Source organism: Acipenser ruthenus, chromosome 30 (assembly GCF_902713425.1).
Source record: "Acipenser ruthenus chromosome 30, fAciRut3.2 maternal haplotype, whole genome shotgun sequence".
In the NCBI taxonomy this organism is placed as follows: Eukaryota; Metazoa; Chordata; class Actinopteri; order Acipenseriformes; family Acipenseridae; genus Acipenser; species Acipenser ruthenus.
The window spans coordinates 710,483-854,661 of NC_081218.1; the positions used below are offsets into that span (position 1 = coordinate 710,483).

Below are 144,179 nucleotides of genomic sequence, written 5' to 3' on the forward strand. Positions count from 1 at the left end.
AATACAATGACTTTGGTTCTAGCAAGTACAAATATGACAAAATACGGTTCAATAACGGAGCAGATAACAGTGTCAGTGATAGTTACATCAGGATATAATTAAATACAAAATACTACAGATTAAATGACACTTGTGGAAGTAAATGCAATAAAATAGGGAGCAGATAAGTGCAAGTAAACTGGTTAGATCCTAAACCGATCAGGTTAGATCCTCTAAGGTGGAACGTTTCTGTAAAACCCACCAAGATATATAAAAAAAAAAAAATACAAAAAGCAAGATGGAGAAAATAACAAATAAAAAACAATATTAGATTAGAGTCATTGAAGTGAGCAAGTGGTCTGAGTGAAGTTATCAGGCAACAAACTCCCCGTCCCCAATATTTAACATATTTATTCCATATGAATTTGAATAGAAAACCGTATTGCATTTTCTGGTCCTGCATCAGAGGAAGGCTGAATGAAATATCAATAAGTATCCTCTCTACACCGTGTCAGCAGTCCTGCTACAGAGACACTCTGCTTAGCGTTATTCCATGAAAACAAAAGGCATTTTTATTGGGTTGTCAGTCGGTCACTTCCCAGCAGCTGTTTCTTGTTCATGAGTGGGCAGCCATCATAATTTGGTTTTCAGCTGTTATTTTTTTATGAAACAGATTCCAGTTTGACAGGTCGATACAGTCTTACAAGCTTTTACACAGAGGAGTGTTTTTGTCTGCCAATCTGTCGCTACAGTGTGTCTGTCCTATCTAACTATCTATTTGTCAGACGGATAGATACACTGTCTAGCCACTATAGTAAGATCTGTCTACCATAATTGATTTGGCATTGCCCTGGTGTGGGGCTGATTGGGGGACAAGTTATACAGTATGTTTCTGTATTCGTCCCTAATTATAATTGATGCAGCATAATTGTAACTGTAATGGTAAATGAACAATATAGCATTGTAATTGTAATTGAAATTATTGTAATTGACCCCAAGTCTGGTGTGGGGCAGGTTCTCTTGGCACACCATGATCCCTTGATTACTCTGGAAGGCAGAACGAATGCGGATCAAGTCCAGCTACTTCATGAAAACTTGGATATAGTAAAACCGCATTTGTAAAGTCTGTACTAGGACGCTGTAAGTTTAATTAAAGCTGTGGTAGTTTTTAAAAAGACATTCGTTGTCTTCAGACCCTCGTGACTACAGTATTGGATATCATATGGAGCTAACCACCTTGAAGCAGCAGTATCTGGCTGAATTGTTAAGGGAGTTAGAATGTTCTAATGGATGGAACTCCCCTAACATTCCAGCAGTACAATGAAGCTATAGTTCGCCACCACAAAGTATCCTAAAGCACTTGGCTCAGAGTTTCCATGGTTGCCATTGGGAGAATTATGTACAGTGTCCAAAGTTAAGAGACACATGAAAACTCAGTTTACTGCAGTTATTCCACAAATGAGGATGGCTGTCTACATACAGTGAGTGAAATAACCAGGGCACACCATGGAGTGTTCTGTTTAATCAACAGAAAAGGAAGTATGTCAAAACCTAAACTGAATATCCGAATTCAGTGAATTACTTTCTTTAGATCAAGATTTGCATCTGCTTAAAAATGCAGTATCATTTTAAACATTGCGATTCAGCCCACTGGATTTGAATAATCACAAAATGAAAAAAATGTACAAAATATTCACGCCACAACATCTAATAACAAAAAGATATTCTGTGCTAGACCTCTCAATCCTTGCAGATTGCTTACCAAATAAGATTACTTTTCTTTAAATGTGTGTTTACTTTCATATATAAACATTTTGAAATAATAAAATAAATAACAGCAACAAAAAAACTATACTTGTTCTGTGTTGACTCTGTATAAAGGAAAGCAAAATCTATATTTTATTTGTACTATGAGGAAGTACTAAAAGTAGAAGGAACACAGAACACATTCCCATCAGCTCCTGAAATGTTAATCCCTCCACAGTGATGTTATTTTTGCAAACTGCGCCTGGCTTCTTTCCACTTGGGCAACTGTTCTGGATAAGAACTCGAGGAGACACTGAATAATAATTTTTTTAAAAAAGTGCCTGGCCTTGATACAGGATTTCGAAACTGTTTAGATACCAGATGTCATCTTGGAATCAGTTCACAAATTGTGTAAGACGTGTTAACCTCTTCCTTTACACAAACTTTGAAAAATAATCTTGGGATACCATTATAACGACTTGTGTGTTTAGACTGTAGAGCTCTGGGGTAACACCGCACTGGCCGTAATACAAACACACCACTGAAAGTGAGCTAGTATTCTAAGTTGTTAACATTTAGCAGAGGACTTCTGTAAATTAATTTGTGTTGCTTGTTTTTAATGAAAACCAACATTTGGGTAGAAAAAAAAGTGTGCATAAATAGCAATGACGTTCCAATACAACCCAACCCCCCCCCCCCAACCCCCCCAAACCCCACACCAACCACACCCCACCAACCCCAACCCCACACCAACCCAAACAAACCCCAACCCACCCCACCCAACCAATGCCCCCACCGCCCCCCCCCCCCCCCCCCCACAACCCCTGCAAGACAGCAAGGAGGGGTTTAAAAGTGTGTTTAACTGCCGGCTATTTTAAACTGTAGTCAAAATAAATAACATTATGTGGTGCGAAAACCCTGGTTACCATGTGGAAAATCTACAAGCAGTTTTTATATTTTTTTGATCAAGCCTTTAGATTAAAGCACATGGTTTAAAGGAAACTGCATATGCTTTCATTGCATGCCTACAGCTGAAGGTAGCACTTGAGATGAATGATCTCATAAACAACCAGGCACTTATGTACAGGTTGTATATTAACTACTGATAATAGAGCAATAGTCAGAATCGTTTGGGCACGTGTGTGAAATCAGCAGCTACTTTGACATCCAGCAGGCTGAGCATTGTTAACTGAAAGCATGCAGCTCTCTTTGCTGTGGTTATCAATCATAGGAATTCACAATGACATGCTTTTATAAGCTTATGAGGCAAAAGCTAAACAAACATTTAATTAACCACAGACAAGTAATGCTCTATTAAATACAGAGGAAAAAACATGAAAGAAAAATTTGAAACACTGTCTAGCGCCTTTGTTTGAAAGGAAGTTCCTCACATGACTGATTTGTTCATTATGTAAATGGCCTCCATGCCAGGCATTCTGTAAAGTATAAAAGCTGCATCTCCCTATCCTTTTCACTCACATATTGTCACCCATAACTGTAAAATAATCAATAGAGCTACATTTAGAAATACTGAAAAAAGTGTCAAGTTTCATTTAGCATTTCTAATGTCACAGATTTTGATTAAACTGACTCCCTGGCCTAGTTAAGGTAAAAAATATATAATAATAATAATAATAATAATAATAATAATAATAATAATAATAATAATAATAATAATCAGTAGCTAGGTGGTGCTGCACTCAAAAAAGCTCCCTTCCTTTATTTGGAACCTGTTGCATGAGGAAATTGGACAGGGAGCAAACAGTTAAAAGAAAGGGGGCTCGTTTTGACTGCTGCACCCTCCACTGACTCTCTGCTTCATGAATATGCTTATTTGATGAAAATTATAGTTTAAAACATGTCCTAATTGCAGTAAAAACTTTTGATTAATTTGCTCCTACTGACGTCAATGTAAAGTCACCTTCAATATTAAAGCCGCCGTACTGAGTCTACATAAGACCAATATGCTGTATGGTAACCAACTACCCTCAGAAAACACATTTGATTATATCACTATTAGAAACTACAAGAGTACGAAAGCTAAAATAAATAACATCTTAGTAAAATTCTTTGACAGATGTTTTGAGTATGTATCTTCAGTAGTAAGGCCAGCCCCCAATTAAGACCATGTTGTTTGTCTCTTGACTGTCCTTAATATCAAGGTTTCGCAAGGCCTTTAAGAACAATTTTAGGGATCGCATTTAAGGAATATGTTGATAGATGACATGGTAGTCGTATCAGTCTACAGATGAGGGACAGAGATACTATCTCTTTTATTGACCTCAGAGGTTTCTTCTTCAGGTGACAGTAGGAAAGAGAGATTGATGTTTACATTCACAGGTGGCATCAGAACAGAAATAACCCGTTTTGAATCACTACAATTGTAATACTGCAAGGAAAAAAGCTGTGTCCAAAACAAAACAGGATGTGTGGCCACACAATAAACAATGACAATAACAAAGACCAAATAAATAAATAAATGACATGATGGAATGTTACAATGGATTCTTCAGCACTTTGCTGATGTAGTTTATCAAGTCGGCAATAAAACAAGCATTAGTTCATACAATGCAGTACATGACTGCCATGCAATTACACACTCTGGTTATCGGCTATTATGAAAAGTTACCCCTGAAAAGACAAGCTGCTTGGAAGATACCCATTTCTTGTGGTATTGAATGCAGGCAGTTACTCTGATAAGATGTTTTTTTTTCACATTTCAGTAGCTGTGCCCACTTCTATCACATTGCTATTGATAATTACTGTGCTAGAGGCGGTGGTTAGACCAGCATCAACGTGCACTCATATCAGTAAAGTCTGTTACAACCACATTCAGTTGTGACAATAACACCACTTCTGAAAGGGTAGTTTCCTCTTTTGACTCAAAACATGCCTTCAAATAAACCAACAGTGAAATAAATAATCACTGACATGTTGAATGCTGTATGGGGACAGAAGGTCGATGAGTAAAGGAACTATGAAGTTAGATCTTAGTAGATCCTAGTAAAACCATTAGCAGACACCAGCATTATCAGCAATGGCAACACAGTGGATCCTGACCGGCTACCACAGTGTCTTAAAAAGGGTGTCACACTGTCTGAAATCCCAGGCGAAGGGGGGTATAATGGAGGCTGTTGTATGCATTTATCTGAAACCGCTTAATATATTGTGATAGATCAGGGTGTCTGTCCGTATATTTGTCCATCTGTATGCACACTCACATTTTTTGCATAGATGTGGAAAATTGTTTATTAAATACTAGTAATGATGGTAGGTCACACTAACATATTTCTGTATCTTGAGAACACACACAAGTTATTCCCTATAGTACAAATCTGTCATTTTAATATAACTTACTTTGAAGCTAACGCATTATTTGCTTACCTAATGATCTTAGGTCTTAAATACAGCGTATCCAACTTTCTATTCTGGCTGTTTTTATTTTATACTATGCCGTACATACTGTCATGCTCAGATTTTTTTTGTCATCCTCACAACTGTAATATTTTGAATGTTTAGCCGTGGCGGGGGGATGTATGATACTCACATACTGGTTGTTTTAGATTATGTCTAGGTTTTTTAATAGTTTTTTATACATGTATAATCCTAATTCTCCACACATCCCTATAGTTTTCTATAAGAATTGTTAAAAGTTGCTGTTGATAATTCCAGTCTCTCTTTATTCACTGGATCTGTTACATGCATTACAGTCTACAGTCTTTGACTCAATTCTGACTTCCCACAGTTGCTAAACCAGACAGCTTTTTTTTTTTAATATCACATTGCACAAACTTCCTTTAAGAAGGGTCTGTTGCAACCGCCCTATGTTCTGTATAGCAACATGTCTCCCACTGCTTCAGCATGTGGTACCAGCTGTCAGGGCTAGTCATTGCACAACCTGCGCTCCCACACAACAACTTGAGCGTCTTTCTGTGTGCATGGCAGCTCACTGACAAAGTGAAACCTAGTCACTCTTCATAAACTAGAGATATAGCTCTCGCTAAATGTAAGCTATAAAGCTCGCCATTGTCCAATGTCTGACACTTTCATGGCTCAGGGCCATATTTTCAAAGCGTTTACGCCAGTCTTTCATTAACTTGCAGTTTTTGAAAGAGTTAAAATGTCCGTTAATGTAACCTAAACCTGAACCAAACCACTTAATAATATAATCCAAGTTCTCTTCAGCAGTCTCAAGGTGTTAAATAAAGCCCTGTGCTTTTAAAATTATTATTATAATTATTTATCCAGGGCGACTTACAATTGTTTCAAGATATTACATTATTTTTACATACAGTTACATTATTTTTACATACAATTACCCATTTATACAGTAGGGTTTTTACTGGAGCAATCTAGGTAAAGTACCTTGCTCAAGGGTACAGCAGCAGTGTCCCCCACCTGGGATTGAACCCACGACCCTCCGGTCAAGAGTCTAGAACCCTAACCACTACTAACACTATGGCCTTTATAGTGGGAAAGTGTTGCCTAAAGGTTTGACAGTGACCAATAATGCTTTATTGCCTACTGGAGGAGTAAGGTTTATGCATTGGACACATCCAGCACAATCTGTGATTCTGTAAGTCAGAGGGCACTATTAACCGTTCGACCTGCGTTTCCCCCTTCCCCCCGTTATTTTTATTCTAATTTAGAGGGTGTCCCCCGAATACAACTAGAGTCAGCTTTCTCTATTTTCTATGAAAGCAGCACAACTGGGGATGGGGAGTGTGTTGTCAGATAACTTCACTCAGACTATCTTGGTAACCCTGAATAGAAAATCACCAAACCTCTTTAAAAACCTTCACACCCTGGAGTGCCATACTGTGATTATACAGTGGCTATGCGGTAAATAAGTTTAAAGAGAACCGTTGTGATGTCCTGTGATATTGTATCTTGTTGAAATGAACAAGAGGACAATCCTTGCCATTGAATAATAATAAAAAAAATCTTAAAACTCACCTACAAAACACAATTAAAATATTTTCCTCATAAACAAATATGGTTTGGTTAATAATAACAACTGGCACTGAATAATTACTAAAGAGTTTGAACTCCTTCACACAGTGGAGTTATTGAGGTTTGCATGTGCAACCCTACATAAAGACATGTGGTTAGGGACTTTTTCAAGTTAAAAATAGCTTCCCTTATGAAAGTGAAATATAAAGACTGCATTTCTAGCACATGTACCATTTTATGTCGTACTGTATTTTGTTGCGTCCTGAATGTCACTGGAGTTTTAACAAAGGCACACAACACAGAAGAGCAGTGCACACACTCAGATTTGCACAGGAATTCCCTTTGAGGTGTTTTATGTCAGCAGTTATTATTGATATTTACTAGATATTTACTAGAGCTTTGTATAATAGCCTGTCATGACCTAGTTTATTACGATTGTGTTTCCATTGAGATTGTGTGCAATTCTAGAACAAGTACTGCCTGGGCGTAATGATTGCACATGCAGTCCTACCACAAACTGTCATTCTTTATTATTCTGGAATCTGGAAGTATTATTACCCAGGGTGACTTACAATTGTTACAAGATATCACATTATTTTTTACATACAATTACCCATTTATACAGTTGGGTTTTTACTGGAGCAATCTAGGTAAAATACCTTGCTGAAGGGTACAGCAGCAGCGTCCCCCACATGGGATTGAACCCACGACCCTCCGGTCAAGAGTCCAGAGCCCTAACCACTACTCCACACTGCTGCCTAAAATCTATGGAAATGTGCAGTCTGGCATCTTTCTTTTATAATTTTATACTCAAGTATGGTTCGCAACGCACACACGTCCTGTGGGTATGGCTCAGTAGAAAATCCTTGGGTACTTAGAGAATGTAAAACAATGCAATCCTTGAATTACAGGATATATCTGGACTATACTGGACTACTGTGTGCATTGTATTGTAAAAGTGTTCAAATATTTTGTTGTTATATATTTTATATATTTACCTCTGTAATCCAGCACCCTTTATAATGCAGCGCAATTTTCCGGTCCCAAACCATGCTGGATTAGACTAGTTTTACTGTATTGCAAAACGACACGTGATCAAACAGACAGAAAAACGAAATGTAGCCACTTGACTATGTAACTTCTAAAAGCGTATCTCACATTGAAGAGGACAGTTGGCTTCTCTAATCCCTACTACAGCCCACTCAGGGGAAAAGCAGGGTGGCAGTCTAGGGCAGAAGGCGTGATCCCAGGCTGAGTGTCTCTCTATGATGGCAAGACGAGCTGAGCATTCCTGGGGCTCAGGGGGAGCAGAACTATTAGCCCAATCCTCCTCCATCACGTTTTATTCAACTAAGGGTGGGGGGGGGGTTTCTGGCTCACTCAAGCAACAACAGCTCCCTGCTGACAGCAACCTAATTACCCCACACTGTCTTCACACTGGATCTGAATCCTTTAATGTGGATTTCAATGCACACCCACATCAGCTGGCCTCGATTACACTTGAATAGGAATGGAAAGTGAAGGGAGGGCTTCAAAAGCGAATTAATGGCTCCAATCCTGTCTCCTAACAGGTAATCTGTACATACAGTACTGTGCATCTGTATACCTATTCCAAACCTATTCTACTATATTTGTTTTAACTTCGATTTCAGCTTTATGACATTTAAAAAAAAAAAGCATAAATGAAATAACCCAAGGCAAATTAACACTGGGCAGGGGTGGCGGTAAAACAGTAAAAGGAAAGAATTGACTATCCAAAGAGTGACCCTTAAAAGTAGAACATCCCCGGGCCCCCATCAAACATAAGCTGGCATTGAATGTATTCACTTTTTCTAAATCACAAAATTAAATTGCTTCTACTCAGGAAATGCTATTAAGCAATTTGTTTTTGTGTGTGCCACATGTTCTATGCACAGGTTAGCCGCGGCTCTCTGATCATACAGTGTGAGGGACTACAAAGAAAACAGTAAGAAGATAAGCCTTCTTTTCATTTTAGAAAATCCATCAATTTCACTCTTCAGGACATTGCAAAAATAGAAGGCCTGAAGAAGCATGCTCCCCTTCTCTCTCTCTCTCTCTCTCTCTCTCTCTCTCTCTCTCTCTCTCTCTCTCTCTCTCTCTCTCTCTCTCTCTCTCTCTCTCTCCAGTCTCCAACCACCTAATAGTGCCACAAAAAAGGCTACCATTCATAGTCTGTTTTGAATGAAATCAATTATCTGTTTCTTAATTATCTAAGGCCTTCTGCAGCAGCAGCAAATGCCAGCCTGGGAAAATTAGTTCACATAAATCTTGAAAAAAAAAAAAAAAATCAAATACGGAGCCTCCTCCAAAAGGCCACATTGAAACCTCAAAGACGAGTATTTAGGCCTTACCCTTAACCTGGGGTCTTCAGCCCACTAGGCCATCCACAATGATGTATTTACTTTTTAGGGATCCCCCGGCCTACTTGCAATCTGAGGCCTGCCCAAGTTGGCTCAGTTTTCCCAGCAAATTTAGCAGCCTGGTTTCTATATCGCCTGTCTCCAGATGATACAGGGACAAACCGAGACAATTGGTGTTTGTGTGTGCAGAGAACATTAAGCCACAAAAGCTTGACCTCGCAGACGACAGGCCTGTACTGTGGGACTCTGGTTGCTAATCAACCAGGGCTCTTCCAGTCTCTCTCTGCCTCTCTCCCTACCCCCCTGTTCCCCCCCACACCTGTACAAAAGCCTAGGTTTTCCTTTAGCAACAATACGTCCAGGAGTAATTTATGGACATCTGTAACAGAGCTGAACAAATGATTCAGTGGTAACTGAGGAGCCTGCACAGGATCCAGTCAAGACAGAGAGAGAGAGAGAGAGAGAGAGAGAGAGAGAGAGAGAGAGAGAGAGAGAGAGAGAGAGAGAGAGAGAGAGAGAGAGAGAGAGCACCCAGTATGTGCTGCTGTTAAAGAAGGCAGAAGGAGCCTATATTTTAAAAATAGAAAAAACAAACAAACATGATTGAAAGTTGCCAAACGGCTTCTTCCTTCATTTTAAAAGTCATCTCTCTCTCTCTCTCTATATATATATATATATAGTTTGCTGTCATGTAAAATGTTACTGTTTTTAATTTCTAATCTTTTTTTTTCCTTTTTTAAACCCAATCAAAAGTTTGAACATCAAAAGTCTGCATACAAGTTTTTGGTCTCATTAGGGAGGTAATTGGAGAGGTTTGAGATGTTATGAACGTCACACTTCAGTTACATTGATGTTAATAAGAGCTACTCGAGACTCTAAGAATGTGCCCTTTACTTTGTCCGCTTTGTTACAAATATGTTCCAACCCTGGTCCTCCAGGACCTCCGACAGTCCAAGTTTCTGTACTCAATATTTGTTTTAAACATGCATTGTTTATTAGAAGTAGTACGGTTTCCTTGGTAAATCTGTTTTCTGTTTGTTTGTTTCTTGTTGAGTGTTGTATTTATTCAAGGGCAGCCTCTATTACAATTCTGGTAACTGAGTGCAGCAATTATTCAAGGGCAGCGTTAATTTGATGTTGTACGGTAGCTTAATTTGGGTTTGAATATTGTTAAAAAAAATATATATATAAAAATACACTTCAAACAATGTAAGAACAGTATGTATCACTGTTAGAATACTTTTCATATCAAATTAAAGAACTGAAAGATCTGTTGTGTGGGGAACAAACACATATTTCAAGGGTATAATCATCAGACGACTTGATGGGAAGCTGAATGATTCAGTATTGTGTTGCAAGGACTGAAAGCTCTCAGCATCAGCATATTTTAGAAAGACCTCTTGTTTTTCGGTATGGAAAAGTGCTTGTTTCAAGTGTCTATTTTAGCAAACCAACCCCAAGTCTGTACCAGAAAGAGGAAACCGAATCCACAGAAGAAACTATGTGCACAGTTGTTGTTTATCACATACCCTGATTAGCACTAAAGGTCTGGTCACACAGGAGACTTTTCTTTACAGCATCATGAGGAATACACTTGTTGCCTGCGTGTTGCCTTGTATTTTATGGTGGTCACATGAGAGACAAGAATGTGGCTGACAAGCTGGCAACACACAGGCAACAACGTAATGCAAACCAATCATAATGCATGTTTTTGTCACAAGTGGTAAACATGCTGCAAAGGAAGGCAGCTGCCGTTGATTAAATAGCAATGTTAGATGAGGAAGAGGAGGAGAGTAGAAAAAAAAGAAAGTTTCAGCCTTGGGTTATGAGACATGAAAAAATATTATTGTATCACTCGTTCATTCATCTCATCAGGAAGAAATAACTTTTTTTTGTCTTTTGTTTTTCATTTATTGTAAAAAAATTGAAACAAAGGAAACACAAAGTAACAGATGGCCTCCACAGGAATCTTTTATTATCTTACATGTAATTACTTCTCAAACCAATAAAAAAAGTCATTTAATTATCATGGTACACTCCTATCAAACATAACATAATCTGGAGAATGACTTTTCCTTCATATTGTATTGTTTCCTGTTTATTACGTGCAGTTGGGTTGACTTTATTTCTAGATACAGCGTATTTATCATATTACCACTGCATTTAGTATGTGTAACATTAAAAGCAATGTCCACATATGTCCATAAACTGTGGCTGCTGCTCCACGGGATAGAAAGAGATTCTCCTGGCTACGGTGGTTGTGGTTCCCAGGTCATGAATCTCCAGTCTACTTTTCCTTCATGATTCCAAAAGCCAGTGATCTCAAAACCCCTACCAACCTCTCCTGCCCTCACCACCCTCTCCCGTCCAACAACAGTGCCCTGATTAGCTTCTCTCCTCATCTTTCTACACATTCAGCCCCTCTCTGTGCTTGACTTCATGGTGCATCACTGCATTACTACACTGAGATGCCACACAATGGAACCGGGGCAGCGCAGCCACGGAGCTCCTGGGGGCTATGACCTTTGACACTTGGCAGCTGGTTTGCAACAGTCATATATCTTCATGCCCCCACTTTCCCTTCTCTTCCCTTCTCTTAGCCTTAGTTGCAGCATTGAGGACTACTGGGAACAAGCTGCTGTAAAATACTCTCACAATGACGTTATATAGTAACTGATAATAGTTATGTAGCTTGCTCATACTTTATTTATATGGGTTCTCTTTTCCCTTTGGGGGGAAAAAAACATGATGCCCTATTAGTTAAATTAATTAGATTTTAAGGCTTGTTTTGGAAACTAAATTATGAAATTAGTAAAAGTTAAACAGCTTCGAACAGTCAACAAAAGTTTTTGATCATAAAAGATTTTTTATTACCGCAATGCTGACAGGCCATAAAAGCCTGGGGCTAAATTACGGATTCAGCACCCTAACTGCCATTTCTAGAGGCAGGGAATTTAAGGAACCACAACATTTTTAAGCAAAGATAGGAAATGCTATAAAAATTAATATTCGTCTAAGTATGCTGTGTCATAACTCAGCCACATCGTATGTCAGGTGGTTTCTTAGTTGAATCATACAAGCAGTTATTAATCATGGGACACTGAAGGATTCATCCTTCATTCTTTGCATTTTGCTGATACAGAAACTGTGATGCCAACAACTTCAGACTTGACCAGAGTATATCTGAGTTAGAAACACTACAACAGCAAGGTTTTGTAATAAGTGTAAATACCAGCAAAAAGTCAGCTGTAATGAAACCTTCATTAGTAGCGGTAACATTTTCTTTCTTTCGTTCCCCTCTATCTCTCTCACTCTCGGTCCACAAGCCCACGTGTATCTGTAGACTAATGTACTCTTTGACCTCAAGGGACTATTGTTCAAACAAAGGAGCAGCCCTGAATCTTGTGTAGTGGCCTGTGTTTCCATTCCTTAATGTCCTGTCCCCCATTTCAATTTAATTTCCACAACAAAAGCTTCCCCAAAAGATTCTCACAGTTTGCAGCCTGCAGCCCACAATGCAATGGGTGATATTTGTAAATGTCCCCTCCCTCTTCTTCTCCCTCTCCCACTCCCTCCCTCTACCTCTCTCTCTCCTTCTCCTTCTCCCTCTCCTTCTCCCACTGCCTCCCTCTCCCTCTCCCACTCTCTCTCCCTCTCTCTCTCCCTCTCCCTCTCCCACTCTCTCTCCCTCTCCCACTCTCTCCCTCTCCCTCCTTCTCCTTCTCCCTCTCCTTCTCCCACTCCCTCCCTCTCCCTCTCCCTCTCCCACTCCCACTCCCACTCCCTCCCTCTCCCTCTCCCACTCTCTCTCCCTCTCCCTCTCCCACTCCCTCCCTCTCCCTCTCCCTCTCCCTCTCCCTCCCTCTCCCTCTCCCACTCCCTCCCTCTGTCTCACTCCCTCTCCCTTTTTTTTATTCAACTATGCTCTATCTGCCCCTTGCCTCCCCGCCCCTTCGAGCTGCAGTGACAGTTTCATGAACAGATGTTCCTCTTTGGGACCGCACCACATTCCCATGCCTCAGGATTAACAGAATGTGATCAATAAATGGGTGGACATTGTCTTCCCCTCTCTCACACCAGGTTGTTTGTTCTGCAGTGAAGTCATGAAAACATTGTAGTTGATTAACTACAGGTGGCACAGAGCAGTCTTATTATATTACAGGGGTTGCATGACAACTGTAAATAGTAATGCTGTAAACTCATGTAGATTGGAATTAATGCACCTTCATTATTCAGACCTTCTTGTTTGTGTTCTAAGTTATGGATACATTTCCTACACACTATGTTTTGCACTGGAAAGTAAAGTGACGAAAGCAAAGTGGCGAAAAGTTTAAATCAAACGAAACAAGTCATTTTAAATCAAACGAAACAAGTCATTTTAAATGACATGCTGCAGTTTTCAAAACATGAACCCGAAAATCAACAGCTTCCTACCCAGTCTGTAATTTGCCAATTCATAGGGCCACATTAGTTGAACTGTGAAGATTCAATACAGCTTGTCTCTATTGTCCTGTGTTGTGAAAGTCAGGCAGCAGAAATAGAAATGGTAGGCAAGCGCCTTTGATTGCCCTTAGGGGCAAAATTACTGTGCCACTGCTTGCCCTAATCACAGCCCTGAATAAACACTCCATTAGGGGTTACTGCTACTAATTTGTAAAAATATACAACCTTAGAAATTTTCCAGAAATAAACGTTTATAGTTTGATTTTCATATTTAACTTTATTTGTATTCATTATTTGTCATTGTGACAGGACAGCTTTATGGTGACGTCCTCAGACCAGGAAGCTGACTGAGACACAGAAAGGTACTTGTGGGTGAAAAGCGCTGGTGTGCGATTTTTATTCAAGTAAAATAATTCAACAAAAACACAGAGTCTTTTACTTTCGTTTTCGCTCCAACACCCACTCTCGTTCATCATTCTTGAACCCCCACCCAAACACAGAAACACAAATGCTTATATACACGTGGCCATCTCCGAATTAACAACAAATTAATCAATTCGGAGACACCGCATTCTGCATGCGTTTACTGAGATGGGGTTTCAACCACATCCACGTTCCCAAAATTTTGAACCACCACAGAACTGAAAACCAGTTCTTTCCAGTTTACTGCCAGTACTGACTATAGCCGTAATTGTATCACTGATTAAAATCCACCCACAGGTCAAAGGTAGTTGACTTGGAATTTAATCCCTGCTAAACTATTTGTAGTCTCCTTTTATTATCCTAATCAGATAATGGCCACTAATGAGAAGATATTAGCTAGTAGTCATGTCAGCCACAGACCTCTTAGAACTACATACTGTTTGAATTCCTTTGGATCATTTGAGCTAAATGGGCCACTCTAGAAACATTTTGTATATGGCACAAACAACACGCAGTTTCTACTTCCATTTATAACTCACTACATTACTGATGCAAGTAGAAGCAAGAGTTGCTGTGCCATAGTGGTAAGCCTGTTTTAAATGGGGAATCAGTGTGTGTCCCTACAGCTAAAAACATCTTTGGGAAATGTATAGAACTAGCATATCTGTCTGATTGAAAAGGAGGGCTAGTGGCTATACAAATACTGTCTTAAAAGATTGAAAAGACTTCAATCCAGCCTCTCCTAATTCTTCTTTGTTCAATGCTAAATCAATTCAGTTCCTTCACTTTTTTTCAAATGACAGTAATGCTGTTTGTGGATTTTTGTTTTTGCCATACTGGGCATGATTCTAGAGTGATTGGAACCCTCCAGGCTTCTTTGGTGGTATAATTTGCACTCCCATGGTAGTTAATCACCTTTTCATTTAGTGTTGCAATGACTTTAATGTTACACCTTGTTGTTGTATTCTGTACCCCTTAAAGGGGAGTACAAATTTACAGATTTCCTTTTATTTATTGACCAGCATGCTGACAGTTTAATTTAAGAGTTTCCAAAATGTACTATAAATTCTATATTTTGACAGTTTTTTTTTTTTGTCTAAATCTATAGTGCTTGCGGACTTAGAACAAAATAAGCTATTAAAAAGACCCCCTCCAAACTTTGACAAGATAGAAATGACAATGAAAAACATGAGAGCTATGGTACAGCTATTTTATTTTTCATGTAACACATTCAAATCATTAAGAACTATGAGAGACAGGAATAAAGCATAGTCATTTATAAGGGAATTTCATTGTAAAGCATTGTTTAATTCAATCAGTCAGTCGGTCAGTCACTGGGAAAGTGCTTGGCTAGTCAATTCGTTCAGCTGGCCCATCTGTCCCTTGAAGTTGGGGTTTATTTTCAGTTGTGTGTGTGTGGGGGGGGGGGGGGGGGGGACAGTAAATAAATATAGGAATGCAAACATGTGTGTGTGTGCATGCGTGCGTGCATGCATGTGTGCAGCAATCTTTTCACTCTCCTCAGCCGTATTCGATGGACCAACAAAGGATTGTTCCCAAAGCCTGACGTCAATCATTCAACACTGCTTGCTTTCCACTTGTCAGCCGCACTAACTGCATTTTGTAAGAGGAAGTTTATAGCTTTTTTTAACCAAAATATAGCTCAGAGTGGAGTTATCTTTCCTGTGAGAGGTCTGTAGTACAAAGTAAGAATAAATAACGTTTTATAATTCATACTAGCAATATTCAACTTACTTGAAAGTAAACTAGGAGCAGTTTATTCAGCATTTTGAGTGTTTTGTTTGCAAAGTTATATGATGTTAAAACTGCTTTTGGTTTTGCCCAACCCCTATTCCCTCTCTCCTTCACCTTTCCTTTATCTAGCTATAATGAAGACAACTCAATAAAGGCCAGGACAATAAAGTTTCTTTTCCAGCATTAAAGGGTTCTTTCATTATGTGGGGATTTTAGGTGGAGAGAATAGGGTTTTAGGATTTTCTTATAAAGTAAAAGCAAAGAAAGAAATGAAGTATTGCATTTTTTGAAAGGATTTGCCTAAGTTAAGTACAATTCCCTCTACTAGATTGCATTAGCTTCCACTTCAGTGTTTTTCTGTGGACCAATTTTAATTTACGAACGTGACTTTTATTTATGAAGGGAGATGAGAGAAGGGGGGGATTCTAATAGTCCCTCCGAGGAGCAAAAACATCCTGTACAACTCAGGGAGTATTTAAAAAATAACCGTTATGTTATAGTGATTTATAGTTTGGTCACCAAAATCTGTTACCTTAACTTTGAATCCACATTATTAAAGTGACAATCTGAGTAATTAAATACTAACGAGATACTCCACCTAGTAATTAATTACACATCAATTTGTAGGGGGTATGATAAGTAGATTATTGGTATTATATCCAGAAATCTATTACATCATTGTTTGTTTTTATTACATTTATCTACTAGAAAGCACTCAATAGTGGTTCATTTAGAAATACTAAATTCAATGACAAACATTTCCACAATAAGTTTTTGAGAAAGATGTCTAGTCGAAACGCTTGCCACTGAATCTGCAAAGTTCCTTTCGGTGTTTCTAATATAATTGCATTTAAAGCTAGATTCACTAAGAGCAGCTTTTTTAAAGGCTGTTTTCATTATTTAACCACAGTCTGGTCTTGAGGAAAGTGTTTTAGTGCTCTTGCTTTATTTAAGGACTGTTTCATACTGCCCAAATTCAGTTGACCCCTGCATTTTAACAATGGCACTAATCAGAAAGGATACATTTCAGGCAATTTTATTAAACATTGTTTTACTGTTTGAAACAGTGCCCCAAAGTATCACAATTAATTGGGTAACACTTACTAATAAGTGTGTAGCTACATAGTAGTTGCTTAGTATATACACGTTACACATAATTAAAATGTTACTATGCATAGTTACAATGTACTTAGTGTGCAATTATTTTTTGCATGGTATAACCCTAACCCTAACTCTAACCCCCTAACCTTAATTCTAAACTGAACTGTAAGCCTTTTCTGATACAATTGTGTACTTAAATTTATCTGGCAAAAAAATTTACACATTAAGTACATTGTAACTACGCATACTAACATTAGAGACACTTAATGTGTTACCATTCATTTAGACTTATCCTTTGTGGTTAACAAAATGCGAGTAAGTTATCATAACAATATAGTTAAAAGGGACATTTTAATAACAGGTAGATGCCAGTTAAAAATGCAACAAAATATTATATTATATTATATTATATTAATACACAGTAGACCTTGATCATTTAAATTTGTTAAGCCCTGTTATGTTTGAAATCAGTAAAACCTGCTGAAAATGTGATGATTTAGCAGGTCTAATCCTGCCTTTGTCTTCGGTCAGGTAGGGGTCCCTTTGTATGGACGAGATTGAAAGTGAAGCAGCGAGAGTAGTGTAGTGAAGTGTAACAGGCCCCCACTCTCCCTACATGTCCCTCCAGTGCTCATGACGTTAGTTAACTCTCCCTCTCAGTCCAGAGAAAGCGTGACAGATGTTGTTCAGCATGACGAGAACGTGAGCTCGTAACGCTGGCTGACAGGGTTTTAAGAGGATCAAAGGCAATGCAGGCCTGTCCCTTTGAAGGCATTCCCAAATACTTCTTTGTAAATTTCATTGCAATCGATACATGAGTATGAAGCTGAGACGCATTACAGGAAGGACCCCAGTGGTGTGCAAGTCCCCGTCACTCCTGTGTTGATGAATAAGGGTATTCCAATCAGAACAGTTTTATTACTTTCAGGACTTTTTTTAATCCTGTCATCAGCAATTACTTTTTTTTTTTTTTTACAAAATTGTTAAAGGTCTCTCAGAATTAACCAAAATGTCGGCAGGTGAATTTTCTTAATTCAAAGGTATCTCTTACTGTGCTATGTCTGTCATCTCTGTATCTGTCATCTCTGTATCTGTCGTCTCTGTATATGTCATCTCAACTGTGCTTTGAAGGAAGGGCTCGGTGTACACAAAGGCTCGATAAAAACAGCCAGCGTTAGGTAAAGGGATGTCTGTTAACATATTCTCTTCAGTCTTATCTCTCTGCTTGACCTCCCGCAGTGAAATCAGTGTCAAATGAACCCTTTTTTTACTCAATGCAAATGAAATGCACATCCAGCAGCTATTCAAATTGTATTCGCCACAGACCAGACAGCCATACATCGAGCTAGTTTGTTCTTCTGGGATAATGTTGTCCACAAGCAAAACCCAGCTGAGTAGCATTCAGGTCACTAGAATGTTTCCCAGACTAGGTGGCAGTACATACAGAAATGCTGTCTATCAATTAACCCTGACACCTGACCAAACAGTGACAAGGGTGCTCTGGTCCCGGGTTCGAAGACTCAAATCCCTATGTGAAAAGACCAAAAAGGAAATGATATGGAGATAATGTATTCACGAAATTTAAATCACATTTATTTATTTGGTAGACTCCAAGTAGCTATGCAGGGCTTTTGGTCACCCCTCTACTGTGATCTGATGTATCATGTAAAGAAAGTATCACGATTCATCGATACACAACAAATCTTTACACCCCTAGTACACAAAGTATTGTGTGCCTTACCTTTGTCCATACATCTGGAAAGCTGTTTGTTTAATAGAATATTTACATGCATTGTGTAACTGCAAGAGAGGGTCAAAAAAATAACTGGATCGAAATGTTTAGAGTCCTGAGAAGAGTCTGTTTACTATTTCAAGCACGGAACAGAGACCAGAGTCCAGGGTCAGAGGCCAGGCCCAGGTCAGAGGGTAGGAGACACTTTTTGAATACACTGTTAAGTGTAGGGAACAGGCTACTAAGCCATGTTGTTGCAGCTGAGTCTCTGGGCTACTAGACGAAGTTCTGGGATCAATCAACCACTTGCATAAATTAGTGAAATGGCTTCGTCTCAACTTTTCTTAAGTTCTTATGTTCTTATTCTACCAGCAGCTTGCACATTTGTAGCTTCCAATGTGCTACCATTGCCCCCAAGTACATAACCTTCACATTGCTATACCATACCAATTTAATTTATATAGCCTTCTTCATGTAAAACCATCCCAGGGTGCTTTACTTATATATAAAAGCCCACTTCCCAACCTTTATCAAGGGCAAGTGTGTTTGAAACCAAACAGTGGAGGTACTTATAAGCTTTTGATGCCATGGCAACTACATTCATGTATTTCTATTTAAATCTACTACTGTGTTTGTGATGTCATTTACTACATAGTTAGTGATGAAATGATCCACTGTTCCTTTCTCTTTAAAACTTCAGGCATCATGGTATTGAGTCTATCCATTTAATTTCCTTTATTCTTCTGTATTGTACAGTTTTTATCTAATTTTGTTTCTTCTAAAACTACAAATTGCTGGTCATTCATGTTGTGCTTGTTTTTTGTAGTGTTAAACTCTTGGTTCATTTACTTCTTTATTTCTTTGATAGATGATTCTGTATTGTTTTATATAATATGTGTGTGTGTGTGTGTGTGTGTGTTTGTGTGTTCGAACATTTTAATACAGTAATTGGTCGCGTATCCGTCCATCACAAATCCATCCTAACCGTTTATCCGCCATGATCAAGCTCTTCAGCAACGTTAGTTTATTATTGAAAAGAGAAATTAGTTCAGAGATTGTAGATCCTACCCAAGTTTTTGTACACTGTGTTGTATGTGCTTTGTGCGCTACCATTGCTGGTAGTGTCACGTGAGCTGTTCAGTGTGTTGATATGTAAATAAATCCTGTTCGCCTGCAGGGGGCGTATCACTCCAACTTCTGTCTCGCTCTCCTGCCTGTCACTCAGCAGCAAATGCACGCACCCACAGGGCAGATGGCTACCCTGTCACAAGCATTAATACCCTGTATCTTTCCAAACAAGGGATTTTGGGGAGCTCCCAAATAAAATATAAATCTCAAAACAATAATTGTGTGAATGTAGTAATTGTTACAGCTGTGTGTAATGGTATTTAAAACAGAATTCATTCATCTGACTTTTTACATATCCGCCCTGACTCTGGTCCCACCGCAGTCAGATACGCGACGGATTACTGTGTATGGATTGAGTGAGTTCCAAAGTGAAGGAGCTTTAGAACTAAATGCCTTCGCACCATTGCTTTCAATCGAGTTTTTGAAATTACCAAGTGACAGATATTAAGACAGATTTAAGAGTACGGCCTGGCTTATAAGCAATAAGTAACTCACGCAAGTAAACATGATCAAAAGCAATGGGTAGCCTTAGCATGGACTCCCCTGGGCTTTATTAGCTGTGCTTGCTGCAGGCTTTTCTGTGTTCTCATCAATAATGAACCAATCAGACAGTGATTCCTGAAAGAGGATTCAGCAGGAGAGGGGTTCAGCTCTGATTTGGTCAGGCATGAAGGAAATGCCCTTTGGTTAGCTTTACCCTGAGGCAAAACACCAAAGACACTGTCAATGGGGTCTGGAGTCACAATTGGATGGGCTGTATTTTTTAAATGGTAAAAAATGGCTTATTTCAACATGCAAACTTTATATCACTAAAGGGTTGGAGTTATACCTCGTGTCTGTAGCTAAGAAAATAATTGCATTCCACATTTTTCATGCCTTGCACATGTATGTATATGTTTGTGTGTGTGTGTGTGTGTGTGTGTGTGTGTGTGTGTATTATTATTATTTATTTCTTAGCAGACGCCCTTATCCAGGGTGACATACAATCGTAAACAAAAGATACATTTCAATTTATAATTTGTGCATATTTTAAGAAGTGTAATCAGCTTTTTAATGGCAGGCCACTAGAACAGAAGAACAGCCCCTGAATTCAAATTAAAAGTATCTTAACACAGACCTTGAAAAAACGAAATAAAACAAGATTGTGGTTTGGAATTGTTAAATATAGATTATAGCAGGCAAATAAGCAACACTACCTGGTATGAAATCACATAATTTGCATTTCGATTTGATTAAACAAGATGCATCTTAGTGACACTATGTCCATGCTTCATACTTATGTACAGGGTGATTAAAAAGTAAGCCATATCATTGCTGTGGTAAACTTACTTTCTAATCAACCTTTGGATCTGCAAGGGCACATGAGCAAAACAACTGAACATCACGACAGTGTGATCACACTCCCTCTAGTGTCTAGTGTTATTGCAGGAAATATAAAACAGTTATTCTAGTCAATCCAGTAACTAGGGAACTGTTTGTGTTTCTGTTGAGAGAAATGAATAAGTGTCAAGAATATGTTGTATTTGTGTAGATGTTTATTGCAGTATAACTCTGCACAGGTGATGCTAGCAAAGAGCAGTGGGAGGCTGCTAAGAGAGTGTAACAGCCTCTCCATCTACTTTAAAAGCAAAGGGTAGATGAAGGGGTAACACTTTATTAATTATGCTATTAACAACTGTAGAATATGATTAGACATAATGTGATTATTATTATACACTTTTGCTATTGTTTATTTTATTTATGATCAGTTTTAATGGCTATACCTGTCTGCCTGTCTTTTCCAGTCTGCTGTTTTTCTATGCTTGTCTGCCTGTCTGTCTGTCTTTATATGACTTTCTCACCAAATGTATGGGGCTTTTCCATAGTTTTTTTTCTATTGTTTATACTCTTATAACAGATACCTAAACTAAAGTGTTTTCGATGAAGGCTGTCGAAAGAGAAAGTTGGAAAAATGGAACCGCAATTTAGGCATGTGGGGATATGCAGACAGAATCTGATGGCGAAGCAAGATGCATGTACAATATCGAGCTGAAATGCAATGTCAAAGTGACCGCAGAAAGCAATATTTCATGGCTTAGAGGTTATTAATCAATAGACACAATGGTCACAGATTTAAATAATCTGTCCACGACAAATTCATGTTGTTAATGATGATTAATGTGACGAAGCGCTGGGACTACCATGAATGGATGTCTTGTGAGTTTTACTGTTCTGCATTGGGTAGTGTTCAATAAATCAGAATTGTGTAATAAAATGCTGTACAAGGTTATATGCTTGTGGAATTGATTTGAGTGTGTTTAGCTACAGGGCACTTTTTGATCCAGTTGCACAAAAAAAGGCCCTCTTGCTGTCTTAATTAGTGTCTTGACCCTTAGGCTAAAGTTTAAATACTGTAGGATGTATTCACCACTCTCTCTTCATTCAATCTTCATAGCAGAAGCCCTGCAACAAGTTGTCTCTGTGTATCCAATGGATTAAAATACACTTAATGGTGTGAGCGACCTTATCACTCCCCCACTTTGAATGTACAGTCAATCCTGCTTAGTGACACTAATGCTTAATCACCACGTTGTCCCAGGCAGAATACAATAGGGGTCAATAGGGGCAAGCTTCTGGCAATATCACTGTGGTTAGTATCACTTATCGGTCATACAATACACCTTACTTAATATCACTTTTGAAAACGAAAATCGCCAGACCAGAACGTTTACATCTACAGCTGTGGCCTAAGGTTGTGCAGTTATATAGTTGTATGGAAATAACTAATTTAGCTCCACAAAGTCGAATGAAACCCGCAGAATAATGTTACGTTAACATATTGAATAACACACCGCTTTGTAGTTTTCCATATACTGACAAAAACTGAAAAAATGTGACATTTCGAAATCTAACATGAAATACTGTACTACTATTATGGCTTCCGGTAGACTTTTGCGGCATAATTTTGCAGTTTCTTTGATTAAATGATGTTAAATAAGATCCAAATTATGTTCATATAGTTTTTTTTTTAATCAGCTGTAGCTGCTGTACTGTATATACATCTCCCTGCTTATAAATAATACAGATGTTTACAACTGTTACGATAATGTGCTGTACAGGTACAGTATTTATTTATTATTATTAATTGAGAATACTGCTTGTATGTGTATTTTAATAACAAACCCTATTGTAATCAACGCAATACCTTGTAATATATTTAATAAAGTGATACTCGCTGTATTACTGATGTGTTTTAATACTGTTAATTCATTCATTCTTCATTCGTGTTTTGAAGTGATAAGAAAATGGAATTTAAAACCTTGATTCTCACTATTTTTAAAGAGTCATGTGAATTTAGGTTTTAATGTGTTTGCAGTGTTTATTTTCTTACCTGTACTGGGGACTCGAATATTGTACCTGTGGACCAATATGGAAGACGGGGTGTTTTGGCAGTATGGCGGTACCTTGAGACAGAAGCATGTTTCAGTGATACAAGCAGGCAGTAAAAAGGGTACGGGGACACCATGTGGTAAGTTCTTGTAATTACAGTCTTTCATACAGAAACTGACGAAAAGTCTATGCAAAGTTTCAGACAGGAATGCAAATATATATATATATATATTATTTGACTGATAAGAGAATCCAGCCATCAAGTCAAGCCAGGATACCTTAAACCTCCCTTTTGAAATCTGAACAATTGGAGTTGCCTTGAGTCTACCTTTTCCTCTGCAACCAATGAAAAAACATTCCAGCCAATTTCTGTGCTGCTTTAGTAATTTTTTTTTTTAAAAAAACCAAACCCTTTAGAACTTAATTAAATCATACTTGAGGTTTTATTAGTTTCTACTCATTTTTGTTAATTCACTGTGTAAAGGGAATTTTTATAAACTCTTTAAAAACAGTACTTAATTTTTTTTTTTGGCAGAAAAATTAAGAATGTGGCAATAGATAAGTTAGCTTCTGCAAATAGAACCATAGAACATAGTAGGATACAGGTTATAAATGGGCCCATATATTTTTGAATCCACCCCAAAATACAACATTACTACCACTTTTCACTCATACAGCAAATGGTGAAATAGATTTGGTGCAAAACTTATACAAAAATACTTTTATTTGTCATATAAACCCGCATCTTATACAGTACCTTTGAAAGCATAAAATGTAATTTATTTTTTAAAGAAAAATATGGATTTCAAATCAGAAATGATTAAATGACTAATTTACATATAAACACTTGTACGGTAAGTATATCATTATTTAAAATGTTTAACTTTTTTTGTAGGTTGTGTTGTCTATAGCTTTTAAAAAAGATTTAAAACAAACAAAACAAGCAAACAAACAAACAAAAAAACACTGTCTGACAAAGGAACTGTGAAACAATCTGTACAGTAGACATACATCTTTTGAGTCCCCACTTTTATAAAAAGAAATCTTGTGAATGTTAGGTTTTCCTTGTGTGTATTTGTCCTTTGAAATCACACCTATTTCCATTTTGTATCCACAGTTCTTGTAATCAGACATTTTCCTTTGTTTAATTTATATTGTCAAAATATCCCATGCTTCCATTTTGCACCATGAAACCGGTCTATTAAAATCTTCCAATCCTCCTGGGCTGCAACTTCAATTCGATCTTCTGTATATATCAGATATCTGCACTTCCACAAGGTATAATCAATTGATCGTGTTCTGTCGTGCCAACATCATTCTCTCAGAGGTTTGTCATTGGCATCATTTACATTGGAAACTCACAAAGTCAGAGCGATTTAGAGGGACTGAATCCAGTATTCAACTCAGTCCTAGTGGCAAATGAAAAGGAGCAGTAAGTCACCCAGGTTTATACACATCCTGGATATAGCCAGAAAGTGAAAGCCACAGTAAAGATAGTCCAAGTGCCAGTGCAGTATTCCAATATCTGCTAGCTTGGGGGTAGTTTTAGACTGTATTCCATTTTTCAGAAAAGAGTGTTGTTAACCTGTCAAGGTGAACACAGAAACACAATGTGTGCAGCATGTTCCATTAACGTTCCAAGGTCTTCTCTATATAGAAATGTTCGTCTTCTTACTGTGATCATCATTGTTCAGCACCACCAGAGAACAGCTTATTTTGTTTGTTTCTGTTTTGTTTTTTTTTTTGTTAGAAAATAAACAAAGGAAGGCATCCACGTCTTGTTTATCCACGGAACATAACTTTTGGTTGCATCAATTTCACCACACACCATGGGCGTACAGTACTTTTCATGACCTATTTTGGGGTGGGGAGGAAAGTAGAGTATTAGCTGCAGAGAAATGTTACCACAAGATGGCAGTGTGTCCCAAAGAATTTCAGCAGCAACAATATGTCTTCCCAAAGATTCATTATTAATTAATCAATACATCATTTAGCACATTATACAGTCACTAATGAGATAAAACACTTCAAATATCAAGGAGAATTTCCTTTTAAGAATGTCTGCTTTAGTTTATGAAGCTATTCTGTGACACAAATGTCGCTTTGAATAATCTATTGTATGTAAAGCTTTGATATTGAAGGCACTGCTAATAAACATTCTCTTAGGGTAATCTTGTGCTTTAGCAAAGTCCTTAACAAAACATGCCTTAAAAACAGTCCTGAAAGAGTAAGCAGCTTCCAATGGCTTGTTTTTATAATGCTCCTTACCTTTTTAGGATGTCTGCAATCATGTTCAAGAGCTACCCCTTAGTTCTAGACAGGGGTTCAAAATGTAAAATGTACCCAAAATGTACCGGATCTTCTAATTAAGGGAGAGGGATAGCATTTTTGTTTCCAGACCTAATGTATTGACCTTATATGCTTCAAGTTCTCCTCTGCTTGCTAGTAGCTGCTTGCGGACCTTTGACTCGCCAGGTTTTAATAATCTTCAGGTTTGAACAATACCAGTAGCAGAAGCAGTTTCTTTTGGGGGTGGGGGGGGGGGGGGGGGGGTTCATATTACCAGTGCAAATTCTACTGCCAGTAAGAATCCCCCAAAAGATTGCTGCCAGTAGTTTAACATCAGGGCTGAAGAAAGATAAATAGTTATGTTTCATTGAAGTTTAAAGAAAGTGAAATGGGTGGTTATATTAAGAATTGGTTTTCTGCAGCTGCCTTCGTGCAAGTAAAAATCCTACTTGTAGTAACTTCTGCTTTGTAAAATATTCAAAACCTCGACAGGTTTTCATACCAGAATCCTGGCACGGTTTCTTGTGTTAGATGTTGTTTAGAAAATATAGCACAATGTAATTTAAAATGAATTACCAGGTTACATAAATTCCAAGTGGAATTCGGAGCAGTAATGCTTAATAATAATCCTTGAAATGTGTGAAGCACTCCCGGAAGACCCTTTTAAGCAAGACTACATTCAAACCTTTTGAAACTCCTTGGATTCATTAGATGGAGCGGACCGCTTTGGAAAAATCCAAAAAGATTAATTTATATTCGGAAATGGAACATTGTGAAACTGCGATGCTCTAAATATTAAAATGAAAGAAAGAAATCCTGTGATGAAAATCAAAGTAAACTGAACTGTGTAATAAAAAATAAAATGTTGAAAAGCAGTAATGGATCATTAGTCTTGGCTGTGAGTTTGAAAATGGTTTGTATTGTTAATATTGTATGCGGTGCTTTCCTGTTGCACATTAAGCCCTCATAAAATATGTTTGCTGTTCTGTGCCCTACATTTCTACCCTTACCGAAATATTTGGTCATATATTTTTATTACAATTAAAGAAAAAACCATTACAATTTTTTTTATATACATAAATGAAACTGAAACAGATTACATTATGTTTATACCTGCAATCTGAGAAGAAACTAAATACCGGTATTTAGAAAATCTGTCACGCTTTATTTTAAGAGTCACTTTTTTTTGGTTTACAAATGTTGTTCATTTTGAGCTAAGGGTTCTGCAAGTGAAACCGCATAGGTGTATATGGCCATTGGGGGGCGCCACCGTCACATCACATTGTCAGAATATAATCCACCTGCCAGCAGTCACCATGGTGACCCTAGCTTAGAGATAGAGGCATTCCACTGTGGCAATATTCAGTCAGGGCAACTCTCACAGCATTTTGACTTGCTTGTTTTTGCCATTGACCTCATCTTTTGTGGTGTAGACTGGAAATGTATTGAAATCATATGAAAGAAAATGTTGAATCAGCTTGCTGGAGGTGATTTTGGCATAAGTAGAGTTGCTGAGGTAACTCGGGTTTGGTTGGAGAGACAAGGCATGTGCAAGTATGTATGGCAACAGACAAACATGGTAAACAATTAACCACAGTAAGCTTGTGAAAGAGAGTAGTTAGCGGTTGGTTGCACTCGAATGGAGTGACAGCTGAATATCTATTGATAATTAGTACGATAACAAAAACAAGAATTCGTAACCCACATCTAATATAAAGCAAAAGCCTCACCTTGGACACCTGATAGTCCTTAAGGCAGTCGGAGAGCTCTGTGCAAAAAGTCACCCTGTGTTATTGTGATACGGTATCATCCTCTGAGGCCGTTTTCCTGCAATCAGGGTTCAGATCCACTACGGTTGTCCCTTTGACGGTGGCCCCGTATCCCTCCTGGCAGTGCACCTCGTATTTCTCTGCCGACTTCATGGTGGATCCGGAGGAGGTCCCGGCATGGCTCCCGTTGGTCTGGGAGCAGACGTTGCTGACTTTGGCCTGCTTCTGCTTGTATTGGTTGTTGTAGACCTTATATTTCATGAGCAGGATGAAGATGAAAACCAGCACCGAGGCCACTATGATCCCCCCGATGATGATGATCATGGTCCCTCCCAGGAACTGGTCGTGGATGGAGCGGCACTGCTTGTACTCCTTGTCGGTCACAAAGTGGACGCAGTCGAGGAGCTTGGTGGCCGTCAGCGAGGTGATTCCGTCGTTGTACACTGCCAGCACGCACAGGTCATACTCCCTCGAGGAGGCCAGGTCACTCAAGAGGAAGGACTTGCTGGAGAAGGGAATCATCCTGGTGGAAAAGAGACACTTGGTATAAACATGGTTCAGCCTAGTTCCCGTAAGAGGAAAGGTGACCTAGGGGAGGGGCGAGGGTGTGGTTTCAACCAATCACAGCAGTCCCTCAGTTGAAACCACACCCTCTTCTAGATCCTTTGCTCTTATGGGAACTAGCCTCGACCACATTCAGGTAAAGGTGAGTTTGTGCGTAGCTTGGAGGTAGGACTGTCTCTAGAAAGCCCTCTTGTTTGTTTGTGGTCATGATGTGGTCGGGGGGGGGGGGTTTCTTGAGAAGTAGACAGCAGTGCCTGGAATCTGGGGTGTCTTAGAAAAAAGAGCTGTCACAAGTCACAGCACTAATGAACTCTGCCAGCCAGCTGCCTTCCATTCTTTATGGCAGGGACATAATTACAGCAGCTTGTCAGCTTGTTACGAAGGGGGAGATGGAAACTGAGAGAAAAACAGCTAATTAATTTGCTGCACACTGTGACAAACAGACAGAATACACAACCTGGTGATATCCTAGTACTTTTTGTCAAAATCTGAATATGCCATAGGGATACCATTATAATCCCAGTACCTGACAGAATCCCTAGCAGAATCCTTAGCAGACCACAGCATGATAAACAAGATCTTAATGCAGAACTTTCAAGAATCAAATGATACAATTCAATGATACAATTTAGAACAGTGTATACAAATTTCACTTAGGAAAAAAAGCAATCTCGCTCTATTTGCTTTTGGGTAGCAGTGTGGAGTAGTGGTTAGGGCTCTGGACTCTTGACCGGAGGGTTGTGGGTTCAATCCCCAGTGGGGGACACTGCTGTTGTACCCTTGAGCAAGGTACTTTACCTAGATTGCTCCAGTAAAAACCCAATTGTATAAATGGGTAATTGTATGTAAAAAAAAAAAAAATTGTGATATTTGTATAATGTGATATCTTGTAACAATTGTAAGTCACCCTGGATAAGGGTGTCTGCTAAGAAATAAATAAAAATAAAACATAATCAAAGTAAATTCTTTAGTCACAGCTGTGGTTTATCCTTGGGGAATGCTTCTGTAGTTGATAATAAATGGCAACAAAAATGTGTCAAATTAGCTAAACAAAAAAGAAATAGATCGCAGCCAGAAGTTTAATGTAGCATAATAGAAATCCCAGACAGAGCTGCCTTCAGGTAAATTAAAAGCAACGTTTATTTATTTGTCTTGCGCACAGCCCAAAAGATGTAAGAACACTAATCTTTGCACATTAGCTTAAAGACTTTTTGGTGTTTAGCTAATTTTGCATTTGTTTAAATAAGTGCTTTGAAATCAGGGGTGAAGTTATAGTTATTAAAAAAAAAGCAACTTCAAAAAATGCAAGTTATTCGAATTAGGATTCAAATGGTCTCAATAGCACAGTTGGAAGTTTCCTTTGTATAACTGAAACAGGAAACACCAAGTAAATCAGCAGAATCTTTAGCCATAAAGAATTATAACATGCTATTAGCTGACTTCCCTCTTCTGTATTCCTCGTTTGTAATTTAGTTATATTACAGTTCTATTAAAGTATGGTTGTCAGCCTACGCATCGTGCAAGAGTATAAAAGCACAGTCCATTACTCCCAGAGTTCAAGGGGCTGTGAAATGTTTTCCAAGTTTGTATATTTCCACTCCTTACACTTCTTTTAATGTCCGAGTTATCATGTGAGGAAAGATGTGATTTTGGAATTTAAGTGTGGGAATGAATTTTGGTGCCTGTGATTAAATCAATCAGAAGCGGGCAGGTCAGCAATATGCGGTAATATTTAAATTGGGCAGGGCAAAAGTGTTCAGTCGAATAGTCTTGCTTACCTGTAAATCAAAATATCATCGGATGAGCTGTTGTACTGGATCTGGTACATCCGAATCCCAGGTATGTGGTTCTGGGGCGTCCATTTGATCATGACGGACGAGGACGTCAGTTCGGTAGCCAGCACTTTCTTGTTCTTTTTTCTGCTGGTTTCATTGGCAGACTTGACTGAGGTCAGGATATCCGAGGGCTCCGGCTCTGATTCCTTCATGTGGCTTGTTCGGTTAGTGAGGTGAGGGAAAGGGTTAACAATGAGTTCTACTGGGGCGGTGGACTCCCCTGCAGCGTTAGAGGAGATGCAGGTGAACATCCCCGAGTCTTTGATGGTGGTAGTGAGAATATCTAAGCTCCCGTTCTCGTAGGATATTGTCCGGGATGTGTTGGCGATTACTTTCCCTTCTGGGGAGATCCAGTGAATGTACGGTTCAGGGTCCCCAATGGCTTTGCACCTGAGACTTACCTCTTGCCCTTCCATGACGAACATTTTGGAGGTATGCCTTGTGATCATTGGCGGTTCGCAGATGAACTCTTCTTCCTTGATGGTCCAGAAGTATTTACCCATGAGCTCCCGTGGAGAGGCACATGTCTCGAGATCATCCTCTCTTGTTAGTCTCCTGAGCCAAACCAACTCACAGTTACAGTGTAAAGGGTTGCCACCAAAGCTGAGGACCAGGGAGGTCAAAGGAGATCCTTTCATTTTTGCATACACAGGGATCCTCAGGAACAGAGGGTCTGGAGGAATCTTCTTGAGCTTGTTGGAGGTCATATCCAACCGAGCAAGCTTGTGAAGGTTGGAAAAGATCCCTTCAGGGACGAACTCAATGAGGTTGTGGTCCAAGCTGAGGGTGTTGACACTGACAAGTCTAGTGATAGTATCCCAAGGGATTTCCCTCAGATTATTATAGGATAGGTCCAGATCCTCTAGAGTTTCCAAGAAGTCCTCAAAGGACCCTTCAGCGATAGACTGCAGCTGGTTATTGCTGAGGATCAAATGGCGAAGGTTAATTAAGCCCTGAAAGTGCTCATCGTTGACCAGGGTCAACCGATTGCTGTCTAGGTGTAAAGCATGCAAATCATGGAGATCCACAAACGCAAAGGGTGTGATTTGGCTGATGGTGTTCCGAGACAGACTCAAGTGAATGAGGCTGGTCATGTTGGTAAAGTCCTTCTTTCTCAGCGTGGTGATGAAGTTGTCCATGAGTCTAAGCTCTGCTGTTCTCCTGTCGATGTTGGGTGGCACAAACAGGAGTCCTGTCTTTGCACAGAGGACGGTGTAGGAAGGCAGCAGATTCTGGCATGTGCATCTCTTGGGACACAGCATGGCTGACACAGGCACGTTTAGCAAGAGGAAACAGACGAGCAGCCTCTCCATGGTGATGGCCCTGGGCGTAAAAATAAAACGGAGTTAGTGAAAACACTTCAGTGTAAGGTGTCAGCTGGGAAGTTATTTTAGCACTCTTAGCAGGGTATAGCAGGTGTTGACTATAGATCAAACCCAAGGTCATAGACCAAGTATAGAGGACAAATGTGTCTGTTTACAGTGGTGACATCCTCTGGTTCTTATTATCAATCAACCATTTAGCTGTCTGGATGCACTAGTTAGTTTATAAATCACTTTCAATTATATAACTTTCAACGACGGTACATGCAGACTACTAACCAACACACAGACACTGCCTGGTCACTAACCAGTAGCTGTCTACGTGCTTTGAATTAGAGATGCAGATTAGCTTGTGATGTGACACGTGAACCTTGCAGCTCTATAAAGCTGTGGGAGCAGCCCCATTGCAAACGGTCGATCAGAAATGAGGAAAGGCTTCTACCAGGTGTCACCATAGAAAGGACACTCATGTTGGTAGGCTGCTCCAGGACACTGATTGTCAGTAATTACAAAACAATGGTTAGAGAGACAGTGATGACTGCAAGCAAACAGAGGGAAAAGGCATTTAGGGAGGCTTGTCAGGTTTGAAATAGAAACTCTATGGACCTTGTGGTCTTAGCCACGTTGTATCCTGGCTGACATCGCGGGTAAGTGGCCTAACCTCATATTAGGGACAAGTCCTAATAAAGTGGCAATACTCATCAATGTAGTTTTTTGGCAATTGATCAGTATGTCTTAAAGGAGCACCTTTTTATATTTTACATTTTTTTGGAGGTGATTGGGTGGGGGGAGGGGGGGGGGGGTTGTTACTGGGTTACTGTGTTACTGTGCCTGTTTTGTCCCCCACTATTGTGAACCCAAAGTCATCATCTGAGATCCATCTTGTAGCTGATTTGATCTCTTCTGAAAGACTTGTCTTATTTTCATTATGCTCTTTGACTCAAGCCAGCGAAGCTTGACTGGAGATAGTTTGAACTTTGGATTAAGATCCTTGCTATTTCCACCCGAGCTTTAAAACATTGAATCAAAGCCAACATTAGTATTGCATGACTCAACCTCAGTGAGCCACTGGGGTAAGTTCATTACACAGGTCAGCTGCTACCTTGCACTGGGCTGTGATTCAGGAGTTCCCATAGTGTAGCCTAGCAGTTACATTTCATTACCCTTGATAAAACACACCACGACTTCAAAACTTATCATTTCTTTCAAACTGCTTGAAATCCCTGTACTTTGTATACGCTTTATAAATCACCCTGTATATTAAATTATTCACAGCTCTGCACAATCTGAAATCATGTATCATCCGTATGAAATACATAGAGAAGAAAGTACACTTCACGGCCAACAGATGGCAACGTTTCCATAGGAAATACAATAACATCTGTCATGTTATTTCAGCAGCATTCTTCATTAATCATATAGACTGGGCTCACACTGCAAAATACAATCTACAGTTTACAATGCACCAAGCACTGGAATAGATGGATTACTGCAGAGCAAAAGTACACTAGAAAATTATTCAGCCCGTCAATTCTTATCCGATTCCTTGTAGTTGACTAAACTAAAGGATTAGTAACTACATGTGTACTTTGTCAATTCAGCATCAACAGCATGGCTAGGTACTCTAGAATCTCACCAGTCTCTGTATAAAGAAGCGTCTCCTTTATTTCTGCTCTCATTTCATGTCCAACTGGGTCCTGGTTTCTGTGCTGCCCCTTAAGATTTATAAAGCACGCCAGTGTTTTTGTTTTGTTTTTTTGTGAATTATTTCTGTGCAGTGTGTTTGTTCATTTGTGGTGTGTGACTGAAGGTAATGCAAACACTGAAGATTCAGAAGGCCATACAGCAGTGTGTACATTTATCAGAACGCCCCGTTGCTTTGGTGGTTTTGATTTGTTGAGCGTATGAAGTCAAACCACTGGAACTGAAAATCTCAGAAAATTGTCAATAGCAAAATTCATGATTGTCTGATTTAATTGATGACTTTAATAGACCACCCATAAAATTAATTTAACATAGAAAGAGAAAAGGATCACGTAGCCACTAATGGAAAAATGCCTAATTAAAGCACAAAGTGGTCTAACATTTTCACACATCAGTGCCTATTGTTTCTGTATCACTGATTACTGACTGAACATTTGAAATTCTCATAGGTTTTCATGCATGTAGGTATATAAAGGATATGAATGACAAATCTTGAGGTGTTCTAGTACATATGCTGGCACTGCATGTTTAATTTCAATACCAATAAATACATCATCATTAAAAGGTAAAGTCATTGCTGTGGCATGTTGCAAGGTAGTTAATACATTTCTACAAAGGAGTTCCATTATTGTACACCACAGCAATGCTATATTACTATCACACTACTACAACCTAACATTTTGCATCAGCCTAAAGAATTAACTTATTTTGCTTCATAAAGTTAAATGAAACCTGCTGAATAATGTTACGTTAACATATTGAATTACATACCGCTTTGTAGTTTTCCATATACCTAACAACAATTGAGAAAGATGACATTTCAAAATCTAACATGAAATACTGTACTACTATTATGGCTTAAGATAGACTTTTCCAATATCATTCTGTAGTTTCTGTAGTTACACGATGTTAAATCTGGAATTGGTTTTCTCTCTCGCAATAAATCATGTTTTACACGTTCCACTAGGTGTACTCTCGTCCAGATGTCTGTTCTTCCAAAACTGGATTATGATGATGTTGTCTATAAAATGGCCTCGAAAGCTGCTTTGGGGAAGCGTGATGTTTATACCATTCTGCTATCAGATTTATAACTGGTGCTTCACCAGGGGGGGGGGGGGGGGGTTGGGGGGGCACAATGCTTCCTGAACAGAATGTTCCGGAGACAGTTGAGATCCTTGTAACTGCAGGCCTGCGGAGAATACTAAAATACAACAGAATGCTGGTTCTCAAATTTAGGTCACTGTAGCCAAGCATAATGCTAAACAGCATTTTGAAATTGATGAGTCTACTTTCTTGCAATGGTTTTATTTTTTTATTTTTGGGACCGAGTGCGCCCTGCTGTTGGCGTCAGTAATCGTGACTGTACTTGCTTCTATCAAAGACTGTTTTTACAGTCTTTCAAATGCTACTAAAGTAATTGCAGCTTATACAATAGTTCCACGAATCGTCTTTGCCATGCACATCACTTCCTTATATGGGTCTAAAAAGTACTTTTTTTTCCTTTTAAGATACACTGCCAGGATACACTGTTGAGGTGAAATGATGCAGGAATTGCAAAACTGAGAGCTTCCTGTAACATAACTTTGTAGCAGACACCCCGGTTTAACATGAAAATCCAGTACATGTGTTTCTTTCAAAACTGCAAATTAGAAGCACAAAACAGATCTGGGAATTGTGTTACTTTAAGAGCCTTGAATAGGACACTTCATGAATAAAAAAGTCATATTGGAGAGCTCAGTGAGGCATTTGTTGGACAGCCCTCAAATACGGTATTGAATAAAACAGATGTGCTTTATAGAATAGAACAGAAAGGACCTGAGGCGAATATTCTGTGTTTATTAATAGGGTTCAAGTTTAGGACTGGGAACACATCTGCTCATTGTGAAGTGACTGCAGCTTAACCCTTTCAGTCCTAGTGGGACCTCAAAGTCCCACCTTATTTTAGCACCGCATGTTAACACACGCCATCAGAAATCACGTTGGAACCTCACGGGACTCAGGTCTGATGTGGTGTAGAAATATACATATAAATAATAAATGTCCTCTTATGTATACTCAATAAAGGAGTTTATTCGTCAACTCAACAAAAAAATAATTCCTATGCCATTCCAAGCCCTTGTACCTTAAAGGGTTAAATGGCTTGTCATTTGATTCCAATTAGGCTGCTGTGGTATGTGTGAAACCCTATTGTCAGATGAAAAAAAAAAAAGAGGGGGGAAGACGACTTAATACATCCAACACTGTGAGAGTTAACTTAAGTAAGGACCTTCATTTAACAAGTTGCTGTTGCAGTGCAGAATTGACAATTGCATGACAGTAGCAAGCCTAATAGGCACAGACAATGTACACAGTATACAAGGAAATTCTGTCTGTTTCTCTATCTTCAATGTGTCTCTAGTGAGAGCCATGCCCTCCACCCACACACACTACAAACAATTAATATCCTGCTTGTTCTGCAGTCTATCATTATCATAAACCTCCACCTTGCAAGTCTGCAGCAGCTACATGCAAGTACTATATACTGCTCAGGATCTTTCAGCCAATCAGAGGTAATGTTTCGCCTTCTGCATTCCATGACACATCATGGTAACATGACCTTCTGGAGATTTACAGAAAATAATTGACACAGAACAAACAGCAACTGAGAGAAAGATATCCGATGGATTTTGACATTTCAAAGCAGTGTTAGCATTGAACAACGACATGCAGATTAACATAGTGGGGTCTTTTTGATTCACACAGTGGCAGATCTAATTGCCCCAGTCCTAAACTTGTTTGTTAATAAGCAGGTCTATAAATGGCCCCTGGGGGGAAAACGCAGCACGATTAATATGGTGTTAAAGAGTGGTGGTATTTAGGTCCGCTCCTGATAAGATCATTAAAATTAACCCCAGTATTGAAAAAAAAGCCTATATGTGTGTGTGTACATATATATATATATATATATATATATATATATATATATATATATATATATATATATATATATATATATATACATGAGTTGCTTTCAAATCTGCATAATGGATATCAATGCACTAAAGGTAAGGCTTAAAGAATGATTTCATTAGATTTGATTGGAGTCTGGGGCTGTCCACAGGGCAGTGTTTTTATTTATTGCGTGGGTGGGTGATTAGATGCCAATAAATGTGCTTGTATGGAAGTGCTTCAGAAAATGACCCGCTTGTCAGACTGACGACAGATTCTCTGAAGGATTGGTGCGGTTCACTGTAATAACGATACTTGTGGATGTGCTTGGAATACAGTGCAGCTAGGCAGGGTACACTCACATAGATGGCACCATGCATAATGGAAACACACACACCCATGTTTGAATGCAATGCTTTGCCCAAGGCAAGCATTATGGTGAATAACGTAGTACTGCATCTGTACCTTAAACGCTGAGGTACAATATTGTGATAACTACACATGCACTGGTGCATAAAGCTGCCGTTCTAGATCCACATGAGAACAATATCTACCATCAACTGTATCTTTGTCATCAGTATAATACTGTTATTATTAAAAATAGCAATAGACAATCATATTACTACAGTTCAACGGCCCATAGTCGTGAATATATTATGTTTCTGTGTTTGTACCTGTGATTGTTGCTCGGTTATATAGAATAAATAGAGGAGACATGTGTTAACGCGTTAATGTGTGCAATTGTTTGTGTTACTGTTTAGTATAACTGCTATTAGAATTGCAATTACTGCAGCATGATTGTAAGTACTGTATAATTGCAATTGACCCAACTAGTATTGTAATTGAAATTGGTTCATTTACTTAAATTAAGAACCCGTCAATGAATGGAATGCACATGCAATCGTGTTGATAACAGTGATCTTAAATAGAAGTTTGATTTTGCGGGGTCTGACTGTCACCGGTCTGCAGGTTTTTTATGTCAATTTACATCAACACAATATGGCAGCCACATCAGGTCAAAGTGAAGGGTATAGTTAGATTTCGCCTGAACATAGTATAAATGACCTCAAGTAGTTTGAGATACGAGCTCAGTTCAAATATACACAAACATATAAGATGCCCTCGTGGGAATGCTCCATTATGGATGGAGAAATCGCACACGACAATGGAACAGCATATTCATTTTGGAAAGTGTAGCCAGAACTTGAAAACGCGTTTAACTAACAGAACTCTATGTTTAGGGAAAACAGAATTCACAGAGGTTAGGAATGGATTAGATTAGCATTTCACTCACTAGCTAGAGTCCCCAGGCTTTCCTTTCTTGAAATATGTTTGCATATTTAACTCGGAACCATTGAAGAATAAGTATCTCCAAATAGTAGAGTCGAACACTTTTAATATCAGTCCAAATGACTGGGCACAATTAGCAGGAGTTCTCCAATACAAAATAAGCATCAAAACATGTTGACATGACAGTTTTCCTCACCAGGAATGACATGCATTACTATTGCGTCCATTCATAAAAAAAGTATTTTCAATATACAGTCTACAATACTACATGTAAAACACATTGTGATAATTAGTCCTAAGAAAGCTGTAAATATGCTTAGTGCAGTGTTCTCTATGCTATATCGTGCTGCCATACTTCAGACTAGATGTCAGACTAACTTACACTTACACTTTTCATTTCCCAAAGTGATATTAGGGGAGTTGGAAATCTGATGTATGAGTGATGAATGCGAGTGTGACAATAACTAAAGTGATATTGTTTGTGGTGACTCATCCCCTGCCTCCATAACACAAGCCAATGCTCCCAGTGGAATCCCCAATGCAAGGTTGTCAACTAGGTACAGCCAGGATGCTAACCTCCACTCCCCTGACTGTATGACCTGCACCACACACCACACAGTCATGCCTGGGTCGTTCAGCGACCCACTTTTTTTTTTTTTGTAATAAACCACACGTAGCAAAAATGTACTAAGTAGCTTTTATTTATTTATTTAAACACTTCTGTTGTTTTGACATACCAATCTTTTATCAGCATAATGACGATAAAATACCAGCACGCTGATTCAATTAGTTTAGCCTCATCTAAATCCCCCCTGAGTGACAAAGGCTTTAATGCCACACACACTGGATTAGTCTATTAAACAACAGATGGGTTAGTGTGTGTCTAATTTTCCCTTGTTTCCTTGAGCTAGGAATAGACCCATGGCAGCATTGATGGTTAATAAAAGGATGGCCAAAAACCTGACATTTCTGCCAGTGTAGATTCCAATAGCCAGTTTTCAGTTGTGTTACTTGTAGCTTTGCCAAATTAATGAGCCATAGCTGCCCTGGCCTGGAGATTGCCCAGGGAACAACATATTTTTTCAGAGCTATGAGTACTCTAAACCATTACTTTGCATATGTCGTGTTCAGGTCATCAAACATTGACCATTTAGTACAGATGGGTAACAATCTATACAGGGGTTAGGAGCAAAAATAGATACATGAATAGGAAATCCCTTTTTATTTCTGCATGTGGCATTTCTTAAATGGATAACACAACAGATCGTATTGTCTTTGATAGAGAGCTGATTACATTATTAATGAAAAAATACTTATATAAAATCAGTTGCATCGGCCACACTCTCTCTCAGTATCTCTCTTATTTTTTTTTTATTTTTTTTTTTAAATTTCGTCGTCGCCAATTATTTTTACCCCGGTTTTCACCCCAATTTAGCATGCCCAATTATTATCTGTATCCCCGGCTCACCGCTCGCAACCCCCCCGCCGACTCAGGAAACGGAGGCTGAAACACGCGTCCTCCGAAACGTGCTCCTTCCAAGCTGTCATTTTTCGCACTGCAGATCCACAGCAATGCTACCAGACCTATAGTGCCGGAGGACAACACAGATCTGGCGGCTCCGCTGCAGAGCCACAGGCGCCCTATCAGCCACAGGGGTCGCTGATGCGCGGTGAGCCGTGGATTCCCCTGCCGACCTAAGCCCTCCCTACCCGGGCAGCGCTCAGCCAATTGTGCGCCGCCCCCTAGGAACTCTCGGTCACGGTCAGCTGTGACATAGCCTGGATTCGAACCTGCGATCTCCAGGCTATAGGGCACATCCTGCGAGGAGCGCCTTTACTGGATGCGACACTCGGGAGCCCCCCTCAGTATCTCTCTTAAATTCAGATCCACTGCACTGAGGCCAGTCCATGCAGTTTCTCAAAGGATTCCATTTGTTAAGCTACGAATTGCATGAAAGAAATGAACTAAGCCCCAGTTAAAGATTTGCCAAAAATCCTGTACATGTGCAGCAGATGCCATACTGTGCATAGAACATTGCAGCAGAATTTCAATGTTTAACACGTACACACACACACACACACACACACACACACACACACACAGGTTATCGATTCATCCAAAGCAACATCTTCAAATCCAGGAATATCTTTAACTTTACATTACTAATGGGTTGAGATCATGCTGTTAGCTTTAGGTGTCTGTATTATTTGAATGGCACAGGGTTTCACTTTCTTTAATTGTAAAGTTTCACTTTCTTTTTTAATTGTAATTCCTCAAACATAAATAAGATTACAATTTGTTTTTCTAAGTCTGGCTAGAGGCTTTACTGATAAACATCAGGGCTGAAGAAATTGAAATATTTATATTTTATTGGCCCTAACCCCTTAAGTATGAAATAACACTATTTGAAAAAAATCTGAACACCAGCTGTGTTTATGTCATTGAATACATTACAATTAGACTTAAATTCATAACAATATATTTAAAGAGAAAATTAAAATAACAGGTAGACGATGCCAGTTAAAGATGCTTTAAAGAATGTGATGGGTTACATTCAGAGAAATATCCCAGGTTTAAAAGGCATGTCATATGCAGACAGGCTAAAAGAATTGAATCTATGCAGTCTTGAACAAAGAAGACTACGCGGCGATCTGATTCAAACATTCAAAATCCTAAAAGGTATAGACAATGTCGACCCAGGGGACTTTTTCGACCTGAAAAAAGAAACAAGGACCAGGGGTCACAAATGGAGATTAGATAAAGGGGCATTCAGAACAGAAAATAGAAGGCACTTTTTTTACACAGAGAATTGTGGGAGTCTGGAACCAACTCCCTAGTAATGTTGTTGAAGCTGACACCCTGGGATCCTTCAAGAAGCTGCTTGTTGAGATTCTGGGATCAATAAGCTACTAACAACCAAACGAGCAAGATGGGCCGAATGGCCTCCTCTCGTTTGTAAACTTTCTTATGTTCTTATGTTCTTATGAAATGGAAATGGGCTGTTATATCTTAGGTTAAGACAATATTTAAACAGAAGTTCCAGGAGCTTCCTGTACATTTTGCTACAATTATTTTGCTTAAAGCTCAGGAAATGGAGATCAGTTCAGTCCACGCAGAGCTGTAGAAGAATTCAGTTTGGCTGTAGATACTCCTGGTGTAGTGGATGCTACCTGGAGCCTGTTTCAGGGAACAAATCATTAAGCTGCCTCACACACAGACTGGTAACATTGTAAAATGGAGAATGCACTTTCCTTTGAAGTCAGCATTTCATGACTGCACTTTGGGTAACGTTCTCAGTAAAGCAACCCCTATCCTATGTTAGATGCCCTCTAAAGCTGCCAGGGACATTGAAACTCACTTTGACCTTTTATCGACGAACATTGTTTACATACATAACACCGTTTTTAATGTAATTCATTGTGACCGGGTTTCTCGTACCCTGCATAGAGGACCACTTTGTTTCCTATAATTATTACAGGTGGACCACATCTGTGAAACTGCAGGAATATTGTATATTCTTATTATGTTGTATTGGTATCCAACAGACACATGGTTAAATTGTAGCCACAGTCTCCCATAGTTTCTAACTAGAGTGAGAGTTTGAACAATTCAATGAGGGAATTAAGGCAGGCTGGATGGTAAAAGTGGCTTGGCCTAATCAAGTGTCTGATTAGTTAATTATACTTCTCCAGCTCTGAACCCATCTTCTTTAAAAATATCCAGGATCACGAGATAACTACAGCTGTTTTATAACCCAGCTGGGTGTCTTTCTTCTGTTTGTGGTTTTAGGGACAGTATTTAATTGCTAAATTGAATTTATTCTGCACACAACACCCAGTCCCAGATCTTTGCCACACTCCTGTCATGTAATCCTATAATGTTACTGTTCAGCCTAACTACAGCAGTCAGAAACCTGTTTATGCTCCGATAAACCTGTGTACGCCCCCAGTCATCCCAAATCTCTGGTGATTCATAGCACCTCCTGTGCTATTTACTGGGTCTCACACATACACACACACACACACACATATATATATATATAGTATAATAGAAAGGTATTTTAACCAGTACTACAGTAACATCTGTCTGTCAAGTAATTAAACCCCATAGTAGTTCCCAAAACAGTGAATTGAATAGTTGTCCATTTTTTCAGGGTTCTGATTCAAAAAGTGGGAACCCTTATTGTGTTTGTCTGACTGTCTGTACTTGGTGAACAGACCTTCTTTTGATCTTAACCAAACCAGTCCTAGCATCCTGTAGAAGTCTCGGATTGGGTATCTCATACTGTCCATTTTATACACATATTTCTAATCTTTCAGATACTGTCTGATTATTATGTGATTTTGCATGCACTCTCCAATAGCACACCTTCCATTAATAAACAACTAACATAGACAGATGTTAATGGGTGAAAATGCTGCATGGTTGCTTTTTCATGAGCGAGCAGCCAGGCCTGCATAAAGGGACTATTAGAATTAGACTAAGTGCTTGTGACTTTAGCAACAGAATAGGGGTTTTCCCTTGACTATCCTCGCTGAAGTAAGGCTGAACCGATCGACCTCCAAGGCAGGGAAGCGAGGTAACTTCCCCCAAGGGGATACTAAGGATAGAGGACGAACTGAGGTCTCCCTGGCTTACTGAGACGTCTAATTCAGAGAGGTCAGACTCGGCTTCACTTGCCCCCAGAGTGCGGTGACGCAGTGGAGGAGGAAGGGAGCAAGATGAGAATTAGGAAAGCTGGCTACAGTTTAAATAGGGTGACTGACAGGTAATTAAAGGGTGACGGACAGGTATTTTAGTGGGATGACACAAGGGAGGAGCCCCAGCTCCATCCGCCTGAAATACACAAAGGTTCTACTAAGCCATTGGGGTTGAGACAGCATCTCTCCTGTTGCCTGTTTTCAGTGCCAAGTAGGTTGTTGGCATGGGCAGCCAATCTAACAGACTGACCCCACAGCTGGTAGGCAGCTGGCACCTCTAGGTCCTCTGGGGTCTCATCTAGCTTTTCTCAACCCCAAAATTCAGCAAAACAACAGATGCCTTGACAGTCTGTGGGTTCACAGCCAATCGTTCTTGATATATTAGTTACGACTGCCAGGAGCATGCCCACATAGGCATATGCAAATGAAGAGAGTGATAAAGACAAATCAGATTTGATTGAAAATAGTATTTTGTTTGTAAAGAAACATATTTGTTCTTTAAGAGACAGGGCTGGTGAATTATGGGTTATTATTTGACTTTAATTGTATGAAAAGTGACTGTTGTGGGGAGAGTCTTATAATACAGATAATATTATATTTCATTTTAGATTCAGCGCTGCGCATCTTGTCTGTGAGAAACCTTTTCGCCAGTTTTCAGTTGAGCTGTATTCAAAAATTGCATTTACTAAATATTAAAAGAAATTAAATAAATTAAATGACAAATGTTTAAACTATAAGTCCTTCTCCAAGTTTCTTTTAGTGTTTCTAAATTTAGAACTATTGAGTGCTAAGAGTTTATATTACATTTGTATTTAAAAAGGGGTTCCCTGAATAGAAAACCATTTGGCTGTCACTTAACAATACTTACTGTATATATTTACCATACTGCCACTTGACAATTCTCTCTTACAAATAAAATGCATAGTTTTGATAATCTAATATACCCCAAGGTTGCTGCAAAAATATGCTTAGATTTCAAACAATTTATTTTCAGCTCGACAGCTGTGCAATCATTGAACTCGGCCACAAAGCAGACTGTCATCACTTTATAAGAATTGTCAGACTCTCTTATCAAAGCAAAATCTGTGAGAATTTCAGTGTGAGTTGCAAACATGGTCCTGCTGCGTGCAATAGTTTTTCAACGTTTAAATCAGCTCCTTTTCCTTCTCAGTGTGCTGCATCAGTATCACGACAGGCTGAGCTAATCAATCCCAATGCTTTTTCTCTTTCATGTAAATTATCAGGCATGTCTTCATGGTTTACTGGATCTTGGCTCTACTGTTAAGCCCCAGACACCAGATCTATCACTTATTTATTGTCTCTGGCCATGAAGATGTCTTTAAAGACATAGGGCAGCAGTGTGGAGTAGTGGTTAGGGTTCTGGACTCTTGACCAGAGGGTCATGGGTTCAATTCCTGGTGGGGGACACTGCTGTACCCTTGTGCAAGGTACTTTACCTAGATTGTTCCAATAAAAACCCAACTGTATAAATGGGTAATTGTATGTAAAAAATATAATTTTGTATCTTGTAACAATTGTAAGTTGCCCTGGAAAAGGGCATCTGCTAAGAAATAAAAAATAATAAAAATAATAAATAATAATGCTTAGAAATGAAAGGGATTTTAGGAAAAAACAAACAAACAAAAAAAAACGATTGAATTACTTTCCACTGAAGCTGAAGTTTTTTTTTAGAAAGATGATTAAGTTCTAGGACATGTCTGTTGCTCAGAGCAGGTGATATAGATATTAGTGCCTGGTGCTATGCCATAGATCATGAGTAATGACCACATAGCAGGCTGCTCTGGTATGAAGGGCTCTTGCAACACTCTAGCATCTGCTGTATAGTGAATTCCATTGTCCCATGTGAGGGAGTTAATTTGTAATCCGATAACTGCTAATTTTAGGAATAAAGTCTGGGGTAGAATTCTGATTTTAAATTAGGATTGGGTTACAGGTGATCCTAGAAGCGTAAACATTCTCGCGAATTGACACAAAAACTGGCTACGCTGTTTAATTATTGGTATATAACCATATTCTGTATTATCATTCATAACTTCTAAAGTAAATACGTAAATTAGTGATGTAAATGTAGTGATTTCATCAGTCTAATTTAGTTGACAAACTGGTGTACCAGCAGAGATGAGACATATCTGAGAGACTCGTTTTCAGAAAATAAATCACCGGGATGTAAGGACTAGAACACAACATACTATACAAAGTGTTTCCAACCAACAAAAAAGAATCCATTAGTTAAGATAAGAGACTTGCACCACATTGCTCTGAACATTGTCAGGAAATGCAGTGCTCTCTGAGTGTACCAATTTGACATTGTTAATAGTTTAAGGGGTCATATACCTAAAGCAAATTGCCATTTAAGCTTTGATGCACACATAAGCTTTTTTCATTTTTTTTATCGTAATCACAATTTTAATTAGTCATCATCACTGGGGTCAGGAAATCTTGGCAACTGAAATCAAAGAGGTCTAGCTTAGAAGTTCAGAAGAGCATCTATATTTAATGCAAACAGAATTAAACATTTATGTTTTACATTTAAATGTTTGCTGCCTGTTTATAGCTGTTGCACAAAATTATTATGCATGCACAGACCAGCAGGAAAATGACAATATTCAGGGAATTTTAAAATGTCACCATCAACAGCTGATCAAAAGTGAATGTGAAAACAAAAATACTATGAACATACAGTTAATATTACTTAAAAAACAATCAATCATTGATTACTGTATACACCAAGAAGCAAAGTGGCTGATTAGCCTATGCCACACAAGTTATAGATTTTACAGCATTGGGGAATCACACTGAATTAGATAGTTTTACCTTACTATCCCCTGACGTACTGTACATATGTCACACATCTTTACATGCAGCTGTTGAACTGCTTGTCCAGTTGTCATGAAACTTGTTAGTATACGTTGAGACTATCATCCATGGATATAAGGGATGTCTGCCTGTCCATACATCTGTTCCTCTGTATGTTACACTTTCTTCATTCATCTTGAGAATCAAATTGGGATTAAACATTTAATTGCTGATTATTCTTCTATATATTTTTCTCTAAATATTTTTGATATACGTCATGGATGTAAGTATGCATGTAGTTGTAAGATTGGTTTGAAAGAGAAACTTTGTGCAAGTATGAAATATTACAGGTAACTCATTTATTCTTCTTGTTGTTTAGAATCGCTTTGCAATCGCCTTTTCTGTTTCAGACACCCTGGAGACTTTTTAAAAGTTTAACGCTTCTCTAGGTCCTCAAAAGGACTCTCAATCATGTCTACTGCAGTTCAGCTGGTACACCAGAGTGTAATCATTAACCTGTCCCCAATTGATGCCAGAATACTGCTGTATTTCAGTGGTAACATTGTGTCTGATTACTGTGTATTTCCATAGTAGTTACATCGTAAATATTTGTGTACTTAATGTGTATCATCTTTTTCCACGATATATGTAAATACACATTGTATCATAAAAGGGTTAAGGTTAGGAATGCCGATAGGGTTAGGGTTATATCATGCAAAAAAACACATTAAGTACATTGTAATTATGCATAATAACACTGTAATGTGTTACCATTTGATAAGCTATGAGGTTTATAAACTCTATCTTGAATGCTCTCAAAGTTTCTTTTTGAAGCATTGCAGAAGACATATTTTTCATAATTACAAGCACACGTTAAATTGCTTCAATTAGAATTTGGATCTGCAGGCTTTGCCTCAGATTAATAATTCATTTTATATAAAAGTATTTAAATCTAATTATCAAATGATGCCAGTTTGACTAAAACCTAAAACCCTAGGTTGCAGGAATGTTATAGCAAAACAGCAATATAAAGTTTGTTAGAATGCTATGGTAATGAGAGTTAAGAAATGTTTGAAATCCTTGGTTATAAGCCTTCTAATTGTGTAGCAAGGCATTTGATAATGGATTACACAATGCCCTCCCTTAAACCCTACACACCACTCTCCAAAATAATTACTTTCCAACGATTTATTTTCTCATTAATTACAGAATTAACATCTCTAGTAGAGCAAGTCCTCATTATACAACTCCTAACTGCTTCAGGTCTTCTATACTGCACAGCCAGTCATGTGACACATCGGTCAGCATTTTCTTTAAAAACCTTTTTACTTAAAATCGATAGTGCCCGTTGATGAAGGCTTTACCTCAGAACTTGCATCCACCAATCAGAAATCTCCATTCCGGGGCGTTACCATGCTGCAGATGATGGCAGAACTTTCATCCACCAATCAGAACGCTCCATTCCAGGGCGTTACCATGCTGCAGATGATGGCAAAACTTTCAGATAGAATGTCTAGCTTTTCAAAAACAGAAAGGAAACTGTAATTTAAACAGATGTTTCAAATAATAAAGGACATTTTTAGTGATCTGCGATAAAGCCCTGAATAATAACATTGCTTTAACAGTTTACCTTTCTGATATGGTCAATGAGCAGACAGCCTCCCTTAATCAGGTTCCATTTCTTATGAAGTCAATGAGCAGACAGCCTCCCTTAATCAGGTTCCATTTCTTATAAAGCTTTGTGAATAGGGACCAATATTATTGAAGCACTAAGTGTAGAGGACTGCTCAAGCAATTTAATAGCATAGCTTTAGTTTTACTATTGTGTGAAATGGGGGGGGGGGGGTTAATAACTATGTCACTATTAATACATGTCTAAATGTTACAGTTCGGTTTTATTGGGGACATTTTGTACACCACTACCTTAGCTGGTAGGTACACGCTATAGTATTAAATCATACATTTTTAAACAAGTACAACTACAGTACATTCATGTCCTCTAGTAGAAGTGTGTTTCAAAATAACTCAAAACTAACATTCGTACCTTTGGCAGCAATAACTGACAGTGAATTGGTTGACAGAGTGACTCTCTTAATTTTAACAACATCACACTCTCCAGCTAATAGTTTAGGACTTCCCGTTGAGGCGATTCTGACAACATACAGATGTACACGTCTTAGAAAAATCTTGGCAGGTCTAACATAAAAACAAAAACCATATACCCCTGTGTGAGCGCATTCAAAATCAAATTTCTCACGGCTTTTTATTTTATTTTTTTTAATTTGGTCGTCACTAATTTTTCTTACCCCGGTTTTCTCCCCAAATTGAAATGCCCAATTATTATTATTTGATCACGGTTCACCGCTGCAACCCTCCCTGACGACTCGGGAAACAGAGGCTGGAACACGCGTCCTCCGAAACGTGCTCCTGCCAATCCGTCATTTTTCGCACTGCGGATGCACAGCGAAGCCACCAGACCTATAGTGCCAGAGAACAACACAGATCTGATGGCTCCACTGCAGAACAACAGGTGCCCTATCGACCACAGGTGTCGCTGGTGCGCAGTGAACCGTGGATCGTCCTGCCGACCTAAGCCCTCCCTACATCTGTTGGGTTATTTCTCAGACAACATGAAACGCGCTGACACTTGGTAACTGGGTCATGTATAATAATGAACGTCGCAAGAAGGATATTTTAAGCACAAATCTATTTAGTTATGCATGAAATGTATAGTTCAAAATTAGTTTTAATAAAACCTAATTAAGCATGCTACATTTCCTGGAATATTTTAGCAATGCTTTAGCAAGTTTTTTTGTGTTTTACTAACGAATACTGACTGGCTTCAAAAGATTTAAAAAACATTTCTGTGATTTGTATCCAATTTTGTGGTTCTCCAGCACCCTTAGGATAATAATCAAAAACATTTGATATCATTCTAATAGATTACATGAAAGAATATGTACACACGCCACTTTAGGAAATATTTGAAGCAGGACTTGACATAGCAAGGATTGGTTTCATAGGAACCCAACAGATAATGAAGAAAAGCCCCCGAAGGACGTTTCATTGAAACATGCAATGTCATTGGATTTAATCAAAGATTGTCTCCTGCATGTTGGTCATCATCAGGGGTTCATTTGTAAACCAAAATGTACCAGATCTTATAATGAAAGACGAGGGATAGCATTTTTGTTTCTAGACTTAATGTACCGACCTTGGTTTGCAGCAGCTCCCGTATCTGCTTCAAGTTCTCCTCTGCTTGTTGGCTTTGTGCCTTATTGTTGGTGTCGGTAGCTGCATGCTGACCTTTGCTTGGCCACGTTTTAACATAATCATCAGGTTTGAACAATACCAGCAGCAGTTCAACTAATAGGAGCGACGACACTGTTGTTAAGATTTTTTTTTTTGCCTTTTGTGCTGCAAAAAAAACAGCAATTTTCATACTTATAAATGTTGCACCCTAAAATATATTGTTACAGTACATGTTTCATTCAACCAGGCACGAATTAACTCCTGGTCATCATTTATTCAGTTGCTGTAAAGAAGCAAGATGGCGCAGCATGTGTTAAGCGGAGTTCAGACAAGGGGGAAAAAGCATTAGAGGACTCCTACTAGCTGCAGACCAACCTGGCAGAGAGTGCTGCCCTATAATATTCCACTTTCAGAGGCTTTTCAAAGTGGTGTACTAGCAATACAGTGTTCAACTCTACAATATTATAGGGAGAAGTGAAAATGTCCTGAAACTTCCTAGGATTGTCATTGAAGACCACCCTGGTATGAGAATAAGAGTGTACTGTTAAATAATTTTGACAGAGAACCTTTTTTCCTGTCCCGTTACATTTTTAAGATGTTCAGTCATTCTGAGAGGCTGCTACTCAGATTTTGCTTGCAATACACTGTTCTGTACTAGGTAGTGCTGGCGCTTACCAATATAAAGCCACTTTGGCAGATCAAGCCTATGCTAGACATGTCTATGGCAAGCAACTAAAACTGAAGAGCATTTTTGGAGTAACGGCAACCAGAACCACTCACAATGATTGCAGATATCACAAAAAGCTAAGAAAATGTGAAGCTATGTTAGCTATGTTACCTCAGAATATATTCACTCCAGTGAAATATACACCACCTGCTGCCCTGCCAGATGTTTTCTGAATCACACGCTTTAGTTTATAATGCATGCGACACGAAGTGTACAAACATGAGTTGACTCCAATACACACTTTCATGTGATTATTTATTTCATCTGTCTTGTTAACCACACTTGACTCCTAGCATATTGCCCCCGCAAATTGGCTACCACTTTTGACATGCCCATCAGGGTTTCTCTGAGGACAGTGAATGAATGATAAGACTTTATCGGTTTATTGCAGTTTCTCATCTCGACCCTATCAGGTGCTTGTTATCTGAAATGGGAATGGAATTGCAAGGATTCACTTTCATGCAGCTCCCAGCTTTGTAGCCTGGGCTTGTGAACTAAACAAGAAGGCATCTAGAGTTCTCTTGGTCTTTTTTTCTGCAGAATGTATTTCATTTTCGCATTGTTCTGTATCACGCAAGTTATCTGGGAAACACAAACACCAGCCATAGCATAGTCAATGGGGTTTATGGACATTATGACACTTTTTTTTTTGGTATTTAAACACCTATCTTGTTGGTTAGGTTTACTCCAATGGTTTAACAGACTGTAATAGCTGCAGTACAGCGTGGAATGTGATTAGTAACTTTTCATCTATAAACTTTTTATCTATAGTGGTGTTTTGTTAACTGCAAACACAGCCCTTCAGATGCCTTTATAATGCCTCAATATTAAATAAGAAACTTAAGCCTAAGAATTTCTTGGTGTTTTCCTCTTCACAAATTTCACTGGTCTGGTTACATGCACATCTAACTTGACTGTCCTCAAAATAGGACGCAGCAGTTTGCAGCCAAAACTACCGATTTATATTTCTGTAAAGAAATATTGCCTTGAATTTTAATGGGTTGAGTCTACCCAGCTATCGTGAACCCTGATGGTGATGGCTACTTTTGAGTGAGCACCACGTTTGAGATTCACCACACAATCATCTTCACGATTCTCTGCACCAATTGCTCTGCACTAATGACTGAATGGATTAAAATCCAGGACGCTGGAAAATGAAAGCACTTGTCAATATAATAGTTTTTCTTTTTTTAGTTTTACCAGAGAATGCATCAAGTGTACCTACAGTCAATCTTTTCCCTTGCTTGTATAATAACCTTGACTAAGTGGATTTTATCCACTTGGAAGATTGTTATCTCCTCATACACTAGATGCAAGCAATGGTAATCTCTTAAACACCACGGTGCTAGAACGCTATAAACAGTAAAACATTCACTAGGCTCGGCAGTGTCTGGTGAGGGAAGAGGAGGTTTTAGGGGACCTTTTTGTATGCACTTCATAAACCACGGTACATGTTGTCTGGTTTTGTATTCAATCAGTCTGAGTTAGATTTTCTTCCTGTCTTTGAACCTAATCTCCCTTTAGTTAACAGACCTTTTCAGATTCCACATAATATATTTATTTTCACAATAATGAAAAACACTGCATAGATGATTTTCTGTGTGCTAAGCCCTCATTTAAAGTTTAATTTTACATTTTGATGATAGCAGACTTCGGATTAGGGAAGCATCAAGCAGACAACATTTAAATAGTTTTTTTTTTTTCATGAGACTTAAAATCGCCTGTTTTAGGCATAGGTCACAGAAGGATTTTTTAGAGCATTTTACGGAACTGAGGTATCAACCTGGATTACATTGACCACTGAGGTCATCTCTGGATTACCCCTAATATATGGTTTGTGGGATAATCCCAGGATCGTGAGAAGAAGGTCTTTGATGTAATCAAGGGTGCTGTAAAATGCTCTAAAAACTAGCTGTGGTTTATCCAGACGGGGTACAGGGCAATCAAATCTCCTTCAGCTCTTTTTCAAATTACAGACTCAAAGTTACCAAGTGAAGTGCCAGTTTTCAAATCGCTTTCATTTAATTGTATTTGTATATCTTATTCACGTTTGCAAAAAAACATTTACAAACATAGGCTGACGTACTGGTGAGGCAAACACATTTAGCAATTGTCCGGGTGCTTGAGCACAGCCCAGGGAATAAGCAATGACGTCACTTTATTACAATGATGTAATTCCATCTCATTTATCTGGTAGTGACAACATTGCTTGGTTTGTATCCACATAGTTAAATTGGTATACTTTAAGGTTAGAACCCAATTAAAAACACAAGAGATACAGGGAATGATAAGAGGCTGGCTCATCTAGTCTTGTCTCTTGCTAGTATACCATTTGCCCCTGGCAGTATCTTATCTTTTTTTAATGTTCCCAGTGTTTATCCTGGCATCTGTTACTATTTCATGTGTTTGTCTCAGCGTAAACAAATTGTTTGCTACTGGATCTTGTGTGCCATCTAGTGTTCATGCTTCAAGAGCAAGCAGCTCCACTGTCCGCTTGCATTCTTTCAATGATTTAAATCATTCTTCAGGGCTGGCTGCTGTATACGTATAGCTAGATAAGACATGCTTTTTTTCTTCTTCTAAAACTCAGAAGTTTAAACCGTATTTAACCATGCAAGACTCTACCCCCAGTGGATGTTAGAAATACCACATACCGCTAACTGTTTTTTTAAAGTTTTGTCTTAACAATGCTAACTTGGCGTTTATTGTTAGATTGATTCTGCCAGGTTTCCTGTGAAAGTTGTTTAAAGTTGTTTGTGATTTCATTTATTTCTAGCTTACTCGTTAAAAAGCCAGATTTACCTTGTGGCAGGGATAAGGCAAGGGATGCGATTAAAGTAGGAATATGCAGCTCACAACATCTTTGACATGACAAGCAATATTATTTGCGGATTAAATTTGCGCCAGTTGAAATAGTAAAAAGAAACTGACAGATTTTTAAATTAAGTGGGGATTACAAGCACACTACACGACCTTTGAATAAGAGTGTCCCACATGGTTGGTTCGGCATGAAACATTTCCTTTGCCACGAGAAAATTCAGCCTCAAAAAATGATTGCTGTTTACCAGCCAGTTTTGAATTAGCTCTCTTGAGAGATTCCAATAAAGAGGATTTTTATTATTACAAGTGATTGGCCAGTTTTTAGTACCTACAGTACCAGATATTCATATTTACTGCAGTATTTTAAGTGCTGAGGGCACAGCTGGGAATTAAGAGGAGACAACAGGGAGAAACAGGGAGTGGGGTGATGGTATGGAATGGGTTACTGAGCCATACTGTTGATGCTAAATCATTGGGATCCTTTGTGACTTGATAAGGTTTAGTTATAAACCAGTTACTAGGTTGCATTTACTTGTAAATGTTATTATGTTCTTAAACACACACACCCCAGGGTTGATTCTGTCATTCAGAGGAACTGCACAAAATGCAAGACTCATCCCAGTGGAGCCCAGTCAGCTACAGTATAGCAACACTAAGTGCAGCCTTTCCAAACCCTTGTCTAAGATTTCTTATGGATTTGATTAACCTCTACATCTCCCAAGCGACAACTGGATTCCAACACTGACATCCCTGGTATGCCAGACAGTGCTTGAAAAGAGAAAAAAAAGTGCCGGTACACAGAGACATCAGAGAGCTCCAGTCAAAATAACTTTCACAGGGCCTCTTGTGATATTAGGTAGCATGGAATGCTTTCTGTGTCCTACCGTATATACAGTATAAAATAAACAGGGTTAGAATCATATACTCTTGGGAACTACAACTCCCAAGGAGCTCTGTGCTTTCAAGCACGCAGTGGCAACTTTCACAAATCTCTACATGCACTTCAGATCATATTTCTGGCTATAAGAAGTGCCGGTAGGCAAGTCTTTGGAATATAGAAACCGTGGTACAGCGTTCTGGCAAATACCGGCCCACTTAAAGCCCTCTCATCTGTATCTATATATATAGTACAGAGAACCCTGATTTTCAGTTAGTTTGATTTCATATGCACAACAAATCAAAACTACAGAAGCAATGGGGTGTTCCAATAAATTTGCGATGACTAGATGTTGGTTAAGTGTGAAGGATCTGTTATTAGTCCCTATAAGAAGAATGCCCATATTGCACGAATTTACCATTAACCTTTCAGAGAAGTAAATGGTGCTAGTTACAACAGGTCACGTTGACAAAGAAAAAAGTCACACTCACAAAACCGAAGATGTTCAGACAAATCTCAACTCTCGGCTATACTGGACTATATGGCACCCAGTTGTACCAGTAATTGCATCAGCTTGCACTTGCACTGAACTGTAGTATTCTACTACTGCTCTTAATTCTAACTATTATCTGTATCTTGCACTTGATTATCTGTATTCTGTATTCACATTTTATTTTGTAATCATTCTTATAGTACTTATCACATACTCTTAATGGAATTTATTCTTACATTTATACTATAAATACTGCTCTTAGCTGAATTAGCTCTTAAATGTAATTATTTACTGTATACTTTATTTTGCTGTTATATGAATTTGATCTTACATTCTACTGATTTTACTGTACTTTACAATATGTAATGTGATATTTTGTATTGTGATATTTTGTAACAGTAAGTTGCCCTGGAAAAGGGCATCTGCTAAGAAATAATTAATAATAATAATAATAATAATAATAATAATAATAATAATAATAATAAACATTAGGATATCCATGTCACTCAGTGATGCAAGTCATCATTCAGCATTGAAAAAGACTTTCAGTCTAAAAGTTTGTCATTTAATGATTTCTTTATTCTTGGTTTATTTATGCTCGTCATTGGCACATGAGGTTAAAGGCACTGAAAGAGTTAAGCAAAAAGCTTACCTTCCAATAATTAGTATCCTGAGGCTTTTATATTGGCTGAGAATAATGAAACATAATAGCAGGTTATGGTAGTGCACCCAGCATTCTTTTTAACAATGACAAAATCAATCATTGCAAACAGCAGATAAAGCTCTGAGTCTGCAATTCGTCCTGATAAAGTAATCGGGTGGGGGGGGGGGGGGGGGGGGGGGGGTGTTCAATTTTTGTTGCAGTCGCTGTTTCCATTGAACTAAGTGTTATAAAAGAAACCAATAAAGCTGCCTGGAAGGGAAGTAAACAAGAAGCAACACCATCTTCAAAACGTCCAATGTTCACAGATAGAGATGTTTTATTTATGAAGCACTTTCCCTGTTCCATTTTATTCCACAGCGTTGAGAGATTCTTTTTTTCTCACTGGGGTCACACTGTCTTCGTCTTGACACATCTGACAGAACAGCAATGCAAGAACAACACTCACTATACTGTGGTTTCATTTTGCACTGAGAGAAATGGATATAACCAGCCCCAAATTGAATCAGGTTCTGTTTCATAAGCACCTATAAAACACTGCCAAGTGCTCTTTCTACATACGACAATTCTCTTTGGAAACCAGCCAAGACGTTTTAAGCTGTACCTAATGAGGTTATTTAAGAAGAAAATCATTAGTGGTGAAAAATTGTTGCTCTCTAACAAACTAGCATGGCTCGAATCCAAATGCGTTGAGTTGCAGATCCTTGCAGGCAGCCCACATATCAGATTGGCTTGACAACAGGACCAGAGGTCACCCTGTGGTTCTTAAGTACTTTTGATCAGTAAGTAGGTTGGCGACGTTAGAACAGCGCACTTGGCCTCAAACTAGGTCTCCTGAAACTAAGTTTCTAGCCACTCTACCTGAAAAAGTAGCTTTGTGTTTCCTCAGCTTTAGAGTTTTCACTGTTTGGCACCGACATACTTTTCTATATAACAATTTACACTTACATTGTAAGACAGATGCGCGTTTATACATTTTTATGGGTTAAGAATTTAGTTATTTTCTTCATTAGGTCTATCTGCAAAATAATCCACAGCTGAATAATCCATTGCAGTTTTAACACCTCACATGACCTCCCACTGATAACTAAATGAGATCTTGCACATAGGTCAACTGGAATGCTGGTTCAGAAAATTTATAATTAATAAAAGCAAAAAAAACACATTGGTTATATAAAATACTTCAGTTAAGAACCCATCAACAAATGGTGTGTACATACCAACTTACAATCATAGTTTACTCAACTTTCAACATTCATATGCTTATTCAGACTCTAGGCTGTTCACTGAGGCAGGGAACCAGCCAAGATTGACTTTAAATCAAATCTTACATATAAGTTTTTTTTTTTTGTGGGTTGTACAATGAGTGTTGCAGGTCTGCAGGTTTTAATGCCAATTTGCTGTTCTGACCTGCTCACATCGGCACACTTTTTTTTTTTTTTTGCTGGATTTCTCACTGTTATAACCTTTATGTTACTGAGGAGGCTGTGTGGTCCAGTGGTTAAAGAAAGGGGCTTGTAACCAGGAGGTCCCCGGTTCAAATCCCACCTCAGCCACGGACTCATTGTGTGACCCTGAGCAAGTCACTTCACCTCCTTGTGCTCCGTCTTTCGGGTGAGATGTAATCATAAGTGACTCTGCAGCTGATGCCTAGTTCACACACCCTAGTCTCTGTAAGTTGCCTTGGATAACAAATAATAATAATAATACTGGCACCTTACTAGTCAATAACGTGACAAGACCTTTTGTCAAATACACGAAAAAGGTTAAACGGTGTGGAAAAATGGGCATTTACCGAAAGGAAAGAATTCCAGATGTTTTAGACAGGCTACTATTTAAATACATTACAGGCTGAACAGAACAGCTGATTTTAAGACTGGGGGACAAATAGATTTTGCGTCTTTTTTTTTTTTTTTTTAGCAACAAGTTGCTCTGCTGGTTTCTTGTTCTCATTGCTGACAGATAGAAGCGTATTTGTGGAGCTCAGATGATTGGATGCCGTTTAAAGGAACGACCGTGCTGAGATAAGTGTAGCTTACTTACAGCGAGGGGAATATCAATAAGCTTGTGATAGACTGGAGTGCACAGCAAGGCTATACAATAGAACAATGTAGTCAGACATCTAGACACCAAGGCGTTTTAATGATATAAAGAAAAAAGGAACAGGTGTCCTTTAAAGGGAAACTTTATTCAGCGGTACCCAATTCCCTCAAGTTCCACTCCAGTCCAGACAGGTTTTTCCTTCATATGAAATATTTACTATGGAAGTTGCTTCACCCTTAATGGGTATATTTGCAGGAGTTTTGTCAAATTGTTCCCAATTTTAGCATGACATTATCTTATAATGCTAAACAACATACAGAAGATTGGAACTGTTTAAAGATAGTAAATTTTTTAAATTGTCCTTAATACAGAATGTTAGGGTGTTTGCAATCATTCAGAGTGGATCTGGGCTCTGTTGCCCCAGTGTTGAGTTATTACCATTTGTACTACCATGTCTACTTTCTCTGTCTACATACTTTCTCATGTGACACTGGATGAGAAAGGCAGTTCAGTCTCGGCACTTAGGATTCCCCAGACAAGCTCAAAGCAGCTCAAAGCCAGGTAAGGCAAAATTAGAGAAACATGATAACAGCTCAATACTGGAACAACCCAGAACCGCGCCAACAATATTACGGGGAATGGAAACCTTTTAAAATGACGTGTGACGCTTACTCTTAACGTCTTTTCTCAATGTGAAAAACTATTACTAGCACAGTAATCGCTGACACTAAGGAGGATGGATCTGAATATGGCAATTAAGGGTGTTATTAGATCTGCAGCTGTTTCAGCCATTGAAAGAGATTTAATTCTGTTTTTATTATAAAAATGAAAGATTACGGAAATTGCAGCTATGAAACGCTGTTTTGATTGTTAAGTGCAACATGGTACTGATATCAGTATTCTTTTTGCTATACATTGCTGTACTCTCACTATTACTTTCTGTTTCAGTTACCACATCCTGGTGATGTTTTATACTTTGTGGCAAATATGCCTTCTCTCCAGCTGTAGCTGTAATACCACATTCATTCTATATGGTGCATTCCATTATAGCTGTTCTTATACTCAGTGCTATAGTCCTAAATCTGAAAGTTCCACAACGCCAATAAAATACAGATTTTCTTAAACAAGAATTCTTATACGAATTCACACTTTATTTGCATTACTGTATTTTTACTGCAGTATAAACAAGAAGGTGCAAGTTACTTGCTCTTATCTGCTCCCTATTTTACTGCATTTACTGTACTGTAATCTGCCACAAGTGTTATTCAATCTGTAGTATTTTGCATTTAATTATAACTATCACTGACACTGTTATCTGCTCCGATATTGATTTGTATTTTGTCATATACTTGTACTTACTAGAACCGAAGTCATTGTATTTTTATCTTGCTCTTAATTGTATTATTACTTGTACTGTGATTCTTGAAATGTATTTTTGTTTACGACTGTAAGCCGCCCTGGATAAGGGCGTCTGCTAAGAGATAAATAATAATAATAATAATAATAATAATAATAATAATAATAATAATAATAATAATAATAATAATAATAATGTAAATATGTGATGTTATGTGCAATCGTTTTTGAGCTAAATACTTGCTGACTACCAGCCAGGAATATAATGAAACGCTATACCATAGATTCAAAATGTATATGCATGCTTTAGTATCTAAAGGAATGTATTCCTTCGATCTTTCAGCAAAGCATTTAAAAATGGATGCTTATATTTTATCACGGATGCAAGTTACTACAATTTAGTTCCATGCAAAGGACAGCACATTTACAAGCACAATTTAATTTTTTTAATTTTTTTTTTTGGTCTGTTTAATAATCACAACTATGCATGTTTAATAATAACTTCTCTGGCATCTCTGCAGAAATTAAATGAAAGAAAATGCTGATCAAAACAACAGAAGCAGTGGAATGTTCTAATACATTAGCACACTGCTGTAGTTACTAAAACTGCCTGTCATTATAATATATATTATTACAAAGCAGATACATGCTTTAGTTCCAATGTGCATTCTAAAGATAAATTCATTTTCAGTTATAGACAAGACTGTTCCTTTTTCAAAGCATTTTATTCAGTAGTTCAGTCCCAACAAGTAAAATTTAAAAATGAATGTATCGGAATGATTCAGGAGATTAAACGTACATCGGACAAGGCCATTGTGACATGCATAGTCAGACGGCTAGACAAACAGACACTATATAACTTGTGCTAAAGAAGGTTCTTACCAAGTTTCTTCAAAAACCCAACAAGCGGTTTTCTAGATATGAACGTTATCGCAGGACCTTTAGTAAAGTATTAAAAGCAGGGATATCAGCTGAAACAGGTTCTCTCCTGTGGCTAATGGTTGTACAAACATAACAAGAAGGGTTATTGGGTTATCGGATTATCATGCTGGCTTAAAAAAAAAGGCCCTGTAAATTACCGAGGGGGCTGCTGCACTTTCAGAACCTCTCTGTGTCATATCAACATTTACATGCAGTTGGTGCAGAGAGATAGGCAGAGGATGGTAGTGATGAGTATGTGTTGTTAAACTTCATGCCATACATGCTCAGTTGGATTAAGATCAGTCGATTGTGATGTCCTGAAGCAATGTTGTAGACCTAAACCTGATGGCACCGGAATGTCAGCTAAAATATTGACTTTCTTAAGACTTATGACTCATTTGTACACTGAACTTCTAGTAACACGTATAATAAGCAATGCCTTTATCTAATTTCTGCAAGTATTTCCACACAGTGTCTTTCTCCATCTTGTCAGAATGCATTACTTTATTTACATGTCTCTGTGTGTCCGTGGCTTTGCTTGTGTTTGTGTCCACAGTCATAGTCGATGCATTGTTTCTGTCGTTTGTCGGCATTTTTAGCTTTCTTAAAGAAGTAGTTTGTAATAGAAGAGGTTCCAAATGCTATTTTCATCCTCCTTAAACCATTCACTCACAATTCAGGCATGGTGGATGGGTGCATTATCATCTTGAAAATATCCTTCACCACCAGGGTACTATACTGCGTAGTGCTGGTGTTTTTGTTGAACTCCATCTACATGCAGGTTTGAAGTGTCACAGTAGATGTTATTTTCAGAAAACACTCATCCTATGTCGCTTGTACAAGAAAGTACTTCTGACAACAGGTGAATGGATGTTAAATCGGTCGGGAAACTGATATTTAAACATTTATATACCCGCAGATGAAACCTTCTTCAATGAACTGAGACTAAAAGTGTACCTTCAGAATGAGCTGTCTAGTCTTTGCAGAGCATTTACATCACCAATTTAAGAAGTCAGAGAAAGAATCCTTGCAGTCAATCATTCAAATTCCAGTCCTTTAAATTGAGAGTTATGTAGTAAACACATCATTGGAAGATAGCGTTATGAATGCCAGAGCTGAAGCCTCGTAAATCTGCTGTGAATCTATTAGACAACGTGGTAGGGCAGTTTGGGAGATTGATGTTTTTCACATGGTTCTTCAATAGATATTGGACAGGGAGCACAACTTGTCATCCATTGCCATTTAGCGAATGAAGGGTTCTGAATCTCCCTGCATGCTAAATGCTTCTCTTGAGAACGACGCACAGACAAATGCTGTCTCAGCCTGGCAGGCAGCAGGAATAAAATAGTCCTTTGGATTATGAAAAAACAAGAACAGCATTAAAAGTGGACAGCAGCTCATACAAAAGGGGAGAGTTAATTAAAAGGATTGATGCCTTACTTACTGCATATACACTTCAGCTTTGCTCAAATGAAAAACTCTATGAACATCATTTAGATTGTTTATTTAACATTGTGTTATCAAAAAAAAAAGACTACAAAATTATATTGTAAAAGTCTACCAGAAGCCATAATAGTAGTACATTAGTATTTCATGTTAGACTTCGAAATTTTTCATTTTTTTGTCAGTTTTTCATTGAATATATGGAAAACTACAAAAGCGGTGTGTAATTCAATATGTTAACGTAACATTATTCAGCAGGTTTCATTCGACTTTATGAAGCAAAATTATCTAATTCTATAGGGTGATGCAAAACCTTTGGCCATCGCTGTAAATGAATGTAATCACTCTCGCCCTTTTTTAAATATAAATCTGGTTGCTTGCTTTTTTTTTAACACTACAATACTACAAATCCCAAAATTGTAAATGTTGCTTCCTAGTACCAAACAACACCCTGTGTTGTAGGTCACATGGTATAATTGTAGCTTGACCTGTGAAATGTACTTACAACACAGGACGTAAACAACTTTGACCTTCTACAATTTTAGATTTGAAAGCAAATAACCAAAAAGATCTTTACTTCTTCATTTTCTGCTCCCACCATACGCCATTCATTTCTGTCTCAGTACTACAATCGTTGCAGGAGGGAGCATGAGCTGGATGCGCTACGATTCTCATTAGAGAAATACGCCTTCTCCTGGTGAACACTCTCATATAATAGAACCATGTATTTCCCTGGTGATTTACTACCTTAATGAACCACTGTCCAGATCAGTAGCATTGTTCATAATTGAATTGAAGTTCTTTTTTAGTCTTGCCAGGATACACTATATGTAAAGTAACTGGCTAATTACCCACTAGCTATCTGTATTTAACAGTTGCTTTCAGATCTTCCCAGTTCGCATCTCACTATACCAGTCTAAGAATCAGTGTTCAGAATTACGACTAAAAGCAGACTGTAAGCAACTTCAATCTGGACATTGACTCACTAATTCAAATCACTTGCTGTTCTGATCAAGCTTGTTGGACTGCATTTTGGTCTCCATAGCTAGTTTTAATACAGACAGTGCTGCTATCTGATGCACATAGCCTGTAGGCTTTTAGGAAATGTAGTTCACATAAGCCAAAGAATCAAACCCTCTTGGTGATTATTTTATGCAGTGCAACACTACTGCCTGTCCTGTTACAGAAACCCTGTGCAGGAATAAAGACTGAGGCTGAAAGCATTCTCCTCTGATATAATACAGCCTGAACACTCTCTGGAAGTTGCATGCATTCATTTGATGCATTTCCCACTTGATAAAACATGTATGTGTTAACGTGTTAATTAACTGTCTCTAATTAGTGTGTATAGTTACAATACACTTAATGTGTACATCTTTTTTGCAGGATATAATCCTAATCCTTTTCTGAAACAATTGTGTACTTATGTATTATGTGCAAAAAGATTTACAGATTAAATACATTGTAACTGCACAATAACATTGCAATTATGTGCAAGTATCCATGTATTTACTAAGTAACTACTATGTAAATACACAGTAATTAGACACACGTCATGGAAAGTGGTACCTTGTTTTCTTACCCATGTATCATGTTATCTGGGTTCCAAGTTGCCCTGTTTCTGTTTTTCATCACATTATTGAGACTTGTTTTTAAATTGCTGTTGAAAACCATTTCTAGTCGCTTCTGTTCATTATCCAACAAGTGCTTTTGGAGTCACCAATAGAGTAAGAGACTAATTTGATAATTAATTTCACTTTCAACACCTGTGCTGCTGTTAACGAGATTGAATGAATCGGGTGTTTTATTTTTTTTAATATTTATATTTAAGAAAACAGAAATGCCATAATTGTATTATATTTATGTATTTTTTTAAATCTCATAGACCATTCTTTAAAATGGATTGGCTCTTATTAATGTCTTCTTTGTGGTTAAATATTTAAATAAATAAATAAATAAAAAACATCAGGCTCGATGAATCTCATTAACACCAGAAATGAACTTGTCAGTTGTCAGCAGGGAAGCTAACCTTTAGCCTGACATTGATGATGCAGAAGACTCTTGTGGGATACTGAACCAAAGGAATCTAAAAAAGGAATCTGAAAAAAAGCCTAATTTCCACTGTGGGCCGGGCCACGAAAAACACATTTCGGTGCTTTTTTTTTTTTATGAACATGGCCAACCTCAGAAGTCGTCCTGCATCAAAAGGTCATTGGGGGATTGTGCGATTGTGGGCCCTCTTTATGTGTTTATTTATTTTTTTCTTTTCCAGTACTTGATCTCCCTGCGTAGATCGCGAGGCTCTCCATGCGGCCTTGTAGTGTCAGCCGAGTCTGACCTCTCTCAATTAGACATCTCAGTAAGCCAGGGAGACCTCAGTTCATCCTCTGTCCTTCCTTAGTTTCCCCTTGGGGGAAGTTCCTCGCTTCCCGGCCTTGGAGGTCGATCAGTTCAGCCTCACTTCAGCGAGGATAGTCAAGGGGAAACCCCTATTCTGTTGCTAAAGTCACAAGCACTTAGTCTCTTTATTCTAGCAGTCCCTTTACGCAGGCCTGTCTCGTGAAGAAGACAAATAAGATGACATCTGTGTAAGAGTGCGGTCCGTTGTTTTAAATCTTTTGTATTTAACCTTTAACACATGATAAAAACACACACACACAAAGATGACAAGTTCAAACAGCTAAATATAGACATAAACACACAAATCAATAGAATCAATAATAACTGGAAACAGGCATTTGAAAAGGTCAACTAAATGACTGTAAAAGAAGAAAAAAAGCATCTCATACAAATGCAAACCAAAGTCCAGTTGCCTATTCTAATTGCTTCAGAAGGTTATGGAAGCCTTTATATAGTGTGTTTCAATATATATAAAAAAACCCTCATTTGACCCAATGAATAAAATATGCATTACAGTGGTTCTTAACCTTTCCCTAAAGACCAACATAAGACCATAAACATATGTAGCACATTTAATATTCAGATATTAGTTCTGTAAATTTCAGTAAATCTATCGATGTGATTATGCATGTCATATTTATAACACACACTGATGGAAACAACAGCCAGTTCACTTGTCTGTTGCAAGTAAAATCTAGCTAAAAACATAGGGGTTAGACTGAGCAAGGCAGAATTTTGATTTGAAAAATCAATTCAACAGAATGTTGCAAAGGCAGAGAATTGTCCTTGAGTTTTTACTCCCGACTCAGACAGCATCTGTAAACCTCACAACCCTCGACTATAATGGACTATATGGCACCCATTTGTATCAGTTCTTCCATCATCCTGTATACCTGCACTTAACTGCTCCACACTTTGCTGTAATCTAATACTATTCTCAATTCCAGCTCTTTGCTGTATCTGGTTGTTGATTTTACTCTTAAAGGTAACCATATTCACATTTTTTTTGGAATTGCTTTTATTTGAAATCATTCACATCCATTGATTGTACTTACTACTTGTTCTTAATGGAATTTACTCTTCTAAGCAAATATTTTTACGATACGTTTAACTGCTCATAGTCGAAATCCCTCTCAAACGTAATTACTTACTGTATTTTTTTTCTCTCTGAATTTGCTCTTATTTACCACTGACTTTATTGTATTTCATAACTGCTCTTATCTGTAATGTCATATTTTGTAACAACTGTAAGTCGCCCTGGATGAGGGCATCTGCTACGAAATAAATAATAATAGAAGAAAAAAAAATCAATACCATTTTTGTCATTTTCTTAAAGAGATGTCAGTCATACATACATTATTATTATTATTATTATTATTATTATTATTATTTTATTATTCTATAATTTTGTACATTTCTGTAAAACTGGCGATACATTTCATTATACTTTGTAGATGCCTATAAACATGTATAGATTTCTGTAGGACGTTTGTTTTTCCTAAGAGATTATCCAAATGGTATTGAGCACAGGAGACACCTATATAAAGTGTGTCTTTAAGGATAGCAAGCGTGTTTTAGACCAAGAACAAGTATGACTTACAAAACAGATACAGATTTGTGTTGCTTGTGACAGGACAGGACCGTTTATTTTTGTGCCTCACGTGACTTGTTCACGTGCACTGATTGGGGATGGTTGCCGCAAGTCAGATTCCACGGATTCATAGGATCAGTATATTTGAATCTCTTTCTATTTGCATTGAGTTAAGCACCGCCCACTTGGTCGCTAACCACGGTGCTGAAACTGTTTCGTAGTCTGTTGGTAACCGCTTCCTACACGCTAGTCGCTGACCAGAGTTCTGAACGAGTCGCCACGCAAGTAATAAAATAGTCTCCCTGCTAGATCCGCAAAACATGCTCGACTTCTATCAGGTTTTACGTGTAATCAGTTACAGTTTACTGTAAAACAAAATGTACTGTAGACCGGGAACAACCAGACTATTTGAACAGGGTTTCAAACTGCTACACAGGTCAACCCTCGCGTTTAGGTGAGCGTTGATCTAGAGCGTCTCCTCAACCCAGAGAAACGTACGTTGAAAAACACGATTCTAATAAAGTGTGCATTTTTGCTAATTAATAAGGTGGCCCAGAGTGAAGTGGACATTTTTTTCGCCCCCATTTCTATGTATATCACAAGTTGCTTTAGCAGTCAGCAATAGCGGTAGGAGTAACAGAGGGGAGCGGTTTTTACAGTAGTTACATTTAAGCACAAGTTGAATCAGCGTTGCTATAATTCTGCAGAGCCATCAATGTAGGTTAAAGTACATACGCAAACACATTTTTTCCCCCCATTAAAAGGGACAACACTACTCCAAAAATAGACTTTACAGTCCATATACTATCTTCACCTAACCTTCACCTGACAACGAGTCAGAAGTGTTCTAGATTAAAGCCTAAGGAAGTCATAATAGCATACACTGCACAACTTGAAATGATGGGGTGTGAGACTTTATGTACGTATGTATGTATGTATGTATGTATGTATGTATGTATGTATGTATGTATGTATGTAAGAATGTATTTAGTTAAATCACTAGCAGATGTTTGTGTGGGTGAATATTAGTGAATAACATACAGTCTATTTGAATAGAAAAAATAAAATATAAAATCGTGACCTAAAAAAAAAAAGAAATTCTTTACTCTTTAGCTACAAGCGCCTTGAAGCCTTTATGTAATCTGATATTTAGTCCAAGCCTTACTTTAAAAAAAACAAAAAACAAAAAACAAACAAACATACGTATCAGCCAGCAATACAGTTCTGATTGCAATTAGTATGCAGCACACATGAGTGTATTAGATCTTTTGCTATGCAATCACGCCGTCTTGAATTTCACGATGAGACACATACCAAAATGTCATTAATAACTCAATTATTATATAAATTCCATTCTAGGTTCTTAATTAAAAAAAACCCCAAAAAACAGCAAGTAACCAAAGTCCAAAGCTGACAATTCATCATCTGAATTCGAGACATCGTTTATTATATGAAATTGTTTTTGAGATAGCTAAATAGCTCAGACAAATCCTATCGCAACCAACGTACATACAGCATAGTACAGTACTTGCCTATGTTGCACTGTACGTTTACAGTTGCACTGGATACCATATTGCCATTCTAAAAAGCTGCAGAACCCCCTCATAAATAAATTACCTCATTAGCGGCGTACACATGGTGCTAAATCCATTAAACCTCACAATAAACTGAATCAATGTTATTGGAGTAAAATTACATTCTGTGAACACATGCTGAGCGATATAAACAATTACATTTGAAGTGCACCGATAGGCATGTTAAAATAATTCAAACATACAAACATGCTATTTTTGTGTTCCGGATAACTATATTAGGGTAGGTTATTTGTCTTTCATTTAATGACATTAAAATAACAGAATGGTGCGCAAAAAAATACCGTTAAATAAAGTCATATTAATTCCCAGCAACTTTGATGCCGTAGCAATGAATTACCTGTGAATCGTTGCTTTGAAAGTACAGGACAGGTTACTGTAGCTCATCGTTTGTTTTTTTTTTTTTTGTTTTTTTTTACAAAAACAGTACATCAGATTCTCTTTTGCAAATACGTTTTGTATAGGTTTGTCGTTTGTCAATTACCTTTTGTATAGTCAAGCCGTCGTGCTGTGAGCTCTGTAAACGGAACAGGAGCTATGGGTTGTTGTGCAGCGCCCAGCTCTCGCTCTTCTCCCCTGCTGTAAAATATTCTTCTTCTACAGAACACGCATGGTGTGCCAGGCAACCGCAGAAGAACCGTACACTTTAAAAGCGAGAGGTACAGCAAAACTGTCCGCCTCATGAAAAGATAAAACGCCCTGATATGACAATACGCGCATTGCGAAACACAGGACCGGCAATAAAAAAATAAAACATAGAAACTCTATCCGTGCAAGTTCATCAGCGAGGTTCCTTAAAGATGTTAAACACGACACAGCAGCAAAATAATAACGATGGTGTGCCCCGCATTCGCTTCAACGACTTAGTCATTGTAATGTACCAACACAGTGTCAGAAGTGAACGCGCATTTTGTATCGGAAGCTGCACACATTTTCTGGTTTCTGATAAATGTTTATAATGCAATTAATATCTCATTTTGTATGGTAAGCATCGGTACTCAAAAAGCGATAGATACGATTCAGGATCTTGGGACTGCTACTGTTCTAAGTCATCCATGCATCTCCACTGGCAAACGGAGAATATTTTATTTCATTGAATTATTTCCACCACCAGTTCCCCAATTAAACTAAAAATAAACAGTTTGCAATTGCCGTAGAACTCTATAAACGCTGCTGAACGAGGTCCTCTTCTCTGAAAATCTTGAAGGAACTCGGGTTTAGTTTTTAAACAGGCACCGTAGATTGTAGTTTCAAGACTTTTAACATTTTAGTTTTCGTTATCAGCTCCTTTCCTGCAGCAGCAAACCCTTGAACCCGTAAACGTGTGCTTATACAGTACACGTTCTGGTGGAGCACAAGCACTGTAGTTTTCCAGTGGCTGTCTGACTTTCCCCGACTGACCAACAAACCGGGTCAAGAACACCGAAGCACATAGAGCCCACATACGGCAACCACAGTTCTTCCACACCGCTATTCAAAGTAAGACGCTGCAAATGCGCATTTTTTTTTACGATCTCCTAGGCTCCTTGTGAGTATTTTGTCCTCTTCATCACACCAGGGCTACAAAATAAAACATGCTTTTTAAAAATCCTTTAAAAAAATAATGATTATTACTGTTAAGAAGCCGCAAGTTTAGCAGCCAAGCATTGCATTTTCAGCCAGTGCTCTTAAAGGTGATTTTACGTAGAGACACATTATCTGGAGCAGCAGCAGACGTTGGAGGGTGGGGTGTTTGGAATCGAGCTTTTGAATATAAATCATATGGCATATGGGCTACAGTAAAGCGTTACACTGCACAGCAGTATGGCACACGTTTGCTTGCGGGTTTCAGGGTCGTGAAATATAAACATAGTATAACAGAAAGAAGGACCTGCCAAAAGCAGCACATACTTTTACGTGATAAGGGTTGGCTCTCATATGACTGGTTTATTTCTTAGGCAAATGAAACATAGGACGTGTAATATATACGTGCTGAATATTCCCGTTTCAGTTTTAGTCTCGATGGGCAAAACAGCAGAACAGACTTTGAGGTATGATTTGTGTGGCCATAGATATAGAAGCACCTGAAAACCGAGCCCCTACTGTCAACAGTGTATTCATGTTTTGCTCACCGTTACGACCATGTTTTTTTTTCCTTTTCATAAAATAGGACTTAACCAAAGACAGGTAAATATGCAACATGTGCCCCAAGGCTAGTGAATGTATTTTTTTTTGTAAATTATGCATTTAGCCTGAAGTATATTTCCATCAACCCCCATAATACGAGATCTTCACAGTGATACCATGGAACTCCATGTAACATTCATGGAATGCTGATTTATCATTAGCTTAGCAGGTCTTAGCTGACACTCCTGATGTAATTGAACAAATTAACTAAATTGATCAACCACTTACATTTTTCAGAAATTGATTTCAGGGTTACCCCGATGCAACATGTGCCCCAAGGCTAGTGAATGTATTTTTTTTTCTATTATTGAAACTGTGTGCTTTAAAGGAGGGGAAAACTCTCAATTCAATCAATCTTTTATCTGTTTATATATATATATATATATATATATATATATATATATATATATATATATATATATATATATATATATATATAAAAAAATAAATAAATAAATAAATAAATAAATAAATAAATGTGGTAGCCTGCTGTTTTATTTGAGAGTTAATCCTTTTCTTTTTGGATATTCCTTTACTCCTGTAAATTTGCTTGGAAATTGCAGACGCCCCCTTAGTGGCCAGCTTACCCCACAGTTGTGTACAGTATATACAGTGCAGATTCAGTTTAACATTCATACTGCCTTCCTGCATCAGTGTGATTTTCTTGATTATAACCTATCCGAAACTTGCCATTCACCAGTAAATAGCTTGCCAGTTTTTTTTTCAGCTGATATGTCGTTTTAGCGTGGTTTCCTATCCACACTCTGTTTTCAATTCCACCTTGTCACCATTTCAATTATATTTGTTTTGTTCAGATTTTTTTTTTTTTTTATCTACAACACCTTATAGTCAGTGTCTTTAACTACATTGTAATTGCACAGTAATTGCATGTGTGGTTTATTTATAAGGAATAATCAAGTGCTTGGTTGCTGTAGTAATATTTTCATATGCACACTTTGGTCATTAGATTTTATGGTTCCTTCTATCTGTGCTGTTTTTAGAAAGGACAGATGTTGTGAGCTCACATTGAAAGAGGCTGCATCACGACAGCTACTGAAATAAGCAGCAAAATCCAGATTTAATTGCACATTTGGCACTGTACGGTTGAGGTTGCATTTGACAAAAGCGTAATGTGTGACTGAGTAAAGACATCCAGTAAAAGATGAGTTGCGGTATACTCCTTTGTAGAATATGTTCCCTGGTAATCTCACTGCCTGGATGCTTTTGATTGGGCTAACTGTCTGTGGAAATTAGAACAGAAGTACGCAGTAATATTTAATGCCATTTCTACTCTGTAGGAAACTTTTCACTATCACTTATTCAGCTTTGGGAGCTTGTTGGACTTTTTAGAATGCTCCAGTTAAACTGAAAAGGAGACAGATAGTAAAATTACAGTATTTATTGAAAAGTTGTGATATTACATACAAAAAAAATTGAATTTGCGGTATGATTTGCAGGCATATAGGTTTGAGCAAATTTGAAGGAAGGGTTTCGTAGTAAAAGCTTTAGAAATAGATATTTCTTTAAATGAAATATCTATAGTTTCAAATGGTATATATGGTATAATTTATATATATATTTTTTCTTATAACAATTTATGCCCAATTATCTCCACCCATTTTCTCCTCAGTTTGTCTGATTCCCTCACCACAGCAAATTCTACAGCTCAGGAGAATGAAGGTTCAGTGGCCATCTATCCCACGACCAAGCCAATTGCCTCTTCACACCCAGGAGCTCTACAGTGAATGTTAGCAAACGACTGGCCCCTGGATGTCAAATGCCCTGGTAGGTGTCTGCTTGGAGCTCACCAGCTGCCTGACTAGTAGAGTCATAACCTGCAGGAGCGTCAGAGCCAGTGCCATGCTCCCCGTGGAATCCGCAGCAAAGATCGGCTATGAAGTGCATCAAATGTAAATTATGCATTTAGCCTGAAGTATATTTCCATCAACCCCCATAATACGAGATCTTCACAGTGATACCATGGAACTCCATGTAACATTCATGGAATGCTGATTTATCATTAGCTTAGCAGGTCTTAGCTGACACTCCTGATGTAATTGAACAAATTAACTAAATTGATCAACCACTTACATTTTTCAGAAATTGATTTCAGGGTTACCTGCTGGATTGTGGCTCTCCAGGACCAGTGTTGGCCACTCCTGCCCTAGTGGATGTAAAAAATGTATCAGTAAAAAATACAGCTTAACACAAATGTGATAAGTAACCTTTCCTAAAAGCGCACAGTGTAATGAACCTCTATCAAGCTGAACTGCGCCTTTAAGGTGTTATTTGCATGAGAACTGTAGTAGCCACTCCCCCATGAGAGCTGAAGTAGCCACTCCCCCATGAGAGCTGAAGTAGCCACTCCCCCACGAGAACTGAAGTAGCCACTCCCCCACGAGAACTGAAGTAGCCACTCCCCCACGAGAACTGAAGTAGCCACTCCCCCACGAGAACTGAAGTAGCCACTCCCCCACGAGAACTGAAGTAGCCACTCCCCCACGAGAACTGAAGTAGCCACTCCCCCACGAGAACTGAAGTAGCCACTCCCCCACGAGAACTGAAGTAGCCACTCCCCCACGAGAACTGAAGTAGCCACTCCCCCACGAGAACTGAAGTAGCCACTCCCCCATGAGAACTGAAGTAGCCACTCCCCCATGAGAACTGAAGTAGCCACTCCCCCATGAGAACTGAAGTAGCCACTTCCCCATGAGATCGGTTTGACTCACACATCCACAATGTTTAGAATTCACATCATAGCCTTGTATTTAACGTATTTGCATTTTTTCTTACTGTTTGTATTTAATGTACTATGCCCTGTATTCCTCTGTATTTAATGTAAATAGGAGGCTTACTGCAACTTCTGAGCGTCTCCACATACATCCCACCAGCCCTTTCGCCAGGGCATTATGTTATTTTTCCATAACTCTTATAATGAACCTCTACACCTCCTTCTTAAAATGTACTACATTGTGTTTTTTTATATGGGGTTAGAGTGTCTAGATCTGCACAGATACATAAATAGAATGCCATTCAAACAATCGGGTTAGTTGTGTGTACTGTACTCATAAAATTGATCCCATAAAGTGTGGTCCTGTATTGAGTCAAAGTAGATGCTGTGTCCATTATTTTACCTTGGCAGGAGTAACTACCGTGACTATCGACATATAACAAATGTGCTAGAAATGACATTGTGCTTGTCAGACCCCAGGGAAGACGGCTTAAAGGAGTAAAATATGTGTCTGGAATAACAGTGGTTGCTGTTCCTAGGGTACGGTTAACAATGTTATATAGAAGTTTCCTTGAAATGCTGCCACAGTATCCCCACTGGTTAAAGTGGTGGCACACTGTTTCCCCGATGAGTAATGAGTTCAATCATGGTTTCATCATACATAACTGGGAACTTTTATTGGGATTCTGCAGTGGCCTGTCATAATTTGGTTGTTTGACAGAGGTTGATACGGGCAGCCTACTGTGTCTTTTAGTCTGCTTGTCACTAATGCTCCATTTCTCAATTCAGAAGGTTTGCATTCATTGTAGCACCTTTGTCAGGATTTACAGCATCTATATGGTTTCATCACATTGCTTTTTGCATAACCTGGGATCAACTTTCCACATTCTTGTTGTATCCCTGCCAGCAACTCACATTTACAGCAATTTCTATAATCGAGGAAAGCGCTTACTGGAATGTCTGGCTCAAGGCTACTGACTCTCCTGATGTATCGATATTTCTTTTTTTTTACTGCAAAGGATACACGGCAGCGTTTTCCTGTCTAAAGGAGTAAAAACCTACAATCGATGTTAGAAAACTAAAGACACGTCTTCTTCTCTGTGCTGCTGCAGAGTGCTTTCAGAAAACTAAAACAGGTAACACTAAGTGTCTGTTATTACTGTGTATTTACATAGCAGTTACTTAGCATCTTTTTGCATATGTAAGTACACAATTGTATCAGAAAATGGTTAGGATTACATCATGTAACAAATTACACATTAAGTACATTGTAACGATGCAATAACATTGTAATTGTGTAAGTACACATGTATTTACTAAGTAACTACTATGTTAATACACAGTAATAAGAGACACTTCATGTAAAGTGTTACCCAAAAAATATTTCACATTGTGTCACTTACCCGTTCCACAGTTTAACGATGCAGGAATTTAAAATGAAACGTCTAGAATTGTAAGTCTGATAAATATATTTTAGTATTGCAGCATGTATCACCGTGACAGTTTAATAATGTTTAATTCATAAAATTCATAAAGATGATGACAATAAAACCTTGTGGCATTTAACCACCACACCATTTAAAATATTATATTAGGCTTAAACCTGAAATGTAACTTTTAAAGACAGAAATAGACTTTAGAGATACACTCGCTGTCAGAAATGTTGGTTCCCTTTTTACTCAATTTAATAATCCCCTTTATTTTCTAATTGTAATTTATTACACACCCTATAATAGTGTTCAGATGTAATTGCATACAAACAAGCATGGGGTGCAGATAAAGTAAATAATTCATACCTAACCCGGATTTAACATTAATCATCAATAAATATTTTAAAACATCACCAAAATGAGTAATGGTTGAATCTATGCTAAATTGATGCTGACTTCAAAAAAATGCAATTCAGTCATGTCATGTAATCCATCATGTATCCGCCCATCACATATCCACCCTAACCGTTTATTCACCATAATCAAGCTCTTTATCCGCCATGATCAAGCACCTACATGTACAGCACTAATGCAAAATGGCTACAGGAAAGCCAATAATTTTATATATATATATATATATATATTTAGTAAGCCTATGTATTTCTGCTGCTGTGTAAATTACCCAGCGCTAATGGAAGTGTATACAGTACTGAAGAGGGTTTTTTGTGTAAATGTATATTGTAAATAATGTGTATTTATTGTAATTATTTAATGAAGTACCTGGCGCTCCTGGGAGAGCCTGTCTGTTGTGTGTGATTACCAGGTGTGGAATCAGCAGGTAGGTGTGTTCCAGTGGGGAGTCAGGTATAAAAGTGTTCCATTTATTTACCTCAGGGCTGCTGCAAAACCATAGCCAGCTGGGCTAAAGAAGCTGAAATTGGCTGACGTGTGTGTGTGTGTGTGTGTGTGTGTGTGAGAGAGAGAGAGAGAGAGAGTGTGAGAGACTGAGTGAGAACCAAGTTTGGATAGATTGAGTAAGCAAGCCAAAACCACGACAGCCAGGTGAGAGCTGGAGTTGGTTTATTATTGAACAGAGGAGATTAGTTCACAGACTGTGGATCCCACCAAAGTTTTCATACACTGTGTTGTATGTGCTCCGTGCACTGCCATTGCTGGTACTGTCACGTGAGCTGTTCAGTGTGTTGATATGTAAATAAATCCTATTTGCCTGCAGGGCGTATCAACTTCAACCTCCTGCCTGTCACTCAGCAGTGAATGCATGCACCCACACGGCAGATGGATACCCTGTCACATAATTACAATGTTATTATGCATAATTACAATGCACTTAATGTGTCATTTTTTTGCATGATATAACCCTAACACTAAACCTAGCCCTATCCATAACCTTAATGCTAACTCTAAATCTAACACTAACCATGTGATACAATTGTGTACTTACATATAGCATGCAAAAAGATTTACACATTAAATACATTTTAACTATGCACAATAACATTATAATTATGTGTAAGCACACATGTATTTACTTGGTACCTACTATGTAAATACACAGTACCAAACTTTATTATGTTTAAAACAGAATGACATTATCCATAATTAATGTCAATTGTAACAACATTTTTCATACCTAAATTATGTGTTGATAGGGATTACCATGATAACCAGTTATCAATAACAGGAAATGATATTACCGGAAACCTATTGGGCTCAGGTGGAGTCAACCATACTGTAATGTTATTTCAATTGGACATCATGCAAAGATTTTTTGATGTGATCACACCTGCAGCCTTCTCTCCAGCCAAAGTTTCTCACTCTGAAATCAGATACTGCACAGAGCAGAGCATGTTCAAACTGCTCATCGTCTGCTGTTGATCCTGCTGGGAGTATTGGGTTTCAGTATTGACCTGCTGAATTCAATGTCATTTACTTGCCCTTCATGTTGAGATGAAATCTAATACTGCTTAGTGCAGCTGATACAGCAAGTTACTCCACAGGTACTGGGGTGTTACTCCAAATGTACTCTGTTTCTGGAGTTACAAATAGATAACTTAATCCACGTAGCTTGCTTTTTTTGCCATTAGGGTCAGCTCATTGCTGACTGGACTGACATCTGTGCCTGCTAAAAGTTCTGCTGAGTTCTATGTTTTATGATCATGTGTTTTTTACTTCTTATTTATTGTGTTTCATGTTGTTTGCTGTGGTGCTGGGAACCTCTTGCAAGTTCATCATTGTGAATGAGAATTTGTTCTCAAATCGACTCATCTGGATAAACAGAGGCCTTGATGGTTTGAAATGCTTGAGGACCTTGTGTAAAATCTGCTGTGCCACCTAGCCCCTTTACTAATCATTACTTCCAAAGCTATTCCGCAGCCCTGCAAATTACAACTCATATTAACCTTTTCAGCTTAGTTGAAACTTCAAAGAATTGCCCTCAGGATATTAATACCTGCTCCACAAGCCTCAGTATACTGTTCTGTAAATCTGAGAGTTACACCATTAGAAAAGAAAGAGAAGGGGCTCCCATATCTCCATTACTGTCACTGTCCTGGAACTCATCCAAGGTGAAATTATGCATTCATTTTTCACTTCCATCCCCCAGGCAACGAGGTTATAGTGTCTGTAAAATATGATAAAGTATATCAAACATTTTTAGGGATTAAAAAAAGGTGGTCTGTATTTTTTATGATTATGTATGAACTAACATAATTCATACTGATTTCATATAAAGCGAGCATCCATTTTGGATACATTTAATAATTATTTTTCATATTGGTGGCATTTTATAATTTTGGCTTAATTAATTAATTGATGTTAGTGCTACGTATGAATTATTGTAAGAATGTAATATTAACTTAAGCTTGTTCATATCTAATTATATTTGAATTGCATGCATTTGTTATGAATGTATCTATTACACTCATAGTGAGGAGTTGGTCAATCAACGACAAAAATAACAATTTCGCTACTTGAGCATTTAGAAATTATGCTGCTACCATAGGTGAACTTGTCAGTCTGTGTCAGAGACACAGGCTTGGTAAGGAAGGTACAACCCCTGTCACTGGCGACTCAATAAATTCTTACATATTAGTTCTGGCTTCGAGCTTGACAGATGTCACCAACACCTTCATCAGGGAACCTGAGGGATTCACTGTCAGCCAAGACTACTGTCATGTGTAATCCCATCATATAGATGTTGGTTGAGGCAACCAAGTGCAAATCTCTAGCTGTTTAAATGATTAATTAATCAATCTTCCCTAACAGGTTGGTGATTAATTGATTTTACTTTGTTAAATCGACTAAGTTCAAAATTACTTTTAAAACACTTACTTTCAATGATTTCATACTTTTTCTGAGTACTGTAGTTGAATTGCTGCTTACTTTATATGGTTCCACACATCATTATTTTTGAATTACATAATTCATATGCTATAGTGTTACCTAAAACATCAATGGCATTTGAAGATGCTTGCTCTTTCACTATATCTAGATATATGTACAAATGTAAGTATGCCATATGGACTGGACCCTCCATATACCCTCAGACCCTCTATAGCTTGTGCTAAAGAATGTTCGAAACAAGTTGCATAATAGCCGTCTAGAAATATGTAAATCTAGACAGATACACAGACCACCAGACACCCCATTCACGCCCGTATTTTGATCCTCAATAACTTTCGTTTAAGAATGTCCTCAGTTTACTCACAATTGAATAAATGCATCTCTATACAGTATATACTCTTATAAAAGTTCCCCATTGTAAAAACATGGCAAAGTGCATTTGAGGTATAGTGAAAGCATTGTAAATCCCTGAGAGGTATGGCAAAGCATATTAAAAAAAAAAAAAAACATGGCAAACAGTGGTAAAGTGTGGTGAATGCATAGTATAAGCATGGTAAAAGCATGTGAACACTGCTATTATACAATGCAAAATTACTGTGCTAAACGTCTCTAAGTGTATGCAAAACACTAAAGCATTGGTGGAGGCTTGGTGGTCCTGTGGTTAAAGAGAAGGGCTTGATACCAAGAGGTCCACTGTTCAAAAATTGGCTCAGTCACTGTCTCACTTTGTGTGACCCTTCGGATGAGACGTAAAATAAGCAAGGTCCCATTGGAAGTGACTCTGCAGCAGCAGTTGTGATGCATAGTTCACTCCCTCGTCTCTGTAAGACGCTTTGGATAAAAGCGTCTGCTAAATGACTCCTTAAAAATAATAATAAAGCATTACATACATATACCACCTCTATCACATCCCTGTTGCCTCACATCCCCAGCAAGTGTAGATTTTTTTTTTTTTGAGTATTTCTTAATGTTACTACAATTCCTTATCATACAGCTTCTAAAGGCAGTGGTGTCAATCAGTATAGATAGTACACCGTGTGGTTTCAGAGACTCAGTCAATCATGTAGCTGTGAGGGTCGTCTCCTGTGGAGCCTGAATGTAACCACTGCCTTTGTCCCTCACTTTTCATGAGGAGTTTTATAGGTTCTTTTTTTTTGGAATGACCTGGGAAAGTGCTTTGAACTATTTTGAAAAACCCAGGTACTTATTAAAGCTGTTGGAACTTCTGATTCCTCATGGCTGCCTGAAGCATCTCTTGATGCCTCAGTGCTCTAAAAATTAAAGACAATTAGATTAGGCATTACTCGAGTAAGTCGGCAGTAAACATTGCAGAGGGTCCACTGTGGATAAACAAAGTGGTGTCAGTGAGGCGACAAGCTTACTACATGTCTGGTAGCCCTGGGAATTTGTTAACTGAAATGAGAAACTTTAAAAGCCATTGGAAGTTTCTGCAACCAAACTGTTCCAAAGTTCGAAAAATGGGGTAACACTTTACATTAAAGGCCTCTAATTACTGTGCATTTACATAGTAGTTACTTAGTTAAATATGTACCGGTACTTACCCATATTTACAATGCTATTATGCTTAGTTACAAGGTACTCAAGGTGCTAGTCTTTTTGCACGATATACAGAGTGATTAGAAAGGTGCATTGATGTGGTAAAGTTACTTTCTAATCATGCTGTATGTAAGTACACAATTGTATCGGAAAAGGGTTAGGGCTGGAGTTAGGATTAGGTTTTAGAGTTTGGGTTATATCATGGAAATAAAATGTACACATTCCGTGCATTGTAACCATGCATAATAACAAGGTAATTATGTGTAAGTACACATGTATTTACAAAGTAACTACTTGTAATTAGTGGCACTTAATGTAAAGTATTACCAAAAATGTAGGGGGGGGGGGGGGGATCTGAAGCTATGTTCTATTTAGTGTACCTTTTTTTAAAAAAAACAAATAAAGCAAACGAACAAAAGCAATGCAAGTAAATTACTGCATTCCTAAACTGCACATTTTTAAATGCCATATTCACTGCTTTTTCCCCAAAATGCCCATTTGAAAAATAACATTCTTTCCACTAAGTGCTGCTGTGTCGGCAAATCTGCTTGACAGTTTGTGAATAGTGTGTGAGAGAGTGTGACACTTATTTCCCTGCATGCACTGACACACGACTCCTGAACCGTGATCCCCTTATTCATGCTGCTGTCTCTCAGTCACAGACTAACGACAGACTCCTATCGCTCGCCCTCTGTGAACCCCATTCTCCGCACACAAAGCCTCTTTTGATTTTTTTTCCCCATTTCCCCTGCTTCTTTAAAGCAAACATCACGTTGCTCTTTTCAATGGAGACAGCAAGGTATATATTCTTGAGTGTTTTGACACCACAGGAGAGTGGATTCCATGGTACCCACGCAGTGACTCTCCTCTCCTGATTTTAGTGGTTCTGAATGTGCGACTGGTGAGACACAATGGCTTTCACACAACGACTGCTACATTGCTCCAGAGATAAGCCGAGATCACCAAATGCATTCTGCATGTTTTCCTTACCACATTCTAACTCATTGGGGGCTTGAAGCTCTTTTTTTGTTTTGTTTTTCAAAAGTTACCGAGCCAGAAATAAACAACTCAGACATTTCATTTAGGACCTTGTAAGCCGTCTTAAGCTTGTCCTTCATATATTTTACAATTGCATTAGTCTTCGCTGAAATAAAATCAGTAAATCTACCCTAATGTGTCTTCTTATTTTTTTTTATAAATTGAGCAATTGTTTTTTTTGGCATCTCCCTGCTGTGGGACATGTATGCCAGGTACACCCTAGGTCCTTTGATTACTCTGAAGATCAATGAATGCCTTAGTTTACATAAGCATCGTTGCAATACAAGTCCACTCAACAATGCTGATGCTGAATTCAAGAAGATGATGAACCCATCCACTGTGACAGAATCTTTTCAGGCGCACAACAAAGACATGACAGAGACATCTTCCATGGCCACCCCAATCCCCAATTAAGCATACCTGGGATGAACTTGAATGACACATTTGTCATCAAAATCCTCTGCATACCTCTTTACACCAATTGCAAGACATTTTAATGACTGCGTTACCAACTGTGGCAGGGCAAAAGCCTTGCTTTTGTAAATAGTGTGCGTGGGAATGTAAGATGGGCAGGGATGAAGTTAATTCTGTCCCTGCCAACAATCACATGTGTGGCCATACCACACGTAGGTAACTGAGTGCTAATTGGGGTGTAAAAGAGAGCAAAATCCTGTTGGGGGAGGGAGTTAGGTGAGCGGAACTGTATGGAACTGTGTTTTATTTACAGCTTTGTAGTAAAGGCTAAATCATAGCCTACAATGGTTTAGTCTTTGGTTTGAAACTTTATTTTGGCCCTCGTGCCTGTTAATTTGTTCCTGTGTTTACTTGTGTAATAAATGTGTGCAACAGCTCTTGATCTGCAGCTTTCTGACTCCCAGTCTTCTTCCTGCTAATACCATCTTGGGCTCACAGTGCTATCCTGTCACACCAACCCTCGAGATACCTTCCAGCACCTTGTGGAGTCAAGGCTGTGATCAGGGGAAACAGAAACCCAACCTGATACAGCAGAACCTTAGCGTTACGAACACCAAACTTACAAACTGACCGGTCAATCACTTTAAACCAAAAGTATGCAAATCACTCAACTATGCGTTGCATGCAACCAGACAGCTGGTCACGAAGGCGGCAAAATTACTGTATAAAAAAAATGTATCCAGACAAAGGTGAGGCTGATTTAAGAGCAAGCACGGGCAATTTTATTAGGAAGGTTTTTTTTTTTTTTTTTTAAAGCAAAAGGAGGCTGAGCAAGCTTCATGTATTACTTTTGTTTATAATAAAATAAAAACAAGCAATATGTTAACCCAGGTTAAATCTGTGTTTTTGCTACAGTTACAATTTCAATGCTGAGTTAAATGCATAACATGCATAACATAAACCATAACATTGTGAGTATTGCATTGCTGTGCTGTATCCTTATAGTATTCACCAGCTTAAGGCTGTAGATAGCAACTGTACACATTTAGTAAAACCATTGAAAACTCATATTCGCAGGTCATTCAAACTTAGGAACAACCTCCTTTCCTAAAGTAACTCTGCGGTTCTACTGTATTAGGTAAATGTCATAATAAACTAGACAGACAGTCTGTGGAGATCCACCACTGTGAAGATTTACTGAACAGACCTACATGGTTTTTATCAGCATGTTAAATCTCTGTTTACAAGCCAATTAAAACCAAACAGAATGTAAAAGCCCACATACCTAATAATGTGTCGATACCCGAGACATACCATAGCTCTCTCCATAATAAACAGACATCTTGCCCATGTATCTGCCTTCAGGACACGATGGGAAACATGTCATTCACAGTCATGCACTGTATCATTAGAAATGACCTTGGTTGCTCTGGAAAATGTCAAGGATGTGAGAGGCAATATGCTGAACATCGTGCTAGCACATCAAAGGGCCTGGAGAACTACAGAAAATCTGACTTTTTCCCCCCCCCTGGATTTCTTCTTGGCTTTTGAATTATCAGAGCTTTTGGTTTCAATGGGTAAAGCCCCCATATCATCCCCAAAAAACACACAATAACATTTGCTATAACCCAGGGTTAATCTGTAAACAAAAAGGTACCGGATCTTGTAATTAAGGAAGAGGGATAGCATTTTTGTTTCTAGACCCAATGTACTGACCTTATTGCAACCGACCTTTGACTCACCAGGTTTTAATAATCTTCAGGTTTGAACAATACCAGTGGTGGGCCGACTAATGTGATGAACAGGAGCAAAAAGCGCTACAATTTTCTTGCTCATACAGTAGATGTTGCTTCCTAAAATATCATTACAGAACAATTTTGTCATTCAATTCACGGAACAGAAAGTGCATTGATTGTACATGTTATGTACATAGGATTCTTTTTTGCAACATTATATATTTTAATATTCACCGAGACACAGTATAAAATACATCCTGCAATATTGTGGCAAATCTTTCCTGTCATGTGATATTTTATATAATATCTACTGCTGTATTAGAAAAATATCTGTTAAAGAGAAAATGGGTAAGCAAAGTGCATAATACGAGGTTATAATTATGCATTCCGTTTATATGCAGTGGTGCGCTAATGCAACATGCAAAAAGATCAATGCATTTTTTTATTGAGGATGACTGTAGATGCATCAACTTCTGTAGGCAGCAGTTTCTGGTTTCTATGTTAATGTTATCTCAAAGGAATCCTTCTTTAAACAAACGCTGGCTGCATCACACAGTTAACCCCATAAGGTACACAAAGAATTGAGCGACTGTTCAAACATTTTCTTCTCAAAACACATTTGAGAGCGACTCAAGTATTACGAAGAGGAAACTGACGACTTGGATGACCAGATCCAGCCTGTTGGTACATTTTAAACCATGCTTTGTGCAACTCATTGCAAAAATAAGAAAGCCAGCATTATTTGTGGGACACACATGTCCCTTGTACCTAAAAGTGTTAAAGCAATACAGACCACCCTGCCGTGTTTAAAACAACACACATTACTTTACCTTTGGCGTGTCTCTGTGTTGTCGTAAATGAAGCACTTTATTTTAAACAATCCTAATTATTTTGATTTACACATCATGGTTCATAAATCACCTGGGAAATATATTTTACTTGAGAGCATTCTCCAGTCTGAACTTATCTTACAAAGCCCCATAGTGTGTATTAATATCTATTTTAGTTATGACCTACACTGCCTGTCCATTTTATTAGGACCTGTACCTAATATCGGGTTGGGCCATCGTTTGTCTTGATCACAGCCTCGACACGATGTCACTCCACAAGGTGTTGGAAGGTGTCTTGAGAGATGCCAATCCATTCGGTCTTTAATACTTCATGCATTTGGTGCAGAAAGGTGGTTCATCCTAAACATGCCCAATAGGATTCAGATTCAGGGATTGTGTTGGACATGGAAGATGCCTGAAATCTGTCATGCTCCTCAAAGTGCTTCTGAAGAATTTTGGTGGTTGCATGCATTACATCATCTATATTTGACTAATATTTAATTTGCGGATTGCTGAATATCCAGTTCATTCTTTATCTCAGATTATTTAGCATGCTTACTAACTATTCCATAAAACAAACAAATAAACAAACCAAACATTTCTTTCAATCACTTCCTCTAAAAAGACTCCTAAAATCTCAATCCCTGATTCTCCAGACAAGCTTCAAGTCAAAGTAAAGACAGATTTACTCAATATGAGAGCAGGCCCACTCAGAGTGATTGCAAACACCATCAAATAGTAAATAGGAATGTAAAAATAAATTGAAGTGGCTCTTGAAGCTATTTGCTGTTTAAAACACGCACACGCACAAACATCCCCTGTGCACATCTCTTCAGATAACTTCTTCATTAAAATGAGCTTCTCTGAAGTTAATACATAAAAATGGGATTTAAATAAACAAGCTGGGGAGGGACCGTCTAAGGCAAGTGAACCAAAGGTTATGGTTATTCCTGATTTCTATAATAGGGATTACTCTGCACCAGTCAGGGAGCCCATTTTCTAGGGTTCCTTGGATGTCTTGTTTTCCACTGGGGCTTGTGCAACCCTTTCTTGTACTGGAATATAAAAACATTGGACTCCCACAGTCGCGTTCTGCCGAGAAAGATGAGGGCAAAATGTCACGTTCGTACCAAGGGAAGGATGTAATTTGAGATTTTCTAAGGTTTACATACAGTCCTCAAGAGTAAATTCACTGCTTTTTCAATATGAGTTTTAATGTGAATATCTGTCAGCTACAGTCGTAGGACAGAGACCTTTCCACAGTTTGCAGTAAGGGCCTGTCATGGATAATTCATCATCAAGTTGAATCCCTGATCTATTTTACCAGCTTGTTATCACCTTACAGTGTTCCTAATGCTGTAAAAATGTATGTTTGTAATGCAAAGAACCTGAATTCTGTGTCACACATTTCAGATAAGTCTAATTAGAATCGCATCAGTCCCATTAAAGTGACTGTAGCTAATAAAATAATGTCATGAATCTCACCTATCGTGCATTTGTTATAGCGGTCTAAAATTGCAGTTTCGAAAGAAACACCTATATTTAATTATTTGTTGTAAAGATCTAGCACTACACTAGGTTTCAGCAAGTGCTGCACTTCCTAGGTCATTTTCCCCCACCCTTTCAACTGGCTGTACCCCTTACTTACTGACCTGCTTTCAGCCAGTCACAAGCTTTGACCCCCAAGACACTTCTAAGGTTAGAGAAAAGGAGGGGAACTCAAAAGCACAACACAGACGGCAAATAGGTTGAAATTCCCCTGGCGTGAATATTACTGGTTGCTGCTCTTGATAGAAGGTTAACAGGAATGTGGGAGTTCTTAGTGTGACGAGCAGTGTTGTGTGATGCTCTTAAAACCACAAATGAAGACGAGCCTGGATCGTTTGCATTGCGGTTAAGTGTCCTAGTCCATAACAATGACTAAATCAAGCCCAAGGCCTTTGAAAGCAAAAAGTAAATGAATTATTTATTAATATACGCTTTACAACTCACAATTTTATGGACTAGGATATACTTCAATGAGCTGGAAGGGAATTCAAAATAGGTTGATTTAATCTAAATAAATAGAAGCTCCACAGTGGCACATGCAATTGCATGCATCTGTACATTTTCTCTCCCGTGTTAAGTAATTGAATTGTTTCCTGGATGTTAAATGGGAAGAGACAAATTGAGCAATGTAATCTCAGCCAATTCCTCCAGCTGATATATTTCACAGTCTCTTACCCAGTTTGTCTGTTGCACATTTGGCACAGAGTGAGAATCTGGTGTGAAGTAAACTGAAAACGTTTTAATTAAAAATGTGATTGCCAGACTAATGTTGCCCCACCAATCTACTCGGGTTTTCTGCACAGTCCAAACTTAGCATTCAATTCAAATTAACATCGCAGAGTAGGCACATCTTTTGCAAGGTGATTTAAAAGAGAGCAGAAAGCCATCTAGCAGTTTTATCCATCTCGCTATTTAACACTAAAGTGCTAATCATACTGCCTCAGTTAATTATCAGACCGATTTCCTATAATAATGAACGTGGCAATCTTAAATGTTTCAGTATTGCAACAGTAACCACGACTTAGGAATGTGACGCTACCTTGGACACGTTCAGCATTTAAAAGGTCATCTCAACAGAGACTTAAAATACCCCATGCCTGCCATTCTCTTCTGGGCTTCTATCAAGGAAAGATCCAGAGAATTTGGGCAAAATTATGAGTCAGGGGGTCGAGGATTGATGTCTACAGGGGGCTAATTTTATTTGTGATCTGAGACGGATTAAAACCCAGGCTGAAATAAGTGAAAGGCACAGCATGAAAGAATAGCCAATTAGCGTCATAATTTATTTATGGATTGAATTTTGGTCTGAGCATGCTTGAAGTAATAATAGAAATGTATTATGAAAAAGGAACCAGGAATTCAATGTTGAAAAGTGGATGACAAAACCCTAAAATGATTTTAGAATTATGGATACTGTCATTCATTTTGAAAATTCTGTGAATCGCTATTCTGGTCAGTTAGCATATTTTAAATATATAATTATAACCTGTGTAGCCATTCATTCAACAGCATTTGATGGTGTGTGTAGATAGATAGATAGATAGATAGTAACAAAGCTGTACTCACTTGCGTTCATTTGCCCCTTTAAAAGACTGACCCTACACAGAAATTGAGGTTTAAGTAATAAGCACCAAAAGCCACTTTGGAGCACTACACACATCAGGAACCTAACTAAATACACAATACTGCTAAGCTGTTTACCTGTTAAAACAAAAACAACACACACAGTACCACACCTGTGATTCAGAACCAGAGCACACAGTCTTCTTCCTTCTGCTCAGCAGTCCTGAATGAACAAACTGTGAGGCTTATATGCCCCACAGTAACAAGTGTGGGCAGCTGGCTGTAATTTACAATTATCATGCCAACTGCCAAAACAATTAACAAATAATACAATTAAATAAACATGTTGTGGCAGGGAGGATTTTTTAACCCCCTTGCTGCCTACATTATATATATATATATATATATATATATATATATATATATATATATATATATATATATATATATATATATATAGTGTGTGTGTATATATATATATATATATATATATATATATATATATATATATATATATATAGATAGATAGATAGATAGATAGATAGATAGATAGATAGATAGATAGATATAGATAGATAGATTTTTTATGCCATTGAGAAACGTCTCATTTAGAGAAACCCCTTTATCATATTTCTACATGCAACAAAACCGTGGTTACCAACATTCTAATTGAAATAACGTTTGGTCACAGCGAAGCTATACCTAGATAAAGATCCTACACAATTTTTTTTTAAAAAAATAAAACAAACCGTCGAAAACGCAGCATACAAAGTGTATTACACAGACCTTTATAGCATACATTTACAAGTAAAAATAATATGCAGACACAGAACAAAACATTAGAGAGTTGAACAGAACTAACTTGCACTTATTCCGAGCTCCGCCCCTTTTTAAGCACAGCTGGACTCGCTGGAGGCAAAGCAGACTGGCCCGCTTCGTCCTGCCGTCGATCAGTCATGAAGTGTTTTCCTCTTGCTCCCCATTTTCAAATCAAACTAGTACCTGTCACCGTGTACACCTATAACATCAAACGCTTACTTACACCTTAACACGCTAATTTCAAAGTAGGCGCTTTGAATGACAGGCTAGCTGGCAAATGAAAGTGCTACGCCGGTCTGATGATTGACAGTCATTTAAACGAATCAGAGCATTCTAATGGTTCTTCAGCCAATTAGATCTGTCAGGACAGGATGAAATGGTTGACGGTGAAACTACACTAGCCTATTAAGGAACCACTGATTTGACTGACAGCGACCCCTAGCCATTCAGAGCGGAATGGAGACGGGACAGACAGCAAGTATAAAAACTACACAGACGAGATGATTTCTCAAATTATTATTTTTGGTAAGAAAACAAAAACAAAAAAACGAGTGGTTTTTACCGACGCTTATCCTATATATATATATATATATATATATATATATATATATATATATCCCAAGGTGTGTTGAATTGACCACTCTCAAATAAACGTTCTTATCCAGATAACCACTCATTTGCAATATTGAGCATAAGCTACATATAATACATACAGCATTTGCTGTGGATTTTGTGCTGGACACATTTCCGCACTACACTAGTCTAAAGTGAACATGATCTTCTGTGAAACTTGAGTGCATAACCCCATTTAAATTTGTCACAGCAGATCATTTTTATGCAGACATATACATACAGTACTGTAGATGTATGTAGAAAAAAAATAATGTTTTATTCAACTATAGTTGTACCAAGTGCAAACTGCCAGTAGGCATTTTATAATTTAAATTTACAGAAGCATTGGAACCATATCAAAACACATGCTTGTGTGTCTGGGAGTATATCCTAAACCCATATGAATATTAATGGAAAGGAATATATTAATACAAACATCATTTACTTTCAAAGGCCTTGGGTCTTGATTTAGTCATTTTTTATTTTATTTTGTGTTACTTCCAGGTATTCTTCATCAAAACAGAACAAATGATAGTAAAACAGAATAATATACTGTGGGTCCGATTCATCAATATCCTTCCACCAAAATGAAAAGGAGAAGGGTCTATTGCAAAATGATTTACACATTAAGTACATTGTAACTGTGCATAACAACATTGTAATGATGTGTAATGTGACAGAGTAGAGGGAAGAAAAAGGAGAAATGTAGTCCTTGCTTTTAAAGTGGGAAACAGGACTACAACTCCCGGAATGCCTCTTGGAGTCAGGAATGAAAATCACCTGGCTCTAATGGAATGAGGGACACCTGCCTGTGATCAAGCAGGTATATAAGCAGGTCTGAAATTCTTGTTAGGGTGTCTGTATGAAGGCAAGAACCTGAGGATAGACCTGATAGTTTGGGAAACCTTAATGAAAGGTAGTGTGTGTTGTAGACTGGGTGTAACTTGTCTTGGAGGATTGCTAAATGATTAGGACTTGCCCCAGTAAGTACACATGCATTTACTAAGTAATGTGTAAATACATAGTAATTGGAGACAATTCATGTAAATCGTTACTATTTTAATATGGTGCTCACATCAAACAAATGATATAAAGCAGGAATAAAAAAAATCCTTTAAATTAGCAAAATTGCACAAGTGAATGAATGTGTCAATACACAAGTTGATTAATGCAAATATACCCTATGGTTGTCCCTTTTAAAAGTGAAAAAATAGTGTATATATTTCATTTTTGGCTGTCCTAGGCAATTTCCCATCTTAGACCTGTGTTCACACAAGTTTGAGTGAAAGAAATGAAATGACTCTTGTTACATAACCTAGCATTATGCAAATAATGCATACCATTCACTCCTTACACGAACCTTCATTTCTGTGTGTTGGTTGTTAAGTAACTATTTTATTTGAGGAAAAAATAATTGCATTTTGGAATGATCTTGATAGAAGAAAAATGACTTGCTTACAATGTGTATGCTAATGTTAATTAGTACATGCTGTGCACCCTCCTGCCTAACTATCTTCCTCGTTAAACAAGTCTCCCATTACTCGTAAGGAATCTGTGCATGGTAATGTGGTTGCATTTATTTTGTCTCCAGTGTTGTAAGCATTTAAAATACCTAACCTGTCAAAATTAAAAATGCAGCTTCTGCTTACCATATTGTTTAATATGTAAGTTTGTTCCAATCATGTTAAGTAGTTTCTTAGTGGTGCATTCATTAATATGTCAACCACTAACATAGTACAGCATTACCATTAATGACAAAACAATGGGTTTGGAACCAATATTAAACGGGCAACATGTTGATATGGTACCATCCCACAGTGTGTACGGCAACTGGATCGAGGATCACATTCATGAAATTGAAGGGGAATTAGCAAGCGTCTGATCTGGCTTTCGGAGAGCCTCGTTTTGATCTGGCGATCACCAAGTCTGCCATGAATAAAGTCTATGATGGTAATGCTGTGGTCTAGTAAGAGGATTGGACTTTTTCCAGCACATCTTATAACGACAATGGTATTTTTAGTTCTTTCCTGTAATGACTTTTTTTCTCTAACTCTGGAGGACAAAGGCCAGCCCTGCATGTGTCTGCTTGAGCTTGCAGGGTCCCAGCAGGTTCCCTGTAGGACAATGAGGAGAAACAGTCTCTCCTGATGCATCCTGTGGAATCACAGCCAGGATACAAACCTGCACTCCCCTGACTGTATGACTCGCCCTGCACACCACACAGCCATGCCTTTAGAAGGTGAGCCCTGGAATGGTGTGTGTGTGTGATATTTTTTTTTTTTTAATTTGTCACAGTATTTGGCATTTAGGTATTAGCTATTAGGTATCTGTATCCAAACCGTCAATTTTATAGGGTTTTTTAACAGAGGTTTACGGTACAGTAGCTTTTTCAAATTGTATCTGTCTTTCTGATGTTCCGCAATAGTATTTTGTAAAAACGCAATGACTTTCTTGCTTGGGTCTATCTCATTATCCTAAGCCAACAGTACACAGCATAGAGAGAGCCTTTACTATTTATCTAAATTAAAGTTTGACAGCCTTAACACTACCATTGAACAAAATCGGTGACTTTTACGTTCCTAACTAAAACACCAACAGCCTCCTTGTCGTGTTGGATCTCGGGGCCTTCGCTTCTAGTTCAATGAAGATGAGCAATCGATGATCTGGAAAGGTGTCCCAAAGAGGCATTTATCTGGGGATAATGATGTCATATGACGCGTATTGCAGACATCTTGAGACTTGAGTTTTCTAGTGTTTCAAACACTGGCTTTTGAGTTTGTAACTTGTGTTGTGTATCTATGAGATCTGCTGTACGTGACATTTAAAGCATTTTTTTTTAATCACACTTCAAAATAACATTGGCAGCCTGATAGTATTGCAGCTTACCTTGCTCTATAGATCATCCAATGTGGAAAATCAATACATATCCCCTGCCATGGCAAGAGTATGAAACGGTCGATCACATGACCTACATTGACTGTATGTAGAAAACATGCAGGACTTGAGATCCAGATAGACAAAAGCCTCCATGTACACCCAAACCAGTTTCATCACAGTGGAGTAAGTGCTTCTCAAAATATATGAAGTCAAGTAGACACATTTTGGTAACACTTTACATTGTCTCTTTATGTATTCACATAGTAGTTCCTTAGTAAATACATGTGCTTGCACATAATTATACAATGATATTATGCATAGTTACAATGTACTTAATGTGTAAATATTTTTGCATGACATGTGCAAGTAAACAATTGTCTTAGAAAAGGGATCGGGTTAGTAATTGGAGGCATTTAATATAAAGTGTTTCCTAAATCTGTGGCTAGTTCTTTAGTTTATGAATTAACTGTATATGGTGGTACTTTATATCCTATGCACTTTCCTAATATTTCTACCTCATTAATATCATATGTGTGTTCTGTATGGTTCTCTGTCATTATTTCCCTTGCTTAGTTTTAGTAAAAATGATAACATGCTCCCCATGTAACTTCTTCATAGACTCGTTAGCAAGAATGGAAAACCTAAACCTAACCGCCCCCCCACATTCCAAGTGGGGAACTTATTTTATTTTAAACTTGGTCCCCAAGGATAGCTCTGTACATTTTCACTTTGAAAGATTGCCTTCCTGTGCTTTGACGTCTGTGGAGCGTTTCTAAAGAGACTGCAGGACAGAGAGAGCTCGGCTTGGGAGCAGCAAGTCAGTCTGCTTGTGACATTTTCAGCCTGCCAGTTACCCAGCTCTGATTTTACAGATTTTGTTTGTTGCCCTGGGCCGCACGGCGTGCGGTTTCAGGAATGTCGCAACCTGTCATGTTGCTTTGAAGATCGCTTCTGATTCGCTGGCAAGCCATGGTGACTTTTTCCTCTAAGTCTCCAAAACTTTTTTTTTTTTAATTTGTATTTATCCCCGAGACAAAGAAACACTGAATCAAACTTTGAATTGGTTCTGGTTCCCGTGACACAAGTCAATAATTCCTTCCACATGCCCGGAACCTGTATCTAGGAAATATAAAACCAGGAAAGAAATTTGAATGTTGGGGGGAGGGGGGAAACATACATTAAATAAATATAATATGTGGTAATACAGATGGTTCATTGACAGGAACACATTTAAAGAAGTGTGATTATAACATAGCTTATGACTAGTTTGAAATGCCAAGGTCCTGAGATCATTTTTATCTTGCGATCTCCACTATTTTTTTTTTATTTTATGTCCTTTTAATGAGCCACCAAAGTGCATTGTTTCTGCAGCCACCATTGCAGAAAGCAATTTTGGTCACACTTTATATTGTCTATTTACTGTGCATTTACATAGTAGTTACTTAGTAAATACATGAGTACTGACACATCATCACTCGTATATATCGTGCAAAAAACATTATACATAATGGTATTATGCATAATGTGCTTTTTGCATGATGTATGAGTACATCATTGTATCAGAAAAGGGCTAGGGTTATTACCATATTTGAAATCTATTTATATTCTAGCTGGTTCATTTTATTTCAAATAGAAATGGTGTGTTTGATGCTTTTTGTGCCCGACAACTTTTGCTTTTCGCCCAATCCGCTTAGGTCAAGCTTGAAGATCAAAAGCAGGAATTTCACTTCATTTCACAGCAGCTAACAACTGTCTTGCTGCCACACAATCCTGGCTTTTATGATAAATTACACCATCAAAAGTGTAGCCAGAAGTGACACGAACAGCAAACTAGTCAGGGAGACATTGTTATCAGATCTCATCTTACCTTGTATTTGCCCAATAATCTGTAATGCACAGTTGGGGGGATTCAAAGGAAATGTTTGCTAGGAATACCCTTATCCCAAGTATTGGTTTTATTTTCTACAGCACACGTGTTTTAGAGCACTAAAGAAATAGGCCACTGTGTCACCTTTCCACCAATGTCGCTACTTCTAATAGCAGTCCATTGTCGTATTGCTTCATTCATTTGTTCTATCATTTCAAACAGAAAATGTATTTATTTTAGAGTGCCCAATTATTTTACCCCTACTCTCCACATTTTGAATGCCCAACGTATGTTCCCTCACTGCAGCAACTGTTCATAACACCTCACATGATTGTAACCAAAACAATATCTAGCACCAGCCTTCTGTCTGGAAGATGTGTAGGAGGCTACATACCTGTGGGTTTGGTCCTTATCAATCATCCTGGAGCCTTAATCTACTCGCAGGAGTGTATAATTTGTAATATTGAATGGGGATATTTAGCTCTCTTGATTACAGTGGTATATAAATAGTGGATGGCTGTACTTGTTATCCCCTGTAGGGACCATGGTGGAGGTGTACAGTATGTACACACTTTTCATTTGTGTCATATACCTGGAAAACCTCTTATTCAATTGTAATGAACTTGGTGTTCACACACTTTGACATGTATCTTGACTGCTTCTTGTACACATTATTTAAGTACTGAAGGGACGTACCGTATGAAGTTGCATGGACTGTACATCTGTTCATAGATATCTCATTTGATACTCTTCTGTATATACATCCTGCTCATCCACTTTTTCCAAATAATGACAGCTCTAATTTTTAATTTGAAACTGCATAAGAAAAAGCTTGCATTGTAACCCTGGTTACCGTGGTCATTCTGCAGTTTTCCCATGCTTTTTACAATGGTTATATTGTTTATTTACCATAGCATGGTTTTTAATATGCTTTGCCCTATTACAATACATCGGCCAAGTTGTACAATGAGAAACAAATGCTCCACCCTCAGACATACAATCTTAAAAGGAGTTGATAAAATGAATCCAAGCCAATATTTTAAGCGCAGCACAGAAACCTGGACCAAAGTTAGACAAGTGGAAACAGATTTGGAACAATGTAGGCAACTCTACTTTACAAAGAGAATAGCCATTAGACCAAATCATTATGATCCTTTGTCTACTAGATACCAGATACATTCTCTTGCTCTCCCTCCTCCCCTTTGTACATTTAATATTGTGGCTAACATGGTGACTAAATATAAACTCTGGAGTAGCATATGATCAAAGTTCATAGGCTCCCAGAATGTAGAGATATGAAAGTAATGCACAAAGCTGACAGCTAATGTTTTTAACAGTCAGTCATATTGATAATCTCTAGCAACTATGAGATATGCTTTCTCTGTGTAAAACGTTGAAGCCGTGACAGGCGGTGTCACCTGACTGCTGCAGTTGCTGGGAAATCTTTCGATCCGTCAGTCTGAGACCTTAGATCAAGTCGGCAATGTGGATTGTGTCCGCTTTACAAGAACAGAAAAAAGATATATTGGATCAAAAGTTCCATGGCAACCTGTATTTGTTATCACTTCATAACAGGATTAAGGAAAAGATGATGATAACACTATACATTGCATCTCAAATTCTTGTGTATTTGCATAGTAGTTACTTGGTGAATACATGTGTACTTAAACATCATTACAGTGTTATTGTGCGTAGTTAAAATGAACTTAGCTTGGTCTGTCTGTGAGTTATGCATAAATCTTATTCAGATTGGAATTCCTTTGTTTGCCAGCTCACAACGGTGTTAATGAGCGCGTGTTTCCTGTAATAACCGACTGGATGAGCCCATTGAAAAAATGCTCACCAGTTATAACAATGTAATTGTGTAAGTACACATGCATTTATTAAGTAACCACAATGTAAATACGCAGTATTTCTGAACAGTGCTTCAACCAGGTGAGCCACTCTGGGACCTCTATAGGATACTCTTTTGATTGATCAATGGAGCCGCTGCAGTAAGGGTCAAGCTGATTGGATGGGCACCCTTTATAATGCCCCTTGTGATGTTACTGAGACCCTTTGGAATTATCATGATTGTTGCTGAATAGTTGCACATTCTGACATTGCTTATATAGGTTGTGCTTTGTGAAATCCCTAAGGAATTTTATGGTTCAATTTAGGACTCGCTAGAAACCTCTTCTCTGAAAATCAACTATATTTGACTAAAAGATAAAAGCGGCTTCAGCATTTACATTTGCACTGACTCAGATGCCATCAGACGACAGCGCCGGTTAGATTGCATTTTAAATTAGATCTAGGTAACCTTCTTACTTCAAGGTTAAATGAAAAGCATCCAGAATGTCAAGGTCTAATATGAGCTGAAGTTCTACCTGTCTTGCCCGATTTATCTGGATGTTTTTGCTTTAGAGGTGAACATTAAACTTGTATTTTTGAAGCACCGGGATGGAATTGATGGTGATATGCAATGTACAATCTTGAATCTCTTCCCCCCCCACTCCTCCTTTTTTTTAAGGATGCAATTTGTGGTAGGAAGGAGAGGAAACAGGCTGTGAATTCTGGTCTATTTTGAGTGTTTGGATGCAGAGCTGCGGTGCTCCGTTCCATTTGGATATCATTGACATCCTGCTTGCATTGTTCTAGGGGAGAAACATAGTAAATACATGTCCACTTACACACAATTACAATGCTATTATGCATGGATACAATATGCTTAACGTGTAAATCTTTTTGCATGATATATTTAACTGCACAATTGTATCAGAAAGGGGTTAGGTTTAGGGATAGGGTTAAATCATGCAAAAAAAACACATTAAGTACATTGTAACTATGCATAACATTTTAATTATGTGTAAGTACACGTGTAATTACATCGTAACTATGATGTAAATACGCAGTAATTCGAGACACTTAATGCCAAGTACCTTTATTACTATATGCTACAGAAACTGCCCCCCCCCCCCAACCTTAACTCTAATCCCACCCCCTACACACACTTTTTTGAAACCAAAGTTACACCACAGATGTATACACTGCACGGATCTGCACTTAATATAGAGTGTTGCCAAAAATGGATTTTAAAATCTTGATTGGCACTCATTTAAATCTATAGGGAGGTTTTATTTTAAAGTGATGCTTAAAGTTCTAAGTGATGCAAAACAGAATCGATAAGTCTAAAAAAGAAACCAGAAAAAATGATTCCGGTATGAAACTGCATTAGCAAGGACTGTGGGAGAAGAGATGTTTTATCATGACACACGTCAAAACGGAATTGCTTTTCTTGCTGTCTCCCGTACACAGGTATGGTTATGTCTTGTCAGCAAGATATTGTCAGTGACGAGGATAAAGTCAAAGACAAAAAATACAAATAAAGATAACTATGGCAAAGTGGTTAACAGTGTGCAGGAGTGCTGTGGTGATTAATACACAGACAGAACGATAATCCAGGTGCAATGGTATTTTATTTTTATATTCCAATGGTCTGATGACAAAAGACTCTGTTTTAATCCATGGGTTGGTCCCGATCTTTAACACCTACACAACACAAACATGATCACAAGTCCACAGTGAGTGCTGTAGTGCTCATGGTGCAAATACAGTTAATCGTGACGCAATAGTGCAGTGTTGATCCCAAAGGCCAGCACTAAACCCGGGACAGTTCCGGATCGTGTTAGCCGTCTAAATAACAAACCGTATTTAATGACAAAACAAACACTCGCGATTATCACAGCACAGTTCTCCTTTTAGTTACCATTCACAAAGTAACAGATCACATCACTACGTCCCCTTAAATACCGTCAACCATGACCCCTTGGTTAACGAGCGCATCCGCTCCTCCAATCTGCGGCTGCCACATAGTTTCCCTTCTGGGTCGATGATTTAGTGTACTGTAGCCCCGCCCCCTTTCTAGATGGCCGACCTCCGTCTAACCCTGGGAATTAATTGTCTGGCCATCCAGTCCAGGCCACTCTATTCTCTTGGTTTGAGACATTGGTGTCTGTTCATTTGCCTTGCTTTTGTCTATTGCAATTCCCATCTTAAATAAAATCCTATTCTACTAAATCTTCCACTATTGAAGTAACAATAAGACTCTAATGTAATGTCTTATTTTCAGTAAGCACTTGGATGTCGGGCTTCAATCATACAGTAGTATGTTCTATTCAAGGGGGTTCAGCTGTAAGCTATAATATGGGTAATGTTGCACTACCAATTAGCAAGGTTGTAAAATACTCTAATTAAAGTTTGCAAATGAACTAGGTCTCCCTCCCCTCTGATTAATTATAATTCCGGTCCTACATTCTGTTTAACCACCAATGTGTCACCTGTTCCGGTATTAACGGATCACCCCGTCATTTCAATTAGTTGCACCATCACTTATTCTAATGCTCTGGCACATGTTCATAATTACATTGAATTAATTCATTATGAAATGCACAGCTAGGATCTATTCTATAGCTACGTTGAGGGTTAACTCGCAATGATGAATCTTGGAGAGGAGGTGTGTAATCTGGCAGATCTTGCCGCTGTAAAGTCATTTGTTGCTGTTTTGGAAGCAAACCCTGTCAAGAACCGTCCGTATTGAACTCCCAGCTGCTTCAGTCTCGCCTCACTTGACAGCAGGCCTGGGTATTGGAGGAGCTTCCAAAACTGACAGTTTACTGAAGTTGCATCAAGTCAACTAACTAGCCCAACATTCTTTGAGTTCTAAAGTCTTAGGATTCAGTTAGCCTTGCTAAAGGGCAAACTCCTGAAACGCCAGCTGAATAGTTAACTATATTTGAGCTTTACTTTAGTTGTATATGGTGTTTGAGGCTGGTATTGGTGGTTCCTTCCTTCTGTATTTTCAAAAGTGCTACATTTAGAAATACTAAAAGAAATGAAGGCATTTAAGTTGAATACGAGACAAATGTTTACATTTCTTTTAGTATTTGTAAAGGATATGCAATGGCACACAGCAGTGGTAATGTTTCTGTACCGAGGGAAAACAATAGCAGCTGTATTGTAATGGATCTCCTACCAGCAACTGGTGAGGTCATAATACTGACATCAACTTAACTTAGTGGGCTGAGATGTCAAGTCATTAGATTTTGGTCCATTATCAGCCCTCTATCAAACTCTATCAAGTGTACTGTCTTGTTCATCATGACTGAAACTGACTTCCAGCTTCTATTACTGATGGGCACCAATATCGATCTTTTGATATGACATCGATCTTGTTTGATATCGATAATTTTCATATCGCAATATCGATATCGTACGCTCGCTAATACTGCTAGAATACGAACGCAGTATAATCAAGTTTATTTTATATTCAGATACAACAAACCCTATACATACCAATCGCGTTCAGTCTCGTAGGTGAAGAAACACCACACACAAGTGTTCAACCAGTTTATTCCATTGATTGGCGTTTTGGTACCAAACGCTATTTGCACACTGCATTAAATTTGGCGCTATTGTCCGTCCGTAAAATGTTGCCGGTGTCGTGATGAATTATACATTATTTCTTGTGCTTGTCAGCATTTCATTGAGTTTTGTCTGTGTGATTACTTACGATATTAATCTATATCATCGTGGTTGAAATGTAAACTTTGGGTATTATAAACGAGATGTACGTTTTAGGCGTCAAAACAGTATAAACACATCTCAAAATAATGTGACTAATATTGCTATTATCTAATTACATTTGTTTTGGAAGACTGATATTATTGAAATACATGCTCAGTGTCTATATAACATTTTCATATCTTTAATCGCCATTATTTATGTAACAGAATATGTTGCTTAGCCTGTTTAACCCCAAATGTGTGTTTTGCAGATGGCAAATGTTTTTGTTTTTCCTTTTTTCTTTTCATCCAACAAAAAAAAAAAAAAAAACTTTTTTGGGGTCAATACCGATGCCGAGCTGTCGAAGCACAGATTTGGGAGTTATGTTTAATATTCATTAAGCCCTTCATGCATTTTAAGGAACCAGATGTGCGGCATAGCACAGGCAATTAATTCAAATCTCGGGGCCACTATGGTTGTCAACATGAGGGACACAGTGACAGCATTCCACAAATAAGTTATTCCAAAGGTTGGCCATTAATAGATGAAAAACTGCAATGCGAATGTCACATTCAATCTGCAACACAGGGCAAATTATCACAGTGTGTCTACTTTTGCAGAAGTGTACAGGAGTACATCACTTAAACAGCAAGTGTCTAACATTGGTATTGACTCGGGCAGTAGGGTCGGTGCTGTAGTTTATGTAAATCCCTTTTAAACAAGGTTTACAGAACTGTTCTGGCATAACGCTGGGAAATTAGATGTATACTACTACGCAACTTTCAAATGTGTGTGTTTTCTTTTTTTTTTTGGAAAAAAACATTGCATTATTATTTTTTTTATTCTTATTCTATAGGATAGATGTATTAATCTGGAACCAAATATAGCTTAAAGTGACGGCAGCCAATTCATCTTTAACTAACTTTAGCTCAGATCAAGTGGATTCACATACTTTGTCTCTGTCTTTGTACAGCAAGGACCTTTTTAAGGCTGTCCTCCCCAGCGAAGACTGACCTACTTCGCACAGCCAGGATGCGAACCCACGCTGTATGATTCATCCTGCACAAAGCGGCTGCACTTATACCAGGTGAGCCACTCGGGGACCCTCCTCCCCCCCCCCCCCATGTATTTTTATTAGAAAATAAATTCAGAAGGCAGAACATCTTTAATCGTAATTACTCTTACAAACACTCTTACAAAGAACAACAGTGCAATTAATTAAACTTAAAGAAACGCACTTGCTGCAATAAAGTTATCAAATTCTTATTTTTCACACGTACATGTCTGCCTTTACTATTATGTCTGTCTTTTGAATGCAAATGTAACCAGTATTAAGCCCTGGACAATGGGGAAATAAATGATGAGCAGGAATAGGCCTCCCAGACACACTGCTTGTGATTTTCACAATATGGCTCCCATTGTCACCGCTGCTACTGCTAGCTGAAAATCGAAGGGTGTTTGAATTATAACGGCTAAAATATGCAGGAGGAAATAAAGCAATAAAACAAAAGCTATCGGAAAATGTTCTTTAGCAAGTAGTTCACCTCTAACACACACACCACCACCAACAACAAAGAGCACACAGAATTGGAAATGGCAGAGGTGCTAACACTGAATACTAATGTAGAGTAAACATTGCTTTGTGATGCAACAAAAGGAGGAGGGGATAGATGCAAAGAGAATTCCCCACAGAGCAGAGCTTCTCCACACAAAGAGAGAGGGAGCAGTTCAGTCTCCATGCCTCAAGCTTGCCATGGGCTGGAGGGAGTACCCTTTCTCTTAGGGGACAAGGGAGCAGTTCACTCCATGTCTCAAGCCTGCCCTGGGCTTGAGGGAGCACCCTTTCTACTGCGGGTTGAAAGAGCAGTTTACTCTGCCCCAATTCAATCCTTGCCATATGTTTGTCATTTTAAATCTCTTCAAACACCCTGTTCCGTTGTGACCAGTTTATTCAGGTTTCACTGTTCTTGTTGTCTTGAGTGTCATTTTTTAATTTTTTCCCCATAGTGTTACTGTTTGTCTCCAGGGGATCACTGAGTACAGTAAACCTCCCTGCATTACGATCGCTCCCTGCCTGTTACATTCAAAGAGATTATTCATTTTTTTTTGTATTTCTCTATGTTGCTGATTTCGCACTGTGGAGCCCACGCCTAGGGAAGTGTGGCACGGCACACATATAAGAAGTGCCTGCTTCTCTGAAGCCAATCTCATGTGTTAATTCGTGATGAAGCCTGGGCACAGCTTCCATTAACCCTAACAGAACTCCTTAGGCTACTATACACTGAAGCAATAACAGTTCTGAATGGGGTAAACTTTTTGTAACCCTGACCAATGTTTCAATAGCCATGCTGTTGTGGCACTACTGGTTCTATAATGTAGGAAAGATGAAATATATTTTAATTTCTTTTTTCTGGTCCTTGGAAATTCTTCTTACCGAAAATGTATTTGTATGGGAAACAAAATACTGATGTTGCATTATTATTGGGACTGGAGGGTAACAATGATACTTGACGATATTTCTACTGTACTATCATTCAAAAAGCCTTTACAATGTGTTTTAAGATGCCATTCAATGCAGTATCTGGGGATCTGTTTCTCATAATAAATAATTAGACAATTGTTTATGCTGGCTAGACTTGTCTGGGAATAATGGGATTGTGAAGGTGGTTTGGTGCTTACATTAGATTTGTGTCCTGGCGTTATCCCACGCACACACAGGTAATCTGTTTTACAGTTACTGCTAGGATGAAGTTTTGGAAAGAAACATTATACTGGTTGCTTGTTTGTTTCTAGTAATATTGATGGCTGTGTTATGAATAAATGTTTTGAAATGGTGTTAAGCAATGTGTGAGGACATTGGACGCTGTCTATGCGTGTGTGTTGTTTTTTTTTTTATTTTAGTTTACATTGCACAATTTTACATGCAATTTTTTCAATGTCCAATTACCACCAATAATTTTAAAGCTTAGGATTCACTGGACATGCTCCAATAGTATGACTAAGCCAATTACTTCAGTCAAGGCTCCCTGTGCGATCTTCACACAGCCAAGATGCAAACCTGCTCTTCTTTTGACTGTATGAGTCGCCCTGCACACCGCACAGCCATGCCATCGCCAGGTGAGCCACTTTGGGACCTAGGAAACATGGTAACACTTTTACATTGTGCCTCTGATTACTGTGTATTTACATAGCAGATGCTTAGTAAATACATGTGTACTTGCACGTAATTACAATGTTACTATGCATCCCTGCTGCAAAAGTACTGCTGTTATCTTTATGGAAATCCAAAAGTCTCCAGAACATAACTATAAAGAGCAGCAGTTTTAAGTATTTAAATTAATACAATACTTAACACAAGGTTGAATGCAGTGAAGTGGGACAGCCCATCCCTACACAAGCAAATTAAACCCTCACATTCCTGTCATGGAAATATTCAGTTTTGCAGACATGGTGGCAAGGTATTATAATGATTACGTCCAGCACTGTCACACAAGAACACTGTTTTAAAGTTTAATGCACCTATCTGGGTCATCAACACAGCAGGATAAAACTCATTTTTGCTTTTTAATACATCCTGCTTGAAAGCCATTAGGATTCACTGATTTCTGAAGCTTACTGTTTAAAAATCCATTAACGTCTGGACCTCTTTTTTTTTTTTTTTTGAGACGAAATTCAAATGTTATATTCAGTAAAGCTTGTGAATCCACAATAGGGAAATCGCATGAGTTGGATTAGGTAAGACGCCAGCATTTATTTAAAAAAAAAAGTGTTCCTTGCAGGTCCACCTTCTCTTCATTGAAGAGAGAGTGGGTGGGGCTGGCAGAGGCCCACTGTCGCATGACTTCAGTGGAATGAGGAAGGTTGTTAAATCCAGTCACTGAAGCTGAGGGAACATGAAGCCACTTTGTGGCTTGGGACTTGGTTTTGAGGAGACTAGGTTTCAGGCCACTGCATGGAACATCAGGGGAGACTTGGGGTTTGATTCAGCAAAGTTGCTTCAAACTAGGTCTCCCAGAACCAGATTTCAAGCCACTTTTCCTGAAAAAGTGGCTTTGTGTTGTCTCAGCTTTATGATTTTCAAAAGCCCCGTAAAGGCAGATTTAGAGTAAACTGATAATAACTCAATATTGAAGAAACAGAACCACTCAGAATAACAAAGTTGTAAATAAATGTCAAAAGGAAATAAAATTAAATTTGGATATACTTTTTCTTTAATATCTCTAAAATGCATTTAACTGTGAAACTAAAGTGTTTCCACCAGGACCAACAATTCGGTACAGTTCAGGATTATGGTTTCAGCATCGTGCACACTTTTTGCAGTTATATGTGCAATATTTGGAATCACATTGACAGACTTGAACTGTACAGAGCTTGCTAACTTAACAGATTTGGTGTGATTAGCACTTTTCTTCTATATATATATATATATATATATATATATATATATATATATATAGATAGATAGATCTCAAAAAACAGACAGCTACACTAATGTCTCAAGTGTTTTAAAATGCTAATAATGTAATACTTTTACAGTATAAATCTAATTAAGATGCGTTGATTGTCATGAGAATCCCAAAAGGTAACTTTGTTACTAATTAATTTAGAGCACCACCTTATTTCTGAAGCGAGGTTTTAGAAATTACCCAGCAGGTAATGCTGTGGCAACTGTGAGTTGGTAAACCCAACTATATATGCCACGCATAACATTTTTAAAGAGGATGGGGTCGTACTGGACTGCTTCCACCACTTTCTGACACTCGTTAAGTAGCAAAGCCCCTGCAACCGGTTTCATGATGCCTCAATAAAGAGTCTTTGTCAGCTCGAATATGTAAGTTATGGAAAAAGAGCAAGCTTATCTCTAGGACACTCTGGGCAGTATTTTCCTATTTTCTCATTGTGGTTTCCCTCGTACTGTAAACTGCTTTAAAATAATCCTGTGTTTGTTTATCTCTGTGGGATTTCGGTTGATCAAATCCACCCCCAAGTAGTAGCTTTGTGGAGAAAAGAATCGGCTATAAGCACAACACATCACCGAAGAGGAGGGATCACACAGAGCTCCTGTGTATAAGCTCTCTCTCTCTCTCTCTCTCTGGATCCTTTCATGGATAAATAATTAATTGCTTTTGGTTGCTCAGCAATCCTGTGCAAATTAAAACGGACTGATCTCCTTTCAAACCATACACCACGTCTATTTGTAAATGATAATACCTCAAATTAATAATCGCAGTTCACTGAACTCCGGATCTTCATTTCTACACAGTTTGTAATTTTGAGGCTGTTATTAAGGGTTGATAAATGAGCCTGTTTGCTAGTTGTTCCTTCCTGCCGCCTTGACGTGTAAAAATGACTACAGCCCTATACGTATTGTATTACAGTATTGTTCCCAATGTAAATAATGCAATGTGAAATGAATTCCGGGTGCATTGTAATGATGGCACCGCAATTTCTCATTTCTTTGTTTTTAGCACATTTGTTAAACTGTGCTTTGGGTTCTTTATTTTATCAGACTAAAAGTTACTACTCTTGTAAAATGCAGGGCCATGCAGTTCACAGGACAATTTGAAATGTTATATTCTACTATTAGAGCTGAAATATAAAGTATACCTTACACAGCTCACAGGAAGGGAATGGTAACACTTTACGTGATATACATAGTACTTATTTAGTAAATACACATTTAATTACAATGCTATTATGCATAGTTACAATGTACTTAATGTGTAAATCTTTTTGCACGATATAGGTGAGTACACAATTGTATCAGAAAAGGGTTACTTGTATCATGCAACACATTGTACACATTAAATTGTAACTATGCAGAATAACATTGTAATTGTGTAAGCACATGTATTTACAAATTAACTACCATGTAAATACACAGTAATTAGACACTTAAAGTGTTACCAACAAATTTTAATTAAAAGCATTGCAGTAGGGACTGTCTGAATATATTATTTCTGCTAGTACTTACTGATGTTTGTGCCATTTAGCTGCCCAGTCTATCCACTGTCCTCCCAATTAAACTGTCGGTGTGTAATTCTTCTTGCATTTAAGTTCTGAGCCGTTGGCTTTCTCATTTCTTCTGCAGTTTTTTAAAGCCATATTTAATAAAGAATCTCAGTCTCTCAAGCTTTGGTCACTGGCAATATCTGACGCACTTTAATAATCTGGCAACGATTTGTCTAGCTTGTGATCTGACAGGTGCGTTCCATAATACGGCTTTACAAGAAAACTTGCTTATTCAACTGAGCACTTTCTGGCTCGGTGAATAGACTTGTATAGCCGTCCTGACACTCTCCACAGAAAAGTGACCTTACTTTTCAATCTGCCCCACTCCCAACCTCACATGAGTATCAGAGTACCAGCTCCTGTCAGAATGATTTGATTCAAATCACTCGGAGAGAAAAATAAATATATATTTGCATTTTCTAGTATGGTATTATGACAAAGTACTTTTTCTTTTTTTTCATTTCAGTATATCATTTGTACTGTGCCACTGTTTTTAATATTTAAAAAAATAGCAAATCCAACATTTTCATGCTTTTTAAGGTTATACACTGCCAAGACTCGCACCTTTCTTTCAATGATTTAACCTACAGCATTTTAAATGTGACAGTTTCAATCAGAACTTTTTTGGCTAGTAAAGTCTACATTCTCATGCATTTTGTGTATATATTTAAGGGAATGTGTTAGTATTTTACCCTAATTTGCATTTATTTATTTAAATTGTAATAAACAAATTGGTCACACTTAACATTAAATGTCTGGTTAGGGCTCTGGACTCTTGACCGTAGGGTTGTGGGTTCAATCCCAGGTGGGGGACACTGCTGCTGTACCCTTGAGCAAGGTACTTTTACCTAGATTGCTCCAGTAAAAACCCAACTGTATAAATGGGTAATTGTATGTAAAAATAATGTGTTATCTTGTAACAATTGTAAGTTGCCCTGGATAAGGGCGTCTGCTAAGAAATAAATAATAGTAGTTACTTGGTAAATACATGTGTACTTAGACAATTGGTGTTAGTATGCATAAAACGTACATAATGTTTTGTTTTTTTTCACAATATATGCAAGTACAAAATTATCAGAAAAAGGTTAGGGTTATATCATTTACACATTTAAGTACATTGTAACTATGCATAATAACGTTGTAGTGATGTGTAAGAATTTGTGTTTGCCAAGTAACTACAATGTAAATACACAGGAATTGGAGACAATGTAAAAAATAAGTTAAGTCCACTAAAAAGCTGAGTACATACTGTAGCAACTACATTAAGACGCAGCTTCAATCATTTCTTCCTCATTACTCAACGACGTGTTCCATTTTGACTCTACTAGCTTCTGCCTAAAACTACAGATTGTCCTTGCAGTCTTTTGAAACCCATTGAGAAATTTAATAGGATACCTGAAAAGAGACCTCTACCATCCTGGAGGTCAATAAGCCATACAGTATATGCGTCATATACCAAATGAGAGCCCTGGGTCAATGGAACAGACCCTCATAGATTATTCCCTTTTATAAAGATAAATGTCACTACTTTTCCAGCAGTTTGGGAGTTAAGCTTCCTTTTCACACTTAAAATTCAGTATATCCAGAATGCATCAGATTTCCCGGTTGAAACATCTATTAAATACAGTAACAATGGCACTGGTAACAGTCCCCATGACTGGTGATACAGACAGGGCTCCTCCCAGGTCTCATTATTAATCTTATTCTCCATCACCTCTGGGAACCTCAGCGCTGCAGTGAATTTAAATTTGGGAATTGGATAGGTGGAGAAGATATATTAAAACAGCATGCGACTGTCACTGGTGTCGGAGACCTCTTGACGGCTGCTTGCTGTTCATTAAAGAAAGAAAATATCAACTAAACCAACCATTCGTAATGGGGAAATATGTCTGGAATATATAACAATTTCAGTGACCTAAATATGAAATAAAAAAAAGTTTAGAGCCAAAAGTCTCCCAGACTGAGAATGCTTACCGTAATGTTACGACTATAAGGTTTTTGTATGTACGGTATTCTGGAGTGCAGTTGACATGTCTATCATGACCAAGATCACACTGTATTATTTTATGGTCCTGTCCAAATAAGTATGACCTTTATACTTTACTGTATACCATTAATATGTCAGTTTTATATAGCATGAAATGAATGTTAAGGGTCAAAATGATTGTGTAGTAGCCAGTAACACTTTCCATTAAGTGTCTCTAGTCACCGTGCATTTATAGTATTTACTTGCATATTCAGTACATTGTAACTATGCATAATAACATTGTAACTGTGTACGTACACATGTATTTACATGTAAATACACAGTAATTAGAGACGCTCAATGTAAATTGTGACTAGGTAGTAATATAGCAAATGGTAAAAAGATGGATGGATTTATAATATAGTTTATGACTCCTTTAACCTAACATTATAAATGTACGGTCCATTTTTTTCAATGTAAACATATGGGCCTCGTATAGCATGCTTGAGCTACCTTATTCAGATGTTGCCTTAGTAAAGCTGTAGCAAGCATTGCAATAAATACAGTAGACTCCAGTCCTGTGTATCAGTGTCATTGCTAACAAATTAGATTTTTAATAAGAGCAGTGAGTTATAGCTAATTCAATAACTGCATAAACATGTCATGCACTTCTATTATGTAATCCTGTTCAGGATGCGCTTGAGGCATGGAGACTAGAGGGGTTTGATTTAACAAAAAAAAGCAATCAAAGAAGTATTAATTGAGAAAGGAACTACATTTTTTGTGTTCTAAAACAAAATGTATTGGTTAATGCCAGTAAAAATCCAGAGGGATTTTCTATAGACATTTTTATATTTTAATGTATGCAATTTAAAGGGGTATTTTATCATCTTTTACTATTTCTCCAAATTGTTTTGTATATTAATTGTTTTTTTATCCACAAAGCGCTTTGAAGCGATTTATCACGAAAGGCACTATATGAAATGAAGATTGATTGATTACTGATTGATAATACAAAGTGCAATAAGCACCCTGCAAATGAAAAACAAAGAGAGACTCAAGCATTCCTGAAACTAATATCTGAAAAACTGAAAGTTTTCTTTACAAGTCTCACAAAAGAGGTTTCCTGTAAATAGCCCGTAGGCTGCAGTATTGTTGTATTTCTTTATTTGCTGCTTCAAAGATGGTCAGGACATGGGGCTGAGTGGATTGGCAAAGTGACTGTGTGGTCCAGTGGTTAAAGAAATGGGCTTGTAACCAGAAGGTCCCCGGTTCAAATCCCACCTCCGCCACTGACTCATTGTGTGACCCTGAGCAAGTCGCTTAACCTCCTTGTGCTCCGTCTTTCAGGTGAGATGTAGTTGTAAGTGACTCTGCAGCCGATGCATAGTTCACACACCCTAGTTTCTAAGTTGCCTTGGGTAAAGGAGTCTGCTAAATAAACAAATAATACTACTTTATTGTGATATTGTGATTCATACACAATACACCATGTGGTAAACGAAACATTAAAACTGCACGATGAATTGAGCTTCCCGTTGCTTCCAGTTTGCACAATCTGTTCTAATTTCATGCTTAGTGCTGTCCTGGTGAATCGCATGAAGATTTGTCGGGATAAGATTTGGCACACCACCCCTATATAAGTTGTACATTAACATTTAATATGTAACTAGAGAACCACATATCCGTTTGGGAAGAAACCTGCTGAAGGCATTCTTAAGCACAAGTTATTAAGACACTCGGAGCCTGGAGAAGTCTGTCTGAATGTCACACTTAATTTTACATTTCCACATGGTTGACGTAGGTCACAGTCCTATACTTTGTCATGACAGTTGCATTTACGGCCTTTGTGGAGGGGTTTTATTTATTTTATTTTTTTCATATTTACTAATCATTTAAAGGAGAGGGATGATCATCACGTTTTACATTGCATACGGAATCCTATTGAAATTCCGTTACAATATTACGGAACTTAAAGAAGCCGGCAACTAGGATTCTGGAAGATCAGGTAATGCCAGCTAGATTGATACAGTGAAACATTATTAATTGAATATTAGAAGCAACAGAACTGAGATCACAGGATAATCTATCTTGGATCTTGACTGTTCAAAGCGTTATGTCGACATCACCAGATAAATTATCTCCGGATCTTGAAATAACTTATTCTTAGTTTTGTCCTATGTGAGCCTCTGTAGGGGAACCACTCGGAATCATTGTAATAAGGGAAACAAAAATAATTCAAATGGCAAGTGAAGCTACCCTTTAATTTGACATTAGAAATGGTTAGCACTGCAGCTTCTAATGCAATACTCATTTTGTGTTAGTACTTGGCTTGTTGAGCTGAGACAACACTAGCACCTTCACTTGAGGCTAAAATGACTTCATTGCCACTTTAGTGTTTAACTGTGTTTGATCTGAGCACAGACGACATTACCCCAGGCTGTAGCAATATCCTACACAGCTTTTCCACCCCGTTCACCTTTTATGGCTTATTGGGTATTGAAAGTTTTTTACGCACCTGAATATAAATCGCACAAACTGGATGGCCATCCTGGGGGTTTGTCTGTGTGTCCGTCTTTCATTGTGGTCTTGTTTGTGCAGGAGTGGGAACACATGTAGTGTTTGGAGCAGAGAGTAACAGAGGGAAGTGACACAAGCCTGTACATGGACTTTCCTGATAAGTATTTGGCTGGCAAACAATATGCCGGTTTAAACAATGAGCGTGAATTAAGTGTTTTAGCTTGTCGGTAGCTGATTGGAGCCTATGGTATGGAAAGTAAAGAGATTGTTTGTTTGTTTGTTTGTTTGTTTGTTCTAAAGATATTTCCCTTGCTCTGAAGTTCCCCCCCTGCACAGAGAACGTATCAAATGTTTTGTGTGTTTTTTTTTTTTTTTTCTTTTTTGGTTTGTTTTATCCTGTATTTTAAGCGTGGTTAAAGAACCATACTTTCCCTAAATGCACTTTTTAAAACTGCAATATTGCACTGTGGCATTTTGATAAATCTTAATTATGGAAAGTCTGTGATTGACCACGTGTATATTTTAACAATGTGTTTACCTGGGCTGTCCAATATAAACGTTCTCATTGCTTTTATATGTATCGACTTTTTTTTTTTCTTGGTGACATTGTTTCCCATATTTTAATTCTGTATCCGAATAAAAAAGAACCTGATTTATCTAATATTATTCTGTGCTTTTACAGCAAATATTGTGCTGCACCACGCATAAGTAACAAGGTGTTTTACTCAAGGAGTAAATTGAATTATCCATTCAATAACTGTCCTATCTCCTGTATGTTTATGCATATATGTAATGGATATGTAAAATTAGATTCATTCTGGGTCCAAAAAAGTAATCAACACTCCCGTGAAATACTTTATAAAGTTAAAATGTCATTTTACAAATGCAAAAAAAAAAAAAAAAGCTACAACATTTGTTTCATGGATGGATGAAATGAAGCTTACTCTAGAAAGATTAATGTTGACCATCAGCCTATCTAGCTAAAGTGCAGCTTTAAAAAAATCCATAATCCTTACCTATGATGCACTTTCATTTGTTATATAGATCTCAAATGAGCAGTTTTTTTAATATCTTGAACTACACTAGATAAAACAAATCTCCTGTTTGCCAATCATGCTTTCAGATAGTGTTACACTTCCTTGGTCATTTCCCCACTCCTTCAACTGCTTATTTCCTGACATTAACCAATCAGCTGCTTTCCCTTTTGACCAACATGCTTTCTGCCAGTAAAATGCTTTGATTTAGACACTGCTGAGGTGAAATGACCCTAGGAAGTTCAACATATTTCCTGAGAGCAAAGCCCGGAAATTTAGAACTGTCTTTTTAACCTACTGTAGTACCGGATATATTTCACAATTTAAAATATATATTTTGAGACCTATGTAGCGTACAGAAGTGCAAAACAGGTAAGATGTATCATTTGTTAGTTACAATCTTTTAATATTGCCAACGCAATTGAGACGAGGGATGGATTAGTGGAGCAATTATACATTTTCTATACCACAGAATCTATTTTGGTTTGCTGCAGATGCCTATATGATATCCATGTTAATGATTTTCATCCCAGAGGAAATATCGAGCATAAATATTTCGCTGACAAAATAACTGATTTTGTATATGCAGATGCTTTACTTCTTTCAATCTGTTTTCCATTGAAGCAGGAGCCCTGACAGTCATTAGAGTCTGATCTCCTTAGATCTCAGAAGGCAAGCTGGGTCAGGCATGATCAATGCTGGGAAGAGAGTCCTCTTAAAAAAACAGCTGTGCCGCAGTGTAAGAAGTGATAATGGCAATCATCCTGTTTAGGGTTCCCGCATGAGTCATACAACCAGAGATTGCATTGGCCTTGACCCTCCCAGGGTGGGATCTGGCTTGGACTGTTTCTTCTCACTGCTCTGCGGCGACCCCTACAGGCCAGGCGCTGAGTGAGCTTGGGGGCGGAGATTTGCTGGGCTGGTGTTTGTCCTAGAGGCCGGTAGCCTGTGGACATCCGCTCTCAAGAGTATAAAAAGACGCAGATTGGCTCGTGGGATCAGAGGACGCCCACTGAGCTTCGGGTCCATGAGCTGTGTGGGGAATCGCTGCGGTGAAAGAGAAATAATAATTGGGCATTCCAAACTGGGAGAATTAAACTACTGGAAGTTCTAAATAATAAAAAAAAAAACCAAAAAACAGCCTGTGTAAAATATATTACCACGTACAATGTCTTCAAATGTCATTTTAATTGGTTTTACGTTTCTCTTACTATAGGGGTATGCAATCATTCTGAGGTTCATTTGCTTCCAGATTTACAATTTTTTTGCTACAGATGATACCTTCTGGGATTGAACAGCCTTATTTATTCTATTCAGCCCTTGTAAAAGTTTGCTACAGTACATTTGCAGTTTCCCTATGGTTTACAATGGATTTGCCATTGTTTACCATGTTTACCTAACCTCTGGGCTTTACAATGCATGGTCTACCATGCTTTAACTAAGCTTTATTCACTATGGTTTTAGTATAGTAAACTTTCTATAAGGGAAATAATGTGACATTTCAATGTGCTTGCCCAGCTACTCTACTTGTATTTAATCAGGTAGATGGATCCATAATAAATTGGTCAGGCTATAACACTGTCAGCGTAGGATGGCATTGATTCTAGATTATTAAGCAAAGCTGTGGTTCTGGCAGGGAACCCGCTTTTAACCTCGGATCAGATCACTTAAACATCAAGCATATTTTACTGGTTTCCAATACCAGAACAAATCATTAATCGAATAGCTAGTATCTTATTTGCCCTTTAGATAAACAATAGGTCCAATGATCGGTAAGGAAAGGGTTTATACGTTCTCAATCCATTGCGTCCCTGCTGTGAGCCAGAGTCCTCAGCCCCAACCTCCACTTGCTTTTTGGTATTGTCTAACGGGGGAGGGCAGCGATCCTGGCCCCATGCCTTGCCTCCGGTCAGCCTCTCCACTTATCTGCAAGGTAAATTGTGGCCAGTGGTACCTGGAAAGGTGACAGAATTGCAGGCTGAAATTAAACATAATTTAAAGTTTTGTATTTTCTCACAGGTATAGCACAGTTATTAACAGAACAAAATCCTTAAATAGACGACTCTACTCTGTAGCCAAAAGGAGTCTGTTTAAAAAATAAATACAAATTATTCCAAAGGTGGTGGGGGATCCTTTCATATTCTTGATGCTCAACACAGCCTACACTTTCTTTTGTCTCCTTTTAAAATTGCTTTTGTTCTCCCAGCATTCCGTCTGTGGGTTTTCTACTGTGTAGCTTCCCCATGGGGTCAGTATTTGTTATGTAAGGTTTGGATAGGTATGATATTCTATTCCTGCATGTAAAATGTATATCATTACTGTACATACCAGATTTCTTGACATCTGTCTGTAACTGTAAACAGAAATAAATCCGCAAGATTTGATTTCTCTGTACCAGTTTCTATCAGAAGTAAAGCAGGCACCTTCTGAGAATACAAAACACACACATAATGCTGCTGACAGACTGTGGGTTGACCCAAATACAGTATTTATTTTTGCTGGGGCTGTTTATAGATTTTGAATATCTGCTTCTGTTTTTATTTATTTATGTTTTGTATCGGTGCTGTGCCCTCAAAATTCAGACCAAACTTTTTTTTTGGTTGATTTCAAGCACTACTAAAATGCCGCCTGCCACCATTTGCAATTCAATGCAGATTCAACGACTCTCCTTACCTGCCAATCCTATTCACAAATCTAATTACTGATTTAGTAGGAGTCAATTCCCCAGATGATTTTTCCTCCCAAACTCAGCAAGAGAGTGAAGGACCATGCAGCCAATATTGACGACCCAGCATGAGTAGTATTTACCATGCAAAGAAACAAACAAAGTCTTGTACGGTACATTGGCCAACTGTCTACAGACATTGTACTTTATTTTAAAAGATTGCCAATTAGTTTTTCAACTGGGAACAATCTGTTTCATAGTGATGCTTTTAACAATTTAATGTTCAGTCCCGAAGGTCTGCCTGATGTTGGTCAGGCCAAGGACCATGTCGATAGAGTCCATTAACCTGCTCCCCTGAGCTACTGCAGTTTAGAAAAACTGGTACATTTTGAACAATGCGTCTTACTGCTGTCACAGCTAATTGTCTTGCAGTTTGACTTCCAGGCAGATGTTGTTGTGTAAACTGTTGTCCGGTATTGTAAACTAACGCACTTATGGCATCGTAAGCAAATTTTAATACAAATTGCGAAAAACAAGGTTTTGTGGTGTGAAATATTAATGGAGATATACAAGGATCTCATCTTTTCAAATTTGATGTATGAACCGCTTTATAAAGCGGACTAATTTTAAATACCCCTGTGTGTGACGTGATTCCCCTTTGATTGACAATGATGTAATCTCCAAAAATGAATACAAAAATAGGTTAACCTTGTGCGGAAATGGTCAATAAATTGCCAATCCAATGCTCTCTGGGCATTGCTTCCAGCATTAGAACACAGAATATTCTTTATCCATCCTTTATGCTTAGTTTGAGCAAAGATGGGCATTCTTTCCAGTTGATTTATTTCTCAGTGTGACTGTTACAGTACATGTGCCATTTGAGATTTGCATGATGAATTAAATTGGATGAGTTTGGATAGCTGATGAAGTGTACATCTAGCACTACTACTGGGGAAGAATCTTGATGGTATTTTACTATTGCCCTAGCATTTGATCTAAGATGGGTCTACCAGGTGTTAAGAGAAATTGATATGCAATCTTTTGTTGATATGCATATCACCAGCATTTTGGAATGAACTGTTCAGTGAAACATTGTCATGATTCTAGATATTTAATCGTTTTGACCCTTGATATCCATACCTGTAAGAGATCATTGAAAGATATGTTGTCTACCAGTTTTTCCCAAATTTAAACATATGTAGAAGCACACATTTTTAAATACATAAATAAAAAATAGTATTAGAATATTACCATTCTGGTTCAATTCTACCAATTTAGAAATCAAACTCTAACCATTTAAACCCCTCAACAATATACTGTCGTTGTACTGCTAAGCATATAATTATAGCACTGGGACATTCCTTCTGTAGCCAAATGCTTCTAATTGTTTCTGCTACTTTTCATATATAACTGCCTTTAGTGCCACAGCTGCATTGCATTTAAAATGTATTAACCCTGTATTGACTGTTCCTGTATCACATATGATAAATGTGAAGTATATGAAGTATTGAATGTTCACATTATAGCCTGAACTATAATGATATTCAATCTCACTATTGATGGAATTCAAATAGCACAGCAACTCTCTGAGGTTGTTTCCATAGATAGTCCTGGATATAAAGCAATTGTCAATAAAACCATTCATGATGCAGTGCTGGCTGTTCTAACACGGATCACAACATGCGATGAAGAGGGTCTATCTATGGGTCTAGTTTAATTTATGGGGACAGATTGTTGTCCGGAGCCTAGTGCCCTGCTTCTATGTGTACATGGTTTTAAATCGCTGATTATTTTGTTACAAGAATGACATTCCTCATTCTGAAGTAGAACGTAAGCTGCATCTCCCAAGTCAGTTTTAATCATGATGGCCAAGACGGCAAACCTAATGGATTTTAATAGCAGGAGCTTCTGTATCCAGCTGTGCACACATCACGAATGTTTCTTGAGGTCTCAACCGTGTCTCAATGGGCCATTCTGGAATATAGACTTTGCTGAAGATGCCCCTGGCAGAATTAGAAGTGGAGCACATTGAATGGATATGGCAGCACACTGCTATCGATATAGTACCATGCTTCCATGATATTGTGTGCGCTGCAGCTGTCCAGCCCTTTGGCTTCAAGAGCCATAATGATTACTAAGTGTTATAGAGCTATACACAAAAATAAGTTTCCCATGCTTTTACCATTGGCTCATAGTAGCTGGCCCACCTGCCAACATTACCCCTTAGTATAAAACATCCACTACAACCATGCTCATTTCAAGGATAACTGCAGACCAATTGTGTCCTTAAATATTTGAGAATTGAGCAACAAAACAAGGAAACACTTTACATTAAGTGTCTCCAATTACTGTGTATTTACATAGTACCTGTTTAGTAAATACATGCATAGTTACCCATAATTATGTTATTATGCAGTTACAATGTACTATATATATATATATATATATATATATATATATATATATATATATATATATATATATAGATCGCAGAGAGATTTCTAAATAAAGCACGGAGTACTGAATCCACACTGCAGTTTGATAGGGTGTGTAGATCCTAGCTGCTTTACTTCTCTGCTTGTAAAGAATACAAGTTTAATGAATAAAGAATCCTGTTGACTACGTCAGATATTACTTGCTGAACAAATGAAATAGCAATTATTAATAAATGCTCCTCTGTTCTTCTCTAAATGCATTGCAAATGAATGATCTGTAGGGCTGATTAAGCTGTAGTAATTTCTCTGTGCCTTTAACAATTTGCTGTTACAGAAGCGTTGGGTCTTTCTGCTTTTGAGCACAGAGTATCAATAGCAAATTGGATTTTAAAAGGGAGGAGGCTGTCGGTATGGAGGATGATAATGTGTAAGAGGTTGTTCTTTTGGTTGCTTCAATAATATCTGGAGAAGTGACAGTGCCCAAGGCAATACTGGGATGTGCTAAATTCTTTTAACTGAAACTCGAGTGAAATGAAATTCAAACTTCCTGTATGTTTCTTTTTTTCATAGACAGCCCTGGCAAATATACTGGGACACCAACCTTGAAACAGAGTGACCCAAGGGTGGGATTTGAATCGCCATTTGTACCCATTGCAGCAGCTCCATAAATGTATTTACCAGCAATGCACAATAACTGTGTCAGTCAGGGGACTATATTACTATATTACTTTTTTAAAGCCAAGACCAGACAACACTACTAACATTATACATATCTTTACACTACATTATTTGCCCTTTGGACACACCTTTTGAGGTACCCCTGCTTGGAAATTAGTTTGCAGATAAGTGGAGAGCCTGACCGTGAGCAATCTGTGGGCAGGGGGGCAGGATAGCGCTCCCTCCCTGTTAGACGAAGCCCAAAAGCAGGTGGAGGCTGAACTCTGGCACACAGCAGGGACGCAATGGATTGAGGTAGGATATATATATCCCTTCCTTGCCAATCATCAGATGTACGGTTTATTGAAAGACAAATAAGATACTAGCTATTCAACTGACTATTTGATATGGTGTTGGAAGCACCTAAAATATGCTTGATGTTTATGTGATTTTGATCTGTGGTTGAAAGTGAGTTCCCTGCCTGAACCACCGTTTTGCTTAATTGATGGCTTTCTTATTTTTAAAGCGTGGGTGATTCTCGAATTAAGTACAAGATATTTAGTAAACAAGTGGTCTGAGTGGGATGAATTGTTTTGATGCGATGACCAATTTGTTTCCACCCCCTAGAGGCCTCTTGATACATCTGAGCAATCTGAAGCTTTCTATTACATTATGCTGCATTGACTTCTAATGGAAAACAGCCTAATGCAGTCTATTGTTGCTAATGCAAGGATCTAAAGGAGTCCAATCAAAGTTTTGGTGTATATTGTAAAAGTAGCTTTGTATTGTTAATGAGAAAATAAATAATCTGGATTCTCAACAGGGCATTGATGGCAATGACTGTATTGCATTGGGTAGTACAACATAGTTGTAAGACGGAGCACAAGGAGGTTAAGTGACTTGCTCAGAGTCACACAATGAGTCAGTGGCTGAGGTGGGATTTGAACACAGCAAATACTTCGGCTTCTCGTGTTTCTGAAACAAAGAAAAAAGAAATGTGAAAAAGCCTGCTGTAGAAAAAAGCCTGGATGTGTGCAGTACTACTGGGATTTCTCCAGCATTGTGGCAGGCGGGTTGAGAGAGGGAGGGAGGATGCTTACATCAAACAGGCCCTGCCGTTTTGGTCAGAGTGCTGTCCTCTACGGTCCAGAAGTTGAGGTGAGATTTCCCGCAGGTCAGAATGAGGTTCGAATCCATGGGGTGAAAGTTTGCAGATAGCACAGAGTCATTGGAGCACTGTCGGACAGAGAAAGAGAGGGAGACAAAACAGAAAGACACTAAATTAATACGATCGATAGACAGATAAAAAAAATACATGAATACATGAATTTATTCCATCAATGAGGTATCTGAACACTCCATGAATGATCCTGATATGCTATTTTATGTAGCAAGTACAAAGTATGAAGAGGTTTAAACCCTTATAGAGATGTATTCAGAGAATGAAAAAAAAAAAAAATGAAAAAATCCAGCCAGTCCAATACCTTCACTTCAGCCAGCTTCTTCTCTTTCTGCCACTCCCACACAGACATGATGTGGTCGTTGGCATAGTCAACTGCACACAGATGGGTCCCTCCATTCTGTGTGGCACAAATGCATTAATACAGAAACACGCACACACACACACACACACACAGAATAGTTTTTTTAAAAAATCCAAATAACTGGTTTGGAACATTAGTAAGTTATATATATATTTTTTTTTTTCAAAGAACAGAAATAAACTTACAGACTTGGAGAAGCCCACGCAGGTGACAGCACGATCAAAGACTCCCATCCCCACAACGTGAAGAGTGTTCAGACTGACAGAGTCCCACACACGCACATGAGGGGGCAGTTGCTGGACAAGGAAAAAAGGAATACAAGGTTATGGGGTCAGGATGAAGACTGGGAGGCAAGCGAGGGAGCGAGGGGGCGGGGGGAGAAACCAGAACACGACATATGTGAAGGGACGCTAGTAACCGGGAGCAAGTCTCACATTAAATACAAAATGATTCCTTTAATAAAAAAAAGGATGCTTTTGATTAAACATCTCAATACACACCTTGCCATCTTTGGAGGATCCTGCTACTTGTCCTGTCGCAATGGTGACCATATCGGGGTGGACAGCCAAGCTGAATAGATAGAGAATGACCGAATTAGCCTAAATGTAAAATGAAACCTAAAGGCAACATTTGGGCAGCAGTGTGGAGTAGTGGTTAGGGCTCTGGACTCTTGACCGGAGGGTCGTGGGTTCAATCCCAGGTGGTGGGGGACACTGCTGCTATACCCTTGAGCAAGGTACTTTGCCTAGATTGCTCCAGTAATATAAACGGATAATTTCATGTAAAAATAATGTGATATCTTGTAACAATTTTAAGTAGCCCTGGATAAGGGCATTTGCTAAGAAATAAATAATAATAATAATTTTTAAAAATCACCCCTGAAGCGACATCACCACTTTTAATGCTACAAGTCACTCTCAAATGTATTGGGAGTTCCTTGTGTGCCCCTTAAAAACAAGCAGGATTGAGAAACTAGTTTATTTACAAGGGGTCAGTAGAGGGAAACCCTTATTTTCATGCAAATGCTCATATTTACTAGCTAAATGCATTCAGTATACATACAAAGAAGTGCTATTAAAAAAATGTGTACTGCCATGTATTTTTTAAACTGCTGCTGTTTACCAGCAGAGGGCTCCGGTAGAGTCAGATATGTCCAACTATCAAGTTTATTTTAAAAAGCGCTAAAAATAGGGAGATCACCTTCTGCAAAGCCCTTATTCCACAAGCACAGAATTAAGATCGAACATTCAGAACCCCACCCATCCCCTCCCTTGTAAAACGACCATCCAATGCAAACCTTCCGAGTTTGATTGACAACAAGCCTCCTTACCACTTGACATCATCGTTGTGCCTCTGCTGCTCTTCCTCCACGTTGTACAGCACCACCACCGAGGCGATGACGTAGACGATCCCGTGGGCAGGAGATACAGGTTCGACCGACAGTCCCGCCCCCGGTACCCATACCTGAACACGCACAGGTCAAGGATCACCACAGTTATTATTATTTGTTTATTTAGCAGACGCCTTTATTAAAGGCGACTTACGAAGACTAGGGTGAGTGAACTATGCATCAGCTGCAGAGTCACTTACAACTACGTCTCACCCGAAAGACGGAGCACAAGGAGGTTAAGTGACTTGCTCAGGGTCACACAATGAGTCAGTGGCTGAGGTGGGATTTGAACCGGGGACCTCCTGATTACAAGCTCTTTTCTTTAACCACTGGATCACACAGCCTCCTGCTATAGTTATATAAAGTTTACAAATGCATCCAATTTTAGATGCTAAATTTAAACATAATATTTCGGTAACGCTTAAGTGTGAACCCCAAGCTTAAATGTATGAATGATTAAAGAAATGACTTTCAGTAACTAAGAAAAAAAAAAAACTTAACAAAACACCTTAACAGGAAAAACTTATTAGTATAATTAATTTTATTTGTGACTTCATTGAAAATAAAGGCTGCGTTTCTCTTCAATCGGAAAACATTTGCCCCTTTTTTTCAAACCTTAAGTGTATTTCCACTTTGCAGAAGCCAAGGGGAGTCTTGATGTATTTCTCGCTTTTAATAGTCAATTCTTCATACAACCGCTGATGCAAATGCTTTGCGCTTGACTAGAAAATCCTAAGTGCCTGGTCAGAATTGTGTCATCCTCCTTCCTCGAACATTTTGGACAATGATTTAATCTGGCCTAAATTATTTAAATTACATTTCGAATCAATAAAAGAAAGCAACAACATTGGTTAATTGAAAATGATATAATTTGCAACTTGAATTAAGAACCCATCAATGAATGGAGTGTACATACAACCGTACAATCAATCATATGTTGATAATGACAAACCCTGATGAATTGCTAAATGAAGAGTTTCTTTATTGCACTGTCAGTTATTGACAAGGTTCTTGCTGATGACCTATATATGAATTACACACTTAAAGGAGGGCTAACTAAGGTTGTGCAATCCTTTTTATTACCTCATATTGGCACCAGCTGGTGCCCTCTTTTATAAACTCAATCTGCTACAGTAAAACGTGCTTCATATTGCGACCTGTTAATGTCACACTCTGCTTAGTATCGCCACATTGAAATGTCTAGAACACGGTGGAAGTCAATAGGGTCAAGATCCATATAATATCAACCCAAAAATGCTCAGTTGGATTCAGATCAGGAGCTTGTGGTGGCCATGGAAGATGCCTGTGGTCCTCAAGCCTGTCTTGCACAGTTGATGGGTGCATTATAATCTTGAAAGTGGCCAACAGGCTACAAGTGCGGCTTTGTTGGAGTGGACTTGATCTGCTCATAGGATTTGTTCAGCCTTACAGGTCAAGGGACCTGCTTACACTCTGTTTTCCTAACAATACCCAAACACTTTCAATTTTATTGGCGTGAGTTACAATGATGTTCCGGACACAGAACTTGCACAGGGTCAAATGTACCCCTCTTGATCACTTCCTCAGTTGCTTGGGTTGAATAACTTATTTTACAGCTGTGTTTGAGCCACAATGTTCAAGTGTGTTCACAATATTTGCTTAGCTTTTGTTCATTCTTACAGAGTGTATACCCAAAGAAAATGTCCCATACCAGATCCAACAGACATGTCCTGATAATGGGCAGGCAGTGTATCTACATATGTCTTTCTAATCCCTGGTAGTCTGCATTGATCTGAACCATGCTTTCACGATGTACAATACAATAAAACACAATGTATATAGCGCCCTTCATCACAAGGAACCCAAAGCGATTCAGAGACCAACAAAAAAACTATTGAACCATTACATTAAAAATACAAAATGTAATAAAAAAAAGACATTAAGAAAAACAGATCAATGTGGTTTTATTTGAAAAGTTAGAAAAACTGAAAAAAAGGCAGCTTTTAAAAACAGACCAATTTAAAACAATCATATAAAAGACATTTTAAAAAAAAAAAGGACAGAAAAAGGGAATTCATGCTGGTAGCCGCTGTAGAAATTTGAAGATCATAATTCTGAGATATTGTTTTAAAAACATGTACAGCCTTTTTTGTATGTTATTGAAAGGGTTATTATTTTACTCTTGGGGGGGGGGGGGGGGGAATCACTATTCTGAACAGGATCTGGACCCAGACAGCATGGATTTGCCTCGTTTGCTGTATCCGGGGGGGGGGGTAGAAAGTGGAGAGCCAAAAGGGCAGGCCAGTGATAATGTCAATATGAAATAAGCGAACGAATTTAAAAGCCTTGATTTATCTTTGAAAGGTTGAACGCAGGTTCAAGAACGACCACATCCCTGCTCAGAAATTGAGATTCCCACGCGATAATTAAGACTGGGGTTTAGAATAATTGGAATTTATTTAATTCATGAGTTATTGCAGAAACGTTGCTCTGAGCTATCTGCTGATCTTGTTTACCTGTCTACAACACCTGCTTCCCAATACTTTTAATTTATTAAGTAGCAGAGTAGCTACCAGCACTTGTTATTGCCGCCTAATATAGATTTTTGTAAGCTTGGAATATATCATATGAATGGTACCGCATGTGCCGTTGGTTAAACAATTTACTGTCCCTCCAAGTGCTAAGTCCTGATATTTGGAAGACTTACAGAGGAGAATCTGTGTGGGTGAACCCGTATAGCAAAATAAAATCAAGCAGCAGTGTATTCTTTTGGGTTTTGCTCTAAGCTTCAATGCATCTTTGAGCCATTATATACAGCATGTAGATGGAATACTACAAACAAACACAACACTCTTTAACTGTTTCACTGATATCATCGAAGTGAAAGCTGTTCTGTACAGTGTAAAAGTAAAATAAACAAATTGCATATCTATACAGAGATGATGATAATGTAATGGGCAGCGTTGTGTGGGATACTGACCCCTGTCGCTTGACCTCTTATATTGGATCTCTTGACTCGGATCTGAGAGATGTGCAGCCAGTTGCAGAGTGTAAAGGCAGGAGAGTGTTCTGTGATGCACTGCGGAGATGGGGTTAAAGATCATTTACCACAAACACAGACAAGGCAATAGCTCACATTTTACCACATTCGTGAGGGGTTCATAATATTCCTGTGGGGTCACTTGTGCACTGCAGCTTTTTCTAAGTTTTTTTTAAAAAAAAGAGTCTACCTTCCTTGTGCAAAAGAAAAATGAAGCCATTTTCCTTGGCCAAAATAAAACTGGAAAGACAAAACTCTTAACAGAGCAACTCCCCTCAATGTAATATGATCAACACAAATTAACACAAATTACTTTTTCAGAAACACGGACCTCATCTTCCAGTTTGCTCTGATTATGCCCTTGTAGTGGGGAGGAGGGGTGAGAGGAGCCGACAGTTAACGGCACCTGTACACTAATGACTTGAGTTATTTTTTTTTTTTTCACAGTCCATTGACTGCCTGCAGACCTTAAATCTGTGTTTTCCTGTTTAACATAAGACTATTAGCAATGCTGAAAAAGCATCGTGACCCTTGCTAGCACAACATTAGCTCCAGGGTAGTATACTTTTTCACTTATATTTTCTAGTTTTAACTAGTAAATGATGATTACTCTAAATAAAAAAATAAAAAAATATATTTTACTGAGCTTCCTGGTAAAGCTTTATTCAGTGGTTACTTTTACATTACATTTTCACTGTTAATAACTTACGATCATGCTAACAAATGTGTTTTATTAATTTTATTTTTAAATCAAGCTAATCGTAATTTATTAGATTAAATGCAAGATAAAATCTCTAGCTTTCAAGACCTCAAAAGTCTCTTCTTCGGGTGCAAGTGGAAATGTAAAGAAACTGGCGTTATTGTTTACAGGTGCTGTTTTGTACTTCCAGAACTGTCCCAAAAAAATTCTGATATGCAAATTTAAATAATAACACTTGTTTCTGTAAATTCTGTAGAGTCTTTGGTAAAACTTTACATGAAGTGTCTCTAATTTCTGTGGATTTACATAACAGTTAGTAAATACACGTGTCCTTACACATAATTACAATGTTATTATGCATAGTTACAATGTACTTCATGTGTAAATCTTTTTGCATGTTATATGGAAGTGCACAGAAGGGTTCGAGGTAGGGTTAGGATTGGGGTTATATCATGCAAAAAAACCCAAACATATTAATTATATTAACTATGCATGAATATAGTACTTATGTGCCTTTGAATAAAGTATTTGTACTTCCTAAACACTCTTGTCATTCGAAGGCCACACTGCCTTAACTGTACTGGTGGTCACAGTCTCTTCAACTTGCCTCTCTTGTTGGCACAGGATTATAAACAGTTTCTATTACTGGAACAAAACAGAACAGAACAGTCCTTGATGTTGAAAAGCACATTACGCAGTGCTGCAGAAACACTCACCCCCATACCTCTGCAGTTTGCAGCTGCCGAGTTATTGCTGCTATTGTGAGAGAAACGAATAAGGTATGTGTGTCGGAAAGATCCACTGATGCAACCTCCATCCTTCATACATTAAAGATCGCATCTTTAGAAGAAAAACATCCTGCAGATCTTGAATAAATTCCAATACAGATCAATCAGAAAAAAAGAATCATGCTGCCTTTTATTAAACCAACATCGATGTTCAAAACACAAGCTTTCATCTGGTGAATATGCCAGCCCTACTTACAGAAGCCTTTACCCGGAGTGGGGTACTTTTCACATGCAAGATGAACCTATGAACTATTAACAGTCTGTCTGAGGGTTGAATAAATCCAGAAGAGTATTCTATGTAATCTAATTATTTGGTAACACTATACTAAGTGTCTGTAATTACTGTGTATTAACATAGTAGTTACTTTGTAAATACATGTTTACTTGCACACAATTAGAATGTTATTATGCATAGTTACAATGTACTTAATGTGTACATCCTTTTGCACGATATATGTACACAGTAATATCAGAAGAGGGTTTTGGGTTAGGGTTGTATTACACATTAAGTTTATAACTATGTATAATATTTTAATTATACGCAAGCACCCATGTATTTACAAATGGAGATTAGCGACGCTTAATGTAAAGTGTAACTTGTTGTTCTTTGGTTGTCGACACATTTATAGGATATGGATCTTTAAATTACCTTTAAAAAAAATAGGTTACAAATACTTACAATGTACTTAACGTGTAAATCTTTTTGCACAGTGTATGCAACTACACGATTGTATCAGAAAAAGGATAATGTTAGGGTTATATCATGCAAAAAGATGTACACCAAGTACATTGTAAATATGCATAATAACATTGTAATTGTGTTCACATGTATTTGCTAAGTAACTACTATGTAAATACACAGTAATTAGAGGCACTTGATGTAAAGTGTTACTCCCCACCCTTAGTCTTAATGCCAAAGCTTCTGATCGCATGTGTTGGAAGATGGACCAGGGGTAGCACGATATTGAGTATGCCTGGTTTATTCATAGAACCCTGTTAAAGGGTATTATACCTGTCTGAAGCCCTTTCTATTGTAATATAATGAGCTGCAAGATTGTGTAACTCCCTGCTGTTTGTCTTAATGCCAAAATGTCTAATTAAGGGGTTTGTTATGCAGATTAATTAACTATATGCATTACAAATGAATACAGCCTTGTATTGTATTTTAAAGAATGAATCTAAGAAGACACATTACTGTAAATGCATAGGATAACAGCACTGAGGAGTTCTCTCATCAGAAAAAAACCTCAATGGTTTATTATCTTCTAATTCTATGCACAGTTGAGTGTACCCTTTGTAATGCATTACAACTAATAAATCGTTTTTATGTTCAGTTTTGTGGCCATTTGTGAAGCTTTCGTCTCCTGATATAATCAGGGAAATGGAGCACTTGGCTTTCAAAACATGAAGTTATTTTCAACGTCGCTTCTTTGCAGAACATATCTCTTATTTCGGAATGGACTGTGATATTACTGACCATGTTGCGCGTACGAAAGCTTAACGTTGGTATCCTAGAATTTGTATCGTTTTCTACCGAATTTGAAATGCCCAACTCTGTGCAGCCTACTTACCAATCGGAGGGCTAATTATGAGCATGTGACTTCCATTTATACTGTCAAGCCAATCCCATTCACCCGTCGACCTATGTGAATCTACCCTGGAGCCAACAGGGGTCTGTGTCGGGATTCTTTGGGCGTCTGACCAGTAGGGGTTGCTAGAGAGTGGCCAAGTGAACTGCAGGAGTCTGCTTTGAGCTCACCGCTCTCCTGGCCAATAGGAACTGCTGTAGGGCGGTTGGGAGAGGCAGATCCAACGTGAGTGTTATGCAAGAGACCAAATATTGTATTAATATGTTGTCTTTTCTATCCCATTTTTTGTTCGTTAAAACGTGAACGTGTACTATAATATCAATGCATCAACTAAGCGTGAACTGTAAACATGTTATGCTTATACTAGGTGTAAGTTGACAATCCTAATATAAAAACTTGTATTTTTTTTTTTTTCAAGCCCATGTCCTCCAATGCCCTAATACTGAAACTGCAAAGTTAATGATGCTGAAGCATTCCTCTTGATGTGGTTGTCTACATTCATCTCAATGATGCAAACATTGCCATTTCAAAATAGCAGTGCTGCTGTGAGCCCCTGGTGTATTTGTATTAATCACAACAAGCTTTTTCTGGCCAGCAGGGTGTGCTGTAGCGCGGTGGGGAGTGGCAAAGCCAATGTGAGTTCTCTGTGGTATCGCCAGAGAGAATTGGTGACTTTGCACAGCCAACCTGCATTGCCCTAACTCCATGTGTCCGTGCCTTTACCAGAAGAGCCAATCAGGGATGCTGTATTATGCAAAACCACATTGCATTTACTTTGTCATTCTACTGTCATTAGCCTCACCTTTCCCATGCTTCTCTATACAGTGCAGGGCAAAATAGCAACGGTGGAGCTTTGAGAACAGACTACAATGCAGCTGACCTTGCCAATCGATATTTATTTATTTATACTATAAATGGAACAATGTTGTTACATTTTGGTTTTACATAGTTAATTATATATTTTTTTTAAAACATGCTTTTCTACACTCATACATTCTTTTAACTTGTAAAGCAACCCAATGATTTACAATCCTTTGCAAAGCTCTCCAGCGTTTCTAATGGAAACCCGACTGACCATGAATAAATCAAACCTACAGACGAATGAATTTTTATACTCTGTCAACTTGTCATATAATCAATTGACCGCTGATGAACTAATTAACACATTCAATTCTTCTATAGGATTATTCAAGAAGAACATGCAAGGTTACCAATCTATAATATCCTACAAGTTTCCTGTGGGCTTTGCTAAAATCTGTTCAATTCCCATACACTGTGGCAGTCGCCATTACAGAAACACCTTTTCGGATAATTATCGATCAGTTATTCTGCATTTTTTTTTATATTAATTGCATACCAGCGTATTGATTTCAGATTTTGGCACGACACTCACCTTTGGAATACCTTTTAGTTGTGGCACCACTATCCTTATTATTTATTTCTTAGCAGACGCCCTAATCCAGGGCGACTTAAAATTGTTACAAGATATCACATTATTTTTACATACAATTACATTATTTTTTAGACGTTATTTTTACATACAATTACCCATTTATACAGTTGGGTTTTTATTGGAGCAATCTAGGTAAAGTACCTTGCTCAAGGGTACAGCAGCAGTGTCCCCCACCTGGGATTGAACCCACGACCCTCCGGAGTCCAGAGCCCTAACCACTGCTGTACTTGCAGTGGCTTTTAAAATATACCAAATAGCAAAACAAATAACGTATGTTTTTGACATGGATAATATCGAATTAGAGTTTCTTCGTTAAAAGGTACATGGGACAAATGTGTCCCACAAATAGAATGACACTCATTTTCTTATTTTTGCAGTGAGGTGCAGGAAACACAGTTTAAATCATCCAAATTGCCGGTTTCCTCCTCATGATACTCCAGTCACTCTCAAATGTATTTTAAGAAGAAACTGTTTGAACAACTGCTCAATGCCTTATGTACCTTAAGGGGTGAATGAAATGTAAAGATCTCTCTAATAATAATAAACAAGAAATAAAAATAAAAATAAATAAAAAATGATATATACATATATAATTATGATTAATAACATTGTAATTAGTGCAATTAATAATGAACATGACATGTCATCTGTAATCATTTCTTCTCTGAGAATTGAATTAATGTATTTTTTTTTATGGTGCAGAAATCTCACACGACTGACTTTATTTCTAATTAAAATCCTTGTCCTTAAAGGAAAACGCTTGTCATAAAATAGCTATAGGCTGTCTTGGATTTTTTCCACTCCGAGAGCTGTTATCACCTTGTAAGCTCAATGTGCCCTGTAGTTACAATTCAATATGACAAGCAGGATCTCTCTGCCATTCATTTTCATTGGGAAATCAGACTATCCTGAAATAAAATGATACAGTGTGGTGCAATAATTAAACACAACAAAGCCTGTTGCTGAATGTCTGAGTTGGTTGAAGTCAGAGCATAACTGATATCTTTCTATTAATATCCAGGACCTTAAAAAATACAGCAGAACCTCAGAGTTAGGAACGCCTTGGGAATAGAGGCTGTTCATAAGTCTGAAATGTCAGTGACTCTGAAAATGAGTTTCCAGTGGTTTTAATAAGTGTGTACACCTGCTATCTACAGCCCGAATCTGCCAAACAATACAAGGATACAGGACAGTAATGCAATACTCATTGCTATGGTTCTTTTAAATGGTACTATACATGGAAAAAGGCTACATTTAAATTGCCATTGAAAATGTAACTGTAGCAAAAACTCAGATTTAAATGTCCAGGAGAACGTGGGTTAACCTGGTGCTTGTTTTTTTTTATTTTATTTTAAACAAAATGCATTCATGCAGCTTTCTCAGTCATTCAGCCTCCTTTGGCTTTAAAATGTGTTACATTGTTGAAAAACTAAAACCATTCCTAGTGAAACCGCCCGTAATTGCTTTGAAATCGGCCTCGCCTCTGGATACATTTGTTGGTACAGTAATCGTGTCTTCTGATGAGCAGCACAGCGCTTATAGAAGTAGCTTTCTTTTGTATTGTGTGTGAATGATTTGCAGTGGGATCTCCCTCACTTCTAGGAAAAGCTGTTATACACTCGATGCAGCCTTCTCCACCTCCCCCCTGCTCTGCCTAGCTGCCACATTAATGATGCTGAAGCATTCCTCTTGATGCGGTTGTCTACATACACCTCAGTGTCGCAACCATTGCCATTTCAAAATAACAGTGTTGCTGCGAGTCCCTGGGGCATTTGTATTAATCACAAAAAGCTCATTTATTAAGTTGTTGTTTGTCTTCAGCAACGATTTCCTGGTCCTGAGATTAATCACTGCAGTGGACAGACTGGCTGTAAAAATGAGAAATTAATTCAAAGTTGTTGCCTTGAACCATTTATCTTATACAACTGCAGCATTCATGTTTGAATTGTGCAGCTAAATGGCTTACTAGCAGACAGATGGTTCATCTCCTCATGTTTTCAAGTGTGACATGATGTAACGACCTTACCAATACTGAATGTTATCAATTACATCTGGCATAAACTGCTGTTTTACTTTCCTTTGTTGTGCTGTTTGTTATATAGAGTACCCTTTGAGAATTACATTGAGGTACTATTTTATATCACTAGTATTACCCTGGCACCTGTGAACTGTACAATTTCTGACTGAGCTAGAAATAAAACTCAGGTTTTTTTTTTTTTTTAAATGGAATGAAGTAAAAATAAAACACCATATATTTCAACACAATATAGCCATTGTTGACAGTTTGAAATATTTCTAAGAGTTTTTTTGAAAGAGTAGATGAATAGCAACTCAAAGTAATGGTGGGTATATAATATATGGTTGAAGGCTATGTTTGCATCCTGAGCCATTTGAAAAAAAAGGCATAATACTAGATGGAATTATTTTCCTGTAACTCACTGAAGCTCATCTAATATATATAATATAGAATCTCTCTTGTTTTCACTATCTGTAATAACAGGTCAAGTGCACTTTCAATAAACGTCACAAAGGTCCCCATTGATTCACAATGGGCTGTGTGGTCCAATGGTTAAAGAAAAGGGCTTGTAACCAGGAGGTCCCCAGTTCAAATCCCACCTCAGCCACTGACTCATTGTGTGACCCTGAGCAATCTCCATCTTTCGGGTGAGACGTAATTGTAAAGGACTCTGCAGCTCATGCATAGTTCACACACCCTAGTCTCTGTAAGTTGCCTTGGATAAAGGCGTCTGCTAAATATAGAATGAGACATGTGATGTTAATAAGTGTAGGTCGATATTAACAGGAGTGTTATTAGGTGGGTTTGATTGTAGTTTAATGTAGTTTGAGATCATGAGGACCCCTCTTTTTAAATCCTCACCTTGTTTTTAAGTAGAAAGCAAGGGTCTGTATTTCAGGAGGTTTTATCATGGCAATTTTTTTTTTTAATCTTAAATTTATATTTTATTATTTTTATTTGGCAGACACCTTTATCCAAGGTGACCTTACAGCTGTTACAGGGCAGCACAGGATTACAAATGCAAAATCAATATTTAAGTACAGTATAGTTTACTGTGCAAATTATATTACTATTAAGATGCTGTGTGGTCCAGTGGTTAAAGAAAAGGGTCTGTAACAAGTAGGTCCCCGGTTCAAATCCCACCTCAGCCACTGACTCATTGTGTGACCCTGAGCAAGTCACTTAACCTCCTTGTGCTCCGTCTTTCGGGTGAGATGTAATTGTAAGTGACTCTGCAGCTGATACAGAGTCTAGGGTGTGTGAACTATGAAAGTCGCCATGGATAAATGCGTCTGCTATATTAACAAAAATAAAAAATAAAATAAGTTAGGATTACAACAATTTGGGGTCCCTGAGTGGCTTATCCAGTTAAGCGCTGCTGCTGGCAGCGCAGGATGAGTCACACAGCTTGGACGCCACCAGTTTGCATCCGGGCTGTGCAAAGAGGAAATGCAGCTTCACTGGGTACATTTTAAACATTTCATTCATAATTAATTTCTTGCTCAAAGTATATGATTAAAGAAAACTGGCTTGAGAATCAATCATGTTAAATGTACAGCTATGGCCAAAAGTTTTGCATCACCTAGAATTTTAGGATTGTGGCATTTTTTTGTTAACAAAGCTATATGAACATAATTTAGATCTTTTATTTATCATGTAATCAAAGAAACTAAAAATTGATGTTGCAAAAGTCTGCTGATAGTAGTAAAGTATTTCATGTTACATTTTTCAATTTGTCAGTTTTTTGTTTAGTATATGAAAAACTACAAAGCGGTATGTAATTAAATATGTTAACATAACATTATTCAACAGGTTTCATTTGACTTCATGAAGCAAAATTAGTTTATTCTATAGGGTGATGCAGCACTTTTGGCCATAGCTGTAGTTTAGAGTTAGGGTTATAGTGTGCAAAAAGATTTACACATTAAGTACATGGTAACTATGCATAATAATTATGTATAAGTACACCTGTATTTACTAAGTGACTACTATGTAAATAGGCCCAAACATTTTATTTTTGTGTCCGATGAACACCATGTAGATGCACATCCTTAGTTACTACACCTTAAAGAGTTCTTCTTGCTCCTTGTCATAATTAGATTTAATTCAGTGTTTATTGTGTTACAAACTCAGCATACTACAGGCATCAACTTAACCAAACTTAAATGCTCCCGACATTGAACCCAATGACTAAATCATCAAAAGTGTTTGCAGATAGCTGCTGGAAAAATATAATGGACGCAGCTGTTGCTAAGCAACCTGATATTAATTTCTAGGCACCGAGTCCCCGAAACACAGACAAATTTATTGGAAGAATATAATCAGAAATAAAAAAAGTGGTGTTCATTTTACTGCTGGGCAACAAGGCACTGAATAATAACTGAAAGTAACTGCTGCCGTCTAGACAGTTTGAACGCATCACTCGTTGTATAATGTAATAAAACCTTTTTGAAGTGCAAATAGATTCACATTTAAAAGCATTGTTCAAGGACACACACAACTACATGCTGGTTTTTCCTAACACTTCACATTAAGTGTCTCTAATTACTGTGTATTTATATAGTCGTTACTTAGTAAATACATGTGTACTTACACAATTACAATGTTATTATGCATAGCTACAATGTAGTTAATGTGCACTTTTTTGCATGATATAACCTTAATCCTAACCCTAACCCCAACCCTATCCCTAAACCCCCTCCAAACTCTAAAATTAATCCTAAAGGCTCAGACATGATGTGATTTTTCATTGGGTGATAAGATACTTTCACAACGACATGACCATACACACCAGAAGTGATACAGAGGCAATGCGACAGGTTTGAAAACTGCCAAATTTATTAAAAATTGCTATTGACAAAACTATTATCAAGACTGGTACATATTTATCAACATGATGTGGAAATTACGAGTGTATTTCAACATTGTATGGCAATAAATCATATATACCAGGCTTATCCAATTCCTTCGAAATGGACTCCCATATATTCCTTCAAATCTGTATCTTTATAATTGCAAGTATTATTTTTCCTCTGTCATTGTGGATACTGCTTCACTCTGCTGGACCAAGTGCATTAAAGCTGTTCTCTGATTGGTTAATTCCCTAGTTGTCGCACGACAAATCACGAAAGATAGTATTCAATCCTATTTATTCCATGTTGCTCTGATACAACTGTTAATTTGCATATATCGTGCAAAAAAATTCACTCGTTAAGTCCATTCTAACTATGCATAATAACAATGTGATTATGTGCAAGTACACATGTAGTCACAATGTGACTACTATGTAAATATACAGTAATTACAGATACTTAATGTAAAGTTACCCTCAGAAGCTATTGTTATTGGATCAAAGAACAGCAGCGCAAGTATATAAAGAGGTAGTGGTTGTTTTGAGAGCCAAAGTTCATCAATGTCCCACCAAGGTGTTACAATGTGGGGCACTGTGTTACTGGAATCTGAGGATGAGACAATGCCCAGAGGGCCCATCATTTTTGTTGACATTAAGGGCGATATATTTACAAAGCAGGTGTCTCAGCTTCTACTCATACAGTATTTCCTCCATTACCAGCGGGAGCATCAGAGCGATTGACACAGAGCAATGTGGAACTTGCACTCCCTTGATTGTATGACTCAACCTGCACACTGCCCTTTGGTGCCTTTGCCAGGAGAGGACCTCGAGGACCCCAACAGTGGTACCATTCTACTAGCCTCCTCCTACCATAGCTACCCTTGAGCTACCATTTCTCTAGTACAAATCAATTGCGTTGTTATGGTAATGTTTGAATTGCCATTGAAGATCATTTGGTAAGGCTTACAAACACTTTAAAACAGTCTATTTAAAGAACTAACCTCCCATGATCTTTTTTTTTTCTTCGTTTCTCTCTTTTTGGTTTACAAAAGCTCTTGGAAAACATATTATCACATATTAACTTGGTAGTCTGTGAAAGTGCCTGGGCTGATTCCTTTATTAATGAGAGGACTAATCAGATCAGTTAACACGTCTTCTTTCTGTTGCGCTAAGGGCCCTCGAGATTGCAGCTTTGGGGAATGGAAGAAGCGGTACATCTCAATTTGCATCTCAATGATGTACTGCTTTTCATCATTCAAGGCAAAAACAGCCTCTTTCTCCTATGACATCATGATGTGTATGGCATGCTTATTTTATCCTTTTGAGGAGGGGTGTTCAAAAGCAAAAAATCCACTCACGCAAATGCCTCTTTATGGGAACGTTATTAACACAGAAGGAACTGGAAATAGACTTCAAAACGTTTGTCATTAAATGCATTAAGTTTCTTTTAGTGTTTCCCAGTATTTTGGCATGACTGCTGCATCTTAAGCAGAAAACCAGCTTGTGACCGAGATAAACTGCAGAGCAGCGCCAATATTTCTTATTCTAGAACATTTCTGACAGAACATATATTACTGCATCTAGGTGCTTTGTGACAAAGCTGTCCGCACACGTCCACAATTTTAGAGCCCAGATTTTTAAAACCATAAACATATCAACTTTTATTTATCTGAGATTGAATTCACAGTGTAAATGCTGATTCCTTATGTGGTGACGCTAAGGACTGAATACAGCAACCAGACTGAGTGAGCTACTGAAGATTTGGAAACCATTAGTCATGATTTGAACTATGTTCTTATTGCATCTAAAACTGAACAAAGGGCCTTGACACAGTGGCAACTGTTACTGATACGGTATCATTATTATTTGTTTATTTAGCAGATGCCTTTATCCGAGATGACTTACAGAGACTAGGGGGTGTGAATTATGCATCAGCTGCAGAGTCACTTTCAACAACGTCTCACCCGAAAGATGGAGCACAAGGAGGTTAAGTGACTTGTTCAGGGTCACACAGTGAGTGAGCTGGGATTTGAACCAGGGACCTACTGGTTACAAGCCCTTTTCTTTAACCACTGGACCACACAGTCTCCATACTACAAATGAAAAAAATAGAAGCGTCTCTAATTACTATATATGTACCTAGTAGTTACTTAGTATATACATGTGTACCTACACATAATTACTATGTTATTATGCATAGTTACGATGCACTTAATGTGTACATCTTTTTGCATGATATAACCCTAACCCTAACCTTACTAACCCTAACTCAAAACCAAACTCTATCCCTAACCCTTTTCTGATACAATTCTGTATTATGCAAAAGAATGTACACATTAAGTACATTGTAACTATGCAAAATAACATTGTAATTATGTGTAAGTACATGTGTAACTAAGTAACTACATGAAATGCATAGCAATTAGAGACAATGTAGTGTTGCTGAAATATGAAATTATTAACACTGACCATTCAACCACATTGTAGCTGGGCAGCAGTGTGGAGTAGTGGTTAGAGCTCTGGACTCCAGACTGGAGGGTCGTGGGTTCAATCCCCAGTGGGGGACTGCTGTACCCTTGAGCAAGGTACTTCACCTAAAATTGCTCCAGTAAAAACCCAACTGTATAAATGGGTAATTGTATGTAAAAATAATAATGTAATTGTATGTAAAAATAATGTGATATCTTGTAACAATTGTAAGTCGCCCTGGATAAGGGCGTCTGCTAAGAAATAAACAACAATAATAATAATAATAATAATAGCTGCCATGGACCTTTTGCCATGTAATTGTGTTTCATATGATTTAACATTGATTGCAATTCTGGAGCAGAAAAGGGCTAAATCACTATGGAAACTTAAGGTAACATTTTCATAGAAGAGGTCTAATTTATTGTACATTTCATTCTACTTAATCAGCTCAGCTGTTCCCCTGTGTTTAATTAAAAAAAAAAAAAAAAAAAAGCTAGCGCACTGGTACTCAATAAACAGATGTTCATAATTATTCACAATTCTTGTGACAAGTCTAGTGCTCTAAATATATTTGTTTGCCCTTCTATTTAAGAAAAACACAAATATATATTTCTTTACCATGTGTATTTGTTTATTTAGCAGACGCCTTTATCCAAGGTGACTCGATGTTCACATGTTTTTCCAATGGTTATACTATTAATTTACCGTCATTTGTCATGTTTTTTTTATACTTTACTATACCTCTCTGGGCTTTATAATGCTCTGACTGTGCTGTACTACACTTTACTGTGCCTTTACTATGGGGAACTTTTTTAAGGGATATTTCAGAAACTTCAGCAGTTAACAAAAAACAAATTGGAAATGAAACAGATTAAAATACCAAAGAGAAACACTAAATTTAGAGATTTCAAGTTCTATAATTTTTCCATGAAGTGAAAGGCGCTGATGTGCTTCTGAATATGCCTTATAAATAACGCGAGAATAACACTCCTCTATTTTTAAACATTATTTCAAAGAGGCACAGGGACAAAGTAATGAGTTTAGAACTCTATTCTGCCTGGCGTTAAGCAAATTGAAACATTAGATTATTTTAAATCTAGACTGAAAACATACTTTTTTTTTTTTAGCTTTGTACAGCGCTCTGTGATGCCAATGGTGTGAAGTGCGCTATATAAAAATATATTTGTATTGTATTGTAGCTCTATATAAGTGACCAGGTATACATTGTATATAGGGTTAGAGTAAATTACATGAATGGTGAAGTAGGGGTTATCCCTGTGCCTATCAGAACCACAGCCAAGCTTTAATACAAATGTTTATGAAATCACATACAATTCTGCTAAGAAATAAATAATAATAATAAAATAAATAATTCACAATTGAATGGTACCCTTGCTAAGAAGCAATGCTGGGCTTTTGATTTTATTAAAAAGTGAAGCCCTTGATAATTATTTAATTGTCCTTCATTACCCTCTGTGTTTCATGGTTTACATTAGCAGAATTCCTTTGAGTTTTGAGTATTGTTTGTAATTAAAACCTAAAATCCCTAATCAGCATACAAAAAAGGGATCAAAGTGACTTTTCTGCTTCATTTAACTTTAGAAAGAACAGAAAATCAATGTGTTGTTTTCCGCTTTCCTTGTTCACATGCAACACACTGTTTGTGTCGCAGATTGTCAATGTGTCCATCTTGAAGCAGGACTAAGAGGAGGTGGTTCAAGTGCAGGGCTGCAAACTTTTAATACTTTTAAATCAAAACCCAATGCAAAGGGTCAGAAATGACTGTTAAAAATGCACACTACTTTTAGAAGACATTTTTATATATATATATTTTTTTGCATACTTTTGGTTTTTGTGTATTCACTTGATGTCTCATTTCAAACGCTGCTATGACTGGGTTACTACAGATAAGAAGTAGCTTGGCAGACCACCACACTAGAACACTGAATCAGTGAGGTAGAGCCAGCGATGCAATCAACAACATCTTGAAACTCCTCACATGACATTAGTCTGGGGGAAAAGAACCTGATCTGCAATGTGTTCTATTGATCTACAAGTGCAGAGCAAGTGCAGTGCCTCTTTTATGGAACCAAATGAATATTTCTGCTCGGGGCTTTGTCAGCATAAATTGCACTTCTTCTGGCTAGGAAATGTCAATTTAGCATGTCAGGGATGTGAATAATTCATGTGCTGTTAAAAATGTTGCTTTAAGATGTTTTTTCATGGGTTGTTTTGTGGATTACATATTGCTTTGTTCCCTGAAAATGATAATAATAGAAAAAGGAGAAGGAGAAGAAGGAGGAGGAGGACAGACACAGAAAACAAGTTCAGATATTTTTTTTATTTATTTATTTTTTTATGAAGACTAACTGAATACTTGCATTACCAGAAAAATACAAACACAGAATACTTTCATGGCCTTCATTCTCTTTCCCTGGGAGACTTGGCCTATCCTCTTCAGTGCTGAGTTATCAGATGAGGTACACCTTGACTGGCTGGAGATAGTAGAAAAGGTCTGTTTGTGATGGATTAGTGTTGATTAAGGGGGGGGAGGGGGTTAATCCAGAAGTACACCACTTATGTCATCATTTCTGTGCTCTATGGTGACATTTAATAAAGCATTCTAGGAGCACAGTATCTATGTGCTTTAAATTCAGAACAGAGCTCCATAATAAAACGAAATACAGTAATAAATCACTCCACTTTAGAGGAACATATTTGATCTGAGATCCCTAAAAGCACTCAAGTTAGATGTCTGTCATATAGTTACAATTCTCCAGTAAGGAGCTGTAGCAACTGGCTTACAGTATAGTGGTCTAGTCCAGTAAGTGTCTGATTCACTGTTTAATCCCCCAAGGTGCTTATTAGAGAACTGGAAAAATAAAATACGATTGCCTACCAACTTGCACGCTCTCGTAGTTCAAAATGAAATATAAATAATATGAAAATGATTTTCCTAGTTCCAACTCCAAAGTGGCACTTTTTAATTGCAAGATAACATTGGCCCAAATCACATAACCAATGGCACCCCTTTTTCCCCTCCAACAACGTTGAGAGCTATGCATTGTGGGCCTATTCTTCATGCTGTGTCATCGTGCTTTCCTAGAACTGAGAGACAGGCTCCATTATGGGTCTATTAGTGCCAGTGGATGTGTCATGAATAAATGTGTTCTTTATACAAAGCCAAAAGGAAATTGCCTGTAGGTTCATACATTTTTTTTACATCAGAATTACCATCAACCTCATGATAAATAATGGGATTTCCAATGTACTATACAAGGTGACTTAGCAAAATGAGAAAATCTTTCACTTGACATTTCACCAACTTCCATATTTAAACTGCCCTCCGCTTCAATTCACTTTATAAAAGAATGTGAAGAACACCCTGATTCTGTTTTGATCTTCCAGTACTATGGCAAGCCAACTTATCATTTAGAGATAGCTCAAATATATTTAGAGATGTCTCTAAATATTTAAAGATATCTCTAAATCATTTCCAGATATCTCTAAATATTTGAATATCTCTTCAAATATTTAAATACATCTCTAAATCATTTAAAGATATCTCAAATACATTTAGAGATATCTGAAAATGATTTAGATATCTCTAAATGGAGCTTTAAATGCGATCTCAAATGTTTTTGCGATATCTTTAAATCATTTTAAGATATCTTAAATTGAATTTCAGTTATCTCAAAACTTCCTGTTCATTTAGAGATATCTCTAATTGAGTTTAAGATATCTCGAAATAACTTCTTGTTCATTTAGAGATGTCTCTAAATCATTTAAAGATATTTGAAAAAACTTCCTGTTCATTAAGGGATATCTCCAAGTAACAGCATGTTGATTTGGAGATATCTCTAAATGGACAGGAAGCCCATTCAAAACCGAGCATTTTCACAGGAAGTCATTTAGAGATATCTTGAAATGACTTCCTATTCATTTTGAGATGTCTCTAAATGATATTTTGGCTTGCCATACCAGTACGTGTGACAAAATGGTCTTCAGTGACAAAGCAGTGGCACAAGAATGGTTCTGTACTGAGGGCAGTGTCTTTATAAAAGTGTCTCATTGTAAAGGCATAGGGAGTGTAATAAAACATATTGGAAGCATGATAAGGCACAGGAAAGCATTGTAGCCATGCATAGTGTAGCCATGGGTAAATGCCAAAATTACTAAAAATGTACCGTGGTAATCATTTATATGGGTTGTAGCACAATGACAACTACAGTGGTACAAGGCAGCCATTGCTAGAATGATATTTTCATAATATACACACTACTGATAATACATTGGCATGGTACTATACGTACCTGTCAACATTGAGTTTTCAAAATATTGGAGCTTTTGTAGACTGAAATCTGTCAACTTTTTAAAATACAAACTATAAACTTATCACAGCTAGTGTAAGAACTGCTCTCAATGTTAGATGTAGCAGTTAATTGATTATTGGTCGCAAAGGATTATGCTTTTTAGCAATGCAGTTTCTTTGGTGCATGCACAGTATTACTAGAATAATATCCACATGTCGTTTTTTAAATTCAAGGCATTTGTGTTCTTAATGCATTGATTCTTGCTGACGTCCGACAATCAATAAGTTAATTGGTTGCTGATTGCATCAAAGTAAATGTGCACTTTTAATTCTGCAGTTCTCCCATGCTGTTCCCTTGGTTTACCATGGTAAGTCATGCCTCACTGGGCTAGGGTTACCATTTGATTCCATGTACACCAGGACAGTTTGAGAGAGTTCAGGCTTGTCAACTCACACCCAGTGTATTCTGGTAAGTGTAGTCCTGCTGTAAAAGGTACCTGAGACAGGTAAAGCATACCAGAATGTGGTGTGAGTTGAAAAGCCTGTACTGTCCTAGCATACGTGGAGTCCTATGGTTACTCTAAAGAGCACATTACAACGCTTACCTATGCTTTACATTACTATGCTTTTATGATAAGGGCACTTCTGCTAGATGCTATAGTATGTATTAATGATGTATGCATTTGTGCCTAATGTAAATTCAGTCATTCTAATTTATAGCAGCTTTTAGAAGCACATAGAGACATTTGCAATACATGCCAAAACATGTTTCTTCCACCTCACACAATACCTGATTTCATTCCAAGCATTTATACAACGGTATCCAGAATCTGCACATGATTAAGATAGCACTCCAGTTCTTATGAAAGCAATGACATTTTAGGTCATGATGATGCTATTTGGAGCTGATGGTGCTTTCTGATAGCTTGTCTAATTTGGCAGTGATCAAATGCCGTTGCCATTGATTTTAGTTCTACCTGACAGAAACATGTTGAGGCTGCTGCCGCCCTCAAAATAATTGGCACCTGCATTGATATCGGACCAAGGGCATCGCTATGGACAGGATTTTAGAGTACAATATTGTTGTTTTTTTATTGTTCATTTTTGTAGTCTGCTAAATCCCATTGGGATACACTGAGGAAACCCAACCTGTACAGTACCAGACAGTGGAGTTACTAGAAATGGCAACAAAGTAGACACGGAACAGACAGATAGCAATTCTGGCAGCACACACTGCTAATATGATAAATCATTTATGGTTTGTTAAAAAATGAAAATGTCCTCATTCAACCAATGGCAGCGTCATACCTTTGTACTCTTGTGCTACCATTGCCCCTGAGGACAGAATTGGAATTAATGTGTAAATCATTTATACACGATATATGCAAGTACACAGTTGTATCAAATCAAGTTAAGCACATTGCAACTAGGCATAGTAACACAGTGTTCTGTACGTACACATGTATTTTCTAAGTAACTGGAAATGCACAGTAATTAGAGACACTTAATGTAAAGTGTTACTGTAAATGAAAACTGTAGAAATAACAGTAATCAGAGGTCTTTCTATAGCCACCCTTTCTCCTCCTACACTCTTAAGAATTCTGCCTCACACCATGCCTGAGCAAGGACAGGCATTCAGCTGAAGCAATCCATCAGAAGTCAATCACTGCTATTGCCCTGTAGGGAAGCCAGGTGGATCTAGATAATGAGACCAGCCAAGAGGGGGCTACTAAAATAAAGGACGGTCGATACATTTCTATAATCATTTGGTGACAGGAACAGAGGGAGGCCAAACGAATAAGAGATCCACAGTAATTAGAGACACTTTATGTTAGTTACCCAAATAGATATTCTTATCTATCTTTGACACAAGTTCCTTTCCCCGCAAGCTCCAAGTGAGATTTGTGGGAAGTTTCTGAAGAAAATTGTGTTTTGCTTTAGTTTTTAAAGTATCGGAGCAACACATTTCCCACAGCGGTTTATTCCAAAAAATTATCATAAAAGGAAAAAACAGCCACTATAAGAAACTATTTACAGGCCACTAAACTAAATGTTTGAGGTGTTTATTGCTTGTTTGCTAAATTAATAAGGTATGCTTTTCATTTCTTCTCTGTTTGGAGAAAAGAGCTGAAAGAATCATTTTTTTATTTATTTTTTCACAACGCTAACGGCTGGTTTCACAGACCCTCATTAGTACTAATTTTGGATTACTCAATGTTAATTTGGGTAAAGTAAACCAAGATTAGAGCTAATCACGCTCTGTGAAACTAACTGTATGAGTTTGATTTGATCAGTCGCTACCCTGCTTGAATGCGTGTAAATGAATATTGGTTCCCCCTAGCATTTTTATTGCTTTTAATTATGTTTTACAAGCAAAGTATAACATTCATGCATGCAAAAATGAATTAATATTCCTAGGAGAGCCAAACTACACAAAATATTCAAACAGTATGCAGCTCAAATCAATGTGCAATTTACATTTTCAATATACTACAGTATTTTATCTTGCAAGCATGCAATGGCAAGAAGTTCTGCTGATCACAAAAAAAACAACTTCAGTAGGTCAGAAGTTATCTAGTCCTAGGGGTAAAAATCTTCAATAATGCATTATTTATTTATGTTATGTTTTTGTGTTTTAGTACTGCATCCAGCTTTACTTAAACAGACACAGAGGAATACTCAGAAAGGGCAATATCCAGTATTAGACGAGACTATGAAAAGAACACAAGCCATTCAATGACATAAAGTACATTTCAGACACAATCCTTCCTCGTCTTGATGCTGAGTCTTAATCCAAGTTCAAACATAATTTCAGGTTTAATTACGATGTCCGACACCTACGGGTAGCTCAAAGCTTTGGGCTGAGATTTTAACTCATGCAGTGTCAAACGTCTTTCATCTTCACGCCCTTTTTTCCTCCTCAATAGTGTTCCCTCACTGCAGCAATTGCTCGTAACAGCTCACGAGAACTGAAGGTTAGTAGGCATCCTCCAATCCCATGACCAAGCCCTTTGTCTCATAACACCCAGGTCATCGGCTGCGGATGTTTGTGAGTTATAGGCACCTGGAAGACAAAGGCCAGCCCTGCAGGTATCCCCTTTGAGCTCATGGGAGTGTGTGGCCAGTACGGTCTTCTGTAGCATTGTGACGATTTTGCCTCCTTAACCCAAAGAAGTACCAATGCCGATGTAGTCCATTTCCTAGGACACCAGTTAATTTCCCTTTCCAAAGTCTGTACTGTTGCAAGTTGAGAAAAAAAAAATCTAGAAAATTGCATTTTCTGCAACTGTAGACAGGCAAACCAGAAAATAACTGAACTTAACATGCAATGATTAATGTTAGATACACCTGTCATTCTGTATTGATGTGATTAACTGTGGAGTGGTCATGTAACCCTCCAGCACAATTTAAACACCCTGCAGACGCGTCATGTTGAATCACTGGCCTCCTGGTGGCTGTGGTCACCCTACACCCTATTGACAAAGCAGGTGTTTAAATTCTATGTAAGTCCTCTTGTGGTGGGAATGGGGCATATTGCTTGGGTGGTAATGATTTATAATGGCTCATTCCTGCTATATGAATACAGAGTTTGCTTAATGATTCAGGATGCGCAGGTCTTTCAATAACATCTCAGCATACATTACCCTGGGTTTGAAATACTTACACTTGATCAATCACTTTGATTAAGCATCAGGCGATTTAAGCAGGGGCATACATAACTTCATCTACAGAGGAAAGCTATTTACACAGAATATAGCCTGTATAAACAGGATTTCAATGACTGAAACATTAAACTTTGATATTTTCCATATCAACTCTTATGTCCTCTCGTTATTATAATTTATTTAAGCAGTGAAAGTCAGACTTGTGTTGAATCTTCCAAAGGTTAATGTGATAGGTCCCTTCTTTGGCTTCTTGCCTAGTCAAATTAGAGCTTGGACGTGAGCACATTCAGTAGCTAACTTCAAAGTTCACAAGGCTAACGCAATCTAATTCCATCAATCATCCGTCCATGGCAGACATCCTCTGTGTAGACCTCACATGCTTTCAACTGAAACACACTTTATGTCAGATATGGCCTTTTTTTACTTTATATAATACTGGTATTTGGAAGAAATATAAGGACAGCAATTTCAGACCGTCCACTCTTTCACATCTCGGCTTCATCATTTAAGAGTAAATAGCTTCAAATACCATTTAATAGATTTTTTTTTTACATTGACTTTACCGTTAACTTTTTATTGTCTCCTATCAAAATAGGAGTTAATAAAAGAATGGCGTTAATGATTTGAAAAGATGCTCCTAAGATTGCACAACTGCAAAGCCAAGGAAGCAGCCTTTAAAATGGGTATCTCCATTCTTCCACATTGTATTTTTTGTTAAATTGAAAACTTTATAAGATGTGACAGTTCATAGGATTCTCAGGAGATGAAATACATTATTACTTTATTGAAATGCAATAGGAAATTGCCCCACATTTTAACTTCATATGCAATTAATCATATCTAAATTTTAGCTGTGTGTTTCTTACCTCTCGTTTAAACACGTAGCCCTTGAGAATTTAGTTGTCGTGGAAACTGAGGGACCATGACACTGCCTACAGTCAGGCACACAGCAGGCAGGCAAGGTTATTGGACTACTTAAACTCATTCCACTTGACACCTGAGACAGATTTGAACCCAGGTTTCCAACAGTGAAAAGGACGAGAGACTAACTGTGTATTAGCCCCCTTTGCCTCACAGCCCTTTCTCCCAATTTCAAAAGGCTATAGAAATGCGCAATCTGCCAGTAGAAAATAATGAAACCTAATGACTACAGAGCTATTAATCAATCGTGCAGCTTCTGGTAATTGGAGAACTCCTCTTTACTCCAGAAACATATCTAAAGGGGCTGAAGTAAGATCTGTCTCCACTGCAATAGATCTCATAAATCAAGCACTTAGCTACCAGCAAATGACTTTTCAAGGACACTTTCCTGTCCGCCCCCCCCCCCCGAATTTTTCAGTATCCTTGTTTATCTCTGAACTATACTTGTGTTAGCCTTCTCTTAACCTTTTCAATCCCATTAGTGTCTTCTTTTGCAAAACCTTGACATTAATATATACAGTGGTGTGCACATTTATTGGAACACCTCAAGAGTTGTCATTTATATTGTTTTATATAGCTGCCTCTGGATGTGAGAATTTCTATTTCCGGTCAGTAATCAGTGATATAAAAACAGTAGGCACCATGTGTCAAAATGTTAGACCACATTGTGCTTTAATTAGGGTTGTTAAACCACTTTTAAAAAGTATCATGCATTTTATCATTTGTGGGTATATGTTCCCTTTATCTTACTATTATATATTACTCCTAATATATATGGGTTTTGGGATACCTAGGAAAAGGCATGACTACATGGTGTGTAGGGTGAGTCTTACAGTATAGGCACAGTCTTTCTGATCTTTGTTGTGGATTCCTCAGGGTGCAGTGCATTGGCTTTGGTGCCTCTATGGGTTAGGGATCCAAAATCATCAGGGGCAGCTGCAGGGCTGGCCTTTGTCCTCCAGGGTCTTGTAGCTCATTGACATCCTCTGAACATAGACCACCCAAGTGACCCGCATTTTGTGGGCAAACCCGCTAAATAAAACTTACACGTAAGATCACTGTTTGGCTGTTGCAAAAACGGAAGTTGGTTGTAACTGATGAAAGTGTTTTGAGCTTGACTGGTGAGAGTGAGAGATGTGTCCTCCTCCTTCCTCGAGAACATTTTGGACCACGATTTAATCTGACCTACGTTATTAAAATGACATTGAATTAAGAACCCATCAATGAATGGAGTGTACGTACAATCATATGTAGATAACAACCAACTTCAGTTTTTTTTACATCACCCAAACAGTGATCTTCCATAGAAGTTTTATTTTGTGGGTTGGCAGGTTTTAATTTGCATGCCTGACCCATGTTTTATTAGAACACCCCATTACTTGTGTAGTTTAAAATCAATAAAACCAAAAGAAAACAACAACATTGTTTACTTTAAAATTATAGAATTTGCAACTTGAATTAAGGCACTCAAGGTTTATTTGCTGTTTCAAGGTCAATAAGGGTTACTTATAACCAATACTAAATCTCTTTCTTTTGGTTTTGTGATGAGAAACGGCAGAATTTAAATTTTAAAAAGTTGTATTTTTTTAATGAACATTTTCTCAATGCATAGGTTTTATTACTATGTGTAATAATATGCATACGAATGAACAAACATTTGGAGTTTAAGACAATGACCGATTTATTGATCGCACTTTTCATATGCAATGGATAAAAAAAAAATCTGCTAGCCTTTGCCTGGGAACATATAGAAAATGCAAATGCACGACAGCCTTATGAGGATGCCATTTTTCCCTATAAAATGGGAAAAAGTTTATTTGTGTCCTTTACAAAAAAAAAATATTAATACATATCCAATATTCAATTAGGAAATCCAGTTTCTGATTGTATCTCTAATCCGTTTGGCCTCCCTACCATCCTCTGTCACCGGGTGGTAGGATTCAATCCCCAAATAATTGTAAAAATACATCGACTCTTTCCTTCATTTGAAAGGCTGTGCAGTAGCCTCTTCTTGGCTGGTCTCATTATCTCGAGTCACCTGGCTTCCCTACAGGGCAATAGTTGTGATTGCCTGTCATTGCTCAGCGATGGTGTGAGGCAGAATTCTCACTCTGTGAAGAGTGTGGGAGGAGGAGAAAGGGTGACTATAGAAAGACCTGATGTTACTGTTATGACTATAGCATTGTTTTTAAATTTCCCCCAGTTCGGAAAGTATAAGAGAAATGCTTTTTTTTTTTTTTTTGTAGAACACTACCTTTTTATTATTGATATGTTGATACAACAAGCCTGTTATTAGAGGTGTTGGGCAGCTATGAATTAACTTGACAACTTTATAAAAGATTGGTAGCTTATGAAATAGCTTATTACCCTAGCATGCAGTATTGGTAGATAAATATTCCTTTGCAGCTCTTGACACAAACCCATGGGTATTTCCATTCAGAGAGGGTTTAAATTCACACATCACTAATGGGGTTTAGCATGCTTTAGCTTAACCCATCATCAACAGTGTGTCAAACTAAATTCAGGCTGCTTGATTCAACTGTCTAGCTAAAGAGCTCTTTTATCATGTGTAATGATATCCAATTGACTAGAGTATTGCCTTTTCAACCATTCCAGCATCTGATCTTATCTAATGGTAAGACATAGTATTTGGATTGGAGGCCTGTGGCTTCCAATGTACCTGCTTGGAGCGCTGATTCTTCTTTTTAAGATAGAAAGCAAAACTGGATTGCTTTTTTTATTAGGTTGCTTTTTTTAAGAACTAGGGAACATATTATCAAAAGAAATGCAAGGTTTGCACAGATGGGGGTTTTTCTCCTCAATTCTGCCTTGAGAAAAAATCTGGATAACACTTTACATGGTGCCTCTAATCACTGTGTATTTACACAGTAGTTACTTAGTAAATACATGTATACTTATACATAATTACAGTGTTATTATGCATAGTTACAATGTACGCAATGTGTAAATCCTTTTGTACAATATATGTAAGTACACAATTGTATAAGAAAGAGGTTAGGGTTAGAGGGGTTAGGATTAGGGTTACATCATGCAAAATGATGTACACATTAAGTACAATTTAACTATGCATAATAACATTGTGATTATGTGCACATGTATTTACTAAGTAACAACTATGTGAATACACAATAATTAGAGACACTTCATGTAAAGTCTTACAGTAATGTATTATATATATGTAGTCCAATATCTATGCACAAACAACTGGTATCCTATCTTGCTGAGACTGCCTTCCAGCAAAGGTTCTGCTTACTGTGTTGAATCAAGTTTGTCATGCAGATTACTCTAAGATCTAAGTTGAAACCACCTTGAATAGAATCCATGCTTCCAGTGATACAGGGGTATTAACTTACTGGGGCAGCCAGCAACTTCCAAACCTTATGGCAGAATTCCTCACCCCCCCCCCCCCAGTCCCTCCAAATTCATGTTTTTTTTTGTTCCTTATATCAGGAGGCCTCCTCCAGCTTAATGACAACACTATTACTACTCATTCGCTTTGCTTCGCTGCTTAAGCGTTGAATTGCTTTTGGACAATTTCGTTTTAGTGCTGCTGTGGATTTCACATGGAATCCAGTCGAGGATATAGCAAGAGAACCTTAAAATTGGAGTGTGAATAATGGAGCAGGGCAATGTATTGTATGGAGGGAGCAGCGCAATGACAGGGTACTGTGTGTGGTATCTACAGTTAGGCTGGGACCCTTTATCATTTGCATTGTGTTTTATGTCATGCTTTCTTGTTTTTTTTTTTATTATTTGCCATGCTTAAAGAGTAAGTAGCGGGGTTCTGAAAAGTCTAGCGTTCCACGTCCCCACGTGTTGCTACAACTGTTTAAATAACGGACCTGTATTTTGTTTTCTTTTCATTGTTATTATCCTGACAACTTATTACATGTGCCATTTTAAAGTCTGTTTCAAAGCTCTTTCTAAAATCGGCGCCCTAGTGAACTGGGGTTTGAGATCTGTCCTCTAAATCACTGCAGGAAGAGCGATAAATAAATAAGCATACCAAGAAGTGCTGCTGTCATTTATGGGTAACACTTTACATCAAGTGTCTCATAGTACTTACTTAGTAAACACATGTGTTTCGCACACTATATGTAAGGTTAAGGTTAAGTTATAGCATACAAAAATTGTACACATTAAGTGCAGTTGTGCATAATACCATTGTAATTATTTACAAGTACACGTGTGTTAAGTAACTACTCTGTAAATACAGTAATCCGAGACACTTAAGGTAGAGTGTTACCAATTTCTGTCGCTTTTTTATAGCTGGCTAATCAACTGCAAATTGTGCTTCATTGCTGCCTGTGTCAACAATACAAAGAACGATGTCAGTAACGTAGACCCTCTGCCACTGCTGTGAATTGTTTGCCATGCTTAAAGTTGCTGAAAAATTTGATATCAACAGTGTGCACAGAACAGTATAAAAGAAGAAAAGGCAACAAAGTGTTTAATAACACTTTTAAAAGGCTCTTCTCTATACACAAGAACGTAAGCATGACATAGACACATTTGTGTAATTACATATGTGTAGTTACCGTGTTATTACTATGTATTTAAAGTGCGGTTCAAGACAGTAAAGTGTTTATTTCATTTACAGAAAACGGACTTAAAACATTGGGTGTGTTAAGTAAGTGAGCGGCTCAGAGCGGCTCAGTAAAAGAATCAACATAACGACTCGCTCTTTTCCGCTCCCGCTGAGCCGCTCAGAGCGCTGCTGAGCATTTTTCATCAGGGATCAGAGTGAGCGGATGGAATGGCCACCTGCAGGAAACAAGTGGAGATGACAGGCAGGATTGACAAATACGTTTGTCAAGAACGATGAACTGGTTTCGATTTATGAAGTTATGTATTAAATTGGCTAAATAAGATGTTAAAAATTGTTGTTTTCGAATTTGTATCATTTAATTTCATTTTTTTTTAACGTAGCGCTGTTTTATAGTTATTAATGTATTATTATTAGGCTTGTAGTATTAATATTATTCATAATTTTCATTATTAACGTTGGTATATCCGGTATTATACACAGCCAGATATGAGGTTCAGTCCAAGCAGATCGCCGAACTCAGCAAGGTACAGCAGGGTACAGTAACTTCACACGGGGCCATTTTATCTACCATCACCTCAGAAACACAAACAAGCAAATAATTATTATTTGCCATTTTTAAAAGTCGCTCAGCGCTCTCGTGGAGCAGAGCGTTAAGTCATTTAAATCTGCTCAGTGTGCTTTCTGAGCGTTCTCACTCTGAACGGCTCACTTAATTAACGCGCCCATTGTTCTTTAAAAAATTGTAAATGCTTTGTGACTAGGGCACACAGACTTAAACGATTCCTTGTATAAACTGTCTGCAAATATATATATATATATATATATATATACACACACACACACACACACACACACACACACACACACACATATATATATATATATATATATATATATATATATATATATATATATATATATATATATATATATTATTACCAGCACTTCACTAAATATTTTTCTGCCGGTAACTATCATATTACTGCAGCTAGACTCTCTGTGCCTCACACTGTCCTTAGGGAACAACACTTAAACTTATTACCACACTGCAGTTGTTTAGTCATTCTTCATGATACACTTGTCTGGGTGATTATAATAGCCT

The 144,179-nt window shown here is 37.9% G+C and overlaps 2 protein-coding genes across 5 annotated transcripts; both read right to left on the reverse strand.

Moving 5' to 3' along the window:
- Positions 1 to 23,452: 23,452 nt before the first annotated feature.
- On the reverse strand, positions 23,453 to 83,751 carry LOC117395561 (leucine-rich repeat and fibronectin type III domain-containing protein 1-like protein). 4 transcript variants are annotated; one of them, XR_009309534.1, is made up of 4 exons: positions 83,644 to 83,751; positions 29,411 to 30,790; positions 27,030 to 27,591; positions 23,453 to 24,864 (listed from the first exon to the last, which is right to left on the reverse strand). XR_009309534.1 is itself a non-coding variant. In XM_059004991.1 (3 exons), the coding sequence occupies exons 1-3, from the start codon at positions 45,626 to 45,628 to the stop codon at positions 27,090 to 27,092; spliced, it is 1,917 nt and encodes a 638-aa protein (XP_058860974.1). In that variant the 5' UTR covers positions 45,629 to 45,725; the 3' UTR covers positions 25,665 to 27,089. The 4 variants fall into 4 exon arrangements, 1 of the variants encoding a protein (XP_058860974.1); XR_009309533.1 differs by lacking the exon at positions 83,644 to 83,751 and adding an exon at positions 64,890 to 66,133; XR_009309532.1 differs by lacking the exon at positions 83,644 to 83,751 and adding an exon at positions 45,594 to 45,725.
- A 29,138-nt stretch (positions 83,752 to 112,889) lies between these two features.
- On the reverse strand, positions 112,890 to 118,457 carry LOC117395138 (echinoderm microtubule-associated protein-like 1). The gene is made up of 7 exons (XM_033993991.2): positions 118,452 to 118,457; positions 117,683 to 117,781; positions 114,664 to 114,797; positions 113,834 to 113,903; positions 113,519 to 113,629; positions 113,274 to 113,369; positions 112,890 to 113,025 (listed from the first exon to the last, which is right to left on the reverse strand). The coding sequence occupies exons 1-7, from the start codon at positions 118,455 to 118,457 to the stop codon at positions 112,891 to 112,893; spliced, it is 651 nt and encodes a 216-aa protein (XP_033849882.2). The 3' UTR covers position 112,890.
- Positions 118,458 to 144,179: the final 25,722 nt, after the last annotated feature.

Bases quoted from the DNA above. Each gene is read 5' to 3' on its own strand.
- LOC117395561 (XM_059004991.1), bottom strand. From the start codon at position 45,628: ATGGAGATTTCTGATTGGTGGATGCAAGTTCTGAG. The intron at 30,791-45,593 runs GTAAAGCCTTCA...TTTTACGCCCAG, and splicing joins TGGTGGATGCAAGTTCTGAG to GGCCATCACCATGGAGAGGC. The intron at 27,592-29,410 runs GTAAGCAAGACT...CTTTTCCACCAG, and splicing joins GATGATATTTTGATTTACAG to GATGATTCCCTTCTCCAGCA.
- LOC117395138 (XM_033993991.2), bottom strand. The intron at 113,904-114,663 runs GTAAGGAGGCTT...CTATCTATTCAG, and splicing joins CACAACGATGATGTCAAGTG to CTTGGCTGTCCACCCCGATA. The intron at 113,370-113,518 runs GTAAGTTTATTT...TGTGCCACACAG, and splicing joins GCGTGGGCTTCTCCAAGTCT to AATGGAGGGACCCATCTGTG.